The following is a 142,380-nucleotide window of genomic DNA, read 5'->3' on the forward strand; positions in this document are numbered from 1 at the left end:
AAAAATAATTTTAGAACTATGCTTTCAAGGTTGTCAGTATATAGATTATATTGTTAGAAATACTTAGATTAAAAAAATTAAGGAACGGATTTCCAAAATAATCATGATTTTAGTTTGGTTCTCTAAAGTATCCTTAATGCCATGAAATTTTTTTCCATGGAATATAACTTAATCAAGTTGTGGGAGAGGACCAACGAGAGTACAGTTGGAAAGAATATGAGCGGCATGATTGAAAAAAGGGTGAGAAGTGGCTTAAAACTAAGGAAAATAAAAAATCTACTTTCACCATCTCCTCACTCATGCCTAATATCACAAATATCTCCGACATTTGTAAAATATCACGACATTATGATAAAACAACAAAATCCCGAAATAATCTAGAGATTTAAAAAAAATATAAAGCGATATTTTCATTTTTTTTTTACCATTTACCGTGAAAATATCACAATATTTTATAATATTTTTGTTTTATATTTTTTTCATAAATTGCATATATTTAAATAACTTTATTTTATCTTTTTCACAATATAAAATAAAAAATATATATTCCGAGATTTTCCTTTGCCGAGAAATTCTCAAGAACGATATTTGTGACTTAGCTAACTAAATGAAGGCTAGCTAACTACTAAAGTGGGGGGTCCTAAATAAGAGGGGCCCTTATGCAGGACTCAAAATTGCATTTAATTTTGACTTCAATAATCATTTCCACTCAAAATCATTGGCGATGATGATATTTTCACTCCCCTCGCCTCATTAACGCTTTTTGACGTCAAATCACGCTAAAAGGGGAGCAAATGTGTACCGTAGGGGAAGTGAAAATATCATTGCCCAAAATCAATTCTGAAAATCCAAAACGAATAGGGCCTTAAGGGCACGTTCGGCAAACATCTAAAAAATGGATTCTATCTATTTTGTAGGTGTGGGAAACAAAAGCACAAAAAAGTGACCCATGAAGAGGTCCTTTCTTATATGTCCCATTTTTTTTAGGGCTAATTGAGGAGATTCTACGGAGCGACTTGCTTCCGCATCCGCTTCTACCCGATTCCATAGGCGAGAATGAGAAGCATTATCAAACACGCCCTACTTGTTCCTTTTCCAAAACATTATATGTTAGTAATATGAAAAATACTCACTGTAGAGCTCTTCCAAATTCCAAGTGTAACTTATCTCCAGAAAGGTAGAATACAAAACGAGAGATTAAAAGTTATTTGAGAATAAATTGAAAATATAGAGACCTTCTTCGCAATTTCTCAGTTGCCATTTTTGGGGTGTGAATGAAAAAATGGAATTTTTAAAGAAAATGACCATCGTTTTCTCTGTACTTTCTAAAGAAATAGCTTTTATTAAATGTAGAGGGCGACGGGTATCTCAAAAGTTATAAAATATAGTCCAAAGTTAAAGTTTTTTTTCCCCTCTCCTTTTTAATTTGAGGGTTTGATGTAAAGGAAGAGAGTGACCTACCCCACCACACCAGTCACACATCAAAATCGGTTTCAGGCAACGTTGTTTCAGAGATCCAAGTCACTTTCCTTTTGCCACTTTTAACGTGTCTCTCTCTCTCTCTCTCTCTCTCTATGGTGATTAGAGATTTATTTAGATTCTAAACTAAATGTTGGTTATTTTTCCTTTCACATGTATACGGCTCTCTCTTTCTCTCTCTGGTGTAGCTGGAAGCGTGAAGAACAAGTTGGGTGTTGATTGTCGTCGACCTCCAATCGATTAACCTTTGAACCCACGATGGATGTTCTACGAATCCATGAAGAACAAAGTAAACTAAGAAGAAAGAAGTAGTTTTCTTTATTTCATCAACGTAGAAGTCGTGCAACAAGCCTTACACGATAGCTATAAATAAAGCCTATAATTCTCCACTCTAAACAAAACCCACAACCCCATGCAAATCAAACAATTAGACTCCTACTTACATGAAAATTGGATAACTACTGTGTAAACTACTAACAGATATTAGATATCAACTACTGTGTATTAGGACTCAATTGTTGCAAAAAAACTTCTTGCAACAAACACACGTTCCAACTTGGAATGTTTTAATCCTTATCCCCTGCAGAATGGAGAAGTGGCTACATCAATCCCCTGCACTTGAAGAAAATTCAACCTCGAGTTCATTTGTAATGTCCCCATAGCATTTCCAACTTCAAAGACTTTGGTACATCGATGCTTTGCCCTTTTGGCACCGCACTTAGCGTTGGACTCGGCGAGCTTCTTTTTTACACCTTTGAGTATTTGCTTTTTCTTCTTGAGAAGCTTCAGGGTCCGGCACAACTCTTATTGTTATGGCAAACGTACAACAAAGACATTATACCTTCCCTTATTAATGGAATCCTTCTCACAAGGCCTCCCCCACATTAAATGGCGATTATATATATATACTCATGATATCACATAAAACTTCATCTTTGTAAGTACTAATTTCAAAAGGGAAGATCTCCATTTTTTTTATATTTCCATCAAAATATAAAAACATCTCTCTTAGTGTCAATTATGACAAGATCATAAGTAAAATACAGTTATAAAATACCTAAAGATGAGTGAGACATGTAATTGACACCCTCTCTATTGATCAATTTCTGACTAGTGCTCATAGTTCAAATCCAAAACCCTACGATATGCAAGGTTATCAATCTTGATCAAAGCCTCTCACCATCAATCCATCTCTATAATTCAAACCCGTAAGTCAAATCAGGCACTCTACGATTGCAAAAGACGATTCCGCGCAAGGATAATACGTCTCTCTCTCAAATACGATTCTGCACAAAGATAATACGTCTCTCTCTCAAATACGATTCTGCACAAGGATAATACGTCTCTCTCTCTCTCTCTCTCTCTCTCTCTCTCTCTCTCTCTCTCTCTCTCCTGTGCGAGTGTGCACATGCGTGTCATCGACCGATTTGTGTTGATGAACAGTTGCCCCATCTTTATCAGTTTTAGGACCACTCCTGTCTGTGAACAAGTCAATTTCCCACATTTACTCCACTTCAATTCTCCCATTCAGACTAATACTATTATTGTTATATTTTCTCTCTTGGGTGATGCCCCCAATAATAGAACCTTTCTAAACCAAGCATAGATCTCTAGAGTCCTGATCTCTTAGTTTCATGAATGGACAAACTTGCTGCAGAGATTGCTGAATGCGGGTTTCTTCAAGCTTTCATTACCTTCTTGTATTCACATATATTTCCTTGGAAACATGCATATGAAATTTCTTTAGCTTTAGAAATTTCATTTCAACCTAAGTGACCAACATATATACTATTTGTAAGTAATAGATGAATTCTCTTTGTTCTTATTGTCTGTGTCCTTATAAAGAAACCAGACAATCATTTACCACATGCCATGCATGAATAACATTAAACGCAATAGGAAAAATTACCAGATCCTACTGTCTCTAATAGTAGTAAAACATGTGTTAAGTTAAAACTCGGAACACTGACTTTCGGCTCCAAAGATTATATAAAAAACGAGAAATACTAGTGAGACCGAGCATGGACTGAACAAATCGGTTCTCACCACAACATCACAAGTGATGTAATCCAGCCCTAGGTTTAGAAGAATCAACAAAAAGTAGATTTTTTTTGCAAACATTCTCATTGTTAGGCTCTCCAATCGGTCTTACTCTGGTATCATACTTGATGGGTAATTTTCCCTCCATTATTTTTTGGCGATGAGTCACTTTCCACGTGCAAATGTGGTGCCCAATGAAAAATCAAAAGGTACTATACTTATTAATTATATATGTGAAATATATACAAATATTTTATTTATTTTTTAATGGACAATATATACAAATTATTAAAATTTAAATAGGATACTAATATCCACCATACCTTGTTTTATATGTTTTAACCAGAGCTGTCAAATACTCAACGGCTATTATAATTCACAAAATATCTCTCAGTAGCCAATTAAAACATGTAAAAGAATGTGAGTTCGTCCCAATATCAAAACATGGTCGAACAGTTATCAGTCCCTTTTAAATATTTCAGTGCTCTTGGTTTGATTCGACTTGGTTCACTTTTTGTTTCAAGTCGAGTCGAGTTCTCTCTCTCTCTCTCTCTCTCTCTCTCTCTCTCTCTCACACACACACACACACACACACGCACACACACACACACACACTCTCACACACACACACAGTTGCACCATCTACTTCCTCTCCATGTTACTTAACTCAAAGTCATCTACTGTTTTTCTAGCATTGATTACTATTTCAATTCAAACATAGCTCAAAAGTCATCTACTGCTTTTCTAGCGTTGAAGAGTATTTCAATTCAAATATAACTCAAAGTCATCTACTGCTTTTCTAGCATTGAAGAGTATTTCAATTCAAACATGCATAGATCTTCTACATATGAAAATCTTAGTTAAGACAAGCTTTCAGACACGTAATATCGACAAACATATACAACCTTCTTCTAAGTCCTCGACAAGACTCATTTATTGCACATGTTATAGTTCTGCGGCCCTCAGGTTAATGCTTGTGACCTTTTTTTTGTTGCAATACCCTAAATAGAATTGTGCAGACCACCACTCCATGTGACACATCCATATTTGTGTGGGCGGGTAAAGATATCAGCATCCACACTAGAGATCTGGGGTAAGTGGTAAACAATCTAAACTTATTATATTTCTTTGTTGTTAATGGAAGTTCATTAGGCCACAAGTTATCTACAGTATTTCAAAGGGTATGGATGCACAAGAAATTATTTTTTTATTGCGATTTTTTTTTCTCAAGTAAATTATTAATATTACACGAATATTTTCCAGAAATAAGTCCATAACCCCTTGTTTTATTAATGCCACTCTTATTGTATACTTCTCTAAAACACTAAAAAGATGTAAACGATTAATCTGGGGTTGAAAACTCAAATGAAACGGATAAAATCAAACAAGCTCAAGAGATTTTATGACATAGGAGAGTAGGTTACTAGTTATTTGGCATTTTTTTCTTTTTGGAAAGTCAGTGATGGGTAAGTGACATTTTTTTCCCTAGTGGATTCTAGGGCGTATTTTAGATCGTACGCTACGGCGATGATTTCCCATTTGATCCGCTTATTTTATGTGATTTGGAAAGGGTGCCTACTTCTACCAGAAAAAAGGGACAGAGAGCTTCCACCAAGAAAAGATTTAAAATTTACATCATGAAACTATGACATAGGGCTAGCTATAGATGTTTAAGACTGTATAAGATATCACGTTCTATTTATGTAAACTTGCTATATATATTTTTTGATTAGAGAGGATCATGATAGATCTCTTATTCTGCTTTTACACAATATACGGTGTATAATCGGTTGAACGGATAATTATGTCAGCGACACATATATTTAGGACCGAAACTTTATATAGTACACCATGATCCCCTCCTTGGCCTATATCATGGTGTGTGTGTGGGGGGGGGGGGGGGGGGGGGGGGGGGGGGGGGGGTGGGGTGGCGGCGCATAGGAGTATACATTGGATTTAATTCAGGACATAAATAGAGCACAAGAGTACATGAGTGACTATATTGGTCCGAACACAACCACAAGCTATAGCAACTTACTACAAGAAATACACTCATTGGTGACTAAATAAATCCGTCGCCAAACTATAGAAATCAGTCACTATATATATCCGTGTGGTGACGGAAACCTATCTGTCGCAACGAATGGCATTGCTAAATAGTTATATCGACGGATATATATTAAATTCCTTCTCAAATAATACCTATCGCTATGGATATCCTTTCCGTCACTAAGTCTATAATAAAAATAATGATTTATATTGGTATTTACATATTTGTTGCGACTGATGACAATAAACAATCGCGAAAGGGCTATAAATAGTGATGGAATTTTTTAACTATAGCTTCTTTTTTTTTGGGTGGGTGTTAACTATAGCTAATGAGATACAAATAGCGTCCTAGCGACCTTTGGAGGGAAGGGGGCTGGACTCCAAGCATGAACCGAACGATGCAAATGATTCTATTGGGAAGAGATTTCATAAAAATATAACCAAGTTGGTCAAAAGAATGAACGACAAACTCAGTCATAAGTTTTCCTTGAGATACAATCTCAAAAACAAAAGAATAAGCCAACTACCATATATAGAATACTTATTATCAAAAAAACAGGAAAGGTTGCTGAGTAAGAAAAGTCCCTAAACCTTTGAACTCGAGGCCGGTTACATTAGTGGGACGATTCTTGGCAATAGGATTTGTCCAGACGATGGCCATCGTTTTTTCTAATACATAACTCCATGCCTCAGAGAGAGAGAGAGAGAGAGAGAGAGAGAGAGAGAGAGAGAGAGAGAGAGAGAGAGAGAGAGAGAGAGAGGACAGCTTTCTTCCCATTGAGTCAACTCCCGTTCCCTCTGGTCAAGCCAACATAATGTGTATTCACAGGGCTGCCGGTCTGTTCGAGCATAGTCATTGTATCCTTGAGGCATACGCTGGAGAGCCATCTGCACTGTCAATTTGTCGAATGTGGGGGTGATATTTACCTTAAGGAAAATGGATTTAGAGTCATGTCTTGACTCAACATATAAGTTCTCTCTTCTTTAGCATATTTCCCTAACATCGCAGCCATTGAAATTTGATCGGTAGAAACAAAGCTTGCCATACATATATTTTCGATTTGTCCACTTGTCAATTCAAATGTTATATCTGATCCATCCATGTGGCTGGGCCAATTGGGCTATCAATCCCTATACTTTTAGAGTGGAGATCATGTGGGCCATAATCCTAGCAACTAGGGCATAAGCTCAACTATAAACAATTTATTTAGGCATTTTAAAAGTGAGAGAGAAAAGATGCAAAGGAGTCTTTTGGGTTTGTAAGGTGCTCCTTTATCTCGTTCTTTTTGCTTTGCAATTCTTGATATTGACAGCCCTCTATCCAATTCCACAATCCCTCGCAAACGGATTTTATGACATTGATGGCCATTTTGACTTAGAGGACAGACATCCACAATTCTCATTCTTCCTTCTTTTCTGTGATGCTCTCCCACTATGCCAATTCCTAGTAGCTCTTAGAAGGCCCCTCTCATTGGAGTACTAATACACTTGCCTGGTTGTAATTGGGAAACGATAAATTCTCCCCGTTTTCTTCCCTCGGCCACCCCTTGTAGGGTACAAAGATTAGTCATAAATACACTAGAGGCGTGGTGCAGGAAAGAAAAGGGGGTGAATATATCACTTGTAATTTTGCTGACTCGGATCGCAGACCACTCGTAAAGGGTCGACATGGACTGGAATCGCTCATTGTGTTTCAAAGTGGCGTATGGATGGCGATGCTTAGCATCATTTCACATGCTAAGATGCTTAATTAGAGCATGTCTCACTTTGCTAAGATACATAATTTCTTTGCTCCTGAGCTTGTTGGCCGTTATAGCCCGTCCTGTCCTGTAATTCTCTTCTTTTTCTAATATATCTGGTAGCGGTCTGCCTAACCCCAGCTTACTAATCAAAAAAAAAAATTGATAATATTTTTCTCTTTTCTTTTACTTTGATTTTGGTACAACGCAATGAAATGACATGGGTTTATACATACATACGAATTTTGCGCAAAAATTGTCATGTGGGAGATACACTCACTACCTTTATGATCACGTACTTCCTAAAATTTCATTATCATATCCACTTTATTTGTTTTACAGGAACTTTACACATCTTGAAAATCAAAAGAGCTTTTGATTTCTACTTCTTAGAGTAAATTCATGATATTCAAGGGAAATCATTTAGACAAATCCATGATATTCAAGAGCTTTTGATCAACGATTGATTAATTAGCTGATATTCTCAATATGATCTATTTTGTTCGCGCTCTGATCCCATTTTCCATGATAGGACCTTCAACTTGCGATGTGTATCAAGAAAAGCCACGTCAACTCCAACTTACTGAAAATTATACCTCATATCCTACTAAGCATCACCCTTGAGCCCCATGTGTGCCACATGTACGTGACCAGAAGGCCGCTTTGTTACGATTGGTCCCACCTTGATTGGACGATCCTAGCCACCTGATCTATAAGTATTCTAGGTTTCATCCAATAGATCAAAGCTAAACCATTGATTCTTCTAGATCTTAATTTTATAGATAGAGTTGTCCTTTAGCATGGGCCTAGGTATAGGTGGGTCCTCCTGATCAATGGTCATATTAGTAATTTAGTAAACGTGTGGGACTCAAGGTTGGACATTCGGTTTTAAACCTAATGGTCATCATTAAAAAAATTCCATTGAATTTTTGTGGAATGAGGGAGGAGACAAGAGAGGGGACATACATTTATTAGACAAGGGTGTCATTATGAGTGGAGAGAGAGGGAAGAGAGAGAAAGAGAGAGCATCATTTCATAGAAATTACATGGGAGACTTCCAAGGAAAAGCTGATGTCACTACTAATTCTCCCACAAAAATCCAATGGATTTTTTTTTTACTAGCAACCAAATGAAGCATAACGTAGTAGTAGGTCTGTATTTGAAGAGTGAGACTCGACTTGACACTAGGGCCCTGTTTGGATTGCAAAAAAGCATTTCTGACAAAAAAATTTACTTGGGAATATTTTTATTTTTTTTCTTTCCACATTTTAGAGGGAAATGTAAAAATTGAATAGGGTTAGTTCAATTCAACTTCTTTCACGTGTAAAAAAAGTAGGAACTTTTAGAAATAAATTTCCTTTCCAAACTTTCCCACAAAATTCCTGCAATCCAAACAGGGCCTTAATATACTACAAGAAAAACACCTCATGGCAACGAAAATAAGTACTATGTTGCCATTATTCTGCTCATGTAAATAGTTTATGGCGACAGCGGACTATTTGCGGTTTATGGTTTCTTATAATCCGTTGCCAATTAGTGTATTTCTTGTAGTAAGACATGCAAACTTATGTGCGGCGTATAATGTATGCGGACTGAGAAATGATATTTCTACTCCATTTTGTTGCATTCCACCTACTCATAGGGCATGTTTGGCTTCTATAGATTCCTCCCCCCCAGAACATCAGCTACGCAATGGTGAGGGAGGCCAGGGGACAGATAGACATGGGAGGGATTGAGTGAGGAGGGTAAGAAAAAACCTAAAAGCGAGGAAACAAAAAACTCCATCCAAAATATGATTTATTTTTTACTTGTTTATTAGCCACTTCTCACCCTCTAGTCATTCTTCCCCTCTAAAGTGCCCCTCTCTCACAACTTGAGAACTAATTTATCCTGAAAAAAAAAGGGATAATTACATTTACACCCCCTCTAGTTTCTGACACATCCACTTCCACCCCTATAGTTTAAAAAGTGACAATACACCCCTGTAGTTTCAATTTGTTTAAGGTTTGCCCCCTCAGCTGAAGGTTCGTCCATAGATTGAAGGGTTAGGATGATCCGATGGAGCTGATTTTTTGGGCACACCCTATCTATGTGACCCATCAAATGAACGCTTTGGATAATCCAAATAATGTGGGCCCATACCCGAATCCAAAGCGTTTGGTAGTGTTTGGATTCGGGTATGGGCCCACATTATTTGGATGATCCAAAGCATTCATTTGATGGGTCCTGACATAGATAGGGTGTGCCCAAAAAATCAGCTCCATCAGATCATCCTAACCCTTCAATCTATGGACGAACCTTCAGCTGAGGGGGCAAACCTTAAACAAAACAAAACTAGAGGGGATGTCTTTGTCACTTTTTAAACTATAGGGGTTGAAGTGGATGTGTCAGAAACTAGAGGAGGTGTAAATGTAATTATCCCAAAAAAAAAATCATTGTTGCTAAACAAGGCCTTAGTTGACTATCTAAAATGGGTACCGCTTAAACTGACAAGAAAAAAAAATAGAAGAGGAAATTAAACATGCTGACCACTTCATCTAGTATCTGTTCTTGTTGTTCTTCATATGTCATGTTCATCTCCCTTTTCTTATTACTACAGGCAAAAGTAAAGCAGTAGTATTTTCCATATTTAAACGAGAAAACAAACTTTTAAATAGAATTTAGTCGAGATAGGGTGGAAATGCTAGATAATAATAAGGGGGTGGAAATATCATTTTTCCATGAATTAGGGTTTTCTATTTCAAGGTAATAAAATAATAGTAACAAAAAGAGTTTATGTAAAACATATTCGTAACATGCTACATAGTTATAATTTGATTTATGAGCGATATATTGGTGATTTATATGAAGTACGTAAAGGGGTGTCAATGGATCCAGAAGGTCCGGTAGGATCCAAAGGATACAAACGACATTAGTGGGCAAGAATTGGGCGGATCAGCTGGATCCAACTTTGACACTGGATTCATATCCTAATGTCCGCAATTGTTTTGGATCATTACCCATATGTTAGAATATGTGAGATCTCACCAATAGGTTAGATTAGGCAACTATGGTTTGATTAAGTAGAATAAAATCAGATCTTTCAAGATTTGATTTGGATTAATTGAGGAAGATTATGCAGGGAGGCTATATTAGGTATTGAGATTATCTTCTCATATTTTGTCAAATCTCTTTCCATAAATCTTGTGATACTAGTTTCTATGTTTATCCTCTTGAGTGTTCTATATAAACACTCATTAGGCTTGATTGTAAGATAAGCAAAGATTAGTGGAAATCTTCAATATTTTACATGGTATCAAAGCCACCGATCTTGGAGTGACCACAAGACAAATAGCTGCTCTCTCCGGCGGACAGACGGCCCAGCCGTCCGCCCGGCCACCATTGCTCACACATTCTCTTTCTCAAATTAACACCACTAGTAGTGCCTTCCTTACCAGCTTCATTAGTTTCAATCTCCTTGCATCCTTAGCATAATTCCTTAGCATTCTTGTTCAATCTCCTTGCATTCGTTTTCCATCTAATTTTCAAGACTTTCTTTGTTGCCTTCAAAAACCCCTCATCTTCTTGAATGCGCCCCTCTCATCATCTTGTGCCAATTACCCGGTCTCCTTAGTTTGCTATCGACACCTTCACCAAAAGAAGAAGAAGGGGGGATTTGCATTTTCAAAACACATATTTGATATTTGCACACTTTTTTCCCAATGCCCAATTTTTCGTCGATAATTGTTGCCACCATTCCTAGCCGCTATTTGTCACTTCCTCTTCTATTTCTTTCCTCTCTTTCTTTATATTTTTGTCTTTCGCCTATTTCGGTTGAGGTACCTCTTTGTGGTGTATGCCTGAAATAGGAGCTCTACTCAGTTGAGGGGCCTCTCTCCTTGAGGTTTGTGCATGAGAGAGCAATTTCTCTCTTTCATAAGGATCGGTATCTTAAGCTGACCTGTGAAGTCTGCCCATTGAGGCTTTTTTTTCCCATAGATGCCATTTCTTGCCCATTCCAGCATTTGTCCACTGTGACTCATTTCTTGCCCATTCTAGCATTGGTCCATTGTAGCCCATTGTCAGAAGGTTCGATATTCTAATCGGCCTAATGACTCGCCCATTCAGGCTTGAGTCTAATCCAGTTCATTGAAGCTTTTTGCGGCTCACCTTTTTAATGCGACACATTCTTCAACAACAGACGGCCATCATTCATCATCTTCAACAATATTGGCAACATACATCAAGCAGACATCAATTGTGACAACGTGCAATAAAATTGGCAAATTTTTACATTTTTTTGAGGATATTCATTGTAATCAAATGTATATCGATTTTCAATCCATATACGTTTGAGGGGGCATGTTAGAATATGTGAGATCTCACCAATAGGTTGGATTAGGCAATTATGGTTTGATTAAGTAGAATAAAATCACATCTTCTAAGATTGATTTGGATTAATTAGGGAAGATTATGTAGTGAGGCTAGATTAGTTATTGAGATTATCTTCCCTTATCTTGTCAAATCTCTTTCCATAAATCTTGTGATACTAGTTTCTATGTTTATTCTCTTTAGTGTTCTATATAAATACTCATTAGACTTGATTGTAAGATAAGCAAAGATTAGCCACAAATTCTGATGGACCATCCTATAACTGAATGGAGGGCACCAGTATTCGAAAAAATTGGGGGTGCAAGCCCGGTGGCTTTTAGGAATGGAGGAACATCTCAAAAACATGATTATTACTTAAAAACAAGGGGTGGTGATAAATTCACAATGCAAATAAGTTGTGGCCCAAAAAATGGACGGTATAGACCATAGCATAGGATGGTCCAAATCGTCCATTTGATGGACCACGATGCAAATAAGTTGTGGGCCAAAAGCCATTTCCATAGGATGATCCCAACGGTCCGATTTATAGAAGTTTCCATAATATGAGCCCCTCTTTAGATCGGCGGGTTAGAATCATCCTATGGTAATGATTTTTTGGCACAACCTATTTAAGTTGTGGCCCATCAAATGGGTGCTAACATATATTTGTGTGGAGAAATTTCTCACGACACATGGGCACCAAAATGTTAAATCAACACCCTTCCATCAAATAATCTTTTTGGAAGGGTCTAAACATCCAATGGACTATACGGCCTTTCTTATGTAAATATTTGGGGATTTGCTAGCGTCCATTGCAGGAGTCATTTTGTGAATGGTCTGTTGCATGTCAGAGCAGCCTCTCTGGCTCATTTTTCAAAATTTCAGTAGATTTTGTCTTCATTAATGAGGTGGCTGCTTTGACATGCAACAGGCCATCCGCGAAATGCCTTTAATGATGGATGCTAGCAAATCACAAATATTAGTGTCTCTGTGAAAAATGATATGATGAAAGGCCGTAGAGTCCATTATTTGTCAAAAAGTACTGTACGGAACTCCATAAGAATATCCAAACCGTCCATTTGTTGGGCCGCGAGTTAAATTAGGTTGTGCCCCAAAAATAATTTCAATAGGATGATCTTAGCCCTCCGTTCTATTGAGGTTCGGAGGGCTAGGATCATCCCATCTAATTATATCGTGGCAATCTTGTTATTCTATTGACAACTTTGGGCTTTCTTGTTACCGAGTCAGGCTTCTGCCCTAAGGACCATATTTATAGATTTGAACACTAGATAAAACATTACGATTTCTATTCTTCTAGGGTTTGCTCCGGATACAGGATCTCTGCGAAAAACGCCGTAATTTCACAGGTATTTCATCCGAGGGTTTAGAAAGGTGGAGTTTTTCTGTGCTTTTGTTAGTTTTCTCTTCTTTATCGAAACTTTATCGGATTAGGGTTTGTGTTTTGCACCAAAAGACTGAAATTAGATTCTCTAACTTTGATCAGACCTGGTATTGAAGCAGACGCCTTTCCATTTAATAATGGCTCTGGTGAGTTCTTTATGATCTTTGTTCTTCGATTTCGTAGTCTATTTTGCACTTTGCGTTTTAATTTTTTTTGGCTAAGTATTTTAAATTGTTGTGGGCAATTTAGGGTTTATGGGTGATTTAGGGTTTATTAGCTTCAGTATTTTTTATTTCTGCAATTTATGTATGAGATGAAACGATGAGAAAAGAAGGGAATTTATTTATTTATTTTTAATTTAATTAAGTTGTGATTGCTGCATGAGAGACTTGTTTATTTTACCTTTTTAATCATATAATTTTTTTATTTTTCTTGTTTTGCGATTTAGGGTTTATTGAGCTTCAGTATTTTCTATTTCTGCAATTTATGCATGTGATGAAACTATTGTAAAAGAAGGGAATTTGTTTTTTAATTTAATTAAGTTGTGATTGATGCATGCAAGACTTGTTTTTTTTTTTTTTAAATCTTTTTAATCATTCAATTTGGGATTTTTTTCGTTTTGGTGATATACGACTATGCTGACGAGAATTGAACAATCTAACATAGTCAGTTGTACACTTCAGTCGTTGCCCTACTCTCTCTCTCTCTCTATGACATAATTTTTCTGGGGCTACTTATGCCATGTTTTGATAATTACACTTACTCATCTTGTCTTTTATTATTTAAATAGCTGTCAGAGGTTATTACAATTCCCAAAAAGCTCTAAAAAATCAACTAAAAAAGAAAAGAGAACCTGAGTGTGTTCATTATTAAAACATGGTAGTTCCAATATCAATAACCTTTTTCTGGTCGTTGCCACAACCCCATCTGGGTTACTTTCATAATAACAACTTCGATTTGGCTGCATGGTCAGTGGGTTGGTAACGGTACAAAAGTTACACTGTTCGTAGCCGTCCTATCTATTCCCTGAAAATGACAGTCAAATGGTAATCAGTTTACATTTAACGCAAGAAAGTCCATTCACCAGTCAGTTAGGATTGTCCAATCCCTGTAATTTTTGCTCCATGTTAGGGCCCAACATGTGGACGGTCTGGATCCTCCTACTGTACAGCCATGTTATGGTGGTTACGTGCAACAAACTGAGATGGGTTCATTTTGGTGGACCAGACATGGCCTCTCTATATAAATAATTTTTTCTGTATGAAGTTTATCTCCCCACCACTTACTCGTCAGTAGACTGTAGTTGAACCTATGCCCTCAATGTTGCAATCCTTAGTTCCTAACTGTTAGGACAAGGGGCTTGTTCAAATAAAATCTTTTTCTATTTCTCCAAGAAAAAAGTTGTAATTATTTATTTTGGAAATCTAGTGGGGTTCGTGGAGACGATGACTAATTAATATCATGGGTGGTGTTGACTTGCAATAGTTCTGGTTGTGATGACATCTATTTGATACCAATGTTGATGTTTATACGCATGTTCAGTTATGATGACTGCTATTTGAGATCTTGGTTGGTGTTTATATGCATGTTCCATAAATATGAATAGGAAGTTGTTGCGACTACTATATAAGTACTGGTCATCAAAAGTTTTTTTTTCGATGGAAAGGTCGACCATTTCTAAGGATGTTTATATACAGTTGGGAAATGTATACTTTATTGTGTTTCAGAATAAGAATGAAAAATACTTAGCAGAATAAATTTTTAGGGATCTTGGTGTCTTGGATGTTGGTTGTTTTTAATCATTGTGCTTTTAGAAAAGGTGTCTAATATATGTGTTGAGTGGTCTAGGGCATGGGACCATATAAACTATGTGGGCGTGGTTTTGGCCGATGTTACTAGGCAGAACCTGGATTCTTTGAATTGCACAAGTGTCAAGTCTTGTTCATGGCAGTGTGTTGTGGATTGCAAAACGATGAATCATAATATTCGCATTTTTGAACTATCATCGCTATTGATGCTTAATTAGATATGTGCATCCAAAATATTGGAATGAGGAAAATCTCTTTCACCTCAAATACACCAAGGCAAAGAAAAAAAGAGCAATACAATCATCGCCTGATTATGATGCTTTGCTTAATCAACAAGTTTAGGGAGGTTAAATTAGAATGCAGTTTCTGCCTTTGGTCCCTCCAAACTGACTTACTCATGGAAACCTTCTCGCTGCCCAACGAACTATAGTGATAGTTACTACTCCCAATGAAGCTAGGAAGTAAGCCCTGCGCCACTCGAACAACTGGCTGGGAGCATATCAGTATAGACACTTTTTTAACAAAGATAAGAGAACTTTATTAAAGAACCAAAAAAAGAAACAATTACATGAGAAAGTCATGGGCATTCAACTTTGACTATTCCTATTTCCCATTCGTCGTGTAAAATTTGTGCTTACAAGCATTTATATGAGATTTCTCTACTGTCATTTGAAACCCAACTACTAATAGTGCCACTTTCCTATTAAAACTCATCCTTTATCCTAAGAAACTAATTTCCGAAATAAATCTAGAACCTAAGCACCTAAATTCGAAATGGAACTCAAAATAAATATAGAACCCAAAAACAAAAATCCGAAATGGAACTCTTTAGGAAGCCTTCTAAAATTTTCTTAAGATGAAATGTTCATGACAAATTAACAAATGCTCGACCGGGTCTAAATTTGAAGTAAGGGGCCTTCTGAATCTGCTCATCAGTAGGAATCCATAAGCCTTGTTCTTTGTCTTCCTCTCATTGTAAACTTTTGAAAGAGTGGAGTAACCTTGTTGAGGTGTTAGTGGGGCATGAGAGCGCATGGAATTCGCATGATTGGCCTCTCCTTTGATGACCTAGCTCCTGAGTGTAGGTTTTCATACACTTCAGTGGCCTTAGCATCGATCTTCTTATTGATCCATCTCGGAGACTTTGCAAGCACACCACCTGTTGACAATATATTGGTGAAGTGGTTCCTTCTTTATTGATTATTTCCATCTCTACAATACCTCTTGCAAATACTTCTCATCATCTGATATCATAAACTTTATCGTCAGTATTTTGGCAAGTTCTTTTAACCTTATTCTTCGTAAATTCTTCAAGCAAATTATTTTTTTTGGTAATTCGGGGTTAGGCAAGGACCCCGATCGTCATAAAATTAAATAGAGTACAAGAAACAAGAGATTACAATCGAGGGAATTCTTTCCCTTCAATATCCTCTAATACATACTGCAAAAGCGTTAGGGGATCAGATGGATTGGAATATTTTCCCCTTTACAAGGAGTGCTTCTTTTGGAGAGGTAGTCCGCAGCCAAATTTGCTTCTCTCCACACATGGGAGTTTCACCACCGATTAAAAGCTTTGATGCTCTGTCTGATTTTAGTCAACAGCCAAGTCTTCTTCCCTGGGCAGATACATTTGTCTGTCAAAACATTTACTGCAAAGAGGGAGTCTGACTCAATCCATGTATGTGTAATTCCCATATTTCGTGCGAGGTGCAGTCCTCTACTGATTGCCAGGATCTCCAACTCGTGTATTTCTTCTCTTTTTTGCATACAGAGAGAAGAAGCCATGAACATATCCTTTTTAGTCTCTCAGAATGCCACCCAGCCAACCGCCGTCACCTTCTAGAGATGCATCAGTGTTCAATTTGAACTCAATTGGATTTGGCTTGGCCCACCTGCAGTATCTGCTGAAGCTTTGTTTCGCAATTGCCTTGTAGCCAAAATTGTTCGCAACTTTTAGTTTAAAGGGATTAACGACGTCTTCTACACCGAGAAAGATCATTCTGCTTCTTACCAGCTGCAGGATCACTTGTGGGGTCATATGTTTTCGTTTCTGTTTCTTCTCGAAGATAATGAGGCTCCGTTGCCTCTAGATCATGTAAATTGAAGCTGAATTGGGCTGTTTGGGTGCCAAGGTTGGTCCCAAAAGTCCACCCCCTATTTTGTAGCAAATGAACTGCTTGGTTAATTCCCGATCTTTAGAATGCTTACGAAGCCGCATGGGTCTTCAAAAGGGGGGGTGGGGGTTGTCCATATGTTACCTCTTTTTATGTACTTCCCATGTATTCCAAATCCAAAATTCCAACCTCCTAATACCTAGCCCACCCTCTGATTTAGGTCTTCAAATATCCTTTCAGGCTATTGCATGGACTTTTTTTTTCCTTCTGTCCCTGACCAGACAAAGTCTCTGAATTTTTTTTTGATAGGTGCCATGACTCCCTTTGGTCTGTGGAAAGTTGCTGACCGTAAGGTTTGATAAGAGTTAGAACAGTCCTGATAAGTTGCACTCTTCCAGCCTTTGAGAGGAATCTGTTGCTCCAGCTTTTGATTTTCGTGCGGAGTTTTGCTTGCCATGAGAGGAAGACAGTCTTTCATAGTTAGTCTGAATGTGAACAAAGGGTGCCCGAGGTATTTGACTTGAAGAGCTCCTTCCTTAATTCCCAGGCTGTGAATTATTTCCATCTTCTGCCGATATGGTGTGCCTGAGAAGAAAATTTCACATTTCTGTATATTTGGAGCTAGCCATGTGGATTCATTAAATGCCTTCAAGCAAAGCTAAAATTCCATGAGTAGAGTGGGTATTAGCTGAGGAAAAGAGCATTAAATCATCCCCATGATGTTGTTTGCGTTCCTTTCTGGCCCTTACAGCTGCAAATTTTTTTTCGAGTTGCAATCTCCCAGATTGAGCTTAACTTCCTTTAGTTTCTGAGTAATCCTGTACATGGGGGTACCGGAGACCTTGATTTCCATGCTCTTTCAACAATAGGGTACACAGATTTGTCTTCCAATCACATGTTCATGTACATCAATGGCTTTGGGCCTGTAGTTTTGTATTCTTGGAGAGAGATTGTAATCAGAGAATGATCGGACGTACAGTATTGTATCTTGCATAGGAGAGAGAACAGTCATGAAGCCAGAGGTCCTTAACCAATGCTGTGTCCAATCTGTCCATTTTCCAGTCCCCCTTGTTTGATTTGTTGGCCCATGTGTAGAGATTTCCAATTGATCTTATGTCTGCGAGAGCACAATTATTCACGCAACAGTTGAAGTCCTCAATGACCGTGTAGTTTTGGCTTGCACTACCAATCCTTTCATTTGGGTACCGAATTGTGTTGTATTCTCCTAACACGATCCAGGGATTGGGAAGAGGGCTTCAGCATGAACATACTGGCTTGACTCTCCCTTAATATTCAGTTTTACCACCGCAGGGTTCCAATGGATCAAACTCTACCTTTTACAACGCTTCTGTAATTTCCGCTGAAGATCCAGTCACTGCTAACTTCCCTTGCATAGGAGCAGTTGCCTTCCCTTTCCTTTTAACCTATCTCCACTCTTTCTTCTTTTGTTTTTTTGGGTTAGTTCATTCTCTCTTGGACCGTGCTCGCACGATCTTGCAGAGTGACTTAAATTCTTACACATGCTGCATGATGAAGGTTTCCAGTTGTATTCAATGAGAACTCCCTCAGGTGAGTGGATTTGGATGGAGCTTGGAAGGGATGTCCCTGCAGTCACTTCTACACAGACTCTCGCAAAGCCATGTCTGGATGCTTCTGCTATGGGTGTATCCATATATAAGTGTTTTCCATTTGTGCTTGGTAGTTTGCTGAGCCCCCTTTGAGTCCGGAATTTAAGGTGTAGTCTTGGAAATCTGATCCAGACTGGTATGGAGGTGAGTTTCAATCTCTCCAAGGAATCTTCTGGATTCCACCTTTGCAGGATTAGCATTCGTCCTCTGTAACTAAGGGTTGGGGATTCTAAGGCCTGAGTGCAGTCCTCTGCATTCATAAACTTAGAGGAAGAAACTGTTCACCAGGGCAAAGAGCTGAAATTCTCCCCTTAATTTCCATTGTTTTGAAAGGTGTTTTGTAAGAGTGATGAAGTATGTCCTCCTTCCGTTGAAGTATCCCACCAGACAGTTTTCTCATTTTTCTACCGCTTCTCTGAGCTCTTGTTCCCCGGAGGACACTGTTGGATGTTATGGGTCTTCTGTATCTAGTTCAATGTACTCCAAGCTTTCCTGAGGTGCTCTGTATGTGGCTTTGGCAAAGAGTTGACTCCATTTTTATTGGGATCTTTCCTGGTTTTCCATGCTCTCTTGATTCGAGTTGTGAGACCCGCTTCCTCCATGAAGGTCTCTGGAGCTTGAGGCCTGTTTAATGACTTCCCCGCTGGTTGGTGTTTTCTTTTTCATCTATTTTCCCTGCTCGGGTTACTTTAATCTTTTGTCTTGGGAATCTGGCTCCACTTACGATTTCAAATTTCCCCAATTAGCATTTACGGTGGGCCCCAAATTTTGAATTTCTTTGTTGGAAATATTTGACTTATCTTTCTCTTTCCTTTTTGGTGAAAGATCAGGCTGAGGCGGCATTTGTCCATCCCTGGGTGTGGCCATTTGAGGAATTTCACTTCTCCTGTCAATTTCTTCTGCCGTTCCATCTTCCCCGCAAATATCAGAGGCTTAGACTTGTGGAATTTCTTTTCCAGGTATATTTTCAGTTGGCCTTTCAAGGTTTCCTTTTTCGGTGGTCTCCTTCAACCTCTGGTTTCAAGCCTTCGTCCTTTCCGAGTTAAACTCAACTTCCAGTTTCTGGCTGAGGGGATTTGGCTAACTGATGGTGCCTGGGGCACCTTTTATTCCTGCTGAGAGAAAGGGCGTCTCTCTGGAGTGATTTGCTCATTTTCTTCCTTTTTTCTCTGAAGGGAGTCTGTTTCCTTTGGGGGATTTTCCTTTACCAGATTTTTCCATATCTGTACTTTCCTGCATATCTCACTAGCTGAGCAAGTCATCTAGCAGCCTGGTTTGATTTCTTCCTGGGTCGGGTGGCTTTGGGATGTCCATGGGTAAGGGGACAGTGGAGGGTTATGGGCTGATGCTACTACGCAGAGATGTGCAAGTAAATGGGGCAATGGTGTGTGCAACGGTGAGTAAATGCGTGCGTGGGAGTGGTGTATGCAAGGGCGAGTAAAACTTGCAGAGGTTTGGGAATGAAGCTTTTACCTGTTCGGTCTACCGTCTACGATTAATGATTGTTTACTTTACGTGATTGGAAGGAGATATGTGTGAATGCAAAGTCTCATGCTAAGTAGCATTCTTACAACATGTGGAAAATTCAAATAAAAGTATTATCTCCACGCGATCTTTTAAAGTTATGCAAGGGGCCTTTCTAACAACACATGTCATGCATTTATGTAAGGAGATATGTGTGAATGCAAAGTCTCATGCTAAGTAACATTAATACAACATGTGGAAAATTCAAACACAAGTATTATCTCCACGCGATCTTTTAAAATTATGCAAGGGGCCTTTCTAACATCACATGGTATGCATTTATGTTCACCACATCATACACAATATCATTCTCATATTTCCGACCCACGGACAATGAAAGCAAGGCACCTTATAGACCATGCCATCCATCTTGTACAGATTTTATTGAGGTTTTTTTAAGCTTTAACTCGTGTGCCATTTAGACCATGCCATCCATCTGCTGCTATTGCGGAAATTCATGATGTGATTGTTGATCAAACTATTGGGATTCACCAAATCTGGTGCTCAGCTAATTTAGATGCTGATCTTCTTGTTTGGTCTATAGTAAATAGAGATGTGCTTATGAGTTATGACTTTTGATCATTTGCCTCCCCGAGGAGATTTGCTCTGTTTTTCCTTTTATTGTCTGCAGTTTTCGTGTTTTACTTTTTTAATATTTTGTTCCTTTCGATCTCCTTTGTCTGTTGTTCTTCTTGCTTTTTATTAAAGATATTATATCAGTTAACAAACATAAAAAGGAGAGGCTTCTATGTCATGAAGACTCACTTCCCACACACGACATAAGTTTTGGCTGGTATTTTTGTTATTCTTGATTCTATTGGTGAGTTGGTGATGCGTCAATGAACAATGGTGTGTCATAATAAAGGAAACGGTATTCCATGCTTAATGTTCAGCTCCATTTGAATTTGATTCGGGGATATTTTGTCCATTATATTATCTATGGTTGGGCATAGTGTGGACTTTGGAGTATGGTGTACTGTAGATTTGATTTTGTTTATCAAGTGACTCAGCCTATATATCAGACAATTTCCTTGGACAATGTATTGTAAGCTTTTAATATGAAGTTTTATGGTGTTTCTGATGGGTGCACTTTGTAGGTGTTGCATGCAAATAACACAAACAAAAATGCTTTTAAGGTGCTCATTGCAGCCGAGTACACGGGGGTCAAAGTTCAACTGGTTCAAAATTTTGAGTTTCTTGTCTCAAATAAAACTCCCGAGTTTCTCCAAATGAACCCTATTGGAAAGGTACACATACTATCGTCCAAACTAAAACTTGGGGTTGTCATTTATTAAATTCATTCTTTGATTATGTTTGCTTGAAAAATACTCTGCAGGTTCCTGTATTAGAAACACCTGATGGTCCCATATTTGAGAGCAACGCCATTGCACGTTATGGTGAGAGTGAGACTATATTTCAGGTTTCTCAAATTTGAAATCCTAATTTTATTCACATAATTATCTGTTCTGTGCTACAGTTGCTCGTTTGAAGGATGACAATCCTCTTTTTGGGTCCTCCCTGATTGAATATGTAAGATTTTGAGTTGAACGTTAATCTTAGTGTGCACTGTCACTATTTTTCTGTGGATTGAAGTTCTTTACCCTCGTTACGTCTTGTTCTCCACAGGGTCATATTGAGCAATGGATTGATTTTTCGTCAATGGAGATTGATACAAACTCTTCACGGTGGTTCTATCCAAGAATTGGGCTCGGGGTGTACCTTCCTCCGGTTTGTTTGATATACATAACCCATGTGCTTCCTCATATAAGGCCCTGTTCGTTTCAGATTGTGACAACCTATGTTACAAATATCTCCAATACTTTCAAAATATCGCGTTTTTATCGCGGCATTTTGATAAACAATATAATCCCAAAATAATCCTGAGATTTTAAAAATATAGTGGTATCTTCATTTTTATCATTAAATATCGCAATAATATCACGATATTAACCCAATATTTTATGACATTTTTATTTTATATTTTTCTGAAATTTTATACTCAACTCAACAAAGCCTTTGTCCCAAACTAGTAGGGGATTTTTTTTCTGAATTTTTATATTTTTATATATTTGTAAATAATTTATTTTTATCTTTTCTCCCAATATAAACCCGAAAAAAAAAAAAAAAAATATCCCGAGATTTTCCCTTACCGAGAAATTCCCCATAATGATATTTGTGACATGGTGAAAACTGATTGTTGCCCCCAAACTGATTATTGGACTCAGAATTTTTCCGAGTCCAATAATTGGTTTGGGGGCCCACAATTGATTGTCACAATCTAAAACGAACAGGGCCTAAGATTAGGACACGATTAGTGATTCATTCCTCGCTAATTTCACTTTACCTTATGATCTTATCCTATGTGAAGGCTGAAGAGGCTGCCATTTCTGCTTTGAAGAGGGCACTGGCTGCGTTGAATACACATCTAGCGACAAACACTTACCTAGTGGGGCACGCCGTAACGCTTGCTGACATCATCATGACATGTAACTTGTTAGTGGGATTCTGTAAGCTCATGACTAAGAGCTTTACCTTAGAATTCCCTCATGTCGAGAGATACTTTTGGACCATGGTTAATCAGCCAAATTTCTGCAAGATTTTTGGTGAGTTAAAACAGGCTGAATCTGTCCCACCTGTTCAATCAACAAGAAAACCTGCTCCTCCAAAAGAGTCTGCAAAGGCAAAGGCCAAGGATGAACCAAAGAAAGAGGCAAAGAAAGAAGTCAAGAAAGAACCTGCTAAGCCTAAAGAGGAGGATGCAGAGGAAGAAGAGGCGCCCAAACCCAAGCCAAAAAATCCTCTCGATCTCCTGCCCCCGAGCAAGATGATATTGGATGAATGGAAGAGGCTCTACTCAAATACCAAGACCAATTTCCGCGAGGTTGCAATTAAAGGTATTGTTATTTTAATGTTTGAGGTCATTATATTATTGGATTTTTTACCTCAATTTTTGAATGAGTGGAAGATAATATTTGTAGTTGAAAGAAGACAGTTTAATTTTATTTTCGAATTCTTTTTTTATACAATAAAATTGCAACATGTGGTTCTTATTTGATATTTAATGATATTCACCCATTCCCAAAAACAAAATTGATGTGATATTTGAATAGGGTGGGTGGCACCCGGCTATGAAAAAACATGGTTTATACCATTCAAAGAATAACATGGTTTACGTTTTTTTTTCAATATATGTTAGTCTCTATGTACCTACACACACTGTTATGTATCTGTAGATTTATATTAGGGCAGGTAACTTTTCTGCTATTAGCAGGTAACTTTCCTATTATGTGTACAACTAACAAGTGTACAGTAGAAAGTTACCCACCGATAGTTAGTAGAGAACTGTGCCCCATTGTGTATAAAGATCGAATATTATACTGAAAAAAAGTTAGTAGAGAACTGTGCACCATTTATATTATATTTCTTGGTATGTACTTGTTGATTTATTAACATTTTATTAAGACTGTTCTCTATTCACAACGTTTTGCAATGAAATATATAACACCTGATCGCCACTGTACAATTGGTTATGTACTGTGCTTACTGCAATTGACTTTTTTTTATATTGTAAATTATGAGGTTTGAAATCCTTGTCTAAATTACTTTGGTTAAACTATTTATTCATCTTTGTTGTGTTGGTCTTTGCAGGGTTTTGGGATATGTATGATCCTGAAGGATACTCCCTCTGGTTTTGTGAATACAAATACAATGATGAGAACACAGTCTCATTTGTCACCTTGAATAAGGTGGGTGGTTTTCTGCAGCGCATGGATTTAGCTCGCAAGTATGCATTTGGGAAAATGTTGGTGATTGGTTCGGAGCCGCCATATAAGGTGAAGGGTTTATGGCTCTTCCGTGGACAAGAGATACCTCAATTTGTAATGGATGAGTGCTACGACATGGAACTTTACGAGTGGACCAAAGTGGACTTATCAGATGAAGCCCAGAAGGAGCGTGTCAATGGCATGATTGAAGATCAAGAACCTTTTGAGGGCGAGGCTCTGTTAGATGCCAAATGTTTCAAGTGAAACCCCCTTCAGTCCTTTTGTGAGAAGGTATGTTGAGATCTCATGAAAATTGATGCCTATTTTTGTGTTTTCACCCAGTATAAGTGTTAGTTTCCCTCTATTTAATTCTGAATTGCTAGATAGAATATGCCTCTTCTTTCAAGTGATAATGTGATTTAGAGGATGAGTATGTCTTTTGTCTCATGAACAAATTAGTAGTTTTGCGGGTTGGTGTAACTTTGACATATTTATCCAATTTATATTAAGTTTGCGTATGTTTTTTTTTTTTTTTTTTTGAAAATTGACAATTTCATTGATACTATGAAAGTTACATTAGGGACCAGTGGTCCCTACTTGCATTACATAGAATCAAATAAGGGTGGCTAGGAGCATATTCTTAGGCCAATAAGAGAAAAATCTTTAGGGTCAACCATTCTACACTTCCATGCGCTGCCACCCCATCGAATAACTATTTCACTTCCCTTTTGATTTCTTCATCTACTACCCTTTATTTCTTGAGATCCCTCTCTCATCTTTTCAAAGACAGGGAAGAGGCAAGGCATTCATCAAAACAGACTTGTCATCACCATCTAAGTAGTCATTCAGTTTGTGCTTTCGGGCAAGTCGTCAAAACCGAAATAACTTCCTCCATGCTATGCTGGATCAGGGACTCTGGCAGGAGGAGTAAAATCTCCGGAGTCTTGTTCAGGAACCCTAGAGATTTTCTGCTCGAAAGCTTTTCTTCCACCAGTTGGATACCCACCGCCTTAGTCTCTTCCCATTTTTCCTTCCTCACAACCCTTTTTCCGAACCCAAGTAGCTTAAAGAAAGAGAAAAGACGCGAGATGAAGTATCAACTTCCCAACTACCGAGATAGGGTAGGTTAATGAATGCACCGACAAATGCTTTAATCCCTACAATCTCCCTCAGCCCCAAAAAAATACAACCATTCAGGATCCACGGCTACTGAGTGAACCATAGATAGGACCTATCCTACCAGATTTGGAATAAAATTTTAGGAGCTTTAACAATCTGCTGTCTATCTTCCTTGATCTAGGTTTTGAAGCTGAGATATTCTCCAATATATTCATTAGGAATCTTGACCCCCTGACTAGGGGATTTAAATCATTAAAGACACCGCTAGGGGGCTCGATAATCAAAGCTATTCCTGGCTTTGGGTGAAGGCCAACTGTCTTGGTATTCATGAAAGGTGCAACCACTAACCAGCGAAGCAATTTTTCGCCTAGGGGCAGGGTATTTAGGCTTAGATATCTCGGGACCCACCAACGGGAGACCTAGATGGTCTAAATTCCTTTTTTCAGGTCCCACCACATCTTTTTCGAGGCAGACCAAAGGCACTTTATTAGGCAACTCCACCTGAAGATTTGGTGGGTTAGATTTGAAATTTGAATTCCATACGGAGCCCAACGGCTCACTAGGCAAAAGCCCCTTACTCGCCGGAGTTTGATCTGTCGGTGAACAAAGACCCGATCCAGGGATAGCGGGATCAGTATTTTCCTTCGGAAGGACAACCCCAATGGTATAGGTTTGGTCTAAAATTTTCAGCTTAACACAGGAGTTAAAGAAATGCTAGTAGGTGGCTAGAATTTTGGCCGAGACATAACTCATACAATTCTGGTGGTTGCCTTCCATCTTGGTTTCTACAACCTTACCAAAAAGGCCCCATAATGCTTTCACCGTTGAAACTTGAAACTGCCTTGGCGTGCAATGGGATGCCATAAAAATGAATCCAATAAGCATCTTCTCCTTGAATAAATTCCATTTTCCATGGTGAATGGGAAATCAAATGACTATCTAAGGCCTCAGATCCCTTAGCGAGGATCTGTAATGCTTGTAAATTCTGATTCAAATATAAAAAGAACTTCATTCTTGGTCAACATTGATGGACAATGTAGAGATGGGATCTCCCAGGACACTTGTGCCCATTTCCAGAGCTCATGTAAGGATTCATTATGGTTTTTCTTTTTCCCTATCAGACAAGCTCTTAGGGAACCCATATGCACATTCACTTCCCTACCCGAGATTGATAAGAGAGGAACCCCTGGACTTTTGTGGCGATAAATTTTACCCGAATCAGGCCAAAGATTATCTTCACTACCAATGGATTCTACCCTGGATGATGAGCTAGCACGAGGAACCCATTTTGGGGGGATTCTGGCCCAATGACATCAGCGACATTCATCTCGCCATCTAAAATTGAGATATTGATAGAAAGAGCAAAACCATGTTCCTGGTCTATTGTCATGAACGTGCTTAAATCTCCCTGTGGGTCTTCCGCCAGCCAAAATTATGGTAGCGACATTGTGGGCATTTCCAATCCTCCTTATCCCCGGGGTTCTTTTTCCGATCTCCTCGCTCATGGTTCAAACCTGCTTGGATAGCTCCTTACAACTGATTATTACTCCTTGATTGTGCTTAGGCCATGTTTGTTTTGGATTTTGAGAACAGATTGTGAGTACATAGCTGATTATTGGACTCTAAAGTAAACCTAATTGTCCTGTTCTGAGAACCGATTGTGGGTCGAAAACTGATTATTGGACTCTAAATGAGGAATGATAGATGCAAGGGCCCTCTTATGCAAGGGCTAAAGAAGGGCCCTTGAATAGATCCACGTCCTTAAGTTCAACCGAATTCAGTTTCTCAACAACTCCGAATTCAGTTTCTCAACAACTTAAAAAATGACGTGAATCTATTCGAAAGGCCCTTCTACGGCATTTGCATAAAGAGAGCCCTTGCATGTATCATTCCTCCTCAGTTCTGGACTCAAAATCCAAAAGAAACAGTGCCTTAGTGTTTTTCTACCATGGCCCTCTTTATGCAAGGGCTAAAGAAGGGCCCTTGAATAGATCCACGTCATTAAGTTCAACCGAATTCAGTTTCTCAACCAACTTTAAAATGACATTGATCTATTCAAGGGCCCTTTTACGGCATTTGCATAAAGAGAGCCCTTGCATATATCGTTCTTCATCAGTTCTGGACTCAGATTCCAAAAGAAGCAGGGCCTTAGTGTTTTTCTACCATTAATTTAGGGAGATGATATTTTCACTCCCTGCAATACGCATGCGCCCCCCTTAAACGTGATTTGACGTCAAAAAATGTTAAAGGATGCCCAATGTTCACATCAAATCACGTTATAATGGGGGTGCATGCGTACTGCAAGAGGAGTGAAGATGTCATCGCCCTTAATTTAATTAGTCTCCGTTTGATTGCTAGTAAAAAAGTAATCCCTAGGATTCTTGTGGGAGAATATTTAGTGGTCACATCAGCTTTTCCTTGGGGACATCAGCTTTTCCTTTCTAGGGAATGGTGCTCTCTTTCTCTCTCTTCCCTCTCTCTCCACTCATAATAACAAAGATGTCTAATTAATGCACTTTTTTAATCGACAGTGGTGTTTTTCTCCCTATGTGGATGCATGTTCTGGGAGCACCATTTTTTAGCAGACTTCTCCAGTTTACTTGTGCTTTAGTTTCATCATAAAGTCTATTGCTGGTCATGGGCTTATTCATGATGGGAGCTTGAGAAATGAACGATCTAGATCATGTACACATATGTTAAGTCTATCGAATTAGGATTCACTAATTTTTTGCATTAACACATTTTCCGAAAATTGATCAAATGTAATTTATTTTTCCAAGAAAACAACTTTTTGATTTGTCGGGAAAAAAAAAAAAGTATACTTTTTGAGAAGAACAAAACAGTACAAAATTTTCCAATAAAAAGGGGAAATGGTTTCAGCGCTCGAATGTTTTGATAAACATGCGCGCACTTTGTCGTGTAGAATTTAAAGGGCCTTAAGAGCCTTTTGAGAACCGTAATATCCTCAGACATCCCTTTAAATACTACACGACAATCAAGTGGAGCACAGAAATCATTTCCCATAAAAAGCTCTACCATGATCTTAATGCTTTTCTTGAAGAATGCTTCATGTGGGTGCGGCTTCATTGGCCCCCTCTGAAGTATAGTGGGTCAAACTTTAGAATGATCAGCACCATTCACTTGATAAGTCTTAATTTGGATCTTCTATGACTGAAAAATTCATGCAAATATTCTAAATTTAACAACAAACAATGCCATATTTTATTTTCGCAAAGGTTAAAAAAAACTAGATATAAAAACTGGTCCACATTCAATGACCAAAAGTGCACGTTATTTGGATCTCTAAAATGAGTTTTATGCCACAGAGGTCTAATCTCTAAAGCAAGGCTTATCAAATAGACAGTTTACATCGATCAATCTTAAGGCTATGTTTGGCTGCCAATGAAATTTTTGTTTATATCGTGGCGAGAGAGGGCTAGCGTGGGTGGGAGATGGAGAAAAAAAAAAAATTCCATGGAAAAAAAATTTCATGGAATTTTGTTTTTGTTCACTCTCACCGCTTGCTAAACTAATACTCCATGGAAAAAAAATTTCATGGTTGCCAAACGCTGCCTATTAGATGAAGAAAATACATAGAATTTGCTAGTGGGCCCCACTAGATGAGCGGTACAAGTGCGGGTAAACCATTCAGATTGGTGCATCCATTTGATGGGCCACAACATAAATCAATCCCATACGATCATTCTACCCTCCGATCTTAGGACCCACACCATACTATGATCGAAACCGTCCATTTGATGGGCCACAACGTAAATACGTTGGTGCCCCAAAAATCAATCCCATAGGATCATTCTACCCTCCGATCTATTGAAGTTTCTCGATAGGAAGGTTAGATCATCCTATGAAAATGAGTTTTGATGCACAACTTATTTACTTTGTGGCCCATCAAATGGACGGTTTGGATCATCTTATGGTGTGGGCCATACCATACTTTTTAAACAAAATACGGCGGTGTACTACCACCCATCAAGTAATCTCTCCGGGCTTATAAGGCTCTGTTCACTTGCGTTCCCGGGAAAGCAAATCCCTGGAAAACATCCTCTTTTTTCCTTGACAAGACCTTGACAAGACAGAATTCTGGTGTTCACTTGCATTCCTGAGAAAGTAACAAGCCTAGGTGGAAAATGTCAAATTATGACATGGAAATTGCCAAAATGATGTGGAAATGTCTCTTTTCTCACAAGTGTGGGAAACCAAATTCCACTATTTTGGTCGGATTTGCTTTTCCGAGAAAACTAGTGAAAAAAGGTGGGCAAGCAGTTTCTTGGGAAACCTTTTCCTACACAGTTTCTGCGCACATGAACAGGCGCGGGAAACCTTTTCCTACACAGTTTCCCTGGATTTCTTTTCCTAATGTCACGTCAGATTCCCGGGAAACCTTTTCTTTTCCTTTCCCGGGAAAACAAGTGAACAGAGCCTAAGGGAACGGAGTCTTTACCGACTTTCCTTTTTTTTTGTTTCAAAACGGAGTTCCGTTTCCGAAGTGGTTGCCTTTAACAAAAAAAAAAAAAAAAACTATAAAATAAAAAACGAGACAGGCTGAGGAATTTTGCTGTTGCCGAGGAGAGAGAGAGAGAGAGGGAGAGAGAGATGACTGAAAATTCCGCTTGGAGATCTCCGCAGTTTCTAATCTTCTTCTCTTCGATTTCTCAGCAATTGATTTCAGGTGTGTTTGTTTTAAAGAAAACAAAAAAGAAACTGATTTTTTTAGATGTGTTTTTTTTCAGATCTGCGTGAGAAATCTCCATTAAATGCATTGGATCTGCTTTGTAATGTTTTCCTTCTGTTTTTTCATTTCAAAGACTAACTTTTCCTGTTCAAGTTACTCTATAAATGAAAGAAATATAGAAAATCTCGTACATGCTGTTTGAATTGAATCAAATCGAATCGAATTACTCACTTTTCCTGCTGAATTTACCTTATAAATGAAAGAAATATGCAAAATCTTTTACGATGCTGTTTGAATTGAATCTGGGAATGGCATTCCGATTGCGCAATGTAAAATGTGGTATTATTCCCTTTTCTTCATGTTTAGGGTTTTTTAGGGATCGTTCGAGCCGGATCTGGTGGGAGAACATGCAGTTCTTTCAATTTATGTGTGGCTTTTGTCTCTTTTTTTTCCTGTTTAGGAAATTATTTGTTATGGATTTTGGATTTTGTGGTGGGAAGATGCTAGGTACCTAAACCAATATGTCAAAAGCACCAGAGCTGATGTTGTTGGGGGGTTCCACTCAAAAGCAAAATAGTCCCACATCGGAAAAGTGTAACGATGTGGATGGGCTTATAAGGGAATGGGTTCCCTCCCCTTAACTGCTAGCTTTTGAGGGCGAGTTCTACCCGGGTTCCAATAGATGTAACGCGTTAGGATATGCCCTTTAAACCTGTCCCATACCAGGATGGGTCCCACCTTGTCCGATACCTAGGCAAGCCCCCACTAAGGACCCTAACATTTCACCATGCTTCTGCATCCGCTGTCCTCGACGGCGCACTCTGTGACGGCTCACTCTGGCCTTTTTTTTTTTTTCTTTCCAGTTAGCCCTTTCTACAGGTGGCTCATTCCTGGGCCACTTCGTGGCTACTTCACTTTGGCGGCTTTCACTCTTACTTTTTACCAGGTAGCCCTTTCCGGGTAGTCCTCTGTGCAGGTCACCCCTTCTTTGTTTCAAATATGGGACATGGTGTCAGCTCTGATAATAATTGTCAGGTGGCTCATTCCTGGGCCACTTTGTGGCTACTTCACTTTGGTAGCTTTCGCTCTTGCTTTTTACCAGGTAGCCCTTTCCGGGTAGTCCTCTGTGCAAGTCACCCCTTCTTTGACTCAAATATGGGACATGATGTCTGCTCTGATAATAAATGTTAGGTACCTAACCAATACACCAAAAGTTCCATAGCTGGTGGAACATGCTAGGCTAGGCCCTTTAAACCTATCCCATACTAGGCTGAGTCCCACCTAGTCCAATGCCTAAGTAGGCCCCCACACACGACCATAGCACAAGACTTGTAATTTCAGAACTGATTATGTGTGGCTCATTTTCCCCGTTTTTGAGTTTCTGATTTTTATTTCAATTGGATATTTGGTCAGTTGGTCTGTCAATCTCTGCATTTCTCACTGCTGGATATTTCGGAGAGGTTTCAAGTTTTCATTTTCCCTCTTTTTAAAATGACATGTGTATTAATGGATGGGAAGTGTTTTATCCGCTCTGCCCTCCCCCAGGCCATTGACGTTTTTTTGATTTCAGTGGATAGTTATCCCATTTGAGCACTCCTTTAGAGGAAAAGTTTAAACCACAAATTAAAAACTTGTCGGTCCACTCATCGTTCTCCTAAATCGATTCAGTTTTACCGTGCTCGAGTTCTTGTTTATGTCTTATCTTATCTAATCAATAAAAAACTAATTTGACTCTTTAAGGAAAAACTGATTATGTCAATCATTGACTCGCTTAAGTTGCCTCGGATGGGATCTCCTTTGAACCATTATTTATTTGCGGGCTTGATTCACTAGATGGGATCTCCTCTCGGCATGGAAGTTGTGCCGAGTGCTCAATGCGTCACCCGATGGTGATCCAGCAGATCAACTGTCCCATCCAGCAACCAGTTGTGCCATTTGTATGGTCCACAATCATCTGAATGGTGACTGCCCATGTAGTTGATATTTGATAGTGAATTGGCTCCAAAATTTTGTTTGCCATAAGTGGTCTACTGTGTTGGATGATGACATTTCTGATGTTCAGTAGATTAATGCTTCACCTCAATGGGACACAATGTGAACAATGTGAAGAAAAGAATTGTAGAAAGGAAAAGGAGTGTTGAGGAAGCTTATAACCCTACTTTGTGCCTCAACTCAATTTGGTTGCCCTAGCTTAAATGACTTCTATAGAATTTTATTTGAATTACAACTCCCTATAGAATTTCCCCTAACAGTTGTAGTGGTTATTGATAATCTTGATCAGCTTTTCATATGTTATATCTTTTATGATTGGTTTTTTTAGCATTTTTTTGTAGGTCTTTAATTCCTTTATTGAAGGCATAAATTCATCAATGCATCGTAGGTGAGAGCATAGTTTTAAATCTGCCCCGTGTCATCGTGGACTCCCCCGAGCCGACTCCCTTTTCCCTTGGCCGACTTTAGCGCTTTGCCGGCGCGTTCCGCATTTTGCCCTACAGAGTCAATAAAAACCCTTTTGACTCTCCCAAGTTATGACCACGCCAACTGAGTACTCAGCCGCGTTCATTGAGTACTCGGCTGCGTTGTGCCCAGTCGACTAGGATTTTCTTCGACTGCGTTTGACCCGCATCCACATTTTGAAACACCGGGTGGGAGTATTTGTTGATTGTCCATCGATTCAATGTTCTATTTATCAATGTATTTCCGTGATTTTACAATTGTACGTGGACTTTTTTATGTAGTTGATATAACTTGACTAATTAGGAATATTATTCTGGGATAGTTTGATTGTCTATTTATGCTGTTACATGTTTAATGGGGTTGTAATACTCGAAAATCATACATACATGCGTGCAAATATACATGTTTATGTACGCATTCATTAACACACACAGATATATAGACACGCAAACACACATATTGTTAATACTAAAGAGAAACAAAGAAATAAAGGCAAGCCAAGAGTAATGTTCTAGTAGGGTGAGTCTTGAACACTAATCAATGATGTCAACTTCTCCTTTGGCCAGTAAGTAGTCTACAACATCTTTAGCCTGTCATAAAAATTGTAAAAAGAATCGTAAAAATCATAAAAATCGCACGATTCAATGTCAAATCATACTTGAATAGTAAGATTTTTACGAAAAAAGATTCTTCGTCCGATTTGAATCATTCAACCAACGAATCGATTTCAATTGTAAGATTCAAATCGTAAATTGTAAGATTTTGACAATAGAGTCGATGGTGTCAAAGCTTCTCCTTTGGCCAATGAGTCCACAACATCTTTAGTCTCAAAGAAACACGGATAAAAGCAACATCTTTGAAGCACTAGGTCAAAAGCCTCCATCTCATTGCCTAGCTTGCCAGGGTGAGGCCCAACCTACTCGAGCATTAGAGCACATTGAGTATGTCACATTTTGCAATCAACAGGCCGAACAAACATCTCAAAAATGCTTTAAGCCTTTTCTACAACGTGCTAACTTGGATAAAACCGCATCCGATGGGCCTTGCATAAGCGAATTGAGTCTTGCTTTAAAACTTCTAATAATGCTACTAATGCCTCAAGGGCTCAGATTACCAATCGAGGTACCATATAATCTGAGATATATGATCTTGGCAAAGGGGGAAAGGAAGGTGGGGGTGGGAGGAGTTATTTAGGTTCTTTCCATCTAGGAACTGACCTTGAAGAATTTGCTTTATTCCATAGAACGGCCGGCATACCATCATCTTGTCAGTGCCTTATCTCTAAGTAACACCAAGCAACTTTGTGTGCTGATTAGCCCAAAAGGTGATTCTTTTATCACTTACCAATGAAGAAGAAACTTCTAACCTTTGAAGATCTTTCTGTGTGACTCATGCCAAACCCCTCAAATTTTAACCACCAGGCATAGCCATCACCACAAAAGCCATTGAGGGAAGGAAAAATGAGACTGATAGTTGAAGAAGTTAGAAACCTTGAAGAGGACTGAAGATAAATTCCAAAACTAGGTTCACTGGACAAGAACATCGATTTTCTACAAAGTACGCATTGGTTAGCAGTTGCCATTTGCTTCAAGTGGAGGTGTGAATCTTGGTTGTGGCTACAATCAAGGGAAAATCCTACATTTAACATGGTGTAAGCACACCACATACCCACTTGGGAAATGCCACCCTTCTATAACTCCAAACCATACCATAAAGGACAAATGAAATAGTCATCCTTACTCTCAAATCTCTATAAACCAAATTTGTCTATCCCACAAAGCGCATGAACATAATTTTCCTCCAACAAATGCACTATACCGCTCTTTAGTCTTAGCATCATGGAGATCCCTTCTCAACCTGGAAATCAAACAAATCTTCCTGTCCATCTCTTCAAACACTCTTTAAGACGTTCATTTTGAGTCACCTACTTGGGCAAAGCAAGGGAGATTGCTTACTACTAGTATTGTCATACACTCATACCAAATAGTATCCCAAACTTAACCCTATTCCACTCTAGACCCTATGTGTAACCCCTTCTCTAACATGCTCTTCTATGGCCTTCCCAAGCCTTTCTTACTAATTACATCGCTGTCCCACCAGGCTCGCAATCCATGACTTCCAGCGACATAGGCATCCATTCTCATAACCATATTTTCCCTCTCCAAAAGTCCAAAGCCATTTACCCAGATGTGCCTTATCGACCTCTTTCGATCTTCTATTTTGTAAAATGCTCTTTCCTTTGGAATATTACACCAACCAAATGGATTTTGTACCTTCCCTTCCAACACTGAAGAAATCCAAGATGGATTATTTCCATCTTAATTTTTATCTGCCAAGACTTTTGATATAGATATGAAATAGATCAGAAAACTAGATAGCCACCTTAATGAGCGAAACAACCCCCAATGGCATATTTTCCCACGGGTAAGTCTTCTCTCATGTCTTTCGAAAACCTTGTCCCAAAGAGCCCCTACTGCTTGCCAATGCGAAGAGGGAGACCATGATAGCTAGCAAGAAGCTAGCCCTTTGAACAATGCAAAGATTGGAAAGCACCTCAATTTCCCTTTCCTCCATGCCATATACGAAAACATCTCAAGGTCAGGTAAAGGTACCTTACTTTGTATAACTCACCTTCCCATCCCAAAAGCTTTCAACAAGTCCCCACTGCACTTCTCCCAATCATTTGATTTAATGCTTCAAATATGGTGGTGAAGAGACGGGGCAACTGATTACTTTGTTTGAAACTACTTGATTTACCAAAGAGGCATTTAGGGAAACCGTTAACAAAAATCATTGATGAAACTAGGGCTGCAAATGAACCGAGCCGGCTCGCGAACATGTTTGGGTTCGGCTCGTTAAAAGCTCGAGTCGGGCTCGTTCGTTTACTAAACGAGCCGAACCCGAGCCCAAAAATTAGGCTCGCCAAATAAACGAGCCGAACTTGAGCTTTGTATAGTTCGGCTCGGAAAAGCTCGCGAGCTTTTTAGGCTCGGTTCATAAACAAGCCGAGCCGAGCCGAGCTTTAAAGCTTGGATTATGTTTGTTTTTTATATATAAAATAAAAGAATGTGGGTTGTTTATCACAAATGAAAGTTTGGCCGAGTGGTTAAGGCGTTGGATTTAGAGGGGTCTTGGGTTCAAATCCCACAAATGTATGTTTTTAACATTCTTGAGACGAGCCGAGCTTAAGTCAAGCTCGGTTCGTTCCACTAAACGAGCCCGAGCCGAGCCGAGCTTTTTCAAAAACTAAACGAGCCGAGCCGAACACGAGCCTTCATAAAAACTAAACGAGCCGAGCCCGAACACCCCAAAGCTCGGCTCGGCTCGGCTCGGCTCATTTGCAGCCCTAGATGAAACCCCACTCCTTGTAATGTTATCTCTTTCATATATCATGTTTACACCCAATAGCCACCTTATGTAACACATACTGATATAGTATACCGCTAATACACTTACGGTTTAGGTTTTGGCAAGCATTTCAGTTTCGGTATACATTTCGGTGTGGATGGAAAAAGAAAATTTTCGGTTCGGTGGAAATTTAAAACCATGCCCATACATTTGTTGATTTTTAGCACTTTTGTGGAACTTATGAAGCATCTGCATTTTTTTTTGAAAATGGTAACCCCGAGTACAAAGTGGCCTCATCCGACCGGGGTCAGATAGAACAGGTACAACTAAGATAGGAGAGAATCGGCTACATTGATAATCATATCTTCCCTATCAACACTTGCCTTGGCGAGAGAATCGGCCCAATCGTTTGCTATTCTCCTCCTGTGGTGGAGGGACGGTCGAAGAGTAGCAACGAGGTCCTTGATATGGTTTAGCTTTGATGATAACCGCCAAGGTCCACTGATCTTGTTAGATGCCCACGCAATAGTGTTGGAGGAATCGCCTTCGACTATTAGGGGGCCCAAATTATGAGTCAGGAACACTGTAATCCAAACAGAAGTGCCGAAACCTCGTCCTCATTCGCGTCACAGATCCCGATCGGACCCGAGAACGACATTGTTAGAATAAGCCTACAAGTCTAATCTCACTTTTTCTTTCTCTCTAATCTCTCTTTCAACATGGTATCAGAGCCCTAGGGAAATTCCGTAGCCTCCATCTTCTCCGTCTCCCCGAAAACCCTAACCCTCATCCTCTCTCTCACTCCATCATCTTCCTCACCCTAACCCTAACCCTCTCTCTCTCTCTCTCTCTCTCTCTCTCAGCCTCTACAGCCCGCACTACTCCACTGCAACCACCACGCACCGCCGCGCCCCTCCCCTGCTATCCCCAGCACACCCTTGCTACTCCCCGCCCCCCGCGACCCTCTCACCTGTACCCTAAACCCTGGCCGCGACCCCCAGTCCTCGCACCCCACCTTCCCAACCCTGATCCACGCCCCCCAAATCCCCCCTCCCGCGGAAAATTTTCCACCCCGGAAAACTTTTTCCTGGAACTTTGGATCTGCGCCCCCCCCTCCAAACTTTTCCCCGAAAATTCTTTCCAGATTTTTGATAAAAAATTTCCAGGGCGAAAAGTTTGTCCTGGAATTTTGATTTGCCCCCCCCCCCCCCCCCCAAAATCAGTTCCCCAGAATTTTTTTTCCTACGCTCCTGATTTACACCCCTTCGAGGTAAGCCTCCCCACAAATTTTTTTCTCCTCCCCCATGCCCCCCCTCCAACTCAACTACGCTTAATTTCGCTTCTTCATCTCCTCGATCTATGTGCTGAACACTTTTCTTTTTTTGTCTTTCATTTTCCTTAGCTTCTTCCTATTCCTTTATGGGCTTCTCTAGTTTCTTGTCCTTCACTTGGGATATTGTCATATGATGCATTAGTTGGTTCTGTCTATTCGTCTCTCATCTTTCTTTTGCTGTGGGTAGTGGTTTCTCTGTTTGTCTAGATTTCTTGTCGGTATGGATCATCCCGTCATTGTTGATCCTTCTATTGGCATGACCACTGAGGTCAGTGCTTCATCCACACCCTCGGCTTCTTCTTCGTCTTCTCAATTGGCACCTGTGGAAATTCGTATCCACAGTTGAATATTGCAAGTTTGATGGAACCAACTATTTACCCTGGAAGGTTGTGATTGAGACATACCTTCTTGGCCGGGGTAAAGTACGCTTTCTTCGCGAGGATCCTCCCTCGCTAAAGGATCCTCTGTATAGACGTTGGGAACAGGAAGATGCGCTGATTCGAAGTCTCCTATGGCAGAGTATGACTCCAGACATTTATTCTATTGTGATTCTTCCGACTGCAAAGGTCGTCTGAGATCACACAGTCGTGACATATTCTGGGACTGAGAACCTGACTCGCATCTGCTCTACTTACTCTGAGTGGATGCGGCTCCGTCGTGGCGACATGTCCCTTGAGGCTTATTATGGGAAGTTCATTTCATTATGCCAGCAGCTTGATGTCTTCATGCCCCTAACCTCTGATGTTCATGTTCTCCGGCGTCAACGGGTACAGATTCGTGTCGTACACTATCTTGTGAGCCTAGGCCCCGAGTTTACACATCTGTGCCATCAGATTCTTGGTTCTGGCAATATTCCTTCATTGCGCGAGGTCTATTTCCGTGCCCGACAGTGTGTTGGCGAGACCTCCTCTCGTCCTACTTCTGATAGTTCTGCTCTTGCCGCATATGATGGATGTGGTGGTACTCGTCCTTCCCGGGGTGGTGGTTCTTTTTTCCGGGCTCGTGGACGCGGTGGCCGTGGTGATAGCCGTGTTGGCAGTGGGCGTGGTCGTCCTTATTGCACCCACTGCTAGCGCGATGGCCATGTCATTAAGACTTGTTATACGCTGCATCCAAAGCTTCGCCCGTCCCGATTAGCGCACCTTAGCACCTCTGGTTCGTCTGACACAGTATTCTCTGCTCGTGCTGATGACTCATTCTCCTTCACGAGGGCAGACTATGTGGAGCTCCAGTGCCTTCGACAGAGTGCCTCCTAGGCCACTGCAGGCTTTGCCCAGCCAGGTAGTTCACACACTACGTTACTCTCTAGCTCTGGGTCCTGGATTATTGACTCAGGAGCCTCAAACCATATGACTGGTAACTCATCACAGCTCTCATCTTTTCGCCCCTTTCCATCTGATTTTCAGTCTATTACTTTAGCTGATGGTTCCACTACACCTATTACTGGTACTGGTACCACCTGTCCTTCACCTAATCTCCCTCTATCTGCAGTTTTGTGTGTACCTAAGTCTCCTTTTAATTTATTATCTGTTAGCCAAATTACGAAAAATCTGTCGTGCTCTATCTCATTCTATCCTTCTTACTGTCTTTTTCAGGATCTTTCGACTGGGAGGACGATTGGATCGGGTCGTGAGGTGGATGGCTTGTACCGTCTTGACTGCAGCCCTTCTTCGTCAGCCTTACACAGTTCCGTGGATGCCTTTCAGTGGCACTGTCGACTGGGTCACCCCCTCCCTTCAGCGTCTCCAGCAGACATCTTTAGTTCCCAGTTCTATTTCTCATTTTCATTGCCAGTCTTGTGAACTCGAGAAACATCATAGAGTGTCTTTTCTTTCCTGAGTCGTTACTAGGGTTGATAGTTTATTTCAGTTAGTTAATTGCGATGTATGAGGACCTTCTCGGGTCGCGTCAAATAATGGATTCCAGTATTTTGTGGTTTTTATTAATGATTACTCACGCATGACTTGGTTGTATCTTCTGAAAGACCGCTCTCAGATCTTCTCTGCTTTTAAAAATTTTCATGATGAAATACAAAATCAATTTAATACTAATCTTAAATGCCTGCGTTCTCATAATGCTCGTGAGTTTTTCTCTACTACTGGTGGCTTTCAGGACTATCTCTCTTCTCATGGCATCCTTCATCAATCATCCTGTGCATACACTTCGCAGCAGAATGGCGTCGCTGTATGGAAATTGCGATATCTACTTGAGGTGGCTCGCACACTCCTCTTTCAGATGCAGGTTCCTAAATCTTTTTGGTCTGACGCCATTCTCACTGCTTGTTTCCTATCCAACCGTCTTCCGTCTTCGGTGCTACACGGTGATTCTCAATTTCACATAGTTTATCCACATCAGGACCCATTCCCACTTACGCCGCGTGTCTTTGGCTGCGTCTGCTTTGTTAATCATTTGGGTCCTGGCCGTGATAAGCTGGATCCTCGTTCAGAACGGTGTGTTTTTCTGGGTTACTCTCGCACCCAGAAAGGATACCGTTGCTACAGTCCACGTCTGCGCCGATGGTATGTATCAGCTGACGTCACATTTTTCGAATCAGAACCATTCTTTGGCTCTTCCTCTGGTCCTTCCAATGTTAGATCAGAACCTGAGGTGACTATTTCTCTTCCTGAGCTTTCTCCCCTTCCTACTACTCCTGTTGCACATCCTCCTGCTTGCCCTCCTGGACAGGTTGACTCGTGTGCTCCCAGGGTAGATCGTCCCTCTATTATGGTCCAATATAAACGTCGTCCACAGCAGCCCCTCGCACACCGAGAAATCGTCCTCACAGCCAGAGATCTTCTTACCCCCTCATCAGGTATCTGACTCTCCTATTGCTTCCCGTACTCGTTCCCATTCTACTGCTCACCCGCTTTCTAATTTCGTTTCTTATGATCGTCTAACTCTCCCTTTCAAAAGCTTTGTCTTATCTATGTCTTCTGCTGTGTTACCACAGTCTTTGGATGAGCTCTCTTACACCCAGGCTGGCGAGCTGCAATGGACCTTGAAATGGGCGCTCTTCAGTCCAACAGCACATGGGATCTTGTCTCTCTATCTGCCGGCGCACGACCAATTGGCTGCCGATGGGTATTCTCCATTAAGTATCTTCCTGATGGCACGGTTGATCGACTAAAGGCACGTCTAGTGGCAAAGGGTTACACTTCGACATTCGGTGTAGACTACCATGAGACGTTTTCTCCAGTTGCGAAGATACCTTCTGTCCGTATTCTACTCTCCCTCGTCGTTAATAATGGTTGGCCTCTTCACGAGCTAGATGTGAAGAACGCCTTTTTGCATGGGGACCTCCTTGAAGAAGTGTATATGGAGCAACCGCCATGTTACGTTGCTCAGCAGGAGTTGTCCTCATCTGTCTGTCAACTCAGAAAAGCGATTTATGGGTTAAAGCAGTCACCACGTGCTTGGTTTGGTAGATTTAGTGAGGCAGTTATGAGGTTTGGTCTCAAACAGTGTGCTGTAGATCACTCAGTATTCAGCTATCAGTCCTCAGATGCATTATGTTGATTGTATACGTCGATGACATCATTATTGAAAGACTTCTTATAAAAAGAATTTGCAACAAAGGACTTGGGACGTCTCAGATACTTTCTTAAGATAGAAGTTGCATACTCATCTCGTGGTTTATCTCTATCTCAGAGGAAGTATGTTCTTGATTTGCTAGAAGAGACACGAAATCTTAGTGTGAAACCAGTAGCTGCACCCATGGATTCAAATGTGAAACTGGTTTCAGAAGAGGGTAATTTGTTGAAAGATCCTGGTAGGTATAGAAGACTTGTGGGCAAGCTCATATACCTTACTGTTACTCGTCCTGATATATCCTATGCCGTTGGGTTAGTTAGCCAGTACATGATCTCTTATCGCACATCTCATTGGAACGCAGTGATTCAAATTCTCAAGTATCTGAAGGGTGCTCTAGGGAAAGGATTACTATTCAAATGGCATGGTCATACACGGATTGAGGGGTTCTCAGATGCTGATTGGGCTGGATCTTCTGCTGATAGGAGATCGACTATCGGGTATTGTACATTGTTGGAGGTAACCTGGTTTCATGGAGAAGTAAGAAATAGGATGTCATTGCGAAATCGAGTGCAGAAGCAGAATATAGAGCCATGGCATATATTACGACTGAGATTATTTGGTTGAGGTCACTCTTAACTGAGATTGGTATTGGGTTTCCCTCCCCTTCACAGTTATATTGTGATAATAGGGCAGCCATCTATATTGCGACAAATCCTGTCTTCCATGAGAGAACTAAACATATAGAAGTCGACTATCATTTCATTTGTCAGAGGATTCAGAAAGGGGAGATACGCGCTGTATTCACTCGTTCTGTAGAACAGTTGGCAGATATGTTCACAAAACCATTGAATAAATCCAAGCTTAGCAATATATGTAACAAGCTAGGAATGTATGATTTATACATTCCAGCTTGAGAAGGAGTGTTAGAATAAGCCTACAAGTCTATGGACAGTTTGGTCATTGTACTTCTCTTTTCATTATTATTAATAAATGATTGAGGGGGAGATGCCCATCTCACTTTTTCTCTCTCTAATCTCTCTTTCAACAGACATAATGAGGTGCCCCAAGAAGTCTCGAAATACCCCACCAATTCCAGCTAAGCCCGGATTTCCGCCGGAACTCCCCGTCAAAATTAAACTTTAACCAGCCTTCAGGGGGAGGGATCCACTGCGGTGAGATGGAGGATCTAAGTTTCTTTTCGGACAGCACCGTGGTGAGGTTTCTAAGGATCATTCCCACTGAGTAAGGGATTCCACACTTAGCTTTCGCCCATCTAATAATAGTTAGCTTGATATCAAGAGTGACGTATGCTGCGCTTCGTTCCTTCCCCCCGAAGATCCTGTTGATTCTTTCCAACCATATATGCCAAACGATAGCGTACGGAATAGAGAGCCACATTTCTTTCCAACCACTAAGATCCTGGTTATATGCCAAACGATAGCGTACTGAATAGAGAGCCACATTTCTTCACCGACACTTCCACCAAAGAAGTTGCGCCAAAACATTATCACATTCTTCACATCCTTCTCGCTCACCTAAGATAGGCCAAAGAATTTAAAGATATTCATCCATACCTGAAAGGAGAAAGGGCATAAGAGGAACAGATGGTTAGTCGATTCTTCCGCATTTTTGCACAATGTGCACCACTGAGCCATACTGAAACCTCAATGTTTCAGCCTGTCACATGTATTGAGTCCATTGAGAAGCAAGGTCCTTGTAAAAGCCCGCACTCGAGGGGGGGCCACAACTCTCTAAACTGATGCACAGTGGGAGGGCTGACGCAGTCATCACTTAATTTTCGGAAGAAGGATCTAACCGAGAAAGTCCCCTTGTGGGTCCGGAGTCCAAATCCACCGGTCCTCGACAGAGCCGGATAGATAAATAGTAGACAAGGTTTTCATGAGGTGACCATACTCAATCACTTCCAAATCCTTGAGATTGTGATGCAATCTGATGTCCCACACCAATTGCCCAGTTGAAGAACAACGAGAGTAGTGATTTGCAAAGCATCTGCATTGGGTCCCTTAAAATTGCCCCAAAAGAGGCATGGTGCAAAGCAAAAGAGAAACTCAGCCTAGCGTTACCACTAGAGACTGGTACGAACCAACAATTGCCTTTGAGCCTCAATTATTTTATGTACACATTGATATGTAATATGGATTATTAGCAATATTTTGTCATTGCTCCTTGATTTCTTCTTCTTTTCCCCTTTTTATGTAAAGTCAAAACATCAAACATCTTTTTCAGTAATTGGTTACTTTGAATTCCAATTTTTAATTAATGTCTAACATGTGACTACATGAGCTTTGTGGGCTGTGGCGGGATTTAGAAAGTGTAATAATTTCATGAGAGAATATTACTTTATTTATATTTTAGAAAGGACAAAAAGAGAAGACATTATTTAGTTTCTTTATGTGATGTATGCAACACAAATTATAAGTTTTAGCTGTTATCCATTTTTATTTCCTTATTCCTTCAATTTTGTTTTTCACTAATATTTTGCTAGATTTTCTTACATTCTATGCTTGTGCATCACAGACTAAAATCCAATCTTTTTCTCTTGATAGGCTTGGCCGATAACCCGTCGGGTTCTAAAGATGTCTTAAAATCTGAGAGCCCTGCTACTTCCAGTAGTAGCACTGGGCTTAAGGTAGTGTTCATATTTCTTGGGCTTGTAGGATTTGTGGCATTGTCTGTATTCCTGTTCAAGAAATGGCAGAAGAAGAAAAGAGAAGAACAACATGCCCGCCTTTTAAGACTGTTTGAAGAGGATGATGAGCTCGAGCTCGAGCTTGGTCTTCGTGATTGAGACCTTTTTATCATTCTTCAATTGAGTGTAATATATTCGAGGTATTTGTCCTGACTTTCTGAAAGCCTTAGCATTTGTGGACTGCGCCACTTCAATCATACAATGTATTTTAGTATTGAGTGAATTCTATATAGCTTCTTGCACATGCATCATACTGGGCATTCTGGGAATAGTTTTCCTAATGTTTATTTTAGGGGATTTGCTAGGGACAATCGCAGAAGGAATTTCGCGGGCTGGCCCTTGCATGAGAGAGCAGCACATAGGCTCACTTTTCACCAGATTTTGTCTTAGGCCTTACTATTATTTTACACGATTAAACTTTTTGTTCAAAGTTAAAATCTTCAGCGTATTTTCAGTCCCTACAAAGAGAACATAGTGTGTATTTACACTGAAGAAGATGGATGGCAATTAGTGGTGAATCTGGTGATTCATAAAACACAATTAATTACACAGTGACGAGCGGGGGATATGCAATTATCAAAAGACGGTGGTGTCAACATTAGTAGGTAAAAAAAGGGCAGTGATAAATCGACCGGCCCCTATGTCTCTTTCTCTCTCCTCTTCGACCCCCATTGTGTCTTTCTCTCTCTAACCTAGAGGAGAGAGAAAGAGACATAGGGGGTCGATTAAAGATATTTGGGGGTCGTTTTATCACTTCCCAAAAAAATTGAAATATATATTTGTACCCTATCAAAATAAATTTTGAGTTTTTATAATTTGCGCGGGAAGTCTAATATTTTTCAAAAGTTACAGTCAGGGCCCACTTCAGAGGATGATCCAAACCATTCATTTGTTGGGCCACAACATAAATAGGCTGTGAATCCTGTAGATCATTTCCACATGATGATCCTAACCTTCTGATCAGTAGAGGGACTGCACATTTTCGAAACCTTTATAGATCGGAGGGTTAGGATCATCTTATGAAAATGATCTACGGTTTCCAGCCTATTTACATTTTGCACCAACAAATAAACGGGTTGGATCAACTTTTGAAGTGGACCCCACTGTACTTTTTGAGTCCGGTTCCATTAGTTAAGGGTTTAATATTGTGTAAGCCCGTATAGTCCAAGAAATTATATGAAATACATAGCGCCATTATTATGGAGTGGAATTTTGGTGTTAAGTTGGATTTTCATACCTAGTTCTTGATTAGCTTGTAATGGAATTTATGGGAAGTCAACAAATAATTGCATCTTCTGTAAATACCATCTAGATTTTCATACCTAGTTCTTGATTAGCTTGTAATAGAATGCTTAAAACACTGTTGTTTCTTCTGTCTAGGGCTACAATTACATGCTTATTTACTTTTGTGTTGTATGGCAGAGCTTGTAGGAGCTATTACAGGATTTGTGTTTCTACATTACTTGGAATAAGAACCAGGAGAGAGAGAGAGAGAGAGAGAGAGATTCTAAGGAGGGTTTAAGGGTTTGGAGAAAGATGGGATGTGAATCACTGTCATGGGTATTTTGGTAATTTTCCGAGGTTCCTTTGTGGTATAAATGGCTACCTTCTTGGCTTCTTTAGCCTGTTTTGTGGGTGAAAACGGGTGTCCGCTCCCAAAAAAAGGCGTTTAAAAGTGTTGTCATTTGTAAAATATAGTAGGGGTAAAGTAGGTAAAAAATGTGTTTAATATGATTAAAATGCATTTTAAACGTGTTTAAAGCGTTTAACTAAAAAAAATAACGGGGTTTTTTTACTGTAAAAGTTTAAAAAGGAGTATTAAACGGCAAAACAATAAAATGCGCTTTTTTCAGGAAAAAGAAAGTGATTTGCTAGGAAGACGGGCGTCAACCATTAGAGCCACGTCTACTAAAAGAAAAAGTAAGGGACTCAAATCCCCATAAAATAAATAAATGCACCTCAAACAACGGAGATGTCACTCCCGTTTTTATTTTCAAAACGGAATCCCGTTTTCAAAGTGTTTTTGAAAAAGAAAAAGAAGGTACTGTCGTCACTTTTCAAATTATCTAGGGTTTTGTTCGTTTTTCTCTTCTTTTACGTAACCAGATCGATTTAGGGTTTTATGTTTTTTTTTCTTCTAAAACTTAAATTGGATTTTTCTCATTTTGATCAGATCTGGTAATAAAGCAGCGCCATTTCATTTACTAATTACTCTGGTGAGTTCTTTTTTTTTTTTTTAAATTGTTGTGGGCGGTTTAGGGTTTATTGAGCTTCAGTACTTTCTATTTCTGCGATTTAAGTGTGAAATGAAAACAAGAAGAATATAAGATTGTATTTAATTTAATAATGATGATTTGATTGTTGCATGCAAGACTTTTTTAAAAAAAAATCTTTTTAATCATATAATTTGGGAATTTTTTTTTCCAGTTTTAGGGATTCTTGAGCTTCAGTACTTTCTATTTGGAACAAGAAGTAGATAAGATTATTTTTTTTATTTAATTATGATTTGGTGGTTGTTGCATGCAAGACTTGTTTTTTTTCAGTCTTTTTAATCATATAATTTGGGATTTTTTTTCCAGTTTCAGGGTTTCTTGAGCTTCTGTATTTTCTATTCTTGCAATTTAAGTGTGAAATGAAACAAGAAGAAGATAATATTTTTTTAATTTAATTATGATGTGTTGATTGTTGCATGCAAGACCTGTTTTTTTTTTTTAATCTTTTTAATCATATGATTTGGGATTTTTTTTTCCAGTTTTTGGGTTTCTTAAGCTTCAGTGTTTTCTATTCTTGCAATTTAAGTATGAAATGAAACATGAAGAAGATAATATTTTTTTAAATTTTAATTGTGATGTGTTGATTGTTGCTTGCAAGACCAGTTCTTTTAATCTTTTTCATCGTATCATTTTTTATTTCCATTTTTTGTGATTGAAATCCCCATCACTATGTAGACAACTATATATTTGCCTAAGGGCATTATGATCTTTGTACTCCTTCTATTTAATATAAATACATAAGTGAGGGGGAGCATCTCCCCAACTCACTCTTTTCTTCTCATTCTCTTCTGCTCTTCTCCTCAACACACCCATTTTTTTAATTCATGGAAAGGTACCTAAATATATTCCGAGAGTTTGAGTCCAGCCCATTAATTAATGTTTGTGTCTATTTCTTGCATGATACTCCAACAGACCTGCACTCTGTATGTCCCCTCCATTTAAAGTCGGATCCATTGGACCATCATAAGTCCGTTGAGAGGACTACTAACTACTAAAGGCAATACATTTGAGCCCGCCAAAAAAGAAGGTGCTGTCCTCAGTTTTCAAATTATCTAGGGTTTGCTCAAAATACGGGGTTCTCTACAAAGAACGCCGGAATTTTCCAGGTCCTCTTCTTATCATTTTTCTTTTTGCATTATAGAGTCTGAAAGGAGGGACATTTTGCGGTGGATTCTTTGATAAAAACACCTTTGTCGACATTTTCCCCCTTTCCTTTTTTATATTTTTATTTTTGATAATGTATCCTAAGGTTTATATGACCGACACGTTACTGATATACGACCGAACCAACCGATATATCGACCGACATTTGAAAAGCCGACATATGTCAACCGACATTTGAAACTGTCAACTTACCAACTTCTCCAAAAGCTTAAGCTGTTGGAGAAAGGCGTTATTTATCTTTATACTTTAACACTCCTCTGCACGTGTGGCCCACTTGGCAAACCCGTGGCACATGTGGTCCCACTTTGGGCCGACCATCACATGTGGATTTTTGGTATCCGGGAGGTTTGAACTCAAGACCTTTGGCTTTGATACCTTGTTAACTTGCCAACTTCTCCAAAAGCTTAAGCTGTTGGAGAAAGGCATTATTTATCTTTTATACTTTAACAGAAACTATGTTTCAAACTAGAAAGAGAGACAATAGGAGCAGCAATGAATAATTTCAAGAAAATAGGAGCACTTAATATGGCAATATGAATTGAATGGATAGGCCTTTGCAGGTGTAACATGGGAATTACCATGTCCTGTTACGTTGAAGTTAGGCCTACATCAAAACTTCTGCCCCGTTTCTTTGGTAACCCACTGAAATGGAGGAGATTTACCATTAAAAAAATGAATTGAATGGAGTTACTTTTTCTTTTGAATGTTAACAAATTGAATTAAAAGGGGCATAGCGCGGGCACCAGGGTGGTCTGGTACAAAAAAAAATAAAAAATGCACTGAAACAAAATTAAGGATGAAGAGAATAAAAAATCTCCAAGTTGAAAATTGAATTGAGGTTCCTTATGCTTTCCAATTTGAAAATTGTTAAAAAGTTGTTATTTGGTATCAACATAATGAACTGGGAATCGAAAATTGAGAACTAAACTATTCAGAACACCATATTTAGCATGTGTAAATCGAACATGCTTAACGGGCAAAGGAACATGTGGCTGATTGAGAAAAGACTTCAATGCTAGAACTAGTACATGTAGGCAGGAACTAGAACTAGTACATGTGGCAGGAAGCAGATAGATATTCTTTCTAGGCCTCTAACAAGGAGCTTACTCATTCACAGATCCTCTGCGACAGCAGAGGAATGAGTAAAAACACATTTAACAATTGAATTGAGAAAATTATAGTAACTTCTTTTGAATATTGGGACCAAGACACACACCATCATAATTGTCAAACTCTTACGACTCATATGAATCAACTCCGGAGTCGAGTCGAGTCGTTGGGTTTTCGAGGCGAGTCAAATGAGCAAATCACCTCTGTTGAAGACTCTTTTGAGTCGTTTAGTGACTCGAACGAAAAAATAAGACTCTTATGAGTCGAGTCACTAGGCCTGGGCTTTCTTGTTTTGATGGTTGAAAACTTGGAAGTTAGAACTTAGTACTTAATTATTTTTGTGCATGCAAGTTACTAGCATATAGTTATTTGTATTTTTGGCTTAGTGCTTTATCTATGTGCTATTGGGTTATATTTTTTGCATGCTTCATCTTTTGATATATAATTATATTTTTTTCAACTAAATTTTTGTTCTTGTCAAAAACTCTTACGAGTCACGAGTAGAGTTGCATCATGAGTCATAAAATTAGGAAATCGAGTCACGGGTCGACAACTATGTACACAATTAACATGAATATGATTAACAGAGGAGGAAAAAGATGCAGAACCAATATGATCGATCGGAAGTGAGGATCCATTACCCATGCTGATGAAGAACATGTGCAAGGAAGCAGCGAATAATAAATGGTTCCTGAGTCATAAAATATAATATGTGACACCTGTATCAATTACCTAAGAAGGCCGTCATTGAAGAAAGGGAAAGTTCATCCATCTGATGAGCAAGGACCTTCTGGAACAATTGCTAGAAATTAGAAATATTCAGCCGCAGTTTGATTGCATTTCCCACAAATCAGGCAACTAACACTGTCTCAAGGAGGTCTTCCTAGGGTTTGGGAATGTGTAATGAACATGGATAGAACTGTGGAGCATAGCCCGCTCATGGTAGGGTGGTAGCAACCCTCGCAGGGGTGGAACTTGGCCTGGGAGAATACCAGAAGACACATGTACGGGTCTAGGCGAGGAACATTGTGCTGCTGATTGTGTTAAAAAAATTGGAGTAACTGTTAAGGTGTTTACTTGCATGGGTGGGAGCATGTTTACATGGGTGCAACAATCAATGTTAGTGTTTTCTTCCAGAAGTAAACTCTCTGAATTAGACTGTATTTTGTTTTGATAGGTAAGCTGGGATTGAACCTCCGACCACCAGGTTGAAGAACAAAGCCTTGACCATTGAGCTAGCGGCTCAATCCCTTCTAAATTAGACTGCATTCCAACACGTAATACAATGTCTTTTGTTTATCTTCATCGATAATTTAGTTTTCCCATGTATATGACCGTTAAAAGCCTGGGCTTCCTCTTCATCAAAGTCATAGCCTTGACTATCGCTTGGGTTAAAACTCTACCGATCTTTAAATTTGCCCTCTGCCTGTTATTTATGGAATGGATGGAGAGAGGTGTGCCTCAGTGCGGAGATACAATAGAAAATTATGCAAGACTGCCCCCCTCCCCCCGGGGTCAGGTTTCCTGAAGCTCAACTTTGATGGATCTAGTTATGGGAATCCTGGCCCGGCCGACGTTGGTGGGGTCTTGCAGAATGAGCTTGGGGAGGTGTCTGGGCCTTCACGGGTCCAATTGGGGAGGCCGATGCTACGAAGGCCGAGGTGAGAGCAGTTCATCAAGGTATTAAACTATTAGATAAAGGCCAACGGATAAAGTCTCAAAGGTTCCCACCCTCATCCTTGGAGATTCGATCGATATTTTGATGAAATGTGAGATTGGATTGGAGTTTCCTCCATTGGTTATCATCATATTCGTCGGTCCGCTAATAGGGTAGCCGATGGCCTTGCTAGAGATGGAGTTTCTAAGGAATAGCTGGCGCTTTTGGATTCTCTTCCTTGATTTTTTGCTCTACTTTGTTTTTCTTGTTGTTTCTTTGTCTTTGTTGCTCCATGTACTGACCATTTTGGTCCTTCTTTTATGAATATACGTGGCTGCCATTAAAAAAATCATTTATTATTAGTCCCTTGTATTTTGTTTATCATGTAAAATATGGGCTCAAGTGTGTAATTTCTTGTGCTGTTTTATGCTTTCACTTTTTCTCTTTTAAGATTTCTACTTTACATAGCACTGCAGGGTTGCCATGCATAATGCCCATTGTAATTGACGTTTTCTATATCTTATTTAGTTTTGTACGAGAAAGAAGGATAAGAACATCTTCATGTGTTCATTCATTGCATGAAAAGCAGCCTTTTCTCTCTGCTGGATTTCCTCCAAGTCTACTGCAAAGTGACAGACTACAAATTCAGAGTTAAGCCCAACTTTGGAAAGTACGCTTCCCATCTTTATGGAGGAGGTTCTTTGTTTAATTTCCTCTTTTTAGATTCAAATAAGCAGATTTATACATACAGGCGTGTGTTTGACCTTTCACTTGTTATCTATTTGACCTTTTCCCCTGGTTTTCTTTATTTTTTTTTTTCAATTTCTAATGCAGATGGAGTTTCTTTACTCCAAGTTGTATGACAAATATAACAAACTGAAGGTCTGCAAGGATTTATGTCTATTCAATTGTACCAAAATTCTTAAGATTTATTATTTTTGCTTAGCTGAGACATATTCTTAGCTTTTCTATCAGTATTCTTCCCTAATAGTTCACGCTTAATGATTTCAGAAAGAGAAGGAATCTGAAATGGAGCAGTACAGTCGTGAGCAAGAATTGAAATTTATGAATTATGTTTCTGGTACTTTTTCCCTCTGAATCACACATCCTATCCTGTTTTAATCTTCATTTGGTTCATTCCATTATGAAACTGGTTACACTTAATATCAGTAGCAGCATAGAATCAAAACCCATATTTCATTCTGTATTAACATTCAACTGGATTGACCATTCAAAAAAAATAAAAATAATAACATTCAACTGGATTAGGTCTTAAACCAATTACTTCTTCTCTTTCTTTTATTCCTTTATTCATATCCACATGTTGTGAGCTTAGAAGCAAGAAGCGGGTGCAGAGGCGAGGAAGCGTGAGGGTCTAGAAGAGTATGGTTGGGAGCGCCATGGGAGCGTTTATGTTATGTTTTCTTTATATGTTTTTCAAAATTCAAGTACATCAAAAAATAGTAATTTCTAGCCATCGTCACATATATCTTTCAAAATCTATGTACATAAAAAAGTAGTAATTTCTAACCATCTTCATTTTAATGCCCTCTTTCCTTATGCCTTCTGAAGACGCCTTTGTGCTTTCTCCAATGAAGTATTTTGAAGAGTTGGAGGAGTTTGATGCAAGTTAGTTGGTGATGGTAAGACTGATGGAGTAATAAAAATAGGTTGGGAGCCTCATGGGATCGGTTTCCGTCTATTCGGAAGCGCCATGGGAGCAATTTCCTTCCTAAGGAGAGCTGAATTGCAGTTCTAGCTTGGGAGCGGCACCAATGAGGAAGATTCTTGCTTCTAAGGTGGTGAGCCTGAACTGAAAAAACAAATGTAGAGAGCCTAAATTTAGAAAATATATCTCGGCGAATAGCATCTTAGGTTATAGCCTTTTTCATGAAACAATTTATGATGTGTTGTTTGCTTTGTGTATCAATTGGCATGTTAAGCTTCTGTCTCTATACTTCGCTTACCAGGTGATTATTGCATTTTAAATTCTGTAAACAAGATCCAGCGCATGCCACATTATATCAGCTTAATGGGTGTAATATACAATGCTATTTCTGCTTGGAACTTGTTAGCTTTCGGGTAGTAATAATGCTTGACTTTTGTGTTTATTTCAGCTGCAGAGGACATGATAGAGCACTTAAAGAGTGAAAATGATAGGCTGCGTGCACAGATAAATGACTTGACAGATCAAATGGCTTCAAATAGGCATGCATCTTCCAAGTGCCTCAATTCATTCAAGTGCTAAACAGAAGATCCTTATTTCTAAGCCATGTATTATTTGGTTACAGATCTGGCAAGGAGTACCAGTATGCTGAATACCAAAAGCTTTTAATTGAAGAGACCCAAAAGAGTGAGGAATAACTTCCCTGTTTGTTTTTTATGCTTGTCTGCATGTTCTTTGTTTTCATTTCAACCTTTTACAACTTCTTATGTTACTGCTTTATATTATTTACAATTGAATGTAAGTTGCATGCAGCTTTTTTTTTTTTGCTCTTTTGAAACTTACATTCTTGTCGATGAGAGGTAACATGGTGGGTTGAAATTTAGAAAAATGCTAAAATGACAATGGCTGTCAGATTTCCTATCAGCCACCCTTTGGTACCCTCATGTGGCATGCACATATGATCTAGTCTCTTTATCTGACAAATGGGATGTCCGTTGGGTATTGAACCAGGATCATGTGGGTCGCCTCATGGTGTTCTAGAAGATCTACAGTTTCGGTTACAGATGCATGTCCATTTTTAGACCCAAATATTGGTCGTAGGGATTGATTGTTTCAGTGGCTGTCCATCTAGTCGGACTATTAGCGTGATTAAGTTATGAACTTTATGACAGTATGTTTTTTGAAAATTTTTGATCCTTGAGAACATTCTATTTTATGCTTTAATGTTCTTAACTTGTATTGTTGTATTCCTGGTGTTACTTACCTGTTCCATTTTGTTTTTCTCGTATATGATATGATTTTGAATCCAAATCCAAATCCAAATTAGGCTTTGTATCTGATCCTGGTCCTAATAGGGTCACCCCTGCCTTGCTAAATAGAAGGTCCTTTTTTTTCTAAGCCATGCATTATATGGTGTGAACAAAATCATTAATTTATCAAATCTTCACAAAATTCTTTCAAAACAAATTTATTCCATTTCAACTATAGGAACAGTATTTGTAAGCCATATATCTCAAGGAAAAGCTTCCGATTTTCAATCATCAATAAAATTAAGAAAAATTACTTAAACCCCCTTACATTGAAGTTTCTCAACCACAATCGTTTTTTAATTACTAATATCACCAGTCATCAACTTCTAAGACTTTATCTACCTATTATACTCCTTGCTAAAGTTTCAGTCTCTCTCTCTCTCTCTCTCTCTCTCTCTCTCTCTCTCTTAAAACTTACCCTCATTTTTTTCGTAAAGGGAGGCACCTTTGGATGGTTACATGCTGATTGTCTTTACAGGTTTCAAGTAGTGAAAGCAAGAGTCCTATTTAACATGGAAGGGAGATTCTAGGGGATTATTCACTACTGGTATCTGGTACTTTTTGTCCCAAGAAAAGTCTTTCTAATCTATGGTTAAAATAGGTAGAGAAAACCTAATAAAGTAATTTAAGGCATACAAGTGGTGTTTTTTGTAATTGAAAGAAAGTTAGGGGGAATTATGTGGATAAGTTCTAATCTAGGGGGTTTTGGTTTTTTTTCCTAAAAAATATTAAGGCTATGTCTTCCCTTATTTTCTTTCAGAAAGACTTGTAGAACATTCAAAAGTGATTTTTTGTAATCTATGTCCCAGATATCTCCGATATTTTCAAAATATCTCGTTTTTATCACGACTTTTTGATAAAATGACAAAATCTTGAAATAATCCGGGGTTTTAAAAATATAGCGATATTTTCATTTTATCATAAAATATTGTGATAATATCACAATATTATCCTGATATTTTTACGATATTTTTATCGAGTTAAGTGTTTCTGAGCTCGAGCTCAGATAGCTTATCTGAGTTTGAGCATCAAAAACTCATCTGGGCCCACATTTTTGGGGTGATCCATAGCTTTCATTTGAATGGCCCTTGCATGGCTTGGGTTTGTACCAAAAATCAGGTCCATAGGATCATCCTAACCCAGCCAAAAGTGGAGGGAAAAATGGATAGATACTGTTTCTCCACAGATCTGCCCATTTTTCCCTCCACAAATGGAAGGGTTAGGATGATCCTATGGACCTGATTTTTTGCAGGCACCCTATCCATGTAAAGGTCTTTTAAATGAATGCTTTGGATCACACCAAAAATGTGGGCCAGCATGAGTTTTTGAGCTCGAGCTCAACTAAGCTTATTTGAGCTTGAGCTTAGAAACACTTTCCTCATTTTTATTTTATATTTTCTCTTTAATTTTATATATTTACATATATTTTAAATAATTTTACATAACCTTGTTTTGTCCCGATATATAAGACATCTGTGAGGCTGGCCATGCTGTACGACTAAGAATGTTGGGCCACCAAGAAGCAACATGTGCATAAGATGAGTGTAGCGGAGATGCGAATGCTTAGATGGATGTGTGGCCACACAAGGTTAGATCGAATTAAAAATGACGACATCCGTAAAAAGGTGGGGGTGGCACCAATTGAGGAGAAGATGAGAGAGCACCACTTAAGATGGTTTGGGCATATCCAACTTAGGCCTTTGGATGCTCCGGTGAAAAGAAGTGACTCGTGCCAAGTTGATGGAGTAAAAAGAGGTAGGGGCGGACCGAAAACAACTTGGGTAGGAACAATGAGGAAAGACTTAAGGGCTAGGAATATAACAGAGCACATGACCTTGGATAGGATAGAATGGAAGAAATTGATCAATGGAGATGAACCCAACTAGTGTCAGGATTAGACTTAGTCAATTTGAGCCGGGTAGATCCTTTCACCTTCTTCATGAAATGTTTCTAAAGGATTCATTAGCCGACCCCAACTAGTTTGGGACAAAGGCTTAGTTGAGTTGCATTGAGTTGAGTTTTATCCCAATAGAAACCCGGAAAAAATAAGAAAAGTTAATATATTCCGAGATATTCCCTTGCCAAGAAATTCCCAAGAACAATATTTGTGACAGAGTTTGTAATTAACAGAAAGTTAGGGGGAATTATGCCAATAAATTCTAATCTAGGAGGTTTCGTAAATTTTCCTAAAAAAATGTTGAAGCTGTATCTTTTCGTATTTTCTTTTAGAAAGATTTGTAGAACATTCCAACTGTCGCCAAAAGGATCACCATGACCACATATAAAGTCAAGATTGATTTGCTGATTTGTTGAGCAAAAACATCTTTACTCTCAGCCGTATGGCCGCATCAAATGGATTTTTCACAGTTTTGAATCCTGAATGAAGAGATCTTGATTAGTTGACAATGTGCATCAAAGGGATTTTTCAAGAACGATCTAGCTTTTTGAGCTTTGATACAAACTTTAAAATAACAAAGAAGAGAGTAATGGATCTGGGGGAAATTGGTTGTAAGAGTACAGCCAACTCTTTTTCCCACTAAATCTCTGCTAACTTGATCTCAGACTTGCACAGGTGCTCTTTTTTAGAATAAAATGAAAAGACTAATGCAACCTTATTCTATAGCGTGAACAAGAAGATCAAAGTTTTCACTGACCAAAGCTGTGATTAACATGTGCTGAACACATTGGAAGTACCCACCATATTTAGTGAGATGAACCAAAAAGATCAAGAATGTACAGAAAGAACTGTACCCCATAACCTTTTTTTGGTTGGTAAGCTGGGTTCGAACCTCTGCGACGTCAAGATTGAGATCCAAAGCCTCAACCATTGAACTACAGGCCCAACCCCTGTACCCCACAACTTTTCCCCAAAGCATTCGTACCTATGTTGCATCAATATGGATATGAGTGTCGGAATCCGACACGGGTTTTGAGTGTCGAATTCGGAAAACCTCAAAAAGAATGATTCGTGGATTCCCCAAAATATTTTAATCAATTTTCAAAAAAAAATTCTTACATAATAATATGGTTATAACAAGAATCATATTGGAAAATTTAATTGATTAAGAACGATTTGATTCCGATTTTCAAAACATTTTATATAATTAAAATAGATCCCTTGTTTCTCATATAAAGCAAGAAACAAAACATTTAAACTTAGGGTTGGGCTCCTGCATGCTTATCTTTCACTCTTTCTTCCAGAGTTTGCTCGTCATCCATGTTTTGAACAGTCATATTTTTGGCAGCAAAAGTTCTAAATGAAGAAGTTGAAAGGCTTCGCAACCTGCTACCTCAGTCACAGTCAAAATCTCCTTCTAGAGGTCTTCAAGTTAAATCAAGTGATTTATCTATAGGCTCAGTTGGAAAGAAGAGAGTAAAGCCATGCACTAGGCATTTTGAGATTCATACTGAGGAAGCTGAGGTCATGGTAAAAGAAACAGAAAGTGATCTTTTATCTATAGGCTCAGTTGGAAAGAAGAGACTAAAGCCATGCACTAGGCATTTTGAGATTCATACTGAGGAAGCTGAGGTCATCGTAAAAGAAACAGAAAGTGATCCAAGTAAACGCCTATCAACCAATGATTCTTTTGAAAGCAAGCATCAGGTATTTTTCTAAGATTTACTCACTGGAAACAGAACTGATTGTTATTTGTTAATACTTTGGCCCTTTTCGTCTGAGATTATGCCATCCGATTGTGAGTCCAAAACCAATTATTGGACTTAAAATTAAACGTAAATTTGAGTCCAATAATTGGTTTGGGACTCACAATCGGTTGACATAATCTTAAACGAACAGGGCCTTAGGGGCTATCTGGATACGCGGATTTTAGAATCCAGGTTTTAGTTTGAAAACGGTGTAAAATTCTGGATTTTACAATCCATTATCCTGGATTTTAAGTAAGAAATCTAGGTTTTAGAAATCTGTCCCCCATCTCGAGATTTCTAAAACATGGAAACACAGGACGATCTCCTACTCTCTCGCTCGAAGGAAAGAAGGGCAAGAAATCAGAAAACTGACGGACGGTCTCCTCTCGTTTCCCATCCAGGATTTTGAGGAAATCCAAGATTCTAAAATCCGCGTATCCAAATGCCCCCTTAATGTTGTTGGCTTTATATTTCTGTTTTGATCTTGTGTATGTAATATTTTAGCCGGAGTGCTGTAGAAGAAATAACCCCAGTTCAGGTATGTCATGTGCATGTAAAATTGCTTCCCTTATATTTGGCTACCCTGTCAAATTTTTAAATGTAGTGGTCCAACCAAATTTTCCAGGAAATGGTGTGAATGATACTGGGCATGCTAATTGCCTGTTTCAAAATCTTCTGGAGTGCATTGTTGGCATGAAGGTTTGCACAGTTAATCAAACCGAAGGGTGTCTTTCAGTTCTTCACCAATCTAGTGGTAATTATTCAATTCTGAATGTCATTTTCAGTTCTTTCAGTTTTAACTGATATAATTTTTATCTTATAATATGTTATCTTTACCCTATGATAGTCAAACTTCACCTCTTAATTGCTTGGTTCATTCTTTAGAATGAAAGCTTGTGTTGCTTGTGTTTAACTGAGACCCTACCTGAACGACTACTTATGAGAACTGAGAGGGGCTCTTTTTCATCGTCAGTCTTTTGATTGCATTCATGATGGGTAATTTATGTGACATCAATAGGTGGTATGCCTATCATGCAGCAAAACATGAGGGAAATGAACACCAAAAGGATGAAGGATGAATTTGTGGCTGTTATGTTAAATGGGCATTCTCAAACCCTAAAAGTAAGGTGGGGAAAATTAGCCTAGATCTGTCATCTTTACATAAGTTTTCTTGCATCTGTCCAGATCTGTCACCTATATTAAATTTGTTACAACAGTCCATATTTTCCTATTCCTAAGCTTGTATAAGCTTGCAATGGCAATCTGAGTACTAACAATTGCCACTTTTAGCAAAAAAATCAGCCACTTTTTCTATTTTTTTGAAAGAGACGTCAGGAAGAAGGAAAGATTAAACGACGTGGGGATCATATTAGATACGCATGGTTATATTTAGGAAGAGAATGAATTTATTCCGGTAGATTATTTAGGCAAAAAATCAGCCACTTTTTCTATTTTTTTCCCCTAACCGTGAATCCTCTGAGGAAAGGAAACTGGGTACAGAAGGGGTGACACGTGGCGCACCCACGTCATCTAGGATTCTGTTTTACATATATAATATATTATATGAAGTCAACCTTAATGCTTGCATTTAATGAGTCAATGCGTTTCGCATACAAACATGTTGCCGACAACCTATGTCTAATCAAATCTGCGTGTGTTAGAGGTTTGAACTTTCAACTCCCAACCCCGGTGTCTTTCTGTACCTTGGAAAAATGTTAGCAGTGCCTAGAGGGATTTTTCTGGATGGCCAATTAAATATCTATTTCTCTAAGCAAATTTTGTATTTAAAATTGTCTTCAAACAGAGGTAGCTCATTGTTCTATGTTTTCCTACCCAATATTTTGTAGATGTCCTGTATTCTGGCAAGTGATATAGTGCCCTGATACTAATGTGCATGACACACATGAGGGTCGAGCTAGGGGTGCAGAGGGCAGGGCACCCCTGCAGGGTTTTCCGGAGCAGCGCCCCTGAAGGAAAAAATATTTTTCAGGTTGGCGCTAAAGGACATTTCAGTAATTTTTTGATGTAGTGTCATTGATGTATAAGTTTCATGTTAGGGTCACAGGTAGTGAGGTTTTCTGTGAGTTTCTTGGCGGAGGAGAGTTTTGTAACCCTAAATAGAAACAGTGAAACGCTTCTCCCGTGGATGTACACACACTACCAAATCACATGAATCTTGCGTTGTTGCTTTGTGTGCTTGTCATGGTTTTAAAGTTTCGTTTCGGCCGAAATATTTCGGTTTCGGTGGAAAACGAAACGAAATTTACAGTGAGTCGGAAAAGTACCAAACTTCGCCGAAATGTTTCGGAAATTTCGGTGAAACGTTTCGGTGAAGTACAAAATTTCACCCGAAATTTCGGTGAAACGTTTCTGAAATTTCCGAAATTTCACCGAAGATTTCGTCCGAAATTTCGTACCGAAACCGAAACGTTTCGGTTTCGCTGATGACCGAAACCGAAACCGAGATTTAAAACCTTGGTGCTTGTGTTTCTCGTATATTTTTCTTGATGTTTGTTGCACGTCGTGTTTGATTATATTTGAGAAGGTATTTCTTGGTTTTCTACGTAATGAACTTTATTATGCATGAGATGTAGCTATGCCGGAGTAATGAGAATCAAATCTACAAATGCAGCAAGATTTTACATCATATTCTAGTTAATGTTTAAATGTCGGTTTTGGTTTCGACTGCTACAGAAATGGAAACGCTTCGGAGTTGGAAATTTCAGTTGAAATCTTATGAAGTCATGAAAACATATGCAAATGATAGAATTTTAAGATGAAAATTAAGGAAGTGGTACAAATACACAATTAGAAACCATCACATAAGCAAGACAACTATCCATAATAATTTAAATACATCTAAAGCCTAGTGAAATGTGTGACACTCACGTTTGATAATTCACTACTTGCCACATTTCACATGTGATGCACCACTTTTTCATGTAATTTATATAAATATAGTTATGTAATACGTGCTGATATAGTAAATAACTAACACATTTACGATTTTGGTTTAGGTACATTTCAATTTCGGTATCATTTCGGTTGGGATGGAAATAGAAAAATTTCGATCGTTTCTTGTTGGTTTCTGTGAAAATTTGAAACCATGATTCTAGTGACAGTTAGGGGAAGTACCTATTCACCCTTCCCTGGACCAACCCCTCTAGTGTATTTGTGACTACTCTTTTTATACTACAAGAGGGTGCGGCCCGGGGAAGAACAGTGGCGAATGTATCATTTCTGTACATTTACTCAATTTATGTCAATGTTGGAATTCAATTTCGATCTGAATATGTGATATCTTACCAAGGACGTATGGGAATTGATAATGGAATTGTTACTTTATGCATTGTTTTTCAAAATTTAATCAGCTTACATCGATATTGCTCAAGTTATGATCTGAATATGTTGCTTCTTCCTCGCACATAGATTAAGAAACTGTTGCTGTTTGTTATCTTGTTCAATTTTAGTCAATTTATATCAATGTTGTGATCGAGTTCTGAACTGAATATGTTATTTCCTGCTGCATTTATGGGAATTGATTATGAAATTGTGAAGACATTCAACCTTAATATGCATAGGTTGGTGGTTGCAGGTTTTTCTTTCAGCTTGACATGGGTAAGACCCAACCCAGATAAAATGGATGAGGAGCCAGAGTTGCTCTATCATGTTTTCTCGTTGGGAACTTTCCAGAGAGTGGCCCCGCCATGGATGAGGCAGGATCTGATGTTTACCATGAGCATGTGTTCGTGCTTCTTCGAGCGGGTGTCTGAAATTATCAAGCTACAATGCTGATGATCAAAACCTCTGATATATGATGGTAAATCCTTTTCCATTAGGTGTCTTTCTCCTTAACAATCCAGTAGAAATTGCAAGTTCTTGGGTGGGACCCCAATTGTATGGTATTTCTAACAGCTTCTGTCTCAGTCTCAAGCCTGTTTGGGAATGGGAAGCTCTGCAACATCTGGTTGACATGACAAGAAATTAGTTTGGTCCCATGGAAGTGTTCTTTGTGTGAATGCTTATCTATAAGTCTATAACAAGGTCATGTGTACATACAGTTTCTCTATATAACATGTTCTCTTAAGCCTTGTTCGTTTTGGATTTTGAGAATGGTTTTTGAGTCCAATTACAGGTAATTTTGAGTCCAATAGTTAGTTTTGGACTCAAAATCGATTCTCATAATCCAAAATGAACATGGCCTTATTGAATTTTTGGGTTGGATGATTTGCAGGAGTTCTTTTTATCAACTATGAAGTGGATGGTTTAGAATGAAAAAACTACCTCTTGGGGTGGCAAACTGATTGGTGCATTTTCCCACTTCGACTCTGCCCCATGTCATTTTTTATTCTTTTAATTTTTTGGTCAAATGCTGAAATCAGGGGGAAACGGAATAGGATGCCGATTCCAGCACATGATCCCGGCAATCCAAATGCAACTTCTTGCCTCACTGAAAGTCTTCTATTATGGACCACCCCATTATTTCATCATCTTTTTAGCAATTTTCTTAAGGTAATGATATATCCGCTCCATTTCTTCCCCACGGCACCCCCTTGTAGCATAAAAAGAGAAGTCATTATTCACCAGAGGGGGTGGCCCAAGAAAGATAGGGGGAGAATATCTCCCCATTATTTCAGTGGTGGGTCCGAATATTAACTCCGAAGGTCCTGAGATCAGCAAGATGGTCCTTATTGTAATATAATAAGGGCGATGATAAATTCACAGCCGCACCCCCGTTAAAGGAGGGTATGTGGCTGACCAACGCTTTTTAACGTCATTTCAAGTTAGAGTGGTGCGAATTATCCTACAGGGGGGCCCGAATTTATCATTGTTCTATAATAATTGCCCTAAAATAACTCAAAACATCCATTTAATTATATTATAGGCGACCGACCTAATCTAATTATTGGACGATGAAAGGTCAATAAAAAAATGTCATCTACTAAGTAAATAATCACATAGAATGCAAGAAGCCATAGTTTTTAAAGGAGCTGGGATAAAAGTGACCCTTAAAAAAGTGATTTATCATTCAACATCTTTACCCTTTAATTAACCACAAATCCCAACAACACACAAGAATTTCTCCAACATATTGGTGCATGTGATTGTAACAGAAACAAGCAAGCAATCAAGAGGTGCCCCACGATGGGGATTGATTGACGGCTAGGATTATTTTGAGGAACTGTAACAGCCTCTAAATTAGAGAAGCCATCCCAACCCTCCGATCTATAAAGGTTTCTATAATATGTAGTTCCTCTATAGTCGGATGGCTAGGATCATCCTATGGAAATGGTACTTTGGGCACATCAAATGGACGGTTTGGATCATTCTATCGACTATACGGCCACACAGACATATAAAATCTCATAACTTCCTTTATTGGACACACATGTTACACATCTACTTGGCAATGATTTCAACGCTTTAAACTGTGGTGACAATGTGACATATGCCGTGACGCATTATTATTATTTTGAAATGCCAATTCCTCCCATATGATGTCCAAATACAAAGTCCACCAATGAATGGTAAGGGGTATTTCAGGTACACTAAAATTAACGGTAGTTTCGTTATTTAGGTGAACAGTAAGGGTATATTAGATGCTCTTTCCTTCCCGCTCTCTATAAAATGTCCTTCCTAGAGCCCTAAAGTTCAGGATCGAGAGAGAGAGAGAGCGCAAAAATGGAGAAAATTCCTCTCCTTACTCCATACAAGATGGGAAAATTCGAACTTTCTCACAGGTAATTTTCATGAAAAAAAAATCCATGAAAATTTTCAGTTCATTTCATTGAAAAAATTGTTAGGATCTGTTTTTTTAGAGCCCTAGTTTTTCCAAAGATCCAAAGGTTGTTCTCATGTTTTTTAATGTTATAAAGCTCAGATCTATGAATCTATCTATCGATATCTCTGATTTTCTAAACCCTATATATGGTAGATGTTTTCCTTGTCCTTTCTTTTTACTCCCTTTTCTTTTTGCCATTTTCCACTTCCTTTTTTCTCAAAACATTGAAAGGGAAATGATATCAGAAGATTCAGAACCACCATGTTTTATTATTTACTATTTAGAGAGCTGTCAAAGGTTATTACAGTTCCCAAAATGCCCTCACAAGCCATTTAAAAAAGAAAAGACAAGCTGAGTTTGTAGAATCATTAAATCATGGTGGTGTCAATATCAGTGGGCCATTGAGAAAAGGGTAATTGTATTTCCACACACTTTATTTTGTCTTTTCTCCCTGTCTGGATTGCAAGAAAAAACTTTTCTGACAGAATTTTTTTTCTTGAGAAACCCTTTTCTTTCAATGATTTAGAGGGAAAATCCCATATATTCATGGTTAATTTAAGGGATGCTATCATGAATTCAAGGTCTCTCCAAGTCAAAGCTGAATAGGATTGGTTAAATTTTTCTCTTTTCATGTGAATTCAAGTAGGAAATTCTAGAAATATTTCCCTCTCCAAACTTTTCCTAATGTTTTTTTTCTTCTAAATAAGCAACTTTTTTTAATATATTGACTTAAAAACTTCATACCGCTTATCTGTTGTTCTTTTTTGAGAATTTGGCAGAGTAGTATTGGCACCATTGACAAGGCAGAGATCATACGGGAATGTGCCTCAACCACACGCCATCTTGTATTATTCTCAGCGCACCACCAAGGGGGGTCTTTTAATTACCGAAGCCACTGGAGTTTCTGATACTGCCCAAGGGTAAAATTGACCGAAATTTGCACTCACCTACTCTTTTTTATTAGCCCTCAATCGTTTCATGTTGGTACCATATATACACTCCTATGTTTATTGGCTGTGCGATTTTCAGTTAGCCTTTTTACCATACGTGGTTAAAATAATCCATTCATCCTAAGGGTGCAACTTGGGTCGGGCTCAACCCTAACCCAATGTGTTCAACCCAATTTTGGCCCGGGATGGGTTGCGAAAAGAGAACCCAATTTAATTTTGGGTGAAACCCAACACAAACCAAACGTGAAAAGAGAACCCAATTTTAGGGTTATGTTGTTTTTTTGTTTTTTGGTATCTTTATTTACCCTAGGCTAACGGCTGACCTGAACCCACCCGGCCCGATATGGAAAAAAGGAATAGACAGGTTGGATTAATGTTCACAGATTTAGAGGCGGGTCGGTTAGGGTTGACCATCCTTGACCCTGAGGCTAGGTTTGTATATGGTTAGGGTCGAGGGAATGTCATCGCAAGTTGGGCTAGGGTTGGCCTCAACCTGTCCCAACCTGGGCCCAGTTTCATACTTTCATGTCGTTTATGGTTAGTGGTGGCCCACCAGATCAATGGCTCCATTCACTATTAGGTGTGCCTGTGATAGGGAAGTGCTAAGAATGTTTGTACTTGCCAATACTTCATTACGGCACATTGTAATACAAGGAGGCATGCTCATTATTAATTTATTACACAGTAGGCCCCATATTGATTGATCTAGACCGTCCATCTGTATACTGGATTGTCCATTTGATGTGATTTTTGGGCCACCTGTTTACTGGATTGTCCATTTGATGTGATTTTTGGGCCATTGGAGATCCACCACCATCCGGCCTATGGGATGAAGAGTGTGGATAAAACAAAGCTGCCTGGGGAGGAGTGTTAATGGGGAGGTGGATGGGTTGGCTAGAAGTGGGGTTAACCGTTTGGAGTTGGAGTGGTTCGATTTTCTCCGTCCGTAGTTGGACGTTTGGAGTTGGAGTGGTTCGATTTTACTTTTTTTTATTTTTCTGTTATTTTGTTTCTTTGTTCTTTTTCTTTCCGTGTAATTTTGGGTGCGGTCCATCTCGGTCCCCTTCCCTTTCATAATATACTTCTGCCATTTCAAAAAAAAAAAAAAAAAAAACAAAAGCTGCCCCACCTTATAACATGGGTGGGCCTGGATCCATACATGATCATTATGCTTAATTTATTTTTTATTGTTTACAGGTACCCAGAGACGCCTGGTATTTGGACGAAAGAGCAGGTTGAAGCTTGGAAACCTATTGTGAATGCTGTTCATGAGAAGGGAGGCATCTTCTTTTGCCAGATTTGGCACGTTGGGAGAGTCTCTAATTCTAGTATGTATAAATCCCAGCTATCTATAAACTTCTTCTTTAGTACAATTGATGAAAGGATAGTCCATGAACAGATGGCCAATGTCTATGTTACTAATCAGCCTCAATATCCATTCTTCACGTGTACAATTATTTGAGTCATTTCATTTGTGGGACAAACATAGATGAGCCAAGATAAGGAAATTCCAATTACAAAATTCTGTTTTCTGGGTGAAACTTGGGCTTTTAAAAAAAAGATATGAAACTTGTGCTTTGAGTTGATTTCTCTTGCATATTTTGCTCTTAAGAGAGAAACCCAATTCCAAACTCTTGAGTTTATAGAGTTTCTTTGTGCTGCATACCCCATACCTGTTGATTTCTGGGAATTCTTTCGTGACTTTTATTTCAGACTCGCTACTGTTGCCAACTGCCCTAGATTCATAGCTAAGGTTTCTCGATCTCATTCTGATCTTTTGTAAGCTCTCGCTTTCTAGATTCATCCCTAAAACTCTATATTTGAAGCTAGGGTGTTTTTTTCCCTGTTTGATCTCATTGGTTCTCATTTTTCTTGGAAGATCTGTTGATTGCATTAAGCACTTGTTTTTCTTGAGTGGTGTATCTCTGGTCTCTAGAAGTAGATTCTAGCATCATTTCTGGTCTGAAATTTTCAGTTCCTAATATCTGTATTTGTGTTGGTTTTATGTTTGTCATCTTTGGGTTACATGCTTTAGTTTTCAAAGGTTAGGTTGTAATGACAGTTCTTCACTGGTGAAAATTCACTGCATGTTCATAGGTACATGTAAACTGAAATTATATGACAATCTGCTATTATTTGAGGGAAGTGAGTGTTTGCATGTTATATATATGTTCTACTTATCCTTATTCTCATGTTTGACCATGGGCTACTTGGATGCCTTGGCAAAGTGGTTAGTATCTGAACATCTCTCCCCTCGACGATGCAATGACATTAATATATGATTTTATTGGGTAGGATACTAAATATTTTCATGCAAGCTATGGTTGCACCAAAACTACCTTTGACTGCTCATCTGCTAAAGGTTTGATATTTCTGAAGATGCTTTGGACGGTTGTGTGATTGGTTTCTAGTTTGGCTGTGTGAATGGTAGTGGGAATCGTAGAGAAGCTTTCTTTGGTCGCAAAATCATTTTCAAAAAAAAAAAACAAACAAACAAATAGGGCCTCTTAGTTTTTTGTCAAAAAAGCAAATGTAGGAATGTGTATATAGTTTTTCAGGTGCATATCTTTGTTTTCCATGCCTTTTTTATCTGATTATATAAATCTGGTTGTGAGATGCGCAATGTGGATCCATATGGCATTGTTTGTTTTTTTTTGAATGGTAGATCCATATGTCATTGATATGAATGCTATTTTTGAGCATCAGAGAAAATTGCCCATATGGTGTTATGCAATATTACCATGATATAGAACATTATAGCAAGTATTCTGCAGAATTGTGTTGGAGTAATTTTCAAGCACAAATGGAAATGCAAACAATACTATGCAAGCAATCCTAACTTCATTGGAGTTCAGTTGAGTGCAAGTGTTATTATAATTCAATGTCGCGCACTAAATGCTGTCTATGCAAATGAAGAAAATGGTGGTTCTCGACCAAAGCGGGCCTCTATTAAGATCTGTTTGTTTTGGATTTTAAGAACCGACAACAATCAGTTTTGGACTCACAATGTGTTCTCAAAATCCAAAACAAACAGGGCCTAAAACTTGGCTGACGATTTTTTGCAAAGTGGGTCAAGCAATCTCTCCGTTGTACACACGACTAGCCTTGTTGTGGACAGGACATGGGCCAAATATTGCACCAATAATCATAACAGTTGCCTGTTTGAACGTGAATCAATGACCACTTTTGCTTTGATCATCCATTGCGGCCAACTGACTGAACAATGAGGATCATTCATAGTGTGATTTTTGGCCCGTGGACCATCAGTGGATCAGGCCCGGGTAACTGGCTTGCAAATGGGCTGCATATAACTTTCGGCCGAAAGTTGGCCGAGGATCAGCCCATTTGCTTCGCTGTAGGGGATCTTGCAAACCACCAAATTTATCCTCTTCTACAAACCCATTTGATTTGTTCCAGTCACGTGTTTATTTGGGGGTGATATTAAGGCAAAACACACGATAATCTCTGATATTTTCTCCAATTCTTGTGTCAGGCTATCAGCCTAATGGGCAAGCTCCAGTCTCCTCGACTGACACACCGTTGACACCCCAACCTCGAACCAGCGGAGAGGAAGCAACGTTCTCGCCCCCACGACGGTTAAGGACGGATGAAATCCCTCAAATCATTGATGATTTTAGACTCGCTGCAAGGAATGCGATAGAAGCTGGTATGGATTTTTTCTGGAAATCAAGACAGTAAATTTATTCTTTTGTTACAAGTAAAACACTCTCTCCTTTGCCTCATATGTAGTCCAATCTCTGGGTCACCTTGTTAGTTGATAATCCTAACCACAATTTGTTAAATAGCATTCTTTTGGATAAAAAAAGGGCAGCCCAGTGCACGAGGCTCCCACCATTCTTTTGGATAATAAATAGAGGGAAATGATATCCACACTCCCTACTTTGATAATGACTTTCCTTGCTTTATTAAACATATTTTATGATGGGCTGTTGATAGATTTTAGGAATTCTAGCATACTTTAACATCTAATTATTAGTGTAAATGAAGAGAATACTGGAAGCAGTCCACTATATGAATAGTCTAGACTACAATGGTCCATTCCTCCCATTTTGACACTGCTATGTATTGCTCGGATAAACAGGTAACAGTATCAGTCCTCTGGTTCTAACCTTTTAAAAACAAACCAATTGTTTATATGTGCTAGTTTTACAGGTATTACTGTTTGAAAATACAAAAATTGCCCACGGTAAAAGCTGAGTCGACTTCCTTTTACCTTAGCTGAGTTTTTATTTGAGTCAGGATTTGCACTACCAAGTCAATCAAAACTCCTTCACTCTCCTGAATTATGACCAAGTCAACTAAGGACCTTGCCACTTCAGTACTCTGCCATGCCACGCCGAGTCTACTTGAATTTTATTTGTCCGCATTTTTACCAGAATCTATGTTTTGAAACATTGATTCCATAATTGATGAGGCATGATTTTCATCAGCTTGGATGAGTCACAGGATTTCGTTATTGACATGGGGAGGCCAAAACCGAGTTGACTAGAGCGAGTCAATAAATGACCTGGAGTTTTAGCCTTCCAAAAAAAAATGACCTGGTGGTTTAAACATTGATTAGTTACAATATCATCTTAGACTGTGACTTAAAACTCTCTCTCATCACTTATCTTTTCTAGACTTAAAACTCTTTCATACACAGGTTTTGATGGAGTTGAGATCCATGGCGCCCATGGATACATAATCGACCAGTTCATGAAAGACCATGTCAATGACAGAACTGACGAATATGGAGGAAGCTTAGAGAATCGTTGCCGCTTTGCTCTAGAAGTAGTTGAAGCCGTGGCCAACGAGATCGGAGCCCATAGACTCGGCATTCGGCTCTCCCCCTTCTCCAGTTTTATGGAGTCGGGAGATTCTAACCCTGAAGCTCTCGGCCTTTACATGGTTGAATCACTGAACAAATATGGAATTCTCTACGTCCACATGATCGAGCCGAGGATGAAAACATCGGCGATCGAGGTTTCGGAAACTCCCCACAGTCTTTTACCCATGAGAAAAGCTTTCAAAGGGACTTTTATTGCTGCTGGTGGGTATAACAGAGAAGAAGGCAACAGAGCTGTTGCTGAAAATTATGCAGATTTAGTTGCATTTGGTCGCTTCTTCTTGGCTAACCCAGATCTACCTAGGAGATTTGAACTTGATGCTCCACTTAACAAATACAACAGAGACACTTTCTATATACTTGATCCAGTTGTTGGGTACACTGACTACCCATTTCTTGAATCTTATATCTAGGTTCCTGAATGAGCTTGTAAAAGGAGTCTTTAACAGATCATCAGGGGTTTTAGAGATAAAACCAGTGGAGAAATTAATGAGATATGTCATCCATTTGATTTGGTTTCATTTCACAAAAGTCTTCATTTAGATTTTTTTTTTTTTTGAAGAAATGAATTTCTATGCCCACGACCTAATAAAAAAGATAATAGGTATTGACGCTTGCAAATTTAGGCCACGTTTGCCAACCAAGATAGCTAGGGCCTAGGGAGGGCGTGAGATGGAGAGAGTTGAGATTGCATGACCGAGTGTAAGGTAAGTAGGGACTAAAAAGCAAGGAACAAATAAGTTGTATTCTGTTCACCTGCGTTCCCTGGAAAGCAAATCCCAGGAAAACAGCCTCTTTTTTCCTTGACAAGACAAAATTCTAGTGTTCACTTGCTTTCCAGTGAAAATAGAATTACACATGTGGAATTTGTGCAATAAGTCAAAAATTGACATGGAAAAGATCATTTTCCACCCCCCTTTAGGGATTTCATTTCTGACAAAAAACACACGGATTTTGTTTCCCTGGGAAACTAGTGCAAAAAAAAGGGCAAGCAGTTTCCCTGGAAACCTTTTCCTGCGCAAGTGAACAGTCTAGAAACAGTCCAGGGAAATCTTTTGCTGCACAGATTCCCCAGATTTCTTTTCCTAATGCAACGTCAGATTCCCGGGAGACATTTTCTTTTCCTTTCCCGGGAAAACAAGTGAACAGAGCCTAATATATCCTCTCCTAGCTCTTGCTCTTTCTCTAGTCTCTCCTTCATCCAGCCTCATTTACCAAGATATAATCTCAATCTAATCTACTTTCCTAACAAGCCTAACTATCTCAATTTACCACCAAATAAGATCAAGTCTAATATCCTAATTTATTTAGCTTGCCCTATCTAACCTACTTTGCCTCATCTAGACAGATTACCTCATTTAACCAACATGCCTAATCCACCTCTAAGAAGATCCAATGGTGAGATCTCAACCCAATCACACCTTTTTCCACTTTGACTCCTTCCCGTGTCATATTTGCCCCTGATTCCATTAATTTTTTTTGAGTCAAATTGTAAAATTTAGAAGAGAAGTCTATTAATTCTTGGATAATTTACAATGAACAAGTGAAGGATAAACATGGAAAGATATAATCTCAATCTAGTCTACTTTCCGAACAAGCCTACCTGCCTCATTTTACCACCAAATCAAATGAAGTCTAATAGCCAAATTTATTTAGCTTGCCCCATCTAACCAACTTACTAATTTTATCTAATTGCCTCATATAGCCACATTGCCTTATTTAACCAACATGCCTAATCTACCTCTAAGAAGATCTAATGGTGAGATCTTAACCCAATCTCACATTTGGATTGGGTTAAGATCTCTCACAGTTTAATACAAATGCTGGAATCAAGTAGAAATGGAACTGGAGATGATCCTAGCAATCCAAACCCAACTTCTGGCATCACTTAAAGTCTTCTATCATGGACCACCACATTATTTGTCATCTTTTCAGCAATGTTCTTTGGGAAATGATAAATCCGCCCCCTCTTCTTCCTCGAGACACCCCCTTGTAGTGTAAGAAGAGAAGTAATTATACACTAGAAGGGGTGGCCCGAGAAAGATAGGGGGAGAAAATTGGGAGAGTTGGATCCTGGAGATTACAAGACTTAATAGTGGAAGTACTTAATTTAAGAAGGCCGTTGGGTCCTAGGATTGAACATCGAAGAGATTGGCAAATGAGGAGGCAGATAGATTAGCAAAAGCAGGAGTTCTGAGGGCGGAAATGTTGCTTGTAATTCTTTTATGGATTTGTTTGGGATCACTATCCTTATCTTGTACTCTTTTTTCTTTTTCTTTTTTTTCCCTTGTGTGTGTGTGTGTGTGTGTGGGGGGGGGGGGGGGGGGGGGGGGGGTTAGTATTTGTTTTCTTTCTTTAGATTTCTTTCCTTATTTACTATTTCCATATATTTTTTTGAAATGGTTTACTATTTCCATATTGAATCTAGGTTTCCTTATTTTCTATTTCTTACTCTGCTAAGTCTTGTTTCCTATTTTGCTTTCCCTAATTTCTATATAATGTAGATGCCGTATGGCTTTTGAGCAAGGAATAATCAAATTAAGTGCCTTAAATATCTAAGGAAAGGAGGTGGGAACATTCTCGAGGATAGATCCCCACCTTTAATTAGATTTGATCTCCATCGTCCATTAAGGAGGTGGAAGCCAATAAATAGATGAGGCCTCATTTGGCCAAACCATCCAAGCAAACTTGTATGCTCTCTCTTCTAGTGCAATACAACTTCTCTATTTTCTCGTGTTCTCTCTCGTCTACTTCGATTGCCCGCTTCCTCTTGATAGGCTGACTTAGCATCACCAAGGGGGTGAAAAGTGCTAAGTGCCGGCACGGTTGGCTTGGTAGGGTCCAAGGCCATGACAATGTGGTATAAGAGCCGGGTTCACCAGGAGCGTAAACACAAAGAGTAAGCACCATGGCGGATATGACAGAGGGACACCATGATGAGCCCACAAGGGGTAGGGACCCCAACTCAACTCAACAAGGCGGCAAGAGGACACGTGCCTCTAGCAAGGCAAGAGGCGAGGAATTTGCTACCTTGGAGGGAAGGGTAAGCATCATGGAGGAGGCAGGATCTGATGTTTGCCATGAGCATGTGTTCGTGTTTCTTCGAGCGGGTGTCTCAAATTATCAAGCTACAATGCTGATGGTAAATCCTTTTCCATTAGGTGTCTTTCTCCTTAACAATCCAGTAGAAATTACAAGTTCTTGAGTGGGACCCCACTTGTATGAAAATTCTTATTCCTATTTCTTTGGAAATGGGATGGAAAAAATAATATTGTAACTTTTATTTTACAAAATATTCTATGGTGGAATCAGAAAACAACCTCTTGGCGTGGCAAACTGATTCCAGCATTTTCTCACTTAGACTCTGCCCCATGCCATTTTTGCCCCCTGCTTCTTTTAATTTTTTGGTCGAATGCTGGAATCAGGCGGAAATGGAATTGGATGCCGATTACAGCACATGATCCTGGCAATCCAAATGCAACCTCTTGCATCACTGAAAGTCTTCTATTATGGACCACCCCATTATTTCGTCATCTTTTTAGCAATTTTCTTTGGGAAATGATATATTTGCCCCATTTCTTCCCCAGGACACCCCACTTGTGGCGTAAAAAATTAAAAAGAGAAGTCATTATACACTAGAGGGGGTGGCCTGAGAAAGTAGGGGAAGAATACCATTAACTCCAAAGGTCCTGAGACCAGCAAGATCCTCCTTCTTGTAAATTTGTAATATAATAAGGGCTATGATAAATTCACACCCTCTGTACGATAATTCGGTCAGGTACGTGGCAGACTTCAATGCTTTTTAACGCCATTTCACTTTAAAGGGGTGCGAATTATCCTACAGGGGGTGCGAATTTATCAATGGGCTATAATAATTGCCCGAAAATCACTCAAACGTCCATTCTGCTGGGAAAACGGGATTCCGTTTTAGAACCCAAAAAAAAAAAAAAAAAAAAAGGAGCTTCAACCATTTGAGCACGTTCCCTAAAAGACAGATATAGGGAATAAAAGCAATAAATTCACATTTAAATGGTCAAATCCTGGGTCATGTCAGTCCTGTTTTTATTTTCCAGAGGGAATCCCGTTTTCACAGTGTTACGAGAAAAGATTTTCTACACACTAGGTAGATTAATTATCTACACACTTAGCTTAAAATACAGTGGGGGGCGGTGATCCAAAGCATTCATTTGATGGGTTCTCTCATAGATATGGTGGGCCCAAACAATCAGCTCCATAGGATCATTTTAATCATTCCACATTGGTGCAACTGTTAGGCCAATGTGGAGCTTTTCAATTGGACGGTCAAGATCAATAAAAAAGATGTTGTGTATAAAGTAACTAATCACATAGGATGCAACTGAAGCCATAGTTGTTTAAGCTGGGAAAAAAGTGACTGTTAAAAAAGTGATTTATCATTGAATTAACCACAAATCAAACAACACACTAGAAATTCTCTAAGATATTGGTGCATGTGATTGTAACAGAAAAACGCAATCAATCAAAAGGGAAGTGATAATACGCACCTATTCATTACTTGGGACAACCAGCTGCAGTGTATCTACGTACAGTGCAACTGGGTGTCCAAAGTAATGTAAAGGGGCACATTTATCATTTCCCATCTAAATGTGCCCCACGATGTGGATTGATTGATGGTAAGGATTATTTTTGTTTTCGAGAATAGTATCCCCTCTCCTTTGTTTCAATAATGGCATTCCACTTAGGGGTGCAACTCGGGTCGGGTTGGGTCGGGTTGACGCCAACCCGAGGAACCCATTTGCCAACCCAACCCGATTTCCAACCCGGTTGTGGTCAACCCCGACCCAACCTGATTTGCAATTTCCACAACTCGACCCAACCCGATTTCCAATTCGGGTTGGGTTGGGCCGGCTTGACCCGATTTGATATGGTACCAACAGTTGACCACCTCAACTCAAGCTGGGTTGTTTTGGATTTTGAGAAGCAATAGTGAGTCACCAATAATTAGTTTTTGACTCACAATCGGTTCCCAAAATCCAAAACAAACAGGGACTAACAATTAACTAAGGGAAATGTTACGCACACTACTATATTTTGATTATCACACTCTTCAGTTTATTAAAGTACGGTATGGCCTGCACCATAGGATTATCCAAACTGTCCGTTGTGGACTGTGGAGACTATTTCAATGTTGAAACAGAAAAACACATACAAAAACTTCTTCAGATGGAATACAGTAATATTAATATAAACTAGGATCATATGTATATGTTGGAATTAACATCACTACTAATCGGAATACTTGTAGGGTTTCGGGTCGGGTCGTGTTGCCCGCCACTCCAACCCGACCCAACCCGATTTTCAATTCGGGTTGATTTTTCCCAGCCCTAACCCGACCCGATTTGCGAAAAGCTTAACCCGACTCAACCCAAAGTCGGGTTGAACCCGACCCGAGTTGCACCCGAAATTCCACTCTTTACACTTCTTAAATTGGTTGTTAAGAGCATTTTGAGGAACTGTAACAGCCTTTCAATTTTAAAAGCAGTTTATAAAAGTCTGAAGCAATTTGAGCATTTTTTTTTTCTATAATGACACTCCACTAGGGCCTTTTTTCTAGGTAGCATTTTTCACAGGTTGCCCCTTCATCCATTCTAATGTACGCAAATTAAAAGTTAGAGAAGCCATCCCAACCCTCCGATCTATAAAGGTTTCTATAATATGTAGTTCCTCTATAGTCGGATGGCTAGGATCATCCTATGGGAATGATACTTTGGGCACAACCTTTTTATGCTGTGGCACGGTTTGCATCATTCCGACATTTTGAGAAATATAAGACTATACGGCCACACACCATACAAAATCTCATAACTTCTTTTATTGGACACACATGTTACCTATCTACTTCACAATTATTTCAATTTCAAACGCTTAAAACTGTGGTGACATAAGCCGTGACCCTTATTATTATCAAATTTTTACCGGAAATGATATACCCGCCCCTTTTCTTTTGATCACCACAAACACCACTGTCAGTGTGTCAAAAGAGGGGCTGTTGTACCTATGTGAGAAGAATTCAATGTCCCTGATTGCCACGCATTTTTAGGCAGAGGTCTAACTACTACGTGAAAGTAGCCCTGGCAGACGGGTGGGCCGAGCCGGGTTGGGTTTGACCTGACCCGTACGGGTCCGGGTCATTTTTACGGGTCGGTGTGGACCCGGACCCGTACGGGCCGGGTTGACCCGCAGGTCACCCGTTTTTCCACAAAATTTTTTTTTCTGTCTTTCACGCTGTTTTTCCTTCCAAGTCTGCATGATCGTGTATACACAAAGCAGAGAAGTCATGAAAGATAAAAATATCCAACAGGTTAATGAAAGCCCTAAATTCCCCCAGTTTTAGTGCATGATCTTTACATCCACTAAAAATATAAAATAAAACAAAAATAAATGAAAGCCCTAAATTGCATCACTTGTGGGAGGAAAGGAGGTTTGAAATTACAGCTAAACCCTATTCTCAAACCCCATTCTCAACCCCTATTCTTAAAAAGTAAAAAACCTAACCTATTAAGTGCGTGTTTGGCGTACCATTTAAAACACCGTTTGGCGTTTGAAACACCGTTTTGGGGCCAAACGGCCGTTTGAGCGTGTTTTGGTGCATAGCCACCGTTTGAAACGCCGTTTGAAACACCGTTTTGAGGGTTCAAAAAGGGTGTTTTGCAAACGGAGGGGGGGAGGTCCGTTTGCAAAACGCCGCTTTGAATGGAGTTTTTGGGTTGTGGGTTTTTATGTGTTTGCCCTCACCAAAACCCACTTTTACGTATATGAGTGCGATTTTATGCGTCAAATACCAAAAAAGTGGAGGTGTTAATATCATTCTTGAGGACACAAATTTGTTAAATTGTTAATATTTAATTCAAAACAAGGGGCTGCTGATATCATTATATGATCTCTTAATTTTGATTTTTTAAAGACAAAAGAATTAAAAGAAACGCTAGTTTCTTACTTTTTTCATCTACTTTGCAAAGTTGCAAACCCTCTCACGCCTCACTGCCTCTGCGCCTCCACTCGTCCGTCATATCCAGCAAATCCGACTGTTAAGAAGAAGAAGGAGAAGAACCTCAAAGGTATAGCCTTTTTTTTTGTGTGGCAATGATGTTTAATTTTAATAGTGTTTGAATAAGATCCTAATGACCTTTTAATATTGGGCCTAATGAGAGAGTAGTTGAGTTACATTGATGCCAACCAAATAATGCCCTTTTTCGTCATTTTACCACTAAAACTCTGTTTTATGGCATATGCAACCAAACACACAATACCTCCGTTTGCCGTTTAAAACGCCGTTTTGATTTGGCCAACCAAACATGAAAATGCAGTTTGGCAAACCGCCGTTTTGAACTAAAACGCCATTTTACAAAACGGTGTTTTAAACGCTATTTCAAAACGGTACGCCAAACACACCCCAAGTGTTAGAAAATTGATGTGCAAATCTGTAATTTAGGATTCGAAAATACCTTATAATAAATTAACCCCACAACTTGAAGACAGAGATCAATAATATTATTTTCTGCAATAATAATCTGTAAAGAAAAAGAGAAATTGTTAGATCACTTATCGAGTTGAGTTACGAAGAATCTTCGTTGTTCTCAAGGCAAATCTCGCCCCCACTATGACGAATCAACGGTGCAGATGAGCGTCTCGGCGTATGCCTCCAAGATACAACAACTCTCGCTCCAGGGGTGTGCACTCACGCAGCCCGGATGCCTAAGAACTCGCTTATATTTGCTAAAAGCCTTGAGCAGAAAATCAGAGAGAAAATCAGAGAAGAGAAAGAGCAGAAGAAGAATCTGTCAAGGATATCTTTCTGTTTTCTCTAAAACCAATTTTATAGAAAGGTAATCGACACGTTAGGGTGAAACGTCGCACTCTTTTAGTGCGTGAGAGACGTTTTCCAAACGGTCACTAAACCACGATTAAGGAATCTTAAACGGTAAAAAAGAGTTAAAACAAAATAAATAAATTTTTGACCGTTAAAAGGAAAAAATAAATAATAGAAAAAGAAAAGCCTTAGGTCCACGCACGCGGCCGGCCGGGTCGAGCCGGGCGGTGCGCGTGTGTGGTAAGATCAAAAGCCCACCGGACCCAAGTGGGTGATCCGTGCGCGTAGGATCCCCATGACCTCTTGCTCATTCACAAGGCTAAGAGAGTGAAAGTATATATATGGCCACTCTCATCCTCTCACACTTCCCATATAGGTCTAAAGTTTTCTCATGACTTTAGTCTTTTTGGAGGGAAGCTCAAGTAATTTGAATAAGAAGCCCAAAAACATACATATAATGACTAAAAACACCAAATTGTAAGTTTGAATTACAAAAAAACTTTTTTCACATAAAAAGTCAACATTAAGAAAATCAAGAGGGTTAGGATCATCCCTAACCCTATTCTCAGGAGAGAGAGAGAGAGAGAGAGAGAGAGAGAGAGAAAATCAAGAGGGTTAGGATCATCCCTAACCCTATTCTCAGAGAGAGAGAGAGAGAGAGAGAGAGAGAGAGAGAGAGAGAGAGAGAGAGAGAGAGAGAGAGAGAGAGAGGAATGACCTGGAGTGGAGGCCACGCCGGCGAGGCTGTCGGAAACCGGTGACTGAGTAAAAGGGAGAAGCCCAAACGTTTGGCGGAGATGGAGTGAGAGAGAAAGGGAGAATCGAAACCCTGTGTTTGTCTCTTTCATTGACATTATTTCTGCTTCATTAGTGGTTGAAAAACCCCCTTTTGCACCTTTGTTTTTATGGGCACGGTCCACTTGGACTGGTCCAATTTTTACGGCCTGGACTAGGAAAAAATGGGCGGGCCGAGTCGACCTGCAGGTCCGGTCACTTCTTGCCAGGTCTACCTGAAAGGGATCTTTTGACAGAAGCTAGTGGGCCCGGCGGCTCCTCGGTTGCCGATATCAAAATTCAAATACATCACGTCTTCTGTTCGAGCCCCCCCTATCGATCATTGAATATTGGGGTTGTCTCTTGTTTGGTTTGCAAATGTAAAAGGTCTTCCTTTGTACATTAAATATCAATAATTTTGGAAATGCCAATTCCTCCCATATGAAGTCCAAATACAAATTCCACCCATGAATGGTAAGGGGCATTTCAGGTACACTAAAATTAACTGTAGTTTCGTTATTTAGGTGAACAGTAAGGGTATATTAGCTGCTCTTTCATTCCCGCTCTCTATAAAATGCCCTTCCTAGAGTCCTAAAGTTCAGGATTGAGAGAGAGAGAGAGAGAGAGAGAGAGAGAGAGAGAGAGAGAGAGAGAGAGAGAGAGAGAATGGAGAAAATTCCTCTTCTTACTCCATGCAAGATGGGAAAATTCGAACTTTCTCACAGGTAATTTTCGTGAAAAAAAAATCCATGAAAATTTTCAGTTCATTTCATTGAAAAAATTGTTGGGATCTGTTGTTTTAGAGCCCTAGTTTTTCCAAAGATCCAAAGGTTGTTCTCATGTTTTTTAATGTTATAAAGCTCAGATCTATGAATCTATCTATCGATATCTCTGATTTTCTAAACCCTATATATGGTAGATGTTTTCCTTGTCCTTTCTTTTTACTCCCTTTTCTTTTTGCCATTTTCCACTTCCTTTTTTCTCAAAACATTGAAAGGGAAATGATATCAGAAGATTCAGAACCACCATGTTTTATTATTTACTATTTAGAGAGCTGTCAAAGGTTATTACAGTTCCCAAAATGCCCTCACAAGCCATTTAAAAAAGAAAAGACAAGCTGAGTTTGTAGAATCATTAAATCATGGTGGTGTCAATATCAGTGGGCCATTGAGAAAAGGGTAATTGTATTTCCACACACTTTATTTTGTCTTTTCTCCCTGTCTGGATTGCAAGAAAAAACTTTTCTGACAGAATTTTTTTTCTTGAGAAACCCTTTTCTTTCAATGATTTAGAGGGAAAATCCCATATATTCATGGTTAATTTAAGGGATGCTATCATGAATTCAAGGTCTCTCCAAGTCAAAGTTGAATAGGATTGGTTAAATTTATCTCTTTTCATGTGAATTCAAGTAGGAAATTCTAGAAATATTTCCCTCTCCAAACTTTTCCTAATGTTTTTTTTCTTCTAAATAAGCAACTTTTTTTAATATATTGACTTAAAAACTTCATACCGCTTATCTTTTGTGTTTTGGGAATTTGGCAGAGTAGTATTGGCACCGTTGACAAGGCAGAGATCATACGGGAATGTGCCTCAACCACATGCCATCTTCTATTATTCTCAGCGGACTACCAAAGGGGGTCTTTTAATTGCTGAAGCCACAGGAGTTTCTGATACTGCCCAAGGGTAATATTAACTGAGATTTGCACTCACCTACTCTTTTTTATTAGCTGATATTGACACACCCCTCCACCGTTTCATGTTGGTACCATACAATCATACATACACTCCTATGTTTATTGGCTGTGCGATTTTCAATTAGCCATTTTACCGTACGTGGTTCAAATCATCCATTCATCCTAAGGGGTCAACTTGGGTCGGGCTCAACCCTAACCCAATGTGTTCAACCCAATTTTGGCCCGGGATGGGTTGCGAAAAGAGAACCCAATTTAGGGTTATGTTGTTTTTTGTTTTTTGGTATCTTTATTCACAGATTTAGAGGCGGGTCGGGTTAGGGTTGACCATCCTTGACCCTGAGGCTAGGTTTGTATATGGTTAGGGTTGAGGAAATGTTATCGGAAGTTGGGCTAGGGTTGGCCTCAACCTGTCCTAACCTGGGCCGAGTTTCATGTCGTTTATTGTTAGTGGTGGCCCACCAGATCAATGGCTCTAATCACAATTGCGTGTGCCTGTGAGAGGGAAGTGCTAAGAATGTTTGTACATGCCAATACTTCATTAGGGCACAGTGTAATACATGGAGGCATGCTCATTATTACATACTAGGCCCCATATTGATTGATCTAGACCGTCCATCTGTATACTGGATTCTCCATTTTATGTGCTTTTTGGGCCACCTGTTTACTGGATTGTCTATTGGATGTGATTTTTGGGCCATTGGAGACCCACCATACGGCCTATGGAATGGAGAGTGTGGATAAGACAAAAGCTGCCCCACTGAATAATATTGGTGGGCCTGGATCGATACATGATCATTATGCTTAATTTATTTTTTACTGTTTACAGGTACCCAGAGACGCCTGGTATTTGGACCAAAGAGCAGGTTGAAGCTTGGAAACCTATTGTGAATGCTGTTCATGAGAAGGGAGGCATCTTCTTTTGCCAGATTTGGCACGTTGGGAGAGTCTCTAATTCTAGTATGTATAAATCCCAGCTATCTATAAACTTCTTCATCAACTAATCTTTAGTACAATTGATGAAAGGATAGTCCATGAACAGATTGCCAATGTCTGTGTTACTAATCAGCCTCAGTATCCATTCTTCACGTGTACAATGATTTGAGTCCTTTAATTTGTGGGGCAAACATAGATGAGCCAAGATAAGGAAATTCCAAATACAAAATTCTGTTTTTTGGGTGAAACTTGGGCTTCTTTTAAAAAAAGATATGAAACTTGGGCTTTGAGTTGATTTCTCTTTCATATTTTTTTCTTAAGAGAGAAACCCAATTCCAAACTCTTGAGTTTATAGAGTTTCTTTGTGCTGCATACCCCATACCTGTTGATTTCTGTGAATTCTTTCGTGACTTTTATTTCAGACTCCTTACTGTTGCCCTAGATTCATAGCTAGGGTTTCTCGATCTCATTCTGATCTTTTGTAAGCTCTCGCTTTCTAGATTCATCCCTAAAACTCTATATTTGAAGCTAGGGTTTTTTTTTCCCTGTTTGATCTCACTGGTTCTCATTTTTCTTGGAAGATCTGTTGATTGCAATAAGCACTTGTTTTTCTTGAGTGGTGTATCTCTAGTCTCTAGAAGAAGATTCTAGCATAATTTCTGGTCTGAAATTTTCAGTTCCTAATATCTGTATCTGTGTTCGTTTTCTGTTTGTCATCTTTGGGTTACATGCTTTAGTTTTCAAAGGCTTAGGTTGTAATGACAGTTCTTCACTGATGAAAATTCACTGCATGTTCATAGATACATGTAAACTGAAATTGTATGACAATCTGCTATTATTTGAGGGAAGTGAGTGTTCGCATGTTATATATATGTTCTACTTATCCTTATTCTCATGTTTGACCATGGGCTACTTGGATTCCTTGCCAAAGTGGTTAATATCTGAACATCTCTCCCCTCAAAGATGCGATGACATTAATATATGATTTTATTGGGTAGCATACTAAATATTTTCATGCGAGCTATGGTTGCACCAAAACTACCTTTGACTGCTCATCTGCTAAAGGTTTGATATTTCTGAAGATGCTTTGGACGGTTGTGTGATTGGTTTCTAGTTTGACCGTGTGAATGGTCGTGGGAATCATAGAGAAGATTTCTTTGGCTGCAAAATCATTTCAAAAAAAACAAAAAAACAAAAAACAAAAAACAAAAAACAAATAGGGCCTCCTAGTTTTTTGTCAAAAAAGCAAATGTAGGAATGTGTATATAGTTTTTCAGGTGCATATCTTTGTTTTCCATGCCTTTTTTATCTGATTAGATAAATCTGGTTGTGAGATGCGCAATGTGGATCCATATGTCATTGTTTTTTTTTTAATGGTAGATCCATATGTCATTGATATGAATGCTATATTCGAGCATGAGAGAAAATTGCCCATATGGTGTTATGCAATATTACCATGATATAGAACATTATAGCAAGTATTCTGCAGAATTGTGTTGGAGTAATTTTCAAACACAAATGGAAATACAAACAATACTATGCAAGTAATGCTGACTTCATTGGAGTTCAGTTGAGTGCAAGCGTTATTATAATACAATGTCCCTCACTAAACGCTGTCTATGCAAATGAAGAAAATGGCGGTTCTCGACCAAAGCGGGTCTCTATTAAGATCTGTTTGTTTTGGATTTTAAGAACCGACAACAATCAGTTTTGGACTCACAATGTGTTCTCAAAATCCAAAACAAACAGGGCCTAAGACTTAGCTGACGATTTTTTGCAAAGTGGGTCGCGCAACCTCTCCGTTGTACACATAACTAGCCTTGTTGTGGACAGGACATGGGCCAAATATTGCACCAATAATCTTAACAGTTGCCTATTTGAATGTGAACCAATGCCACTTTTGCTTTGATCATCCATTGCGTGCGGCCAACTGTTTGAACAATTAGGATCATTCATAGTGTGATTTTTGGCCCGTGGACCATCAGTGGATCAGGCCCGGGTAACTGGGCTTGCAAATGGGCTGCATGTAACTTTCAGCCGAAAGTTGGCCGAGGATCAGCCCATTTGCTTCGCTATAGGGGATCTTGCAAACCACCAAATATATCCTCTTCTACAAACCCATTTGATTTGTCCCAGTCACGTGTTTATTTGGGGGTGAATATTAAGGCAAAACACACATTAATCTTGATATTTTCTCTAATTCTTGTGTCAGGCTATCAGCCTAATGGGCAAGCTCCAGTCTCCTCGACTGATACACCATTGACACCCCAACCTCGAACCAGCGGAGAGGAAGCAACGTTCTCGCCCCCACGACGGTTAAGGACGGATGAAATCCCTCAAATCATTGATCATTTTAGACTCGCTGCAAGGAATGCGATAGAAGCTGGTATGGATTTTTTCTGGAAATCAAGACAGTAAATTTATTCTCATTGTTACAAGTAAAAGACTCCCTCCTTTGCCTCATATGTAGTCCAATCTCTGGGTCACCTTGTTAGTTGATAATCCTAACCATAATTTGTTAAATAGCATTCTTTTGGATAAAAAAAGGGCGGCCCAGTGCACGAGGCTCCCGCCATTCTTTTGGATAATAAATTGAGGGAAATGATATCCACACTCCCTACTTTGATAACGACTTTCCTTGCTTTATTATGATGGGTTGTTAATAGATTCTAGGAATTCTAACAAACTTTAACATCTAATTATTAGTGTAAATGAAGAGAATATTGGAAGCAGTCCACTATATGAATAGTCTGGACTACAATGGTCCATTACTCCCGTTTTGACACTGCTATGTATTGCCCGGATAAACAGGTAACAGTATCAGTCCTCTGGTTTTAACCTTCTAAAAACAAACCAATTGTTTATATGTGCTAGTTTTACAGGTATCAGTGTTTGAAAATACAAAAATTGCCCACGGTAAAGCTGAGTCGACTCCCTTTTACCTTGGCTGATTTTTTGGTTGAGTCCGGATTTGCGCTACCAAGTCAATCAAAACTCCTTCAGTCTCCTGAATTATGACCAAGTCAACTAAGGACCTAACCGCTTCAACTGAGTACTCTGCCATGCCACGCCGAGTCTACATGAATTTTATTTGTCCTCATTTTTACCAGAATCTATGTTTTGAAACATTGATTCCATAATTGATGAGGCATGATTTTCATCAGCTTGGATGAGTCACAGGATTTCGTTATTGACATGGGGAGGCCAAAACCGAGTTGACTAGAGCGAGTCAATTAATGACCTGGAGTTTTACCCTTAAAAAAAAATGACCTGGAGTTTTAAATATTGATTAGTTACAATATAATCTTAGACTTTGATTTTATACTCCCACATGATTACTGAAAACCAGAGGGAGCAGCATTAACTTCTGTTTCAAAGATGAAAATTTAACTGCAATTCGTTTTGAGGACTGCTTATAGATTAACATCAAAGATCCCTTTCTCTCTCTGTCTCATCACTTATCTTTTCTAGACTTAAAACTCTTTTTCATACACAGGTTTTGATGGAGTTGAGATCCATGGCGCCCATGGATACCTAATCGACCAGTTCATGAAAGACCATGTCAATGACAGAACTGACCAATATGGAGGAAGCTTAGAGAATCGTTGCCGCTTTGCTCTAGAAGTAGTTGAAGCCGTGGCCAACGAGATCGGAGCCCATAGACTCGGCATTCGCCTCTCCCCGTTCGCAAGTTTTATGGAGTCGGGAGATTCTAACCCCGAAGCTCTCGGCCTTTACATGGTCGAATCACTGAACAAATATGGAATTCTCTATGTCCACATGATCGAGCCGAGGATGAAAACGTCGGCGGTCGAGATTTCGGAAACTCCCCACAGTCTTTTACCCATGAGAAAAGCTTTCAAAGGAACTTTTATTGCTGCTGGTGGGTATAGCAGAGAAGATGGCAACAGAGCTGTTGCTGAAAATTATGCAGATTTAGTTGCATTTGGCCGCTTCTTCTTGGCTAACCCTGATCTACCTAGGAGATTTGAACTTGATGCTCCACTTAACAAGTATAACAGAGACACTTTCTATATACTTGATCCAGTTGTTGGGTACACTGACTACCCATTTCTTGAATCTTCTATCTAGGTTCCTGAATGAGCTTGTAAAAGGAGTCTTCAACAGATCATCAGGGGTTTAAGAGATAAAACCAGTGGAGAAATAAATGAGATATGTCATCCATTTGATTTGGTTTCATTTCACCAAGATCTTCATATAGAGTTTTTTTGTTTTTGTTTAAAGAAATTAATTTCTATGCCCTCAACCTAATAAAAAAGATAATAGGTATTGACGCTTGCAAATTTAGGCCAGGTTTGCCAACCATGATAGCTAGGGCCTAGGGACGGCGTGAGATGAAGAGAGTTGAGATTGCATGACCGAGTATAAAGGTAAGAAGGGACTAAAAAGTAGGGCTGCAACTCGAGCCGGGTTTTACCCGACCCGCATCGACCCGACCTGAAAATAGCCTGGGTTGGGTTCAGGTTTCATGGGTTTTGGGTCGAGCCGGGTTGAGCATTCAAAGCCCACATGAATCTTGGGTCGAGCCGGGTTTGAAGGGGCCCGACCCGACCCGAGTTACATAAGTTATAGTATGTACATTTTTTTTTATTGTTAGTTAAAAGTTAAAATTGAAAAACCACGCACCCACTGTTATTGTATGTGAGTGTAATTTCTACTTCTATGAGTTGAGTTGATTCAAGTGTTTGATTCAGCATTGTTTGATTGTAACTACAGCATTGTTTGAATGTAACTACAACATTGTTTGATTACAACATTGTTTGATTCAAGTGCAATGTGAGTGTAATTACATCATTGTTTGATTCAAGTGTAATGTGAGTGTAATTTCTGCTTCTATGAGTTGAGTTGCCTTGCCAAACAAGAATTTTCCTTAAAAAATTGCGTCAACGTGAAAAAACTCGACCCGACCCGAGATTTATCATGGGTAGGGCCGGGTTTTCCCAAAAAAACCCGACCCGCCCGACCCGAGTTGCAGCCCTAGTAAAAAGCAAGGAAACGATGAGGTGTATTCTGATTAAAGTTTTTATTTTCCTTCTTTTTCAGCCTTTCTTTCCTTATATATCCTCTCCTAGCTCTTTCTCTTTCTCTAGTCTCTCCTTCATCCAGCCTCCAGAGCCTTCTCTCACCATTTAATATACTAAATTTCCATGGATTGTTAAGATCTTTGAACCAAGTAGGCCCCCACCTGTACTTATTCTCTCAAATAATACTCTCTTTTTTAATCTCCTTAAGCACAAACCCTTAGTGGGGCCAACAATGAACGGTCTAGACCATTTAATAAAGTGGACATCATAAATATGTGTATCTTTTAAAAAAAAATAAAAATCACTTGGACTGATCTGATTCGAAGACTCAAACTGTGCATTTGTTGGTGTTGGTGCCCAACGTAAATTTAGCTTGCCCCACCTAACCTACCTACTAATTTAATCTCATTGCCTCATCTAAGCCAGATTACCTCATTTAACCAACATGCCTAATGGACCTCGGAGAAGATCCAATGGTGAGATCTCAACCCAATCACACCTTTTCCCACTTCGACTCCTTCCCATGTCATTTTTGCCCCTGATTCCTTAATTTCTTTGGAGTCAAATTGTAAAATTTAGAAGAGAAGATTTTCTATTAATTCTTGGATAATTTACAATGAACAAGTGAAGGATAAACATGGAAAGATATAATCTCAATCTAATCTACTTTCCTAATTTATTTAGCTTGCCCCATCTAACCAACTTACTAATTTTATCTAATTGCCTCATCTACCCACATTACCTTATTTAACCAACATGCCTAATCTACCTCTAAGAAGATCTAATGGTGAGATCAACAAGACGCTCCTTCTTGTAATAGAATAATTGCCCTAAAATCACTCAAATATTGTAGGCTACAGTCCAAATTTAATTAAAAGGTGCCCCACGATGGGGATTGATTGATGCTTAGGATTATTTTGTTTTTATCCCCTCTCCTTTGTTTCAATATTGACATTCCACTCTTAAAAACTTTTTAAATTGGTTGTTGAGAGCATTTTGAGAACTGTAACAACCTTTAAAAGCTGTTTATATAAGTATAAAGAGCGGTTTACTGGTGATTGTGCGCATCCATAGGGAATAGTAGTCCCGCCCTAAAAGTTGGGGTGGGGATACCCTATGTTATCAAAAGAATAATAATAATAAAGCATTTTGAGCATTTTGTTTCAATAATGACACTCCAGTAGGGTCTTTTTTTCCCTTCTAGATAGCCTTTTTCACAGGTTGCCCCTTCATCCATTCTAATTAACATAAATTAAAAATTAGAGAAGCCATCCCAACCCTCTGATCTATAGAGGTTTCCATAATATGCAGTTCCTCTATAGATCGGATGGCTAGGATTATCCTATGGAAATGATATTTTGGGCACGACCTATTTACGTTGTGGCCCTTCAAATGGACGGTTCTGATCATCCTATCGAGTGCACCGTACATGACATTTAAAAAAAATATTAGACTACACGGCCACACCATATAAAATCTAATAACCTCCTTTATTTGTACACACATGTTACGTATCTACTAGATAATGAATTCAATGCTATAGATTGTGGTGACATACGCCGTGACGCATGAATGGTAAGGGGCACTTCAGGTACACTAAAACGAGGGGTACTTTCGTTGATTAGATGAACAGTAAGGGTACCTTAGTTGGTCTTTCATTCCCGATCTCTATAAATGCCCTTCGTAGCAACGTAAAGTTCGGTGTGAGAGAGAGAGAGAGAGCGAGAGAGCAAATATGGAGAAAATTCTCCAACTTACTCCATACAAGAAGGGAAAATTCGATCTTTCTCACAGGTGGTTATCGAGAAAAAAATCGATGAGAAATTTCATTTCATTTGATTGAAAAAAAAATTCAGATTAGTATTCCTCCATACTGTGTTAGAGAAGATCTTTAAAAATTTTTAAATGGAATATCTAAATTTTGTCTCTTGTAGCTTATGATTTCTTACTTTTCACCCCAAATAAGTTGGTTTTGATCCAAATCTCCTATTCTTTTTTCCCTTGAGGACATTGTTGGTTAGCTTGAGCTCATATAAGGTTATATGAGCTGGAGTGCCCAAACACATGAGTCCCACATTTTTTGTGATGACCCGAACCATTCATTTGCAAGGCCCCATTATAGATAGGGTGTGTACCAAAAATCAGGTCAATTTTATAATCCTAACCTCTTTAAAAGTGGAAGGCAACATGGGCAGATTTGTTGACAGATAATGTCTGTTCATTTTTCCTTCCACTTTTGAATGAGTTAAGATGATTATATGGACCTGATTTTTGGTACACACACTATCTATGTAAATGCCTTCCAAATGAATGTTTTGGATCACCCAAAAAATATGTGGGACTCATGTGTTTGTGGCACTCTAGCCCATATAAGTTATATGGGCTCTAGCTCACAAACAATTTTCCTTCCCTTTCTTAAATTCGTTTGGACTTGTTGTCTTTTTCTAAGTCCATTCTTGCATTTTTAATTAGGTGCGAAAACCGGAAGTTGGGTGTGCCTAAAATAGCTTTTTATTTTTTCTTTTACACATTTTACCCTTATTTGTAGAATTGTAGATAACTTAGAAATCCCTAAAATCTCTCAATCAAAGCAACTTTAAAATATGCAACATCTCTCTAACGAGATTTTATACAGTGTAAGCTGGTATAGTCCATTATTTTTCAAAAAATACTTCACGGGACACACTTTAGGATGATCCAAACCATCCATTTGATGGGCACACCATAGTTTGATCCAACCATCCATTTGATGGGCACACTATAGTTTGATCCAACCATCCATTTGATGGGCACACCATAAGATAAACCAAACCATCTTATTGATGGGCCACAACGTAAATAGATTGGAGCCCAAAAATCATTCCCATACCCTCAGATCTATAGAGATTTCCATATTATGCAATTTCTGTATAGATCAGAGGGTTGGGATTAACCTATGGAAATGATATTTGGGCCACAACCTATTTTCGTTGTGCCCCATCAAATGGATGGTTTGGATCATCCTACGGTGTGCCCATCAAATGGACGGTTGAATCATACGACGGTGTGCCCATCAAATGGATAGTTTTGATCATCCTACTGTAAAATGGATAAATTTTTTTCTTAAAGCCATTAATGTACTAGTAATTATGAAAATTTTGAGGGGATTGTTGTAGATACATTTTTTTTTTTTATCCTGGGGGTTTCTAGTAGTTTTCTCTTTTTTTTTTTTTTTCCTATTTAATGTCCTTCAATCCATGTTCATAGGAAAGAGATTTTTTCCTTTTTTTTTCCCCACAAAATATTGAAAAAGGGAAATTATATTTCCACCCAGTTTAGTTTGTCTTTTCTTAAAGAAGACAAATTTTTCATTAGCATTCATTCCTTTTTGAATTTATGAAGTAAGGAACTTCATTCCGCTTATTTTTTATTTCTTATTTTTTCGCAGGATAGTATTGGCACCATTGACGAGGCAGAGATCACACAGGAATGTGCCTCAACCACACGCCATCTTGTATTATTCTCAGCGCACCACCGAAGGTGGTCTTTTAATTGCCGAAGCCACACTGCCCAAGGGTAAAAATGACTGAAATTTGCACTCAACTCCTCTTTTTTCTTAGCTGATATTGACACCCCTCCTCCATCGTTTCATGTTTATTGGCTGTCCGATTTTCAATTAGTCTTTTCTTGGATCAAGCGGTTGGAATCATCCTTGAATAGGGGTTCAACTTGGGTCGGGGTCAACCTGAACCCGATGGGTTCAACCCGATTTTGGCTCAGGTTGGGTTTGGAAAAGCCAACCCGATTTAATTTCGGGTTGGGGTTGGGTTAGGGTTGAGGCCTTGGCAAACTGACCCCAACACAACCCAACTCATCCTGATCTGATTTTGGAAAAACAGGTTAGATGGGGTTAGGGTTGAGAGATTTAGAAGCACGTTAGGTTAGGGTTGACCATCCTCAACTTCAGGCTCGGTTGGGTCGGGTTGAGGCCAGCATTCCCTCAACCCGATCCAAGTTGCACCCATAATCCTTGACGTAAGGCTTGGTTTGGGTCGGGATAGGGTTGAGGGAATGTTTTCTGCAGTTGGGTTAGGGTTGGCCTCAACCTGACCACAATCCTGCCTGAACCCATAGACTTCATCGTGAGAATCGTGAGATCTATCAGTCTTGTGTCATTATTGGTGGCCCACCAGATCAATGGCTCTAATTACTTTTGTGCATGTGAGACAGAAGAGCTGAGAATCTTTGTAGATGTCCAAAACCACGGAGAATGCTGCATTAGGGCACATTTTAATTTTTAATACGAGGCATGCTCATTAGTGCACAGTAGGCCCCATATTGATTGTCCATCTGGATACTAGATTGTCCAATTCTCCAATTGATGTGATTATTGGGCCATTGGAGATTCTGCATACGACCTATCAGATGGTGAGTGTGGATCAATCAAAAGGAGCCCCAATATATAGCAGTGGGTGATGCCTCATTTTACTCCAATGAGGAGCCTTTATGAAGCATTCTTTCCAAACCACAACAGGATGAGAATTTCTGTTTTTTTTTCCCTTTCTATCAGATGCCGATTGTGACATCTGGCACATGCTAATAACAATCGGATGATCCCAACCATCCAATAAATTTAAATCTAAATTGAAATCTATAGTTAAGGTCATATGATAAAGCCGTGTTTGGATTGCAAGAATTTTTTGGAAAAGTTTGGAAAGGAAGAATGTTTCTAGAGGGATTTGCTAGGGAAGGCAATTCGCGGAACGGCTGTTGCATGAGAGTGCAGCCACATAGGCTCAGATTTTGTCTTATTCATTTAATTTATCTGAGGTGGCTGCACTCTCATGCAACAGCCGTTCGGCAAAATACCTCCTGCCATGGTCCCTAGCAAATTCTGTTTCTAAATTTTCTTATTTTGTTTACACACAAAAAAAGATGACTTGAACCCACGCTATTCAAGCGACGTTCAATTTGTGATAATATCCCTCTAAATTAACCATAATACTGTCATTTCCTTTTTAAAACGTAGAAAGGAAATAATTTCCTAAGAAATGTTTTTCTTGCAATCCAAACATGGCCTAAATGTAAATTTTGGCCAGTGCCTCATTCATAGCCATAGGGTCGGCCCATTTGCATTGGTGGGACGCTTAATTTCTTGTCTTGTTTACAGGTACACAGAGACGCCTGGTATTTGGACGAAAGAGCAGGTGGAAGCTTGGAAACCTATTGTGAATGCTGTTCATGACAAGGGGGGCATCTTCTTTTGCCAGATTTGGCATGCTGGGAGAGTCTCTAATTCTAGTATGTATAAATCCCAACTATCTATAAACTTCTCCATCAATTAATCTTTAAATACAAATGATGAATGGATAGTCCATGAACAGATTACCAATGTTACTAATCAGCTTCCATATCCACTCTTCATGTGTACAATGATTTGAATCATTTCATTTGATGACTACGGATCACGTTTGTTTGGGTTAGAATATTAAGGCAAAACTCATGTTAATCTTTGATACTTTCTCTGATTTTTGTTTCAGGCTATCAGCCTAATGGGCAAGCTCCAGTCTCTCCTACTGACAAGCCATTGGCAACCCAGCCTCAAACCAGCGGAGAGGAAGCAATGTTCTCGCCCCCACGACGGTTAAGGACGGATGAAATCCCTCAGATCATCGATGATTTTAGACTCGCTGCAAGGAATGCGATAGAAGCTGGTAAGCATTTTTCTGGAAATCAAGATAGTAAATTTATTCTTTTGTTGAAGTCTTGAAGAGATGTCACATGTTGCACTACATCATGTAGAACACTCCCTCCTTTTGCCTCAGTTTCGTCCAACCCCTGAGCCATCTTGTTTGTTGATAATCTTAATCTTAATCTAATAAATAACATTCTTTTAAATAATAATTAGAGTCCCACAAGGCCCACACTCCCTACTTTGATAATGAAAATCCACACTTCTCAGTCCAATATATCAACAGACTAGACTGGGTAGTAGTAGTCCTATGGTTTTAATTTTCTAAAAATAAACCAATTGATTACATGTGCTAGTTTTAAGCTTTATCAAGTTCACTGTATGATTGGTATCAGTTTGAAGATCCGCAACAAGAATATACCCCAGTAAAGCTGAGTCAACTCGGGCTATTCAATGCACTGTGTCAAAACTCCGTGCATCTAACTGTCAAGTGTCAACTCACTCAAGTCGACTCCCTTTTATCTTGGCTGAGTTCTTGTTCGAATATGCGATTAGCCATACCAAGTTCATAAAAAATCTTTCATTCTCCCGAATTATGATTGCATCAACCAAGTACCTGGCCGCTTCAACTGAGTACTCGGCCATGCCACGTCGAGTCTATGAAAATTACTCAAAACAAATGCATCGCAGGAGGACAAGGCGTCCTACCAACACAGTACTCGTTAGACCATATATCCACAAAATAGCAAGTTCATGGTACCCCCATACACCACACCTTTAAATAGAGATACCCCCATGGAAAGGTGCCACCGCCCAATGAGGAAGCTTTATACCTCAGATAAATCGTTTACTGCAATTAATTTGCATTCCCATGAAGTCCTCTTCCACTTTAGCCAATGCATCAGTAGATTCATTGGACGATCTTCTCCTTTGATGAATTTGGGGAGTAGCAATACGAAAGAGATCCCTAATTTCATCAATGATATGGGCTAGCCTCCAAGGACCGATAGCCTCCTCGTCTGGTCTACTTAGATTTGCTTTGTCAGAATTTTCGCCCATATCTAAGTTTTGAAACATTGATTTAGTAATTGATGCAGCAAGATTTTCATCATTAGTCACAGGATTTCTTGACATTGGAGTAGGGCTGGCAATTTCACCCGAAAAAGCGGGGATCCGCCCCGCCCCGCCCCGTTTGGGGAGGGGATTCCCCGATTTGAAAGGGGAAGGGGAAGGGGAAGGGGATTATAAAAATTCCCCGGTGCGGGGAGGGGAAGGGGAAGGGGAAGGGGATGGAGTTGTCCCCGCCCCGCCCCGCTAATCAATGCCATTTTTTTGTAAATTTTTAAGTGTTTTTTTAAGGAAAACTACTAGAAACTCTGTGGATCGGCTACAAGATTCCCCTAAACATAAACTTAGCTTGTCTTTTCCTTTTAATTAGCTTCTGAGAGCATTTTGGGAACTATAATAACCTTTTCACAGATGTTGAAATAATAAAGACAAGCTGAGAGCCTGAGACGCTGAGTGTATGCAATTATCAAAAAATCGTAGTGCCAACAAAATTTTAGGGTTGGATTGCAGGTTTTAATTTTCAACAAGAAAAATTTAGCTACTAGAAATTTGTTTCATGTCAGCACTAGACTGAATTGCAGTTAAAGAAATAAGTCATTTGTTGATTTTGTTTTCTTCTCCATTCTCATTTCTCATGCTCATCTGGGGGTTAACATGCTATACAGAATGAACTAATGAACATTATTTTGCGTATGTGAGCGCCCACTTATGGACTTTTAAAGTTCATTGTGACTACTGAAATAGTTACTTTTTGCACATTGGCTGCCTGTTAATGAAGGTAATCCTGGTGCTCATTTCCTATTTATCATTCCATAATTTATGCAGAAAATTGCTGAAAGATGAGGTCCTGTTGTTATTTATGTTTGTTGTCTCATCCATGCATTTCTGATTTTGTCCATCTGTTTGTTGATCACATGAATAGAATCATAGCATTCATCACAATATTGTCTGTAATGGACGTAGAAGAAAGAAGCTCTGTTTGCTGGTTTGATTGGGTTCCAAAGAGGGGGCGGGGCAGGAATTTTGTCCCCGAAGGATGCGGGGAGGGGAAGGGGAAGGGGATTAGATATTCCCCGCGGGGAGGGGAGGGGGATTCCCCACCATCCCCGCAGAGGGGAAGGGGAAGGGGAGGGGGAAAATTCCCCGCAGAGGGGAAGGGGAAGGGGACCCCAACATCCGGCCCCGACCCGCCCCGTTGCCACCCCTACATTGGAGGCCCAAAACCAAGTAGATTTGAGTGAGTCAATCGTTGACCTAAACATTGATTAGTATTACATCATCTTAGACTGATTCTATACTCTCACGATTACTAAAAACTAGAGGGGGCAGTATTAGTTTCTGTTTCAAAGATGAGAATTAAACTGCAACTCCTTTTGAGGACTGCTTATATAGATTAACATCAAACTCTTTTTCATACGCAGGATTTGATGGAGTTGAGATCCATTGCGCCCACGGGTACCTAATCGACCAATTCATGAAAGACAACATCAATGACAGAACCGACGAATATGGAGGAAGCTTAGAGAATCGTTGCCGCTTCGCTCTCGAAGTAGTCAAAGCAGTGGCCAATGAGATTGGAGCCCATGGACTCGGCATTCGCCTCTCCCCCTTTGCCGCTTTTATGGAGTCAGGAGATTCGAACCCTGAAGCTCTCGGCCTTTACATGATTGAATCACTGAACAAATATGGAATTCTCTATCTCCACATGCTTGAGCCAAGAATGAAAACATCGGTGGACGAGATTTTAGAAACTCCCCACAGTCTTTTACCCATGAGAAAGCTTTCAAAGGGACTTTTATTGCTGCTGGAGGGTATAATAGAGAAGATGGGAACAGAGCTATTGCTGAAAATTATGCAGATTTAGTTGCATATGGTCGCTTCTTCTTGGCTAACCCAGATCTACCAAGGAGATTTGAACTTGATGCTCACCTTAACAGGTACAACAGAAACACTTTCTATACACATGATCCAGTTGTTGGGTACACTGACTACCCATTTCTTGAATCTACTGTCTAGGTTCCTCATTGATCTTGTAAAAGGATTCTTCAACAGATCATCACTGGTTTTTGAGATAAAAAGGCCAGTGGTGAAATTAATGAGATATGTCATCCATTTGATTTGGTATCATTTCACCGAAGTATTCATTTATGTTTTTTTTTTCATAAAAAAAACTTATATGCCCACAACCTAATAAAAAGGAAAATGGGTATTGACAGTTGCAAATTTAGGCCATGTTTGCCAACCATTAGAGAGGGCTAGGGAGGGCGTGAGATGAAAAGAGTTGAGATTGCATGACTAAGTAGAAGGTAATTTGGGCCTAGAAAGCAAGGAAAAAATAAATTGTATTATGATTTGAGTTTTTCTTTTCCTTCTTTTTGAGCCTTTCTTTCCTTAGATATCCTGTTAAGAACTTGATTCGGATCGCAACGTGGTTGATCTTCTTAGAAAGAAGATCGGCCTCCTGACCCGCTTCGAGGGAGGGGTCATCCTCCTTTGTGCCACGAAAACACAACTTTTTGGAATAAATTTTTCGCTTGCCGTTTTCTTCTTCCTTGATTACATTAGATACCCATTTCAAAAATCGTTCAATACCATAAAAGTAGGACAAGCCTCCACCCTTGAAATCAACCTTGTCTCCAAGGATGGATTATTGGTGAAAATAATTTATTCCAACGGGATCCCATTTCTTATTGGACATGACTTTGTTGACCCACACAAGTAATGTTGGACTTCCATTTTCAAAAAGAACGGGCACGATCTTTTGAACTCCACTTTTGAAATCTCTTGTGATCAAACTTGAAAGGAAATACGATTTTTCATAGTGGCTCTTCGAAGCAATGGAATGATCGAACGGGTCAACAAACTCAAGATGAGCCTTGGTATGGTATTCAACTAAATCATCTTTGCCGGCATCAATTTGCACATTTTTCAGATTTAGCTTTCTTTCTTCTCGCATTTCCTTGACCAGCATGCTCATTTTGTTCAGGCCTTTCGAAAATCATTGTTCTTCCATAAATCTTGAAAAGATCTTGCAAAAATCATCACGCATGGAATCCCAAATCTCAGAATCTTTAGCGCAGGATATACGACACCTATACCATTTGTTATGAACTTTGATTCGGATCGCAACAAAGTTGATCTTCTTAGAGGGAAGATCGGCCTCTTGACCTGCTTCGAGGGAAGGGTCGTCCTCCTTTGTGCCACGAAAGCAGAACTTTCTTAAATAAATTTCTTGCTTGATGTTTTCTTCTTGCTATGCCCCAAAAAACTTCTCCATTGGTCAATCTTCGGTCCCTGCTTGCACACACCAATTCCGTTTTGAAAAGATGTAAAGGTAAAGAAACGTTTGAGAGAAGGGTCAGCGTGATGAGAAGTTGCATCCCTTCCCTCAAACATCTATAAATTTCTCTTTGGTCCCTGCTTGCACACACCAATTCCATTTTCAAATATTTGCGAATCCATGTCAATGAGAAGAGGGAAATAGTCCCATCATCACTGTCAGTTGTGGAGCAAGGAGAAACCAAAAAGAAATTCCTTACAGTGTGTAGAAAACACCACTCATGACTTCTGGTATGTTTCTTTCTCATTTCAATTCAATCCATATTATTAGATTGTGATTTATCAAAGTTGGATCGCGAAGATCCGTTCCCGGTGCCCCATTTTTATTGAACACTAAGAGTTTATAGGTCGGATTTTCAAAAAGCAATGTACTCCTCACACCATAGGATAATCTAAACCGTTCATTAGATGGGCCACAAGGCAAATAGGTTGTACCCCTAAAGACATTTCCATATTTACACTGTGGCCCATTAAATGGACGGTTTGGATCAACCTTGAAAAAACTGATTTTCTTTTTGATGGGGAAGCTCAAAGCTGGGTTTTCTAGTAAATTTTGGTGTACCCTCGCTCTCACAATTCAAAGCAAATGGAAAGAGTTTATTCGAAAATAAAGAGCCGTGCACGCATATAATTAAGTGAAGGATAACGGTCTATTTGCTTCTGTCTCACTGCCAGTCTCTATAAAATATTAAAATACTCTCCTTCACTTCCTAAATCGTAAGTCGCGTGTGTGTGTGGGAGAGTGGGAGAGAGAGCAAGAATGGAGAAAATTCCTCTACTTACTGCTTACAAGATGGGAAAATTCGAGCTTTCTCACAGGTCAGTCAACTTATCAAGAAAAAAATCGATGTGAATTTTCATTTCATTTGATTGAAAATGTTCAGATTAGTATTCCTCCATGCTGTATTAGACAAGGTGTTGAAGAAGAATTCTACTTTTTCCATTTTCTTTGAGATCTTGGGCTACTTTTCATGTTTTTTATACAATTAATTAAGCTCAATTCTATGACTCTGGGGTGCAACTTGGGTCGATTTTAGAGGATTCGGGTTGAGCTTTTACCTTATAATCGGGGTCGGGGTCGGGGTCGGGTTCGGGTTGACTCCTATTCATTTTTTTTAGCAAAAGCTCAACACAACCCAAACAGCCCAAGTGGCACCCTATCGAATCTTTGTTTTTTTTTTTTTTGTTTTTTTATGGTTTTTCTTTATGTTCTTTTTAATGTCCTTCCAGCCATTTTCCATGTTCATTAGAAAGAAAAAGAACTGTACGGGCCCACCATAGGATGATCCAAACCGTCCATTTTATGGCCCACAGCGTAGATAGGTTGTGGACAAAAAATTATTACCATAGGATCATCCCAACCCTCCAATCTAAAGAGGTTTCCATAATATGCTGTTCCTCATTGATCGGAGGGCTAGGATCATCCTGTGGAATGACTTTTGGGCATAACCTATTTAGGTTGTTGCCCATCTAACGAACAGTTTGGATTATCCAATGGTGTGGCCGATTCAATACTTTTGAATACTGGGCTCTACGTGCTTACCATATTAAAAACCCGATCGGGTGCAACTTTGCAAGCTTGTATAGTCCCGTATTTTTCTAGAAGTACTGTACGGTTTACACTATAAGATGATCCAAACCGTCCATTGATGAACTGCAACATCAATAGGTTTTGCCCAAAAAATCAACGAACGATTTCATTCATTTCGCGGCCTATATTGTTGTTAATTGTTGTAAGTTTACCAACCATTCTTTGCAAATTTCAACTCCCAATTAAAGTTAATTAGGTGGATCAATACCAACCATTGAAATTTGGGTCCCACACACAGGGACATGTAAGTGCAATCAAGACTGTTGGCCACCCACAGTCTGATTGCTTTTACTTGTTTTGTTGGTATGCAAAACGAGTCATCCGGTAAGGTATTCTTGATGGAATTTCACCTGATCAACGGATCCGATCACATCCATGTGGCACATTCATGTCTACAAACCGAAGCCTAATGACAATAGTCTTTTACAAAGAGTGCCTTTAGTAATAATATTGCTACGATATTTAATAACTACTTTATCATTAGACAATACTAAATAACCAATAGCTATCAAACATGAAACAAAAATCAAATTCCATCTAATTGATGGTGCTTCCACAATCTTCATGGATCTCAAAAAAAAAAATGAATCGATTTTTTATTGTTTAGTGTTTAGGCCTTTCGGGAATAAAAAGTTGAAAACCAAATGACGGGTAACCCGCGGGCACCAGCGTCCGAACCAGACCCACCCGCTGGTCACGGGTACGGGTATTTTTTTCACTGGTACCGTACCTGCAAATCTTGCTGCTGGCCGGGTGTACCTGTGGGTACAGGTCCCATTTTGCCCGGTCTATATGGTAACCGCTCGGTAGCCCCAAAATAGTGGGGCCAACATTGTTTGGGTGATCCAAACCATTCATTAGTTGGACGTTAACATAGATAGGGTGTGCCCAAATAATCTTCTCCGTGGAATGATCCTAATTCTCCTCTTCTCGGAAAGAGGACAGTTTATCGTTTTTTCCTAAATAAGCTGTTTAGGAATCTATTGAATTAGAAACTTCATTCGGCTGATCCTAGTTTTTTTTCTTTTTTTGGATTTTGGCAGAGTAGTGTTGGCACCATTGACGAGGCAGAGATCATTCGGGAACGTACCTCAAACACACGCCATTTTGTATTATTCTCAGCGGACCACCAAAGGGGGTCTTTTAATTGCCGAAGCCACCGTAGTTTCTGACACTGGCCTAGGGTAAAACAATACACGAATTTTGGACTCTTAACCCAATCCAAACCATTCATTTGTTGAGCCCAGATGTAGGTAGGTTGTGTCCTGAAAATCTTCTCCATACCACTCACAACTAACTAGGGGTGGACATGGTTACGGTTCGAACCGGGGAACCGAACCGAACCGGCACATTTGGTTCGGTTCGGTTCGGTTCCAGCTATATATGGTTCGGTTCCAGTTCTAAAAACTTGGAACCGGTGGATATTCGGTTCGGTTCTGGGTTTGGGATCCCGGAACCGAGAACCGACACTACTTAGTACTTACTTAGGAATTTGATAAAATCAGTCCTCCCCCATTTAATTCACCCCTTTGTAATGTTTTCCTTTGCCTTTAAAATTTTAACTCACCCCTCTTTTACCGATTTGTAGTTCATAACTTCATATATAATTTGATAGGGCCTATTTGTAGTCCACATATATAAATGTTATCCCAACTTTGATATGCATTGGATATTGTATATTAGGAATTGCCCAAAACTTTGATACGAATGGTATATACCTGTTTGTAGTCCATATATACCTGTTCACATATAATTTGATAGGGCATGTTTGATAGGGATATATACATGTTTGGCTGTTTGTAGTTCGGTTGGGTAAACCCATAACCGAACCGATTATATATGGTTCTGGTTCGGTTCGGTTCCACACATATATGGTTCGGTTCTGGTTCCAATTCCAGGGAACCGATTATACATGGTTCGGTTCTGGGTTTAGCCCAAAACCGAACCGAACCGAACCATGTCCACCCCTACAACTAACATATGAATCAAACATTTCTCCATACCACTTAAGATTCATACGTCTAGTTTTGAGTGCTATGGAGAAGATTTTCTGGGCACACCCTACCTATATACGGGCCCAACAAATGAACGGTTTGGATCACCCCCAAAATGTCGGCCCACCGTATTTTGGGCTGCAAATGCATGCACAGCCGTCCAGTCGTCAACCATATAATTTCTCAGTTGATATTTACGAGATTTTGTATGATGTAAGCCTGTATAATCCAGTATTTTTTAAAACGTACTGTACGTCCCATTTTACAGGATGATCCAAAGCGTTTATTTGTTGGGTCTAACGTAGATAGGCTGTGGCCCAGCAAATGAACGGAATGGATCATCCTGTAAAATGAACGGTACGGTACTTTTAAAAGAAAATACTGGTCTATGCGGGCGTACACCATAGAAAATCTCAATGTTCACAATTTACAAAATCTCAATATTTACATTTTACACCCTCTATTGTTTCATTTTGGTTCATACGATGTTCGTCCCATTTTCAGTCAGCTACCTGAGCCAATATCAGTCTCCCATCTTAAAGTAGAGGATGCTAAGTAGACTCTGGTCTCTCGTGAGCAATATGAGTGGGCCCACCTATCATCTAGAGGTCAATAGGCCCCACAACAAATGGATGAATCTAACTGCACAAGCATGGCATAACAAATGCCAGAGATCAACATTCAATGACAGGAAGCAAATTTTTAATCGGACGGTTAAAATCATCTGATGGTTCATCCTGAGATCTATCAGTTCTGCGTGGTTAGCACTTAGCAGTGCCCACCAGATGAATGGCTCTAATCACTGTTGTGCCCGAAGTGCTGAAAATGCTTGTAGGTGGGGATTTGCTGGGCAATTTTGAAGGAAAGAACAGCCAATAAATTGAGATCTAAATTGATAGGGTGGGCCCTTTCCATTTAGTAGGCCTGGATCGATACATGATCATTATGCTTAATTTCTTGCTTATTGTTTACAGGTACCCAGAGACTCCGGGCATTTGGACGAAAGAGCAGGTTGAAGCTTGGAAGCCTATTGTGAATGCTGTTCATGAGAAGGGGGGCATCTTCTTTTGCCAGATTTGGCACGCTGGGAGAGTCTCTAATTCTAGTACGTATACATATCCCAACTATCCATAAACTAATCTAGTAATCTCTATTAGAAATGATGAAAGGAAGGACTCTCTCTCTCTCTCTCTCTCTCTCTCTCTCTCTCTCTCTCTCTCTCTCTCTCTCTCCATGTTTCTGTTTTTCTTTGATCTGGGCTTCTTTTGTTTTCTGCCTTTCCATTTGTTTTATATGGATTGCTTCATTTTAGAAAACCCAATTCTAAAAATCTTGTTTTTCCATAGTATTTTTGTTTACAGGCCAAAAAAAAAAAAAAAAAACCCCAATTCAAAAAATCTTGTGTTATGATTGTAGGTATGGGACTTGGAGTAGGTGGGACCCAACAGGATATGGGACAGGTTAAAAGGGCCTAACATAAGGCTTTCCATCAGCTTTGGGGCTTTTGCTGTATTAGTGTATTGGTTAAGTACCTAGCAATTGGTATTATTGCAGGCTACATCCCATGTTCGAGTACGTCATGGAAGGGGCGACCTGTGGAGAGGACTACTTGGTAAAGAGCCAAGTGAAGTTGTCACAGAGTGGGCCGTCGTGGAAGGGGCAACATGTGGAAAGGGCTACCTAGAAAAAATGGCGAGTGAGTGGGCTGCCAAGGACGGTAGATATAGAAGCGTAGTGAAATGTTACGGTCCTGAGTGGGAGGTGATGCAGCACCGTGAAGGGAAATAGAAGAAAGATGGGAGAAATAGACGAAAGAGGATAGCAGAAGAAGAAGAAGAGAATAGAAGGAGAAGAATATGGGAAGAAGAAGAAGAATAAGAAAAAGAATAAGAAGAGAAGAAGAGACGAAATTAGGGGAGAAGAAGAAGAAAACAGTAGAGGGGAAAATCAATCTTTATTAATCATCAAAAGTTACAAAATAAGCTGTAAAGAGGCCTATATATAGGCAAATAAACAACTTAAAAGATAGAAACCTACTAAAATAAGAATTTCTAAAAATAACATGGAAAATAAAATCCTAGAAACTAATAACATGGAAATAAAAATACTAGAAACTAAATAATGCGAAAATATATCCTAATATTTGCATCATTCTCCCCTGCTTGAAAAAGAACTCGCCCTCGAGTTCTAGCCCACATGGGTCAAAGATGTAAACAATCCGCTGAAGTAATAGAACATGTAATCCGGCGGAAGCAATCATCATGCCTAACGCTCGAGACAATCGAGAGAAGCATCTGCAAGGTTGGCGGAAGAAGAGGAAAGAAATGGCCCATGTAGACTCATGCGAACAGAATCTGCATTGGAGAAGTAAACTAGCTGGGAAGATCGCAACATACTCCTGGATCGGTGCGATCAGCATAACAACAATGGGCAGTACCAATCCATAACTAGCCTCAACAAGGTCATCATCTACTGGTATCACATCGGGCACAATGGAATCAACAATAAAATCATCTGCTAGAATCGTGTCCGGTATAGTGATATCAAACGGGCAATCCTCTGTGTCAGCACAAATCTTGACAATCTGCTCAACTGGCTCAAAGATAGTGCAATCCTTCGTAATATATTTTCTATCATCTGTCTCAAGTAATGGCTCATCATGGAAAGCACTCGCCTCTGACTCGTGGTGGTGCTCGGTCGATTCTGGCAATGGATCAACCTCATGCGGCTCTGCCAAAATATCTGTCTCAAATGTAAAAGTGGCAAAATTTCTCTCTAGATGCTCGGCAATCGGTGCGGCAGAAATCTGAGAAGCATCATGTGCAACGATGTCGATATCAGCAATCAACTGAGTCTCTGACTCTTTATCGTCCATCTCAGAGCCTGAATCTGAATCTGATGAAATCAAAGGCTCAACGTCGATGATCTCATCAATACTAGCAGCGTGCTCTGTAAGAATAGCAGCAACGTTAGGTGGGATGAATGAAGTAGTGAAGCGGCTCCGCAAATATGACTCGAGCAAACGATGCTCGAAATATCGGTTTTCAGCTGCAATTTCAACGTCTTGTGCATGACGTGCTGCAGCTTGTCGTTCATGGCGAGCTGCTTCTTCTCGTCAAGCGGCTTCGTCACGCATCAATCTTTGGTCATACCCTGTTCGCTCACGTTTCAATCTCTATTGATTTTGATAGTGGTATGTAAACTCATAGCGAACATCATCCTATCGACGAAATGGAGGCTTACAAAACTCATGACGCTCGTTAACGAAGAAATTCCATTTCAACTTGGCTTCGCGGCACACTGTATCCGTGACTTTACGAATTGTTATTTGATGATCATAACCACAGTACCTATGATATGCATTAAGTGCTTGAATCCAGTCTAAACATGCATTCTCAACATCTCCATAGGGATAGGTGCAATCATCATAACCACGAAAATATGGAACATGTGGTGCAGAAGAATATCGAGGATCATATCTATCAAAATATGGAGCATATGGTGGAACCATTGGGATAGGCGTAAAAAACTGAAATCAACTGTCTGATCTATCTGGCATGTTGAAAGAAGCACTACGCTGTCGTTGATCTGAAATCGGATGAGTAAAAGCTGATGATCGAAAGAAGGGGCGCGATCAACGGCTGAGATGACTCCTGAAATTATGCCGAAGACTGCTGTCCGCTGCTAAGAATAGGCCGGATGCGCTCTAAAAGTTGTCACGAACAACTTTTGTGTTGAGGTCGAGGGCTAATTTTGAGCAGAAATAGCCCAAACAAGAAGAGAGAAAACTAGATAGAGAGAGGAGAGAGAAGTACAGAGATAGAGAAAAAAGATGACTTTTTTTTTCCTTTTTCTTTTCTCACGCAGTCCCTCTACAGAATCTGGTGTGTAACATAATATAAGGAGTGAGGGGTGCCCAAGGAAGGAAATGGGGTATTAATAAGGTGTGAACTTACCTAAGGAGGGGTGGTGTCTTAGTGAACAGAGAGGTGTGAAATATATAGAAAATAATGAATGGTGGGTGCCCAGGGAAGAACAGGAAGTGTACGCTCTTTTTTGTTTTTCTATTCGTCACTCACGTGACAATCTACCTTTCAAAAGTAACCCTTTGAGCTAACCTTGACCACAATAAAAGCAAGACCTTAACTTTATCTTTTCTTGATGTGACAGATAAGTGTGTGGGTTATAGACTTCACAATTAATACATGGTAGGTGCTGTTGTGGTAGAAGAATAAATAAATATATAAGGTAACTTGCCTTAGGTTGTATCTCTGTGGAATATTAGACACGGCAGTGTATCTGAATAAGACAAAATAAGCAATCATCTAGTAGGAAACTTGCTATGCAAGCAATCTCCTATAATATGACAGGACTTCCTATTTTAGCCTTAACTTTATCTTTTCTTGATGTGACAGATAAGTGTCTGCGTCAGAAGCTGGAAACGTGCACTGCTAAATCAGTAACCTCGTCCTTTAGTGGAAACTTGCAGGACACGTAACCCAAGAGGGTGGAAATATCAATACGAGCTTCTTCTACCTCTTCAACTAGCCAAAAGAAACGCACTGAGTGTAGGTTTTTGTGGCTGGTTTGGGAGAGGTTATACGGCTGGCAACACAGGTACTGGTTTGAGGGTTTTGTGGCTGGGAGATAGCAGTTACGTTTAGGACTATTGGGGATTAGAAGGGGCTAGATTAGGATGAATTTCTGGGCAGCAAGGTGGGGGCTGTTTGTGATGTTTGGATGTGGTATTTCGGGGGAAAGGCTGCAGGGCTGAAGGTTATGAGATGTTGGGCTGGTTTTAGGGTTGAGAAAGAAAGATGTGACGAAGGTTACGAATTTATGTGCTTATGGTGTTTGATGAAAAGCCTCAAAGGCTCCTCTCTTTACTGTTGAATGTTGATGGTTGTGAAAGATGAGGACAACAAAGGGATTGGATTTTAGTGGAAAAGGCTACCTTTGGAAGATGTTGAAGATGATACCAAAGTAATTGGGTTCTTTTCTTTGATATTTTGCTTTGATACCAAATTGATGCAACACCGTGAAGGGAAATAGAAGAAGGGGGGAGGAATAGATGAAAGGGGATAGAGGAAGAAGAAGAGAACAGAAGGAGAAGAATAGAAGAAGAAGAATAGGGAAAGAAGAATAAGAAGAATAAGAAGAGAAGAAGAGACGAAATTAGGGGAGAAGAGAAGAATATGAGAAGAGGAGAAGAAGAAGAAAACAGTAGATGGGAGAATTAATCTTTATAAATCATCAAACGTTACAAAATTAGCTGTAAAGAGGCCTATATATAGGCAAATAAACAACTTAAAAGATAGAAACCTACTAAAATAATAATTTCTAAAAATAACATGGAAAATAAAATCCTAGAAACTAATAAAATGGAAATAAAAATACTAGAAACTAAATAATGCGGAAATATATCCTAATATCTGCATTAGGGGGCTTGGGGCCTGCCTAGGCATGGGACTAGGTGGATCTCAGGGGCCAGCCTGGTATGAGACAGGTTTAAAGGGCCTACCTAACGTGTTCCATCGACTCTGGAGCTTTTGGCATATTGGTTAGGTACCTAACACCCAATTCCAAAATCTTAAGTTTGAAGTTCTTTGTGCTATATATATCCAATATATACCGTTGATTTCTGTGAATTTTTCCGTGACTTTTACTTCAGACTCATTACCGATTCCCTAGATTCATAGCTAGGGTGTCTTGATCTCAATCTGATCACGATCTAGATTCATCACCAAAACTCAAGATGTGAAAACAGGTTTTTTCAGCTTGATCTCATTGGTTCTCATTTTTTGTGGAAGATCTGTCTAATGCTATAAGCACTGGTGTTTCTTTAGTGGTGATCCCTAGTTTCTAGAAGTAGATTCTAGCATCGCGTTCAGTCTGAAATTTTCAATTCCTAATGTCTGTAGTTTAATTTGTTGGTTTTCTTTTGGTCTTCTTTGGGTTCCATGCTTAGGTTTTCAAAGGCTTAGGTTGTAATGACAGTTTTTCAGTAATAAAATTTCACTGCATGTTCATAGATACATGGAAACTAAAGTTATATGACAATCTGCTATTGAGGGAAGTGAGTGTTTGCTTGTTATAGATATGATCACCTTATCCATATTCTCATGTTTGACCGTGAGCAACTTGGATTACTTGCCTGCTTGGTTAATCTCTGAACATTTCTCCTCTAAAAAATGCAATGGTATTAATATATGATCTTGTTGGGTAGCATACTAAAGTTTTCATGTGAGCTACGGTTGCACCAAAGCTACCTTTGACTGCTCATTTTGCTGAAGGTTTGATATTTTTGAACATGCTTTGGACGATTGTGTGAATGATTTTCTGATACAACTTGATTCTCATCGCGGGAATGAACAGGATTTCTTTGGCTGTATAAGAAATTTCCCCTAAGGTGTTATGTAGTATTACCATGATATAGAACATTTTAGCAAGTATCCCGCACAATTGTGTTGGAGTAAGTTTCAAACACAGTTGAAAATACAAATAATTCTAGGCAGGTAATCCTAACTTCATTGTGCTTCAGTTGGGTGCAACATTATTATAATATAATGTCGTGCTCTAAACGCTTCCAATGAATATAAAGAAAATGCTGGTTCCGGATTGAAGCGGGCCTCTATTAAAAAGTATTGTAAATTTATTGTGATAGTTTTCCTTGCAAATGATAAAAATGAAAATATCAAGACATTTTTTAAAATCTTGAGATTAGTTTGAGATTTTATTAGCTTATCAAAATATCACAATACCATCGTAATACTGCGAAAAAGACGGAGATATTTGTGACTTTGGTTTGGGGAAATATATTATTGGCACTCATGTTGTTAATATTTGATATTCTCTCTAATTCTCATTGCAGGTTATCAGCCTAATGGGCAAGCTCCAATCTCTTCTACTGACAAGCCCTTGGCACCTCAGGTTGGAAACACTGGAGAGGAATCAACATTCTCGCCCCCACGGCGGTTAAGGGTGGATGAAATCCCTCAGATCATAGATGATTTTAGAGTCGCTGCAGGGAATGCGATAGAAGCTGGTAGGACAAAGGGGTGCCGATATCATTTCTTTAGTAGAAGTAGTCCAATACATGAATAGAATTGACTACAATGGTCCATGACACCCATTTTAACACAACTTTGTATTGTGAGGATCAACAGACCACAATATCACTCTGGTTTTAATTTTCTAAAAACAAGTCAATTGAGTATCAAGTTGATGCTGAAGAAGAAATCAAAGCAAAAGCATTCAAAACAAAAAAACAAGGAGAGAGAAACTTGTGTCTTTTAATATTTAACTCAATATCACACACACACACACTCTGCTTCACATTTTTGCACTTCTCTCTTTGCAAACAAAGCTACTTAAAGTCCTATTGTAATACAAACTCAATTTCTATTCTTAACTATGACCACACGTAAACCCATTTTTTGGCTGTAATTTTATACTCCCCCTTGATTACTGAAAACTAGAAGGCGTGGCATTAATATATATTTCAAAGATGAGAATTAAGCTGCAATTTGAGGATTGTTGATAGATTAACATCAATGATTCTCTCTCTCTCTCTCTCATTAATTCTTTTGTCTACACTAACTCTTTTTCATACACAGGTTTTGATGGAGTTGAGATCCATGGTGCCCACGGATACCTAATCGACCAGTTCATAAAAGACCATGTCAATGACAGAACCGACGAATATGGAGGAAGCTTAGAGAACCGTTGCCGCTTCGCTCTACAAGTAGTTGAAGCCTTGGCCAACGAGATCGGAGCCCATAGGATCGGTATAAGGCTCTCCCCCTTCGCGAGTTTCATGGACTCGGGAGATTCGAACCCTGAAGCTCTCGGCCTTTACATGGTTGAATCACTGAACAAATATGAAATTCTCTATGTCCACATGCTTGAGCCGAGGTTTTCAACCTCGGCGGTGGAGGTGTCGGAAACTCCCCACAGTCTTTTGCCCATGAGAAAAGCTTTCAAAGGGACTTTCATTGCTGCTGGTGGGTATACCAGAGAAGATGGGAACAGAGCTATTGCTGAAAATTATGCAGATCTAGTAGCATATGGTCGCCTCTTCTTGGCCAACCCAGATCTACCAAGGAGATTTGAACTTGATGCTCCCCTTAACAAGTACAACAGAAACACTTTCTACACACTTGATCCAGTTATTGGTTACACTGACTACCCATTTCTTGAATCTACTACTTAGGGTCCCAAGTGAGGTTGAGAGAATGGAGACTTTTGTTCTCCCTTTCTACTGCTCTTGAAGGTCCTTGAAGTATCATAGTGTTAAAGTGTTGATGAATTTATAATGTATGGTGAGAATCTGTGTAAGTTGTTATACTTAAAAACAATATTGATATTAAATTGAAACTGTTCATAAATACAATGAGTCATTTCAGTGGAGATGCAAATAAAAACATGTCGACTGTTTCATGTCAATTTCGCATAACATTTAGAACCACGCTTGCATGAATCTTCAAATTAGGAAGCCACTCTTGTATGTTGACCGAAGGATTTTGTTTCGGTGGGGATGGAAATATAAACATGTCGACCTTTTCGTGTCAATTTCAATAGACATTTAGAATCATGCTTGCATCATTCTTCAAATTATTCATTAATCTTTGGATTCCTAGATTCTCAAGGTCATAAAATAGCTTGTTTTGGTTTTTTGCTCTCCTACTTTTGATGTACGTCTAGCTTTTTGGCAAGAGCAAGTTTGATGTCTTCTGGTTTTGGGAGACGACATTCGTTCGACATTATTATTGTGGTTGGCCAACAAAATAACCCATGTGGGTTAATCACCATCCGCCTAAAAAATTTGGCTTCCATTAATAATATAAAGAGATTTGGATAATGGTGAAGAAATTTTTTGCAATGATTTGGGTACTGTGAACTTCAGGCACCCATGCATGCAGAGAGAGTAAGTTTGCATGGAAAAAGCATCTTCAACACATTTTGTAAAAGGCATTTCCTCGTTAACACATTTTGTAACTTAAAATGCACCACCTTTAGTAGCAGATTCAGGAATCAAAACATCAAAATCACTTACAGTCCATTCCGCTGTCTCAACAGTGTTGCTAACATATATTTGTGTACCTACATCGATCGAAGACCATACTCTCGTCGCTGGTTTTGTTCCTGGATCCTGTTAAATAGCAGAAACATGCTATCATCTTTGTAAAGTTGCAAACAATATATTCAAATATTCGAATATATCACCAGGTCAAATAACCAAAATAATTTTATATTTGGTACAAGAAACAACAAAATATGTGGTTAAAAAAACAACAACAAAATATAATCTTAAAAAAAAAATTCATTTTCAAAAAAAAGAAACAACAAAATATCACCAAAAAAAAAAAATTCAAAATTACACCTAGACCATGACATGTACTTTCAAGCATGGTTTAAAATTTCGATTTCGGTAACTGTTTCGGACCCCACCAAAAACCGAAATTCCGGCCGAAATTCCGAAATTTTGTAACACTTTTTTTTTAATAAATAATGCCATTCAATTGAAATTTAGCACCGAAATTACCGAAATCTGAAATTTGGTAAATGGCAAAAAATTTCGGAAAATTTCGGTTTCGGTCCCCACCGAAATCCAAAATTTCTGTCCGAAATTTCAGATTTCGGTCGAAATTTAAAACCATGCTTTCAAGTACCAACATAATAGGAAAAGTCAACCAAGAACCATTTTTTTGAAAATTCTGGCCCAAATATAAGCTGTTTGAAAAAATGATCGAATTTTGAGTTGACTTGGCTTGGGCTCTGAGTCTAATTTTATTTTCAAGCTCTTAAACCTTGATTCGACATGAATGCATGTAGAAATGATTTTGTATGTAAGGTAATGATATACGACATGAATGCATGTAGAAATGATTTTGTATGTAAGGTAATGATATACAGTCATGCATGTGAAATTTCATACATTTCCATTCAAAAAATTTAATATGTGGTTCATAAATAAGAATAGTACATAAAATCGGAAACAAGATAATATATATGTTGTTTACGTCAAGAAAATAGAAAAAGGCAATTACTTTAGGGAAATGATATCAGCACAACAATGATTTGATATTGCCATTAACTCATCTTGTCTTTTATTATTTAAAAAGCTGTCAAAGGATACTAGAGTTCCCAAAAAGCACTTAGAAGACAATTAAAACAGAAAAGACGAGCTGTGTTTGTGCAGATATTAAAACATTGTTGTGCTGATATCATTTCCCTTACTTTATTCTATGAAACCCAGATATTCGTACAGGCCCAACATACTATGTCTGACATATTACTATACTAATACCCATACTCAGATACATCATATACTTACGTTGGTCAAAATAACTATTATATTTTGAAACATAGGTCATTCTATTCGAATAAACTATAATGCGTTTCTACATTTTAATATCACCTACTTGCAATTATAACTTTGAGCATCTGAGTCTTATGGATGTTTGATAGGGTCCGGACTCAGCACTGAGGGAATCCGGACTCAGCAATCCGGACTCAGCACTGAGGGGTCCGAACTCAGCATCCAATTAGCTTCTGGCACGTGGCCCTCACAAGGACCGTTGGAAGGCCAACACCTGTCTCCACTAGGTGTGACACCTGGACCAATCAGGGACCTCCACCTGCCCTCCTTAGGTATGAAACCTGGTCCATACAGAGGCCACCACTTGGCTCACAACTACCACCTGTCCTAGACAGGTGGCTCAGAATCACTATAAATAGCCTTCACTTGTGCTAAGGTGAGGGTCCTGAGAATCTGAGAACCAAAACTCTAAGCTTTTTGCTCTGACATTGCTCTACACTCCTGCTCATACTGACTTGAGTGTCGAAGCGCCCGTCCGGAGTATCACTCCGGGTTGGTCCTCTGACCCTTTTCTTTCTTGTCTGTACTCTGTGCAGCGCAGGACTCAACCAGTCATTCAGCCGTGGCTCGTTAGCCCGGACCACCCAGCCCTACCATAACCTGTTACCGATTTTAGGCCTAACAGATTTGGCGCCATCCGTGGGACCGCGCAACAAAAAGCTGTTCGAAATCTCACCCAGATAAAAATGGTAGGACAGACCGGCAAGCGAGCACCTCCGACTTCTCGGGCTACCCGGGCTACGGCCCCCCGTGAAGGACGAAGTGAGCGTCTGGCCTCACAGGTGGAGGTCGGGGCGGCCGTGGAGCGGACTTCGCCCCACTCGGACCGTTCAGATCCCACCCCGACCCCGAGGGAAATGAGGGCTCTTTTTCAGGAAATGACCGCGGTAGTTGCGCAGTTCAGGAATGCGGCTCCCGCACTTCAGCAACACCCCGTCGAGGTTTCTCGACCTGTTCAGAGAGGAGAAAGCTCCCGCAGAGAACGCGCGTCTCCACCCCGCGACCAAACTCGTCACTCCACTCGAAGAGACCACCAGTCGCGGGACAGGAGCGTGCGTCCTGAGCCTCGTCGACAGCATCACCGGTCACGATCTCCCTCCGTGCAGAAGCGGGGCAGCAAGAGAGACCCTATGCACGGAGAGGGATCGCGGCACCGGCGAAGGAGTCCCCTCAGCCAGTCCGGATCCGCAAGGAGCCCATCAGCCGCAAGGAGTAGACCTGCCCGTCTGGCCGAACAGAGGGATGATCCGATGTTACTAAGAATCCAGAAGATCGATAACAGAATCGAGGAGCTGGCTAGAGATCATGGCCGCCCCGCTTCAAGGATCTTTAGTAGCAATCCCCCTTTCACAGATCGGGTACTCGGTGCGGCAGTCCCCTTGGGCTTCAAGATGCCGCAGATCCCGCAATATGATGGGACCACCGATCCCGTGGATCATCTGCAGACCTTCAGGACGACGATGCTTCTCCACGGGGCGTCGGACGGGTTCCTTTGCAGGGCACTCCCCACCACATTAACCGGAGCCGCGAGAGATTGGTACTCACGGCTGAAGCCCAAGTCCGTTGACAATTTCGACGACTTCGGGGACGACTTGGCCCGGCATTTCATGAGCAGCAGAAGGCCTCGAAAGACGACGGCTTCACTGATGGCCCTGAGGCAGGAAGACGGTGAGGCCTTAAAAGCGTTCGTTGGCCGGTTCAACAGGGAGGCCCTTCAGGTACCCAACCTGGATCCCTCAGCGGCAACGAATGCTCTTCTGGCCGGAGCCCGGTCCACCGACTTCCGAAGAGCAGTCGCCCGGCGAAATCCGCAGTCCTTGGCAGATCTAATGACCGGGGCGGAAGAGTACATCTCCGTCGAGGAGACTCTCGCTGCCCTGGATTCCGTCAGCAAGAGAAGACCAGAGGAGAAGAACCCCGCCAAGCAGCGTAGGGATGACAGACCCCAGAGGAAGGAGAGCAGTCCGTCCCGGAAGGAAAGGAGCTCCCCCCGGCCTCGAACGGAGAGGAGCCCCCCGACGAGGGAGCGCTACACGCCCCTCACCGCGTCTAGGGCTCAAATTTTGGCAGCCATCCGGAAAGAAGACTTCATCCGGTGGCCGAAGAAGCAGACGTCGGAGTCAGGCACCCAAGACATGTCCAGGTATTGCCGGTTCCATAAGAGCCACGGCCACGACACCAACGCCTGCATTCATCTCAAGGAGGAAATCGAGCAGCTGATAAGCAGAGGGTACCTCGGGAGGTACTTAAAAAATAACGACAACAGAAGGGAGCGCCAGGACAACCCGAGACCCAGAGACAGAAGTCCTCGAGACGCCCAACCCCTGGGCGACCGCATCCAGGCTCCAGCCCCGGCCGTTCTCCCTCCTCAGGTACCTCAACCTCAACTCCAACCTCATGGTGTTATTGGTACCATTTCAGGAGGGCCGACCGCGGGAGGGACCTCTTCATCGGCCCGCAGAACCTATGCCCGGCAGGTCAACGCCGTCCATGCCTGCAGCAAGAGGGCCGAGCCAGAAAATGAGATATCCTTTTCGGAGGCAGATCTTGACGGTCTGATCCTCCCGCACGATGATGCCCTGGTCGTCACAATGCTAGTGGCGAACTGGGAAATGAAGAAGATCCTGGTCGACAACGGGAGCTCCGCCGACATCCTCTACTATCACGCCTTCGAACAGATGATGATCGGAGCTGACCGTCTGAAGCCGGCCAACTCAGATCTGTTCGGGTTCTCAGGAGAAGTTGTCAAGGTCGAAGGGCAGATTGAGCTTCCAGTTCTTATCGGGGAGCCGCCCCGTCAGTCCTTCGCAATGGTGACCTTCCTGGTGGTTAAGGCCAAGTCGGCCTATAACGCCATTCTAGGACGTCCCGGCCAGAACCTCCTACGAGCGATTCCCTCCGCTTATCATCAGAAGATGAAGTTCATTACGCCAGGAGGCGTAGGTGAAGTCAGAGGGGATCAGCCCCAATCAAGACAATGCTATGCGGCAGCACTGAGAGGGAAGAATGCGTCTGAGTCTCTTCCAATCGAGCTGTACGATCTGAGAGACGAAGCGCAGGTCACAGTCAACCAGCCCGCAGAGGACCTCATCTCTATTCAATTGAACATCGATGATGAACAGAGGGTTGTCCAGATCGGCTCTGCCCTGCCAGAGGCCGCGCAGCAGGATCTCGCTCAGTTCCTCAGGGCCAATGCAGATGTCTTTGCCTGGACTCCTTCAGACATGCCCGGCATTGACCCGTCGATTAGCACCCACGAGCTCGGTGTCGATCAGACCTGCAAGCCCGTGAAGCAGAAGCGTAGACACTTTGCACCGGAGAGACGGAGAGCCATCAGAGAAGAGGTGGAGAGGCTTTTGAAGGCCGATTTCATTCGTGAGATCCAGTATCCGGACTGGCTCGCGAATGTGGTAATGGTAAAAAAGTCCAACGGGAAGTGGAGGACCTGTATAGACTTCACAGACCTGAACAAGGCCTGCCCAAAAGACAGCTACCCACTTCCAAAAATAGACCAGCTCATTGACGCTACAGCAGGTCACGAGCTGCTCAGTTTCATGGATGCTTTCTCAGGATACAATCAAATCAGAATGTACGAGTCTGACATCCTGAAGACATCATTCGTTACCGACCAGGGGACTTATTGCTATCGGGTGATGCCTTTCGGACTGAAGAATGCGGGAGCCACTTACCAGCGTCTCGTCAACAAGCTGTTCAGAAATCAGATCGGCCGGAACATGGAGGTCTACGTTGATGATATGCTAGTGAAGAGTAGAAGTGCTTCTAACCACGTCTTCGACCTCGAAGAGGCCTTCCAAGTCTTGAGGGAACACAACATGAAGCTTAATCCGACCAAATGTACGTTTGGCGTCGGAGCAGGCAAGTTCCTGGGCTTCATGGTAAGCCAGAGAGGAATAGAGGCGAACCCGGAGAAGATCAAGGCGGTAATGGAGCTGACTCCTCCCAGCACTATCAGAGAAGTACAGCGGCTGACCGGGCTGGTGGCAGCTCTGGGGCGGTTTATTTCAAAATCCGCCGAGAGATGCCTCCCTTTCTTCAATGCGATCAAAGGTATAAAAACCGCGCCCTGGACTCCGGAATGTCAAGCAGCGTTCGAGGAGCTGAAGCAGTATTTGTCCTCCCCTCCCTTGTTGTCCACGCCGGAGCCAGGAGAAGAGCTGATTCTGTACCTCTCAGCGGGACCCTTGGCGGTTGCAGCAGTACTGATCAAAGAAGAATCTAATCAGCAAAAGCCGATCTACTATGTTAGCAAGGTCCTCCATGATGCAGAGACCAGATATCAGAGAGTAGAGAAGCTCGTGTGCGCCCTCATTACGGCGGCCCGGAAGCTAAGGCCGTACTTCCAGGCGCACACAATCAAGGTCCTGACAGGACAGCCTCTCAGACAGATCCTCCACCGGCCAGACACTTCGGGCCGGCTTGTCAAGTGGGCCGTGGAGCTCAGTGAGTTTGATATCAAGTTCCTACCCAGGCCGGCGATCAAAGCTCAGATCCTCGCTGACTTCATAGCCGAGTGCACAGTTCCGGACCCAGACCCCGGGCTAGTAGCAGTTCCATCTCCAGAAGCAGAGCTGGCCGTGCCAGATCCTCGGGTCGTTTCCAGAGCATCACCGCCCCCCGGGCCTGAGACCGTCATCGCGCACCCAGTTTTTGATGAAGAACCGCTCTGGGAAGTTTATGTGGACGGGTCATCGAACAAGACAGGGTGTGGTGCAGGGCTAGTTCTCACTGGACCAGAGGACTTCGTCCTGAACTATGCCTTGAGGTTCGGTTTCCGTGCGTCCAATAATGAAGCAGAATATGAAGCGCTCATCGCCGGGATGAATCTTGCTGTGCAGACCCGTGCTCAGAGGTTAAAGGCGTACTGCGATTCACAGCTCGTCGTCTGTCAGATCCAGGGAGTATATGAAGCCCGTGAAGAGCGAATGATCAAGTACCTGGGGAGGGTTCGCAGTCTGGCCGTTTATTTCAAGAGCTTTGAGGTCGTCAGAATCCCCCGAGCAGAGAATGGAAAGGCAGATGTGCTATCAAAGCTCGCAGCCTCAGGTTACACCGCCCTCAGGGAAATTCGCATGGAGTTTCTGAAGAGGTCCAGTATCGACGCCCAGTCCGTCGTGGTGATGCAGATTGACGATGAGCCGTGCTGGATGGATGAGATAATCAGGTACCTGCGCAGCGGAGAGCTCCCGGGAGGGAGAAAGGAGGCCCGTAAGGTCATGCAGAGGGCAGCGAGGTTTTCACTGGATGGCGAGACTCTATACAAGAGGTCATATACCCTCCCCTATCTGAAGTGTCTTCGCCCCAGTGATGCCTTGTTAGCCCTGCAGGAAACCCATGAAGGAATCTGCGGAGAGCACCTCGGGGGCAAGGCCCTGGCCATTAAAATCCTCCTGAGAGGTCTGTACTGGCCTACGCTGAGGAAGGACGCGCTGAGCCTTGTGAAAAAGTGTGAGAAGTGCCAGAAGTTCTCTCCAGCCGTCCACCAGCCACCCGTTCCGATGACCCCGATCATCAGTCCTCTTCCCTTCGCAGTATGGGGAATGGATATTCTGGGCCCCTTTCCGCCGGCCTCAGGAGGCCGTGAGTTCGTCGTTGTCGCCATTGATTATTTCACCAAATGGGTAGAAGCAGAGCCTCTGGCCAAGATCACTGAACAGAATGTACAGAACTTCTTCTGGAAATCAGTGGTGTGCAGGTTCGGAATCCCCCGGGTCCTCATAACGGACAATGGCAAGCAGTTCGATTCGAGGAACTTCCGAAAGTTTTGTTCTGACCTGCACATAGAGCAGAGATTCACATCTGTGGCACATCCTCAGACGAATGGGCAGACAGAGGTGACGAACAGGACCCTCTTGCAGGGGATAAAGAAGAGACTGGATGGCAAGGCAGGGCGTTGGGCAGACGAACTGTATCATGTGCTCTGGGCGTATCGGACCACTCCGCGTACGGCCACAGGCGAGTCACCATTCAATCTCTCCTTCGGAACAGAAGCAGTGATCCCGGTTGACATCGGCGTCCCCTCCCCAAGGATCGTCCATTTCAGTGAGCAGCTCAACGGGGACGGACTCCGTGCCAACCTTGACTTGCTTGAGGAAGTCCGAGAGGAATCTCAAATCAGGGCGGCGGCCTATAAACAGAAAATATCCAGATATCATGACGTCAAGATCCGACCAAGAGAATTCCGTGCAGGCCACCTAGTCCTGAGGAAAGCCTCCGTTTCCCAGCCAAGAAGCGTGGGCAAGCTCTCTCCGACCTGGGAAGGACCGTACCGAGTCAAGGAAGTCATCCGCCCAGGAAGCTATCGGTTAGAGTCCCTCGACGAACAGATGCTGCCACATGCTTGGAATTCTAGAAATCTTCGGATCTACTACCAGTAATTTTGTTTGCCTTCATAGGCTTGTAAAGAACTGCTGTAATCATCCAAATTCTGTAATGAATAAAATAAGTTTCCCAAATGATTGTCCTTCTTTGAGTAACTCATTTAGACATCAGTATATAGCAGCAGTGGTGCACTCCGGCTCATCCTAGTGGCTTGGAGATCAGTTCCAGCCAGGACGCCCGCAGTGGAAACCACCTTCAAATATTTCCTAAGTGTTTGAGTACCAAGCTTCCAGCTCGGTTCTCGCAGACTTAGGACGAGCAGCAGTGGTGCACTCCGGCTCATCCTAGTGGCTTGGAGATCAGTTCCAGCCAGGACGCCCGCAGTGGAAACCACCTTCAAATATTTCCTAAGTGTTTGAGTACCAAGCTTCCAGCTCGGTTCTCGCAGACCTAGGACGAGCAGCAGTGGTGCACTCCGGCTCATCCTAGTGGCTTGGAGATCAGTTCCAGCCAGGACGCCCGCAGTGGAAACCACCTTCAAATATTTCCTAAGTGTTTGAGTACCAAGCTTCCAGCTCGGTTATCGCAGACTTAGGACGAGCAGCAGTGGTGCACTCCGGCTCATCCTAGTGGCTTGGAGATCAGTTCCAGCCAGGACGCCCGCAGTGGAAACCACCTTCAAATATTTCCTAAGTGTTTGAGTACCAAGCTTCCAGCTCGGTTCTCGCAGACTTAGGACGAGCAGCAGTGGTGCACTCCGGCTCATCCTAGTGGCTTGGAGATCAGTTCCAGCCAGGACGCCCGCAGTGGAAACCACCTTCAAATATTTCCTAAGTGTTTCAGTACCAAGCTTCCAGCTCGGTTCTCGCAGACTTAGGACGAGCAGCAGTGGTGCACTCCGGCTCATCCTAGTGGCTTGGAGATCAGTTCCAGCCAGGACGCCCGCAGTGGAAACCACCTTCAAATATTTCCTAAGTGTTTGAGTACCAAGCTTCCAGCTCGGTTCTCGCAGACTTAGGACGAGCAGCAGTGGTGCACTCCGGCTCATCCTAGTGGCTTGGAGATCAGTTCCAGCCAGGACGCCCGCAGTGGAAACCACCTTCAAATATTTCCTAAGTGTTTGAGTACCAAGCTTCCAGCTCGGTTCTCGCAGACTTAGGACGAGCAGCAGTGGTGCACTCCGGCTCATCCTAGTGGCTTGGAGATCAGTTCCGGCCAGGACGCCCGCAGTGGAAACCACCTTCAAATATTTCCTAAGTGTTTGAGTACCAAGCTTCCAGCTCGGTTCTCGCAGACTTAGGACGAGCAGCAGTGGTGCACTCCGGCTCATCCTAGTGGCTTGGAGATCAGTTCCAGCCAGGATGCCCGCAGTGGAAACCAACTTCAAATATTCCCAGCTCGGTTCTCGATGCAGCACAGAAATAATGCGTACAAAAAATAAGAATGCTGTACAGACAGTTGAACAAAAATTGTATTTGTATTCAGTATTCATATTCGTATTACAAAATTGCTCTCTTCGCCGAGCTGGCTTACAAAGAATAGGCGTTACCAACTGTGCAAACAAAAAACGTATCATCAAAAAAGAAAGAAGGCTGCCGATCAGGCCTCCTCGTCGGCCACCACCTCGGTGACGACCCCTTCGGGAGTGAGGGCTGCGAGCTCGCCACCCTCCGCCGAGGAGACGGCGGCCACAGTCACCTCCGCATCCACCTCAATAGGCCGGGAGGAGTCCGGTTCGTCTTCCTCCTCATCTTCCTCATCCTCTGGAGGTGCATACGGGACGGTTAGCCCGTCCAAGGAGATGTCGGGGTGAATCTTCTTCACCTGCTCGGAGCAGAGAAGGAAACCCGCCCTGTAGGCCTGGAGGCCTAAGTCGAAGTGCTGGGCCTCCTTCCTCTCCTCAGTTTCCTTCACGGCCTTCTCCACGGCCGCCTTTTCCTTCCTTCCGGCCCTCTCAGCCGCACTCAGGAGATCCTGCACGGCCTGGTTTTTGACCCTCTGCAGTTCGTCCTGTAAGCTGTTGAGCTCGGCCTCTTTGATCTGGACGGCTTCATTGAGCTCGCCGTTCTCCTTCTGGAGCTGGGCCTTTTCGGACTCGATCCTTGTGATCGTCTCAGAGAAGAGATATCGCTTCTTGGCCATATCCCTTGAGTACACCTGGAGTTGATAGAGGGCGGAGCTGATTGCCGCTTCACAGGTCTCCGGCACCTCTTTTTCGACTGCTAGCCGGTCGCGGGCGAGGACACCCTTGTACATCAACTCTGCGGCCACCCGGGTATCCCCCAGGCCGGTGTCCGTTTTCTGCACGGCCCAGTTCGGGCGGAAGACGTTGTCGCCTCCAACCGATGCCGTAGCCGGCATACCCAGTACTGCCCCGCCGTGCTTTGACCCCGTCGCCGCTCCGGACTTGGAGCTCTGACCCGTGGTGTCTGCCCGGCTCGAAAGGGCAAGCTTATGCGTCGCCCGGCTGCTTTTAAGAGGCTTAGCCAGCGCGACCATCGGCGGGGTCGACTCCGGCACCTTCCTCTTCTTGCCCTTTGTTTGGGGCTGCTCCTGCGCTGGGGACGCGCCCGAAGACTGCTTGATTCTGTCCAAAAGGGACATCTGCTTCACCATTTCTGCAAAAGAGAACGGAGCGCAGTCAGCAATATGAAAGTTGAAAAATACTTCAGAAAAATAAATGCAATCCTATAGTATCTACGTACGTGCCGGCGTCGCACGACTGACCCCGAGTGCGACCAGCTCGGCCTCTTCTTCGAACTCTGAGCAGTGAACTGGACCTCGCTTGAGCTCTTCTTTGATCAGAGCGAAGGTCATATGGTCATAGTCTTCGAGAGCTGGTTTTTTACTAAGGCGGCGAGTGTCCGGCGTTCTCCATTGTAATGAGAACGGCCACTTCGAGCCCGGCGCGGTGTCCTTTACATAGAAGAACCTGTTCTTCCATGTGTGAATGGAAGAAGGTATCCCAGTGATCATTTTCATTTCAGGCCTCTGGCTAATGTAGATCCAGCCGCCGTCCTTATGCCTCTTCAGGTGCGCACACATCCTGAAGACGGGCACGGTGGGGTTCCTACGGAGCCGGACTTCAAGAAGGTACAAGAAGCCGATCAGTGTCCTCCAAGAGTTCGGGACGACCTGTGTAACTGCCAGCCCGTAGTAATTCAGTGCATCCGCAAAGAAGGGGTGGAAGGGGAGCCTAAGCCCGGCCCGGAAGGCCTCCTCATACACGCAGAGGTCTGCGCTATCGTTGCTGGCCCGATCCCCTTCGACAGCCGCCCTCAGAATGTACCGGCTAGGAATACAGTATTTGTCCCTGACGATCTGAAGCCTGTTCGGCCACAGATGGTTCACCTCGTATAGGGCCCCGATGTTATACTGCGGGTTGGCTTCCATCTGTGCCTCCGCTATCACCTCGACTGGCATGCGCGACGATTGAGGGACTGCCGCTTCGACGTCCTCATCATCGTCGCTGGTTTCTACCCGATCCGGTCCGTCCACACAGGCCGGGATTGTGTCTAAGTCCACACTCATTTCCTCACCGCTCTCCTCGTCTATTATGATCACTAGCTCTTCGCCCTCAACACCGGCCTCCACTATAGGTGAGGCCGGAACCGCCCTCTCCGATGCCTCGGACCCCGATGCGGTACTGGTCGAACCGGACTCCTTTGAACTGGAGTCCGTCTCCGAACTAGTGCTAGACATAAAAAGGAAAAAAAAGAAAAGAAAGGCTAAAAGCTAAAAAAGATTACCGAACTGGAGTGTTGGACGAGGACCTCCGGGCTCACTGATCCGAAGCGGGCAGAAAACTTGAGCAGCCGAACAGAAGAGGAGGAGAGTAAAAGATGAAAAGTAAGAAATGAAGAGTAAACTCCTGTATTTATAGAGAAGCTGGGAAGAGCGGGAAAAATCCCGCCCATTTCCGCCAGCCGGAGTGCGCCACGTCGCCTTCCGCATTAAATGCGCCGCTCGCATTAAATGCGCCGCCTGCATTAAATACAAGGCACAGGTCCCAAAGCGCCAGAAGACAAAAGACCTGTCCGGCTGTCCGGACAGGATATGGCGCGTTCGCTAGACGACAAAAGCGCTAGACGACAAAAGACCTGTCCGGCTGTCCGGACAGGATATGACGCGTTCGCTAGGCGACAAAAACGCTAGGCGACAAAAGACCTGTCCGGCTGTCCGGACAGGATAATTCAAGACGACAAAAGACCTGTCCGGCTGTCCGGACAGGATAATTCAAAAGACAAAGACCTGTCCGGCTGTCCGGACAGGATATGGCGCGTTCGCTAGACGACAAAAGCGCTAGACGACAAAAGACCTGTCCGGCTGTCCGGACAGGATATGACGCGTTCGCTAGGCGACAAAAACGTTAGACGACAAAAGACCTGTCCGGCTGTCCGGACAGGATAATTCAAAAGACAAAGACCTGTCCGGCTGTCCGGACAGGATAATTCAAAAGACGACAAAAGACCTGTCCGGCTGTCCGGACAGGATATGGCGCGTTCGCTAGACGACAAAAGCGCTAGACGACAAAAGACCTGTCCGGCTGTCCGGACAGGATAATTCAAAAGACAAAGACCTGTCCGGCTGTCCGGACAGGATATGGCGCGTTCGCTAGACGACAAAAGCGCTAGACGACAAAAGACCTGTCCGGCTGTCCGGACAGGATATGACGCGTTCGCTAGACGACAAAAACGCTAGGCGACAAAAGACCTGTCCGGCTGTCCGGACAGGATAATTCAAGAGGCAAAAGACCTGTCCGGCTGTCCGGACAGGATATGGCGCGCTCGCTAGGCGACAAAAGGTTTCACCAGCAAAGACCTGTCCGGCTGGCCGTTCACAGCCTTAGCCGAGCAGGACCACATGACTTCCTGAACCAAGGACGTCCAGGACCCCTGGCCGCCCAGGCCTCTGGTCAAAAATTCAGCCGTGCTGGATAGTCGAATGCCTTCTGCCCGGCCGTACTCCTTCAGGCCAAGCGCCAAGGCCATGCCAGGGCGCCAGGAGTCTCCTGTCCAGCCACTATTTCTCCTAGCTGAGTCTGAGCCCGGCCTTAGCTGCCTGGAGGTCTTAAGGCCGGCCCGACGCTGTCTTTACCTTCTCTTTGCTTCTTCCAGCCACTTTCATGGCTTGAAGAACCAGGGGGCAACTGATAGGGTCCGGACTCAGCACTGAGGGAATCCGGACTCAGCACTGAGGGGTCCGAACTCAGCATCCAATTAGCTTCTGGCACGTGGCCCTCACAAGGACCGTTGGAAGGCCAACACCTGTCTCCACTAGGTGTGACACCTGGACCAATCAGGGACCTCCACCTGCCCTCCTTAGGTATGAAACCTGGTCCATACAGAGGCCACCACCTGGCTCACAACTACCACCTGTCCTAGACAGGTGGCTCAGAATCACTATAAATAGCCTTCACTTGTGCTAAGGTGAGGGTCCTGAGAATCTGAGAACCAAAACTCTAAGCTTTTTGCTCTGACATTGCTCTACACTCCTGCTCATACTGACTTGAGTGTCGAAGCGCCCGTCCGGAGTATCACTCCGGGTTGGTCCTCTGACCCTTTTCTTTCTTGTCTGTACTCTGTGCAGCGCAGGACTCAACCAGTCATTCAGCCGTGGCTCGTTAGCCCGGACCACCCAGCCCTACCATAACCTGTTACCGATTTTAGGCCTAACAATGTTCTTTTAAATTTACAATAAGTTCCACCTTCCATCTTAAATATAGTCAAGTTTTATGGCGTTTTATTTATACATATTCTTATGCCTTATCCCATGTATGGGACTAGGGGTGTAAACGAGCCGAGCCGAGCTTGGCCAGGCTCGGCTCGGCTCGGCTCGTTAAGCTCAAAAGCTCGGCTCGGCTCGGCCAGGGTCACGAGCGGCTCGCGAGCCTTATCGAGCTCGGGTTATACTAAGTTCACACCCCTCATCTTTCCTGGACAGCCCTATCTAGTGTAATTTGACTACTCTTTTTACACTACGAGGGTGGTCCAAGTAACAAATGGGGTTCCAAAAAAGAAGTGACATATTTTGCCTCCGCCTTTCCCTCCCTGAACAAACGAGTCGAGCCTGGCCTAGCTCGGGCTCGGCTCATTGAGCTTAACGAGCCTGGCCAACCGGCTCGGCTCGTTAAGGATTCGAGCCGAGCTCGAGCATGCCTCTGAGCCCGAGCCAAAATTGACACCCTTATATGGGACACATGTGGCATATCCGTGTCATTGAATTTGGAAAATGCAATTTCGCATTTCCGTTTCCATGTCATTGCCTGTATCCATATCCGTGATCTGGGTATATATCAGTTTTTTTTAGTACCATAGGGCAGTGTTTAAAAATGCGGATTTGACACGAACGTGGCCAAGAACGCGGTTGACACGGTTTGACAAGGTCATAACTCGGGAGAGTCAAAGGAGTTTATTTACTTTGTAGCGCAAAATGCGGAACGCGGCCGAGGTAAAAACGAGTCGACTCGGGCGAGTTCCTTACCGAGTCAAGGAGTTTTTAAACACTGACATAGGGTATCTCCACCCCATTTTAGGGTGGGACTAACCCTTATGGATATATCATATCAGTTTTTACATAAAACTTTCCAAGCGAAGCTTCAGTAAAGGCCATGCAAATCACCTGGTAAAAGTATTGCCGACTAGAGAGGGCCCCCAAATCTAGCTCCCATGTCTTCCAATCCCCAATCCAACAATCTCCCTTCTTCGCGGGATAACCATGCACAGCCCACTCAGCATGGAATCTGAATTAGCTCTTGTGCTTAAGGATTGCTATATGGAACACATATATCAAATGGTTTCTCCAAACACCCTGCAATTCCCGGGGCACAATAGAGATGATATGCAAAATATGGAAACTTAGATGTATATATATTATTCCTGTATTTCTTCTCTCCTGTTAAACTTATGTGGTATGGAGGGCAAGACACAAGGTTATTCGGCCGGCACCAGCTTGTTGTCTCTTGATTCGGCACCTTTGTGATATCATAATTTCACCTCCTTTCTTGAACCATGACACTTTGTAGGGCTTGGGGTGACGTTCACATTTGAGCTTTAACCTATCAATCATAGTCTTTGATGCCATGTTTTCATAACTGCCGGAATCAATCATCAAAATACATTTGTTCCCATAAGACAAGCAATAAGTTCGGAAAATATTATGCCTTAGCCACTGGTCATCTTCTTGAACTGTCATCACCCGACGAATTACAAGACTTTCAGCATCACAATCTGGTTCACAATACTCCTCTTCTACTTCTCCATCGGGTTCCTCATCATAAATTGGTTCTTTCTCCTCTTCCAGAAATCCCTCTTCGGCAAGGTTCACTTCAGCCCTCTTCATTGGACATTCATAAGATCGATGGCCCGGTTCTCCACATCTAAAACATTTGTTTGAGGAAGAGACACCTTTACCACGTTCCCTGTTTCCTCCCCCATCACGTGGGTTTGGACGTTCAAAAGTAGGTGCAGAATTCCTCTGTCCTCGCGCAATCGCCTTTTCTTTAAAACTTTAGAATTTTCACCTCTTCTAAAGGAGCTCCATTTATACTTATCTTCTGCTTTGAGTGCCATTTGATATGCCTCTTCAAGAGATTGAATAGAGTGCAACATTAGTTCACCACGAAGACTAAATTTCAAACCACTTCTATATCGAGCAACAAGTTGGTCATCACTTTCGTTCAAATTGATTCGAGTCATTAACTTGTAGAACTGCTCTGTATAATCGGCTACCGATTGATCATTAAGCTGAAGCAATTGATGAAACTTACTGTAAAGTGTTTGAGGGTAGTCCAGCGGAAGAAACTTCTCATCTAACTTCAATTTCATTTCTGCCCATGACCTAATCCTTGGAACACCTCGTCGATCTCGATTTCATTGGTATTGTTGCCACCAAACAAGAACATGTCCCTTCAATTTTGTAGCCACGAATTGCACCTTCCTCTCGTCAGAGAGATCCTTCCACTCAAAGAATGCTTCCAAAGAGGCGATCCAATCACAATACTCATCCGGATTGAGTTTTCCTTCAAAATTAGAAACATTAACTTGAATGCTTCTATCCGATCCTTCAAGAGCTCTAGCCAGGCGTTCCATATTCCATCGATCATTTTGTGGGGCTGCTGAAGTTTCAACGGAACTAGATGAGTCACCATTTTCATTCATATTCATCTTTTCACGACCAAATGATGCACTCCTACTTCGGGGAGAAAAGGGTGCCGACGCTCGTTCTAAAAATTCATTCACCATTTGTCGAAGCTCTTGATTAGATTGACGGAGTTCGGCAAGTTCAGCTCGCACATCATCATCATAAATTTCAGTAATTGGTCGTCCACGGGCTCGTCGTCCACGCCGCATTTTATAAGCTTGAAAAATGAAGGAAATTCGGATTTGCAGTTTCCTCCGTCGGCCTTTAGTAAAACGCTAATATCTCCTTGTAGAAAACTCTGATTTTCGATCCGTTTGTTGCGTTGGAAAGTAGACTCGATGAACTTTCTGTTGGTATATGACTTGCTTAGATCAGACACCAATAACCCCTTCAAAAACAGCACGAAACAGACCCCAACTTTCTGGACTGCAAAATTCTGGATTGTGAACAAAGTGCGCCACAGGTTCTTGTAGCTCTGATACCACTTTGACGCAGGCCGAAGCTCACATGGGATGGCTAAGATCAAAATGATCTGAACCAAGAAGAAATGATAGTTCCGGAAATTCTCAACCGGAGGCAACGGACGTCACTCAACGTTGCTAATCGCGGAAGTCACTCGACGCGACCAAGCCACAAGCTTGATTCGTAGGAGGAATCACTCTACTCCAAAGCAAGGAAAGTTGCATATAACATTTTTACAACAATCAAAAGTCCCTTTTCCTCCATTCTCATTCATTCTTATAGAGATTAAAACAAAATACTTATAGTCCAAGACTCCATAAATGCATAGACAAATTTTCTAGACACACACAAGTTACTAGCTAGTCAAAGCACTCTTTCAAGGTAATTAAAACAAACCACAACTTACTAAGAAAGCTACAACTTTCCAAAAACTAAATTTTAAAGACTAAAGACTAGTATTAAAGACCAAGACCAAAGACTAGTATTAAAGACAAAGGCCAAAATAATAAATGTGGGTGCATGTGACTTTATACTCCTGCATCAGTTTATAATCATCTCACTATATCGGTGCACATTTGTTAAAACATCACCATCACATGGCTCACCATTGTTCTTCCAACAACTACCGATATCAACAAGATAAAACTGGCTATTTCGACCCCCACCATGCTTAACATCGAGTGTCAATCTAACCTCAAAATTTGGAGACTCTGGCAACAGAAAAAAAAAATATATTCAGAGTAAGTTTGATAACTTAAGAAACAATGGCAACGGAACTAGAAAGGAAAAAGGGAAACTAAGAGTTTGCATAGGTAGCTTACCTATTCAAGCTGCTTACCACAAGCGATCGGAGAATTTTTTTTCCGGCGAGTGGCTGGTATCGTTTATTCCTCTCCGACCGATGAATGGGCCCCTTAAGTTTCAAGTCGATCCGATGGCCGGATCAGGAGAACAAAGATTTCAAAGTGAGTGGTAGTTTCTGTAGTTGAAAAAGTTGACAGAAACTGCCACTCACTTTGAGAGCTTTATTCTCCCGATCCGGCCTTTTTTTTAGCATTTTGTTTCAATAATGACACTCCACTAGGGCCTTTTTTTTCTTTTTCTTTTCTACGTAGCCTTTTTCGTAGATTTCCCCTTTATCCATTTTAATTAACGCAAAATAAAAATTAGAGAAGCCATCCCAATCCTTCAATCTATAGAGGTTTCTATAATATGTAGTTTCTCTATAGATCGGGTGGCTAGGATCATCATATGGAAATGATACCTTTTGGCACAACCTATCTATGTTGTGGTCAACAAATGGATGGTTGGGGTCATCCTTTATTTGAACACAGATGTTTACCTTAGACCTAGCAAACGGGTGGGCCGGGCCGAGTTTCACCCAACCCGTACAGGTCTGGGTCTTACGGGCGTGTCATAAATGATCCAAGCTGAGGTTTTTCTTTTCTTTTTGTTGTTTTTATTCCCACGCTATAATAGGATGATCCAAGCTGTCCATGTGATGGGCAATAACGTAAATAGGTTGAGCCCAAATAACGTAAATAGGTAAAGTACAATATGAAAAGTACGGGCATATAAAATCTAAATCATTTGGGTTTGTACGGGCACCTGCGGGTGTACCCGGCCCGGCCAGCTTTGACGTGACCCGTACGTACTAGGTCAAATTTCAAACGGGTCAGCGACCCGGAACTCCTTAATTACGGGCGGGCCAGGTCGACCCGCCGGTCCGGGTCACTTTTGGTAGGTCTAGTTTACCTATCTACTTGACAATGAAATCAAAGCTTTAGATTGTGGTGACATACGCCGTGAGGTATTATCAAATTTTTAGGAGGAGATCTAACAAGGTTTTGCTAACGTGTGCCTGTTAAGGAGAATTGGAAATTGAATTTTACACATGTTTTGTCAAAACATGAGTAAAAGTCTGAAGGACTCGTAAAATGATTGCAAAATTCAAATTTCGAATGCTCCCGTTAGCAAAACCTCTCAAAACCTCTCCAAACTTAAAAGGGTTCTTTTGACAAAAGCTAGTGGGCCCGGCGGCTCCTCGACATCACGTCTTCTTTTCGAGCCCCAATTCAATTGATCATTTAATACTGGGGTTGCGTCTTTTGACTCCTTCTCTCTCTTGTTTGGTTTGCCAATATAAAAGGTCATCCTTTGCCCTTTTTGAATGCCTAAAAATCCCAAGTCCACGCATGAATGGTAAGGGGCACTACAGGTACACTAAACTTAGGGGTAGTTTCGATATTTAGGTGAACTGTAAGGTTATATTAGCTGCTCTTTCATTCCCGCGCTCTATAAAATGCCCTTCCTAGCGTCCTAAAGGCTAAAGTTCAGGGTTGAGAGAGAGAGAGAGAGAGAGAGAGAGAGAGAGCAACAATGGAAAAAATTCCGCTTCTTACTACGTACATGATGGGAAAATTCCAACTTTCTCACAGGTAATTATCGTGAAAAAAAAAATCCATGAAAATTTTCATTTCATTCCATTCGATTGAAAAAAAGAAGTTCGGATTGTTAATTCCTCAGTACTTGTAAATTAAAAAAGAAAAGACAAGTTGAGTTTGTGCAATTATTAAAACATGGTGGTGCCAATATGAGTCGCCCAATGAAAAAAGTGTAATTATATTTCCACACACTTTATTTTGTCTTCACTCCCTGTTTGGATTGCAAGAAAAACTTTTCGTACTGGAAATTCTTTTCTTGAGAAAACCTTTTCTTTCAATGATTTAGAGGGAAATTATATAATTATGGTTAATTGGAGGGATGCTATCATGAATTCAAAACTGAATAGGATTGGTTAAAGTTATCTCTTTTCATGTGTTAATAATAGTAGGAAATTCTAGCAATATTTACCTCTCTAATCTTTTTTTTAATATATTGACTAAGAAACTTCATACCCGCTAATCTTTTCTTCTTTTTTGGGAATTTGGCAGAGTAGTATTGGCACCATTGGCAAGGCAGAGATCATACGGGAATGTGCCTCAACCACATGCCATCTTGTATTATTCTCAGCGGACTACCAAAGGGGGTCTTTTAATTGCTGAAGCCACAGGAGTTTCTGATACTGCCCAAGGGTAATATTAACTGAGATTTGCACTCACCTACTCTCTTTTATTAGCTGATATTGACACACCCCTCAATCGTTTCATGTTGGTACCATATACATATTTGGTAAATCATCCATTCATCCTAGGGGTGCAACTTGGCTCGGGCTCAACCCCAACCCAATGTGTTCAACCCAATTTTGGCCTGGGATGGGTTGGGGAAAGAGAACCCAATTTAATTTTGGGTGCAACCCAACACAAACCAAACGTGAAAAGAGAACTCAAATTTAGGGTTATGTTGTTTCTTGTTTTTTGGTTTCTTTTTTAACACTAGGCTAACGGCTAACCCGAACCCAACCCAGCCCAATATGGAAAAAAGGGATAGACAGGTTGGATTAATGTTCACAGATTTAGAGGCGGACCCTCAGGCCCGGTTAGGGTTGAGGGAATGTTATCTCAAGTTGGGCTAGGGTTGGCCTCAGCCTGTCCCAACCTGGCTCAGTAGATCAATGGCTCTATTCACTATTGAGCGCGCCTGTGAGAGGGAAATGCTAAGAATGTTTGTACATGTCAATGCTTCATTAGGGCACATTGCAATACAACGAGGCATGCTCATTATTACACAGTAGGGCCCATATTGATTGATCTAGACCGTCCATCTGTATATTGGACTGTCCATTTGATGTGATTTTTAGGCCACTGGAGATCCACCATACGGCCTATGGGATGAAGATTGAAGAGTGTGGATAAAACAAAAGCTGCCCCACTATATAACATGGATGGGCCCGGACCGATACATGATCATTATGCTTAATTTATTTTTTATTGTTCACAGCTACCCAGAGACACCTGGTATTTGGACGAAAGAGCAGGTTGAAGCTTGGAAACCTATCGTGAATGCTGTTCATGAGAAGGGAGGCATCTTCTTTTGCCAGATTTTGCACGTTGGGAGAGTCTCTAATTCTAGTATGTACAAATCCCAGCTATCTATAAACTTCTTCTTTAGTACAATTGGTGAAAGGATAGTCAATCAACAGATTGCCAATGTCAATGTTACTAATCAGCCTCAATATCCATTCTTCACGTGTACAATGATTTGAGTCATTTCATTTGTGGGGCAAGCATAGATGTGCCAAGATACGAAAAAGCCAATTATAAACTTGGGCTCTTTTTTTTTAATAAAAAAAGATATGCAACTTGGCCTTTGAGTTGATTTCTCTTGCATATTTTATTCTTAGAGAGAAACCCAATTCGAAAATCTTGAGTTTATAGAGTTTCTTTGTGCTGCATACCCCATACCTGTTGATTTCTCGGAATTCTTTCGTGATTTTTGTTTCACAGACATAATTGTTACCTTAGATTCATCCTAGGGTTTTCCGATCTCAATGTGGATCCATATGTTATTGTTATAGATGCTATTTTCAAGCATGAGAAATAATTGCCCATAAGGTGTTATGCAGTATTACCATGATATAGAACATTATATCAAGTATTCTGCAGAATTGCGTTGGAGTAATTTTCAAACACAAATGAAAATACAAACAATACTATGCAAGTAGTCCTAACTTCATTTTGGGTCAGTTGGGTGCAAGCATTATCAAAATACAATGTCGCGCACTAAAGACTGCCTATCCAAATGAAGAAAATGGCCGTTCTGGACTAAAGTGGACCTCTATTAAGACCCTGTTTGTTTTGGATTTTGAGAACCAATTGTAAGTCCAAAACTTATTATTGGACACAAAAGTAATTGTAAATTTGAGTCCAACAATCAGTTTTGGATTCACAATCTGTTCTCAAAATCCAAAACAAACAGGGCCTAAACATTGGCTGACGTTATTATTGTTATTTTTGCATAGTGGGCCATGCAACGTCCCCATTATACACATGACAAGCCTTGTTGTGGACAGGACATGGGCCAAATATTTCACCATTCGGATAATCATAACGGTTGCCTATTTGAATGTGAACCAATAACCATTTTTGCTTTAATCGCTTTAATCATCCATTGAGGTCAACTGATTGACAATTTAGGATCACTCATAGTGTGATTTATGGCCGGAAACATATCCTCTTCTACAAACCCATATGTTTTCTACTATTGTCTGGGTTAGAATATTAAGGCAAAACTCATGTTAATCTTTGATATTTTCTCTAATTCTTATTTCAGGCTATCAGCCTAATGGGCAAGCTCCAGTTTCCTCTACTGACAAGCCATTGACACCCCAACCTCGAAACAGCGGAGAGGAAGCAATGTTCTCTCCCCCACGACGGTTAAGGACGGATGAAATCCCTCAGATCATTGATGATTTTAGACTCGCTGCAAGGAATGCGATAGAAGCTGGTAATCATTTTTCTGGAAATCAAGACAGTAATTTGTTCTTTTGTTACAGTTTGTAAAACACGCCCTCATTTGCCTCATATGTAGTCCAATCTCTTGGTCACCTTGTTAGTTGATAATCCTAACCTTAATCTGATAAATATCATTCTTTACCTTAGCTGAATTCTTGTTTGAGTCAGCGATTTGCCCTACCAAGTCAATCAAAACTCTTCACTCTCAAATTATGACCGCATCAACCGAGTACCGGGCCGCTTCAACCGAATACTCTGCCATGCCACGTCGAGTCTACTTGAATCTTCTTTGGCGGCATTTTTACCCGTATCTAATTTTAAAACATTAATTCCATAATTGATGCGGCGAGATTTTTATCAACTTGGATGAGTTACAGGATTTCGTTATTAACATGGGAGGACCAAAACCGAGTCTACCAGAGCGAGTCAATTAATTACCTAGAGTTTTAAACATTGATTAGTATAATACCATCATAGACTGTGATTTTAAGCTCCCACTTGATTACTGAAAACTAGAGGGAGGAGCATTAGTTTCTGTTTCAATTTCAAAGATGAGAATTAAACTGCACTTCGTTTTGAGGACTGCTTATAGATTAACATCAAAGATCTCTCTCTCCCTCTCTCTTCAATTCTCTCGTCTAAAACTCTTTTTCATACACAGGTTTTGATGGAGTTGAGATCCACGGCGCCCACGGATACCTAATCGACCAGTTCATGAAAGACCTTGTGAATGACAGAACTGACGAATATGGAGGAAGCTTAGAGAACCGTTGCCGCTTTGCTCTAGAAGTAGTTGAAGCTGTGGCCAATGAGATCGGAGCCCATAGACTCGGCATTCGGCTCTCCCCCTTCTCCACTTTTATGGAGTCGGAAGATTCTAACCCCGAAGCTCTCGGCCTTTACATGGTCGAATCACTGAACAAATATGGAATTCTCTACGTCCACATGATCGAGCCGAGGATGAAAACATCGGCGATCGAGGTTTCGGAAACTCCCCACAGTCTTTTACCCATGAGAAAAGCTTTCAAAGGGACTTTTATTGCTGCTGGTGGGTATAACAGAGGAGAAGGCAACAGAGCTGTTGCTGAAAATTATGCAGATTTAGTTGCATTTGGTCGCTTCTTCTTGGCTAACCCAGATCTACCTAGGAGATTTGAACTTGATGCTCCACTTAACAAGTACAACAGAGACACTTTCTATATACTTGATCCAGTTGTTGGGTACACTGACTACCCATTTCTTGAATCTTATATCTAGGTTCCTGAATGAGCTTGTAAAAGGAGTCTTTAACAGATCATCAGGGGTTTTAGAGATAAAACCAGTGGAGAAATTAATGAGATGTGTCATCCATTTGATTTGGTTTCATTTCACAAAAGTCTTCATTTAGATTTTTTTTTTTTTGAAGAAATTAATTTCTATGCCCACGACCTAATAAAAAAGATAATAGGTATTGACGCTTGCAAATTTAGGCCACGTTTGCCAACCAAGATAGCTAGGGCCTAGGGAGGGCGTGAGATGGAGAGAGTTGAGATTGCATGACCGAGTGTAAGGTAAGTAGGGACTAAAAAGCAAGGAACAAATAAGTTGTATTCTGTTCACTTGCGTTCCCTGGAAAGCAAATCGCTGGAAAACAGCCTCTTTTTTCCTTGACAAGACAAAATTCTAGTGTTCACTTGCTTTCCAGTGAAAATAGAATTACACATGTGGAATTTGTGCAATAAGTCAAAAATTGACATGGAAAAGATCATTTTCCACCCCCCTTTAGGGATTTCATTTCTGACCAAAAACACACGGATTTCGTTTCCCTGGGAAACTAGTGCAAAAAGAAGGGCAAGCAGTTTCCCTGGAAACCTTTTCCTGCGCAAGTGAACAGTCTAGAAACAGTCCAGGGAAACCTTTTGCTGCACAGATTCCCCGGATTTCTTTTCCTAATGCAACGTCAGATTCCCGGGAGACATTTTCTTTTCCTTTCTCGGGAAAACAAGTGAACAGAGCCTAATATATCCTCTCCTAGCTCTTGCTCTTTCTCTAGTCTCTCCTTAATCCAGCCTCCAGAGCCTTCTCTCGCCACTTGGCGCAAATATCATTTCCCAAGATATAATCTCAATCTAATCTACTTTCCTGACAAGCCTACCTATTCCAATTTACCACCAAATCAGATCAAGTCTAATATCCTAATTTATTTAGCTTGCCCCATCTAACCTACTTTGCCTCATCTAGACAGATTACCTCATTTAACCAACATGCCTAATCCACCTCTAAGAAGATCCAATGGTGAGATCTCAACCCAATCACACCTTTTCCCACTTCGACTCCTTCCCATGTCAATTTTGCCCCTGATTCCATTAATTTTTTTTGAGTCAAATTGTAAAATTTAGAAGAGAAGATTTTCTATTAATTCTTGGATAATTTACAATGAACAAGTGAAGGATAAACATGGAAAGATATAATCTCAATCTAGTCTACTTTCCGAATAAGCATACCTGCCTCAATTTACCACCAAATCAAATGAAGTCTAATATCCAGATTTATTTAGTTTGCCCCATCTAACCAACTTACTAATTTTATCTAATTGCCTCATCTAGCCACATTACCTTATTTAACCAACATGCCTAATCTACCTCTAAGAAGATCTAATGGTGAGATCTTAACCCAATCTCACGTTTGGATTGGGTTAAGATCTCTCACAGTCTAATACAAATGCTGGAATCAAGTAGAAATGGAACTGGAGATGCCGATTCCAACACCTGATCCTAGCAATCCAAACCCAACTTCTGGCATCAATTTAAGTCTTCTGGACCACCACATTATTTGTCATCTTTTCAGCAATGTTCTTTGGGAAATGATAAATCAGCCCCCTCTTCTTCCTCGAGACACCCCCTTGTAGTGTAAGAAGAGAAGTAATTATACACTAGAAGGGGTGGCCCGAGAAAGATAGGGGGAGAAAAATTGGGAGAATTGGATCCAGGAGATTACAAGACTTAATAGCGGAAGTACTTAATTTAAGAAGGCCGTTGGGTCCTAGGATTGAACATCGAAGAGATTGGCAAATGAGGAGGCAGATAGATTAGCAAAAGCTGAAGTTCTGAGGGCGGAAATGCTGCTTGTAATTCCTTTATGGATTTGTTTGGGATCACTGATCCTTATCTTGTACTCTTTTTTTTTTTCCTGTGTGTGTGGGGGCGTTAGTATTTGTTTTCTTTCTTTAGATTTCTTTCCTTATTTACTATTTCCATATTGCATCTAGGTTTCCTTATTTTCTATTTCTTACTCTGCTAAGTCTTGTTTGCTATTTTGCTTTCCCTAATTTATATATAATGTAGATGTTGTATGGCTTTTGAGCAAGGAATAATCAAATTAAGTGCCTAAATATCTAAGGAAAGGAGGTGGGAACATTCTCGAGGATAGATCCCCACCTTTAATTAGATTTGATCTCCATCGTCCATTAAGGAGGTGGAAGCCAATAAATAGATGAGGCCTCATTTGGCCAAACCATCCAAGCAAACTTGTACGCTCTCTTTTCTAGTGCAATACAACTTCTTTATTTTCTATTGTGTTCTCTCTCATCTACTTCGATTGCCCGCTTCCTCTTGATAGGCTGACTTAGCATCACCAAGGGGGTGAAAAGTGCTAAGTGCCGGCACGGTTGGCTTGGTAGGGTCCAAGGCCGTGACAATGTGGTATAAGAGCCGGGTTCACCAGGAGCGCAAACACAAAGAGTAAGCACCATGGCTGATATGACAGAGGGACACCATGATGAGCCCACAAGGGGTAGGGACCCCAACCCAACTCAACAAGGCGGCAAGAGGACACGCGCCTCTAGCAAGGCAAGGGCGAGGAATTTGCTAGCTTGGAGGGAAGCGTAAGCATCATGGAGGAGGCAGGATTTGATGTTTACCATGAGCATGTGTTTGTGTTTCTTCGAGCGGGTGTCTGAAATTATCAAGCTACAATGCTGATGGTAAATCCTTTTCCATTAGGCGTCTTTCTCCTTAACAATCCAGTAGAAATTACAAGTTCTTGGGTGGGACCCCAATTGTATGGTATTTCTAACAGCTTCTGTCTCAAGCCTGTTTGGGAATGGGAAGCTCTGCAACATCTGGTTGACATGACAAGAAGTTAGTTTGGTTCCAGGAAGTGTTCTTTGTGTGGATGCTTATCTGTAACTCTATAACAAGGTCGTGTGCACATACAGTTTCTCTATATAACATGTTCTCTTAAGCGCTGTTTGTTTTGGATTTTGAGAATGGTTTTTGAGTCCAATTACAGGTAGTTTTGAGTCCAATAGTTAGTTTTGGACTCAAAATCGATTCTCATAATCCAAAATTAACAGGGCCTTATTGAAATCTTGGGTTGGATGATTTGCAGGAGTTCTTTTTATCAACTATGAAGTGGATGGTTTAGATCAAATAAAAGTGGGACCCCCACTATGCTGAAGCAAAATGTACAACTGATGAAAATTCTTATTCCTATTTCTTTGGAAATGGGATGGAAAAAATAATATTATAACTTTTATTATACAAAATATTCTATGGTGGAATCAGAAAACAATCTCTTGGCGTGGCAAACTGATTCCAGCATTTTCTCACTTAGACTCCGCCCCATGCCATTATTGCCCCCTGATTCTTTTAATTTTTTGGCCGAATGCTGGAATCAGGCCGAAATAGAATTGGATGCCGATTACAGCACATGATCCGGGCTATCCAAATGCAACTTCTTGCATCACTGAAAGTCTTCTATTATGGACCACCCCATTATTTCGTCATCTTTTTAGCAATTTTCTCTGGGAAATGATATATTTACCCCATTTCTTCCCCAGGACACCCCCTTGTGGCGTAAAAAATTAAAAGGAGAAGTCATTATACACTAGAGGGGGTGGCCTGAGAAAGTAGGGGAAGAATACCATTAACTCCAAAGGTACTGAGACCAGCAAGATCCTCCTTCTTGTAAATTTGTAATATAATAAGGGCTATGATAAATTCACACCCTCTGTAGGATAATTCGCCCCTGTTAAAGGAAGGTACGTGGCAGACTTCAATGCTTTTTAACGCCATTTCACTTTCAAGGGGTGCGAATCATTTTAACATCGTCTTGGCTCTCTCCCACAGCCACCAAAGCATAAGCAACATCTTCTTTCATAAAAGCATGCTCAAAAGCTTTATAAGACAACAAGCTTACTTTATTTTCAGATTGCACAGTGGTAGGAATATCTTTCAACGGATTCAACATATACTTTACCCCATGTTTAACAAGAAAGTAGGTGTTCTTCCTTCCATCATGTTGAGCATTCCGATCAAATTGCCACGGCCTCCCAAGAAGTAGATGACAAGCATCCATAGGAAGAACATCAAAGTAGATCTCATCTTCATACTTTCCGATTAAAAACTTGATTCGGCACCTTTGTGATATCATAATTTCACCTCCTTTCTTGAACCATGACACTTTGTAGGGCTTGGGGTGACGTTCACATTTGAGCTTTAACCTATCAATCATAGTCTTTGATGTCATGTTTTCATAACTGCCGGAATCAATCATCAAAATACATTTCTTCCCATAAGACAAGCAATAAGTTCGGAAAATATTATGCCTTAGCCACTGGTCATCTTCTTGAACTGTCATCACCCGACGAATTACAAGACTTTCAGCATCACAATCTGGTTCACAATACTCCTCTTCTACTTCTCCATCGAGTTCCTCATCATAAATTGGTTCTTTCTCCTCTTCCAGAAATCCCTCTTCGGCAAGGTTCACTTCAGCCCTCTTCATTGGACATTCATAAGATCGATGGCCCGGTTCTCCACATCTAAAACATTTGTTTGAGGAAGAGACACCTTTACCACGTTCCCTGTTTCCTCCCCCATCACGTGGGTTTGGACGTTCAAAAGTAGGTGCAGAATTCCTCTGTCCTCGCGCAATCGCCTTTTCTTTAAAACTTTAGAATTTTCACCTCTTCTAAAGGAGTTCCATTTATACTTATCTTCTGCTTTGAGTGCCATTTGATATGCCTCTTCAAGAGATTGAATAGAGTGCAACATTAGTTCACCACGAAGACTAAATTTCAAACCACTTCTATATCGAGCAACAAGTTGGTCATCACTTTCGTTCAAATTGATTCGACTCATTAACTTGTAGAACTGCTCTGTATAATCGGCTACCGATTGATCATTAAGCTGAAGCAATTGATGAAACTTACTGTAAAGTGTTTGAGGGTAGTCCAGCGGAAGAAACTTCTCATCTAACTTCAATTTCATTTCTGCCCATGACCTAATCCTTGGAACACCTCGTCGATCTCGATTTCGTTGGTATTGTTGCCACCAAACAAGAACATGTCCCTTCAATTTTGTAGCCACGAATTGCACCTTCCTCTCGTCAGAGAGATCCTTCCACTCAAAGAATGCTTCCAAAGAGGCGATCCAATCACAATACTCATCCGGATTGAGTTTTCCTTCAAAATTAGAAACATTAACTTGAATGCTTCTATCCGATCCTTCAAGAGCTCTAGCCAGGCGTTCCATATTCCATCGATCATTTTGTGGGGCTGCTGAAGTTTCAACGGAGCTAGATGAGTCACCGTTTTCATTCATATTCATCTTTTCACGACCAAATGATGCACTCCTCCTACTTCGGGGAGAAAAGGGTGCCGACGCTCGTTCTAAAAATTCATTCACCATTTGTCGAAGCTCTTGATTAGATTGACGGAGTTCGGCAAGTTCAGCTCGCACATCATCATCATAAATTTCAGTAATAGGTCGTCCACGGGCTCGTCGTCCACGCCGCATTTTATAAGCTTGAAAAATGAAGGAAATTCGGATTTGCAGTTTCCTCCGTCGGCCTTTAGTAAAACGCTAATATCTCCTTGTAGAAAACTCTGATTTTCGATCCGTTTGTTGCGTTGGAAAGTAGACTCGATGAACTTTCTGTTGGTATATGACTTGCTTAGATCAGACACCAATAACCCCTTCAAAAACAGCACAAAACAGACCCCAACTTTCTGGACTGCAAAATTCTGGATTGTGAACAAAGTGCGCCACAGGTTCTTGTAGCTCTGATACCACTTTGACGCAGGCCGAAGCCCACATGGGATGGCTAAGATCAAAATGACCTGAACCAAGAAGAAATGATAGTTCCGGAAATTCTCAACCGGAGGCAACGGACGTCACTCAACGTTGCTAATCGCGGAAGTCACTCGACGCGACCAAGCCACAAGCTTGATTCGTAGGAGGAATCACTCTACTCCAAAGCAAGGAAAGTTGTATAGAACATTTTTACAACAATCAAAAGTCCCTTTTCCTCCATTCTCATTCATTCTTATAGAGATTAAAACAAAATACTTGTAGTCCAAGACTCCATAAATGCATAGACAAATTTTCTAGACACACACAAGTTACTAGCTAGTCAAAGCACTCTTTCAAGGTAATTAAAACAAACCACAACTTACTAAGAAAGCTACAACTTTCCAAAAACTAAATTTTAAAGACTAAAGACTAGTATTAAAGACCAAGACCAAAGACTAGTATTAAAGACAAAGGCCAAAATAATAAATGTGGGTGCATGTGACTTTATACTCCTGCATCAGTTTATAATCATCTCACTATATCGGTGCACATTTGTTAAAACATCACCATCACATGGCTCACCATTGTTCTTCCAACAACTACCGATATTAACAAGATAAAACTGGCTATTTCGACCCCCACCATGCTTAACATCGAGTGTCAATCTAACCTCAAAATTTGGAGACTCTGGCAACAGAAAAAAAAAAATATTCAGAGTAAGTTTGATAACTTAAGAAACAATGGCAACGGAACTAGAAAGGAAAAAGGGAAACTAAGAGTTTGCATAGGTAGCTTACCTATTCAAGCTGCTTACCACAAGCGATCGGAGAATTTTTTTTTTCCGGCAAGTGGCTGGTATTTTTTATTCCTCTCCGACCGATGAATGGGCCCCTTAAGTTTCAAGTCGATCCGATGGCCGGATCAGGAGAACAAAGATTTCAAAGTGAGTGGTAGTTTCTGTAGTTGAAAAAGTTGACAGAAACTGCCACTCACTTTGAGAGCTTTATTCTCCCGATCCGACCTTTTTTTTAGCATTTTGTTTCAATAATGACACTCCACTAGGGCCTTTTTTTTCTTTTTCTTTTTCTTTTCTACGTAGCCTTTTTCGTAGATTTCCCCTTTATCCATTTTAATTAACGCAAAATAAAAATTAGAGAAGCCATCCCAATCCTTCAATCTATAGAGGTTTCTATAATATGTAGTTTCTCTATAGATCGGGTGGCTAGGATCATCATATGGAAATGATACCTTTTGGCACAACCTATCTATGTTGTGGTCAATCAAATGGATGGTTGGGGTCATCCTTTATTTGAACACAGATGTTTACCTTAGACCTAGCAAACGGGTGGGCCGGGCCGAGTTTCACCCAACCCGTACAGGTCTGGGTCTTACGGGCGTGTCATAAATGATCCAAGCTAAGGTTTTTCTTTTTTTTTTGTTGTTTTTATTCCCACACTATAATAGGATGATCCAAGCTGTCCATGTGATGGGCAATAACGTAAATAGGTTGAGCCCAAATAACGTAAATAGGTAAAGTACAATATGAAATGTACGGGCATATAAAATCTAAATCATTTGGGTTTGTACGGGCACCTGCGGGTGTACATGGCCCGGCCCGGTTTTGAGGTGACCCGTACGTGCTAGGTCAAATTTCAACAGGTCAGCGACCCGGACTTCGTAAATTACGGCCGGGCCGGGTCGACCCGCCGGTCCGGGTCACTTTTGCTAGGTCTAGTTTACCTATCTAGTTGACAATGAATTCAAAGCTTTAGATTGTGGTGACATACGCCGTGAGGTATTATCAAAATTTTAGGAGGAGATCTAACTAGGCTTTGCTAACGCGTGCCTGTTAAGGAGCATTCGAAATTGAGTTTTACACATGTTTTGTCAAAATATGAGTAAAAGTCTGAAAGGACGCGTAAAATAATTGCAAAATTCAAATTTCGAATGCTCCCGTTAGCAAAACCTCTCAAAACCTCTCCAAACTTAAAAGGGATCTTTCGACAAAAGCTAGTGGGCCCGGCGGCTCCTCGACATCACGTCTTCTTTACGAGCCCCAATTCAATTGATCATTTCATACTGGGGTGGCGTCTTTTGACTCCTTCTCTCTTGTTTGGTTTGCCAATATAAAAGGTCTTCCTTTGCCCTTTTTGAAATGCCTAAAAATCCTAAGTCCACCTATGAATGGTAAGGGCACTACAGGTACACTAAACTTAGGGGTAGTTTCGATATTTAGGTGAACTGTAAGGGTATATTAGCTGCTCTTTCATTCCCGCGCTCTATAAAATGCCCTTCCTAGCGTCCTAAAGGCTAAAGTTCAGGGTTGAGAGAGAGAGAGAGAGAGATAGCAACAATGGAAAAAATTCCTCTTCTTACTACATACATGATGGGAAAATTCCAACTTTCCCACAGGTAATTATCGTGAAAAAAAAATCCATGAAAATTTTCATTCCATTCCATTCCATTGAAAAAAAGAAGTTCGGATTGTTAATTCCTCAGTACTGTATTAGAGAATGTCTTAAAGTACTTGTAAATTAAAAAAGAAAAGACAAGTTGAGTTTGTGCAATTATTAAAACATGGTGGTGCCAATATCAGTCGCCCAATGAAAAAAGTGTAATTATATTTCCACACACTTTATTTTGTCTTCTCTCCCTGTTTGGATTGCAAGAAAAACTTTTCGTACTGGAAATTCTTTTCTTGAGAAAACCTTTTCTTTCAATGATTTAGAGGGAAATTATATAATTATGGTTAATTGGAGGGATGCTATCATGAATTCAAGATCTCTCAGAGTCAAAACTGAATAGGATTGGTTAAAGTCATCTCTTTTCATGTGTTAATAATAGTAGGAAACTTCATACCCGCTTATCTGTTGTTCTTTTTTGGGAATTTGGCAGAGTAGTATTGGCACCATTGACAAGGCAGAGATCATACGGGAATGTGCCTCAACCACATGCCATCTTGTATTATTCTCAGCGGACTACCAAAGGGGGTCTTTTAATTGCTGAAGCCACAGGAGTTTCTGATACTGCCCAAGGGTAATATTAACTGAGATTTGCACTCACCTACTCTTTTTTATTAGCTGATATTGACACACCCCTCAATCGTTTCATGTTGGTACCATATACATATTTGGTAAATCATCCATTCATCCTAGGGGTGCAACTTGGCTCGGGCTCAACCCCAACCCAATGTGTTCAACCCAATTTTGGCCTGGGATGGGTTGGGAAAAGAGAACCCAATTTAATTTTGGGTGCAACCCAACACAAACCAAACGTGAAAAGAGAACCCAAATTTAGGGTTATGTTGTTTTTTGTTTTTTGGTTATCTTTTTTTACCCTAGGCTAACGGCTAACCCGAACCCAACCCAGCCCAATATGGAAAAAAGGGATAGACAGGTTGGCTTAATGTTCACAGATTTAGAGGCGGGTCGGCCCCATATTGATTGATCTACCGTCCATCTGTATACTGGATTGTCCATTTGATGAGATTTTTAGGCCACTGGAGATCCACCATACGGCCTATGGGATGAAGATTGAAGAGTGTGGATAAAACAAAAGCTGCCCCACTATATAACATGGGTGGGCCTGGATCGATACATGATCATTATGCTTAATTTCTTGCTTACTGTTTACAGGTACCCAGAGACACCTGGTATTTGGACGAAAGAGCAGGTTGAAGCTTGGAAACCTATCGTGAATGCTGTTCATGAGAAGGGAGGCATCTTCTTTTGCCAGATTTGGAACGTTGGGAGAGTCTCCAATTCTAGTATGTATAAATCCCGGCTATCTATAAACTTCTTCTTTAGTACAATTTATGAAAGGATAGTCCATCAACAGATTGCCAATGTCAATGTTACTAATCAGCCTCAATATCCATTCTTCACGTGTACAATGATTTGAGTCATTTCATTTGTGGGGCAAACATAGATGTGCCAAGATACGGAAAAGCCAAAGTTAGAAGTTTTTAATACATGGGCCAAATATTTCACCATTCGGATAATCATAACGGTTGCCTATTTGAAGTGAACCAATAACCTTTTTTGCTTTAATCATCCATTGAGGCCAACTGATTGAACAATTAGGATCATTCATAGTGTGATTTTTGGCCTGAAACTTATCCTCTTCTACAAACCCATTTGTTTTCTACTATTGCCGGGTTAGAATATTAAGGCAAAACTCATGTTAATCTTTGATATTTTCTCTAATTCTTATTTCAGGCTATCAGCCTAACGGGCAAGCTCCAGTCTCCTCTACTGACAAGCCATTGACACCCCAACCTCGAGCCGACGGAGAGGAAACAACGTTCTCACCCCCACGACGGTTAAGGACGGATGAAATCCCTCAGATCATCGATGATTTTAGACTCGCTGCAAGGAATGCGATAGAAGCTGGTAAGCATTTTTCTGGAAATCAAGATAGTAATTTGTTCTTTTGTTACAGCTTGTAAAACACACCCTCCTTTGCCTCATATGTAGTCCAATCTCTCTTGGTCACCTTGTTAGTTGATAATCCTAACCTTAATCTGATAAATATCATTCTTTACCTTAGATGAATTCTTATTTGAGTCAGCGAATTGCCCTACCAAGTCAATCAAAACTCCTTCACTCTCAAATTATGACCACATCAACCGAGTCTACTTGAATTTTCTTTGGCCGCTTTTTTTATCCGTATCTAATTTTAAAACATAAATTCCATAATTGATGCGGCGAGATTTTTATCAACTTGGATGAGTTACCAGATTTCGTTATTAACATAGGAGGGCCAAAACCGAGTCTACTACAGCGAGTCAATTAATGAACTAGAGTTTTAAACATTGATTAGTATAATATCATCATAGACTGTGATTTTAAGCTCCCACTTGATTACTGAAAACTAGAGGGAGCAGCATTAGTTTTTTGTTTCAAAGATGAGAATTAAACTGCAATTCCTTTCGAGGACTGCTTATAGATTAACATCAAAGATCTCTCTCCCTCTCTCTTCAATTCTCTTGTCTAAAACTATTTTTCATACACAGGTTTTGATGGAGTTGAGATCCACGGCGCTCACGGATACCTCATCGACCAATTCATGAAAGACCAAGTCAATGACAGAACCGATGAATATGGAGGAAGCCTAGAGAACCGTTGCCGCTTCGCTCTAGAAGTAGTTGAAGCCGTGGCCAACGAGATTGGAGCCCACAGACTCGGCATTCGCCTCTCCCCCTTCGCAACTTTTATGGAGTCAGGAGATTCAAACCCCGAAGCTCTCGGCCTTTACATGGTCGAATCACTGAACAAATATGGAATTCTCTATGTCCACATGGTCGAGCCGAGGATGAAAACATCAATTGTTAAGATTTCAGAAACTCCCCACAGTCTTTTGCCCATGAGAAAAGCTTTCAAAGGGACTTTTATTGCTGCTGGTGGGTATAACAGAGAAGATGGGAACAGAGCTATTGCTGAAAATTATGCAGATCTAGTAGCATATGGTCGCTTCTTCTTGGCCAACCCAGATTTACCAAGAAGATTTGAACTTGACGCACCCCTTAACAAGTACAACAGAAACACTTTCTACACACTTCATCCAGTTATTGGGTACACTGACTACCCATTTCTTGAATCTACTACTTAGGGTCACAAGTGAGGTTGAGAGAAGGGAGAATTTTGTTCTCTCTTTTCTACTGCTCTTGAAGGTCGTTGAAGCATCATAGTGTTAAAAGTGTTGACGAATTTATAATGTATGGTGAGAATCTGTGTAAGTTGTTATACTTAAAACAATATTGATATTGAAATGAAACTGTTCAGAAATACAACGAGTCATTTCTGTGGAGATAGAAATAAAAACATGTCGACTGTTTCATGTCAATTTCGCTAGCACTTAGAACCACGCTTGCATGAATCTTCAAATTAGAAAGCCACACTTGTATGCTGACCGAAGGATTTTGTTTTGGTGGGGGTGGAAATAAAAACATGTAGACCTTTTTGTGTCAATTTCAATTGACATTTAGAATCATGCTTGCATGAATCTTCAAATTAGGGAGCCACACTTGCTTCAATAATCTTCGGATTCCTAGATTCTCAAGGTCATAAAATAGCTTGTTTTGATTTTTTGCTCTCCTACTTTTGATGTCTGTAGCTTTTTGGCAAGAGCAAGTTTGATGCCTTCTGGTCTTGGGAGATAACATTTGTTCGACATTATTATTGTGATTGGCCAACAAAATAGCTCATGTGGGTCAATCACCATCAACCTAAAAAATTTGGCTTCCAATAATCATATGTAGAGATTTCGATGATGGTAAAGAATTATTTTTGCAATAATTTGGGTATTGTGAACTTCGGGCACCCGTGCATGCATAGAGAGATAAGTTTGCATGGAAAAGGCATTTTGTAACTTACAATGCACCACCTTTAGTAGCAGATTCAGGAATCAAAACATCAAAATCACTTACAGTCCATTCGGCAGTCTCAACAGTGTTGCTAACATATATTTCTGTACCTACATTGATCGAAGACCATAATCTCGTCGCTGGTTTTGTTCCCGGATCCTGTTGAATAGCAGAAACATGCTGTCATCTTTGTAAAGTTGCAAATAATTCAAATATTCAAATGTATCACCAGGTCAAATAATCAAAATAATTTTATATTTGGTACAAGAAATGACGAAATATCACCACAAAAAAATACAAAATTACACCTAGACCATGACATGTACTTGTTAATTGAGATTCAGAAGTCCTGAATATGACAATGCAATAAACTAAAAGGAACACAGCCATGATATGCATATAAATAAATTCACGCATCTCTAAATCTTGATCATGGAGATCAAAAGACTAGCCAAGTCAACACAACTCAGGTTAAGTGTCGGGTAATAGGTTTGAGCTTGAAATTTTAAGAAATGGAATCTAGAAACTTGAGTAAGTTTAAAACTCACTTGGGTACATGGAAACTCAATTTAGTGATCTAAAATTCAAAAAATTTGATCAAGTACCCACATAATAGGAAAAGTCAACCAAGAACCAATTTTTTTGAAAATTCTGGCCCAAATATAAGCTGTTTGGAAGAATGATCGAATTTTGAGTTGATTGGCTCGGGCCCTTACTGAGTCTAATTTTATTTTCAAGCTCTTAAACCTTGATTCAACATGAACATGTAGAAATGATTTTGTATGTAAGGTAATGAAT

General features: G+C 40.7%; 9 protein-coding genes, 1 long non-coding RNA gene and 1 pseudogene across 20 annotated transcripts in view; 9 read left to right on the forward strand and 2 right to left on the reverse strand.

Annotated features, from left to right (window-relative positions):
* Positions 1-12,914: 12,914 nt before the first annotated feature.
* LOC143864766 (elongation factor 1-gamma-like) lies at positions 12,915-24,415 on the forward strand. The gene is made up of 8 exons (XM_077375585.1): positions 12,915-13,024; positions 13,162-13,205; positions 21,231-21,380; positions 21,470-21,530; positions 21,611-21,663; positions 21,760-21,861; positions 22,502-23,027; positions 23,782-24,415. Exons 2-8 carry the CDS (start codon positions 13,197-13,199, stop codon positions 24,159-24,161), a joined length of 1,281 nt encoding a protein of 426 aa, XP_077231700.1. The 5' UTR covers positions 12,915-13,024; positions 13,162-13,196; the 3' UTR covers positions 24,162-24,415.
* Positions 24,416-29,542: 5,127 nt separating this feature from the next.
* LOC143864867 (retrovirus-related Pol polyprotein from transposon RE2) lies at positions 29,543-43,336 on the forward strand. 2 transcript variants are annotated; one of them, XM_077375731.1, is made up of 3 exons: positions 29,552-29,703; positions 38,440-39,656; positions 39,795-42,910. In XM_077375731.1, exons 2-3 carry the CDS (start codon positions 38,804-38,806, stop codon positions 39,803-39,805), a joined length of 864 nt encoding a protein of 287 aa, XP_077231846.1. In that variant the 5' UTR covers positions 29,552-29,703; positions 38,440-38,803; the 3' UTR covers positions 39,806-42,910. The 2 variants fall into 2 exon arrangements, with proteins under 2 accessions (XP_077231847.1, XP_077231846.1); XM_077375732.1 differs by lacking the exons at positions 38,440-39,656; positions 39,795-42,910 and adding an exon at positions 42,943-43,336 and having other exon boundaries at positions 29,543-29,703.
* A 1,825-nt stretch (positions 43,337-45,161) lies between these two features.
* Positions 45,162-60,137, forward strand: LOC143864763 (uncharacterized). 6 transcript variants are annotated; one of them, XM_077375572.1, is made up of 11 exons: positions 45,162-45,301; positions 46,271-46,464; positions 49,818-49,939; positions 50,124-50,171; positions 50,301-50,370; positions 51,407-51,497; positions 51,581-51,642; positions 55,511-55,869; positions 56,415-56,448; positions 56,536-56,664; positions 59,506-60,137. In XM_077375572.1, the coding sequence occupies exons 3-11, from the start codon at positions 49,868-49,870 to the stop codon at positions 59,703-59,705; spliced, it is 1,065 nt and encodes a 354-aa protein (XP_077231687.1). In that variant the 5' UTR covers positions 45,162-45,301; positions 46,271-46,464; positions 49,818-49,867; the 3' UTR covers positions 59,706-60,137. The 6 variants fall into 6 exon arrangements, with proteins under 6 accessions (XP_077231687.1, XP_077231688.1, XP_077231692.1 ...); XM_077375573.1 differs by lacking the exon at positions 46,271-46,464 and adding an exon at positions 56,929-57,037 and having other exon boundaries at positions 59,506-59,686; XM_077375577.1 differs by lacking the exon at positions 46,271-46,464 and adding an exon at positions 56,929-57,032 and having other exon boundaries at positions 59,506-59,674.
* Positions 60,138-61,506: 1,369 nt separating this feature from the next.
* Positions 61,507-68,019, forward strand: LOC143864753 (putative 12-oxophytodienoate reductase 11). The gene is made up of 5 exons (XM_077375558.1): positions 61,507-61,651; positions 62,472-62,612; positions 63,840-63,970; positions 66,136-66,309; positions 67,306-68,019. The coding sequence occupies exons 1-5, from the start codon at positions 61,593-61,595 to the stop codon at positions 67,899-67,901; spliced, it is 1,101 nt and encodes a 366-aa protein (XP_077231673.1). The 5' UTR covers positions 61,507-61,592; the 3' UTR covers positions 67,902-68,019.
* An 8,681-nt stretch (positions 68,020-76,700) lies between these two features.
* Positions 76,701-82,943, forward strand: LOC143864803 (12-oxophytodienoate reductase 2-like). 2 transcript variants are annotated; one of them, XM_077375636.1, is made up of 5 exons: positions 76,701-76,836; positions 77,654-77,794; positions 78,632-78,762; positions 80,951-81,124; positions 82,235-82,943. In XM_077375636.1, the coding sequence occupies exons 1-5, from the start codon at positions 76,778-76,780 to the stop codon at positions 82,828-82,830; spliced, it is 1,101 nt and encodes a 366-aa protein (XP_077231751.1). In that variant the 5' UTR covers positions 76,701-76,777; the 3' UTR covers positions 82,831-82,943. The 2 variants fall into 2 exon arrangements, with proteins under 2 accessions (XP_077231751.1, XP_077231752.1); XM_077375637.1 differs by lacking the exon at positions 80,951-81,124.
* A 2,569-nt stretch (positions 82,944-85,512) lies between these two features.
* On the forward strand, positions 85,513-92,631 carry LOC143864789 (12-oxophytodienoate reductase 2-like; annotated as a pseudogene). The gene is made up of 5 exons (XR_013241356.1): positions 85,513-85,577; positions 87,211-87,338; positions 88,933-89,063; positions 89,303-89,476; positions 91,944-92,631. The product of XR_013241356.1 is annotated as a 12-oxophytodienoate reductase 2-like (transcript).
* Positions 92,632-94,522: 1,891 nt separating this feature from the next.
* Positions 94,523-105,838, forward strand: LOC143864680 (12-oxophytodienoate reductase 2-like). 2 transcript variants are annotated; one of them, XM_077375427.1, is made up of 5 exons: positions 94,523-94,680; positions 96,496-96,636; positions 98,421-98,551; positions 104,318-104,491; positions 105,063-105,838. In XM_077375427.1, exons 1-5 carry the CDS (start codon positions 94,622-94,624, stop codon positions 105,656-105,658), a joined length of 1,101 nt encoding a protein of 366 aa, XP_077231542.1. In that variant the 5' UTR covers positions 94,523-94,621; the 3' UTR covers positions 105,659-105,838. The 2 variants fall into 2 exon arrangements, with proteins under 2 accessions (XP_077231542.1, XP_077231543.1); XM_077375428.1 differs by lacking the exon at positions 96,496-96,636 and having other exon boundaries at positions 94,525-94,680.
* On the reverse strand, positions 104,764-120,835 carry LOC143864681 (uncharacterized). Of its 2 annotated transcripts, XR_013241330.1 has the most exons (3): positions 120,788-120,835; positions 106,502-106,597; positions 104,764-106,261 (listed from the first exon to the last, which is right to left on the reverse strand). It is a non-coding gene; the product is annotated as an uncharacterized LOC143864681 (long non-coding RNA). The 2 variants fall into 2 exon arrangements; XR_013241329.1 differs by lacking the exon at positions 104,764-106,261 and having other exon boundaries at positions 106,406-106,597.
* A 4,271-nt stretch (positions 120,836-125,106) lies between these two features.
* LOC143864750 (12-oxophytodienoate reductase 2-like) lies at positions 125,107-129,528 on the forward strand. The gene is made up of 5 exons (XM_077375555.1): positions 125,107-125,208; positions 125,704-125,844; positions 126,650-126,780; positions 127,982-128,155; positions 128,825-129,528. The coding sequence occupies exons 1-5, from the start codon at positions 125,150-125,152 to the stop codon at positions 129,418-129,420; spliced, it is 1,101 nt and encodes a 366-aa protein (XP_077231670.1). The 5' UTR covers positions 125,107-125,149; the 3' UTR covers positions 129,421-129,528.
* An 8,018-nt stretch (positions 129,529-137,546) lies between these two features.
* On the forward strand, positions 137,547-141,738 carry LOC143864694 (12-oxophytodienoate reductase 2-like). Its single transcript, XM_077375460.1, has 5 exons — positions 137,547-137,630; positions 138,114-138,254; positions 138,854-138,984; positions 139,436-139,609; positions 140,233-141,738. The coding sequence occupies exons 1-5, from the start codon at positions 137,572-137,574 to the stop codon at positions 140,826-140,828; spliced, it is 1,101 nt and encodes a 366-aa protein (XP_077231575.1). The 5' UTR covers positions 137,547-137,571; the 3' UTR covers positions 140,829-141,738.
* The window catches only part of LOC143864693 (uncharacterized), a 10,423-nt gene continuing 9,529 nt past the window's right edge, over positions 141,487-142,380 (reverse strand). The window contains exon 4 of the mRNA XM_077375459.1: positions 141,487-141,741. Coding sequence (XP_077231574.1) covers positions 141,589-141,741 — 153 coding nt within the window. The 3' untranslated portion in view covers positions 141,487-141,588. The remainder of the gene's footprint in view (positions 141,742-142,380) is intronic.

Source organism: Tasmannia lanceolata, unplaced genomic scaffold (assembly GCF_043159265.1).
Source record: "Tasmannia lanceolata isolate RefF3 unplaced genomic scaffold, GAP_Taslan_0.1 ptg000054l, whole genome shotgun sequence".
Taxonomy (NCBI): Eukaryota; Viridiplantae; Streptophyta; class Magnoliopsida; order Canellales; family Winteraceae; genus Tasmannia; species Tasmannia lanceolata.

Bases quoted from the DNA above. Each gene is read 5' to 3' on its own strand.
- LOC143864766 (XM_077375585.1), top strand. The intron at 21,381-21,469 runs GTACACATACTA...AATACTCTGCAG, and splicing joins AAATGAACCCTATTGGAAAG to GTTCCTGTATTAGAAACACC. The intron at 23,028-23,781 runs GTATTGTTATTT...TGGTCTTTGCAG, and splicing joins CCGCGAGGTTGCAATTAAAG to GGTTTTGGGATATGTATGAT.
- LOC143864867 (XM_077375731.1), top strand. From the start codon at position 38,804: ATGACTTGGTTGTATCTTCTGAAAGACCGCTCTCAGATCTTCTCTGCT.
- LOC143864763 (XM_077375572.1), top strand. From the start codon at position 49,868: ATGAAAAGCAGCCTTTTCTCTCTGCTGGATTTCCTCCAAGTCTACTGC. The intron at 49,940-50,123 runs GTTAAGCCCAAC...TTTCTAATGCAG, and splicing joins TGACAGACTACAAATTCAGA to ATGGAGTTTCTTTACTCCAA. The intron at 50,172-50,300 runs GTCTGCAAGGAT...TAATGATTTCAG, and splicing joins ACAAATATAACAAACTGAAG to AAAGAGAAGGAATCTGAAAT.
- LOC143864753 (XM_077375558.1), top strand. From the start codon at position 61,593: ATGGAGAAAATTCCTCTCCTTACTCCATACAAGATGGGAAAATTCGAA. The intron at 62,613-63,839 runs GTAAAATTGACC...TATTGTTTACAG, and splicing joins GTTTCTGATACTGCCCAAGG to GTACCCAGAGACGCCTGGTA. The intron at 63,971-66,135 runs GTATGTATAAAT...TTCTTGTGTCAG, and splicing joins TGGGAGAGTCTCTAATTCTA to GCTATCAGCCTAATGGGCAA.
- LOC143864803 (XM_077375636.1), top strand. From the start codon at position 76,778: ATGGAGAAAATTCCTCTTCTTACTCCATGCAAGATGGGAAAATTCGAA. The intron at 77,795-78,631 runs GTAATATTAACT...TACTGTTTACAG, and splicing joins GTTTCTGATACTGCCCAAGG to GTACCCAGAGACGCCTGGTA. The intron at 78,763-80,950 runs GTATGTATAAAT...TTCTTGTGTCAG, and splicing joins TGGGAGAGTCTCTAATTCTA to GCTATCAGCCTAATGGGCAA.
- LOC143864680 (XM_077375427.1), top strand. From the start codon at position 94,622: ATGGAGAAAATTCCTCTACTTACTGCTTACAAGATGGGAAAATTCGAG. The intron at 94,681-96,495 runs GTCAGTCAACTT...GGATTTTGGCAG, and splicing joins AAATTCGAGCTTTCTCACAG to AGTAGTGTTGGCACCATTGA. The intron at 104,492-105,062 runs GTAGGACAAAGG...TTTCATACACAG, and splicing joins AGGGAATGCGATAGAAGCTG to GTTTTGATGGAGTTGAGATC.
- LOC143864750 (XM_077375555.1), top strand. From the start codon at position 125,150: ATGGAAAAAATTCCGCTTCTTACTACGTACATGATGGGAAAATTCCAA. The intron at 125,845-126,649 runs GTAATATTAACT...TATTGTTCACAG, and splicing joins GTTTCTGATACTGCCCAAGG to CTACCCAGAGACACCTGGTA. The intron at 126,781-127,981 runs GTATGTACAAAT...TTCTTATTTCAG, and splicing joins TGGGAGAGTCTCTAATTCTA to GCTATCAGCCTAATGGGCAA.
- LOC143864694 (XM_077375460.1), top strand. From the start codon at position 137,572: ATGGAAAAAATTCCTCTTCTTACTACATACATGATGGGAAAATTCCAA. The intron at 138,255-138,853 runs GTAATATTAACT...TACTGTTTACAG, and splicing joins GTTTCTGATACTGCCCAAGG to GTACCCAGAGACACCTGGTA. The intron at 138,985-139,435 runs GTATGTATAAAT...TTCTTATTTCAG, and splicing joins TGGGAGAGTCTCCAATTCTA to GCTATCAGCCTAACGGGCAA.